Below are 144,179 nucleotides of genomic sequence, written 5' to 3' on the forward strand. Positions count from 1 at the left end.
CCACAGGATTCTTTGCTGCTTCTACAGAACCAGACTAACACGGCTACCCCTCTGATACGTAGACAATGCTGGCAGTAAAATTACTGTACCTAATCAGATGAGGAAACTGGATGAAACCAAGAATTAGTAATTAAAATGTCTGTTCACCAATGGAAAAAATCTTGGTAGCAGAATGAAGGAACTGGAACTACTAGTGCAGGAAGTGAAACCAGATATTCTAGGGATAACAGAAACATGGTGGAAGAGTTGTCATGATTGGAATATAAGTATTGAAAAGTATGTGCTGTTTAGGAAAGACAGAAATACAGGGGAAGGTGTTGGAGTAGCATTGTATATTAATGAGGAGGTAGACTGGAAAAAATTAGAAGCGATGGAATGGATAAAACTGAATCTGTGTGGGCCAAAATCACTTTGGGGAAGAAAGGTAACAGAGTCTCCACTCAGATAGAGCTTGGAATTTGTTACACTCCCAACATCTGATTTGGATATGGATCGAGACCTCTTTATTGTTTTTAATGAAATAAATACTACTGGGAATTATGTGATTATGGGAGACTTTAATTTCCCAGATATAGATTGGACAAAAAGTGCTACTAATAATGGTAGGGCTCAGATATTGTAGCAAACTGATTTATTTACCAAATAGTCACCACACCAACAAGAGGTGATGTCATTTTAGGTTTAGTATTGGTAAAGTAGCAAGGACCTCATAGAAGAACTAGTTGTAGAGGACAATCTTGGTTTGAATGATCATGAGTGAATTCAGATTAATCTAAATGGAAGTATAAACAGAAAGGGTCTGCAACTAGGTTCATTGATTTCAAAAGGGCAAACTTTAAAAAATTAAGGGTATTAGGGAAGTAGACTGGACTGAAGAAGTCAAGAATTTTCATATGGAGGAAGCTTGGAATTACTTTAAAGTCAAAGTTGCAGAAGCTAGCTGAAGACCGCATCCCAAGCAAGAGGAAAAAATTTGTAGGGCAGGATTACAAACTAAACTGCAAGCTGAATAAGCATCTCAAAGAGGTCATTAAGAGAAAGCATAAAACCTACAAGGAATGAAAGAAGGGATGGATCAGCAAGGAACACCACCTCTTAGAGGTCAGAAAGTGTAGGAAAAAAAGTGAGAACTGCCAAAACCCAAGCAAAGTTGGACCTTGAAAAGGAAATTAAAACTACCGGTACTTGTAAAAGTTCGTTAGCCATATAAATAAAAACAAAACAAGGAAAGAAGTGGAACTGCTAAAACTGACGATGGTGTAGATATTAAAGATAACCTAGGTATAGCCCAACACCTAAATGAATACTTTGCCTCAGTTTTCAATAAGGGTAATGAGGAGCTTGGGGCAAATGGCAGGGTGGCTAATGGGAACAAGGATATGAAGTAGAAATTACCACATCCAAGATGGAAGCCAAACTCAAACAGGTTAATGAGACCAAATCGGGGGCCCAGATAATCTCCATCCAAGAATATTAAAGGAACTGGCATATGAAATTGCACGCCTAATAGCAAGGATTTTTAATGAACTGTAAACTCAGAGGGTGTACTCTATGACTGGAGAATTGTGAATAAAATATACACCTCTACCTCGATAGAATGCTGTCCTTGGGAGCCAAAAAATCTTACCGTGAAACCGCGTTATATTGAACTTGCTTTGATCCACCGGAGTGCGCAACCCCGCCCCTCCCAGAGCACTGATTTACCACGTTATATCAGAATTCGTGTTATATTGGGTCGCGTTATATCGAGGTAGAGGTGTATTTAAGAAAGAGGAAAAAAAGTGATCCAGGAAACTACAGGTCCATTAGTTTCATCTTAGTTATATGCAAGGTCTTAGAACAAATTGTGAAAGAAGAGTAATTAAAGACACAAAGGTAAATGGTAATTGGGATAAAATACAGCATGGTTTTACGAAAGGTAGATCGTGCCAGATCAGCCTGATCTCTTTGTTTGAGGAGCTAACTGATTTTCTAGACAAAGGAAATGCAGTAGATCTAATCCACCTGGATTTCAGTAAAGCATTTGATATAGTTCCATTATAAATTATTAGTTAAGTTGGAGAAGATAGGAATTAATATAAGAATCACAAGGTGGATATATAGCTGGTTAAAGGGGAGACTACAACGGGTCATGCTGAAAGGTGAACTGTTTGGCTGAAGGGAGGTTACTAGTGGAGTTCCTCAAGGATCAGTCTTGGGACCAATGTTATTTAACATTTTCATTAATGACCTTGGCACAAACAGTAAGAATGTGATAATAAAATTTGTGGATGATACAAAGTTGGGAGGCATTGCCAGTATGGAGGACTGGAATATCATACAAAGACATTTGGACTACCTTAAAAACGGGAGTAATAAAAATGGGATGAAATTTACAAAGTACAAAGTGCAAGGTCATGCACTTAAGGACTAACAACAAGAATTTTTGCTATAAGCTGGGGATAATCAGTTGGAAGCAATAGAGGAAGAGAAAGGCCTGGATGTATTGGTAAATCACAGGATGATTAAAAGCCACGAATATGATGCAGCCATGGCTAATGCAGTCCTAGGATGCATCAGGCAAAGCATTTCCAGTAGAGATAGGAAAGTGTTCTTACTATTATACAAAGCACTGATGAGACCTCATCTGGAATACTGTATGCAATTCTGGTTTCCCATGTTTTAGAAAGTTGAATTCAAACAGGACCGGGTGCAGAGAAGGGCTACTACTAGGATGATCAGAGGAATGGAGAATCTACCTTATGAGAGGAGACTTAAGGAGCTTGGCCTAACAAACAAAGGATGAGGGGAGATACAATTGCCCTCTATAAATATATCAGAGGGATAAACACCAGGGTGAGAGAGGAGTTACTTAAGTAAGCACCAATGCTGACACAAGAACACATGTATATAAACTGGCCATCAATAAGTTTAGACTTGAAATGAGACCATCAGAGGAGTGAAGTTCTGGAACAGCTTTTCAAGGGGAGTAGTGGGTGCAAAAAAACTAACTTGTTTTAAGACTGCTATTGCTGCTACTGCTATTGGAAAATATTTCCAATGCTTGGCAAGGGCACACTAGAGGAGGAGGACTCTGAGTCCCCAGGTGTCTGCCTGGTGGGTCTTGCCTGCATGTTCAGGGTCTAACTGGTTGCCATATTTGGGGTCAGGAATAAATTTCCTCCCAGAACAGATTGGCAGAGATCCTGGGGTGTTTTTTTTGCCTTCCTCTGCAGCATGTGGCTTGGGTCACTTGCTGATTTGAACTAGAGTAAATGGTGGATTCTCTGCAACTTCAAGTATTTACATCAAGATTTGAGGATTTCAGTAACTCAGCCAAAGGGCCTGTTGCAGGAGTTGATGGGTGAAGTTCTGTGGTCTGCAGGATGTCAGACTAGATGACCATAATTATCCCTTCTGGCCTTAAAATCTATGAATCTGTGAGTCTATGAAGGGGTGATGCTGAGACAGAGAAAAAGGTTAGGGACCAAGAGTACATCTTGCCAGAAACGCACTTTTGGTCACTTACTGACAGGAAGCATTGATACCAGAAACATGATTTCAGGCAATGGGAGGTGGCAGAAGCACAGGAGAGCCCCACTTGTCTGATCAAAAATGAGAAATCAAGGGAGGGGAGCGGGGGAAATGCAGTGAAGAAGGAACAAAGTCATGAATGGTGTAGCTCCTCTGGACACTGAAATGCTTATTGTATTACTATGTAGCACCATACATATACATGGTCTAGATGAGTGGTTCTCAACCAGGGGTACATGTTCCCAGGAAGACCACTGTGTACTCCCAGGGGTACATCAGCTCATCTAAATATTTCCCCAGTTTTACACCAGGCTACATTAAAAAACACTAGCAAAGTCAGTACAAGCAAATTTCATACAGACAATGACTTGTTTATACTGCTCTATACACTGAAATGTAAGTACAATATTTATATTCTAAATGATTTATTTGATAATTATATGGTAAAAATGAGAAAGTAAGCAGTTTTTCAGTAAGAGTGTGCTGTGACACTTTTGTATTTTTATGTCTTATTTTGTAAGCACGTAGTTTGAGGACACGCGAGACAAATCAGACTTCTGAAATGGAGACAGTAGTCTGGAAAGCTTGAGAGCCACTGGTCTAGGTGAACTGTGCTAAAAACATACGATTAATATTCTACAGACCTTGTAGCCTAAAGTCAGACTTGGTAGAGCACAGAATGGGATCATGTCATGAAGCATTCAGGTCTATGGAACTGGAGAATTTTTAGACTTTTGGTGGAGAGAAGAAGCTTGGCAACCATTAACTGGGAGTCTATCCCAAGCATATGAGCCATATAAAAAAAGGCATGAAGGTTGGATTTTTTTCTACAGAAGTCTTTTTTTAAGAACTTCCCCTTTTTTTTCCTTCTCCTCCTTCCCTCTGCTGCCTCCACCAACATGGGATTTACAACCAATATCAAATTCAGCTCCTTCCCATGCCATCTCTTCTTCCTTTGTCCCTGGGTTTATCTGGATCAACTGCTGCTGTGATATTAGCTGCCCACAGTTACCTGCCAGAGATTTATGACTGGACTCCACTGCGGGCCTAAGCAGCTTCCAAACTATGAGTGTGGTTCTCTTTTCACTTACACCAGTGTAACTCCATTGGCTTCATTGGAGTTACTTCAGATCCACACCATTGTGACGGGAGACTTGGGTTCTACCTTTTCTGTGCTTTTCCATCCTCATGAAATTTCTGCCTGCATGCCCTACTGATTTTTGGGAAGTGGTTCCTGTTGCTGACAATGAGAGCTAGGAACTCTACTTAGGCAGACAACAAATTTGAACTATAGCATCCCACTCATTATAAGCCCTTGTTTTTTATTATTATAGTTTTATTGAAAAAATTCTCTCTAGAATGAAACTTCTCATTCTTGTTCTGGGACCAAAAGTGATTTTGCATGTTGTGTGGAAAGCTGGGTAAAATTCTGTTAGATTGTTTCTCAGTAAGATGAACATAAAAAAAGATTTTTTCATAACTGGAACCATTTTCAAATGCAGTTGAATGACTCACAGATGCCCTACTTTTTAACACAGCAAACTTGAGATGGATTTAAAACCTCACTGAGGAGCGGTGTCTCAGAGATGAAGAATTTTGGTTCTGAAATAACAAAGCTTTGAAAAATGTGTACTGCAAATGCATAGAATGGTTTTCCACTAATGGCCAAATCTTCCCCACTGTCTTTAATGGGAATTGCAGGTGATTATATGAGAGTAGAATTTGGCCCAAATGTTTAATGTATGTAGTGCCCCACTGAAAATCACATTCAGCTGGGAGAAGGATCTAGAGGCTGGAATTAAATCCAATCTCTCATGCCCTTGCTGTGTTATAGGTCTGTAACTCCTGAATGATAGGACTATGGCTATCCTGACAGTCTACAACTTCCAGGAGGTAGAATCCTGATCTGGAAAGCCTTCTCCCTAGTGACGTAGGGCCCACAGAAAACCCGAATAGCTTTCAGCGCTGACAATGACAGTTACAGTCTTAACTGTCACTTCAAAGCCTTCCAGAATTCTGAAGACCAGTTCTTTATCTAGAAAGAAGGCAGCCTTCACAGCTTTGAGGAGGGGCAGGAGTTGGTGAAGGAAATGTTGAGAGTTTGGTGGTCTTCTGCTGAGTAATGTAGATGGGCTGCTCTCTGTTGGAATAGTGAAGAAAAAATTAGCTTAGCACTTCTGTAGTGTGTTTCTTCCTGGAAGTACTTCATGATTCCACCATGCAGTCCTTACTCAGGTAAAACTCATACAGACTTCAATGTTTGTTTTGGCTCTTTAATGCCTGTAAAGATGGGCCTGTAAAAGAGGCAAATAGCTTGTTTTCTGTCTTGAGACTAATGGTACTGTATAAAGAGGCAGAATAGGGAAAGTGGAGTGTGAGGTTTTTGATTTACCTATGTCACACAGTTTGAGGGAAGAGCACACAAAGCAACATAAGAGTAGGGAATATGGAGGGAGGAAAGAAGATTTTACATACAGATCCCTTAATAAAGAGTGACAACTTAAAAAGTGATCTTAGAATTTGTTGTTTGAGACTTAATTATGCAGTGTATAGCATAAGGGCACAAAAACAGACATAATGAGATCTGTGGAAGCAGCAACATGGCATCTTCCAGTAGCTCAGACACCCTGTGTCTTATCACACACATTAGCCAATTCCAGGATAAGTATTTTGGGACCACTAATCATCACGATTGTGAATACCAACATTTATGACAAGGGTCAGAATGAGGCTACAGGACCCTGCAAATTACTTTATTAAAGGCAATGGCTATTCTCCAAACTCTGTTGATGAATTTGGCACTATCTAAATGTCTCTTTAGGGTGGGATACCCTGAATGTTTTGTGTGTATGTGTTTAAAGGGAGTAATTAAATTGTGTTTTTAGTACAAAATATATTCATAGTACTAGAACTGTGCAGACAATGGAAATTCTATTTTGCAAAGGATTTTGAATTTTAGCTTCATTTTGAATAGGAACAAAACCTGAAAAATTCATAATTCTCCATGAAAGAAAATTTTTAAAAAAGTTGTTTAGATCAGAATGTTTAATTTTGACAAAATGGTTTTGTTTGGATTTTGACTTTTTAAATTTTAAATTTAATACAAAATAAAAAAAATTGAAAATAATTTCAAAATGAAAAATCAAAATGCTCCATTCCAACTATGTTGAAATGGGATGTTGTCAGACCCTCCACATTTTTTTCTCTTTAATGAAATTTCTGCAAAATCAGTATGGTTTTGTGAAGTGTTTCCATTTTGACAGAACTGCATTTTCAATTGAGTTTTTCTGACCAGCTCTATTTATTATATACCAATCCATTATTTACATCATTTTATAACAAAATATTTCTTTATGAATATTTACATCTTCCTTTGGATTTCTAAACTAGCTGGAATATTTTTGGAACAAAAACATTTTGATTTTTCCTTTTTTAACCAACTTTTTGTTTTGAATTTTTTATTTTTGTATTATTTCATATATTATATTATATTATAACATTAAAAAGTTAAAGTCAAAATGAAATATTTCAACTGATATGGAACAATTTTTTTAAATTTCCTTTGTGGAGAATTTCAAAATTTTAGAGTTTTTTGTTCCAATTTGAAATGAAGCCAAATTTAAAAAATCTCAAAATCCTTAGTGAAATGGAATTTCCATATTTCACACAAAACAAACTTATGCGCTTGCAATTGTTTCCATTGCTTTTCCTCCATTCTAATTTGAGTATTACAGTAGAAGCTCAGAGTTTCCAACACCAGAGTTACGAACCAGTCAACCACACACCTCATCTGGAACCGGAAGCACACAATCAGGTAGCAGTAGAGACCAAAAAAAAAAAAAAAAAAAAAAAAAAAAAGCAAATACAATACAGTACTATGTTAAATTAAACTACTAAAAATAAATAAATAAAGGGGAAGGAGCATTTTTCCTCTGCATAGTACAGTTTCAAAGCTGTATTAAGTCAATGTTCAGTTGTAAACTTATGAAAGAACAACTATAACGTTTTGTTCAGAGTTATGAACATTTCAGAGTCACGAACAACCTCCATTCCCGAGGTGTTCGTAACTCTGAGGTTCTACTGTAAAACTGCAGGGTTGGGACTTATATATTTACTCATTCGGCATTCTGTTTGACTTCAGTTATAATTTTATCTGAGTAAGTACTGCAGGATTGGCCCTAAAATGCAACAACTTCTATTCCTGTGATCCTTGTGGAGAAAGTCCAAGGGTAATATTGCCAATGCCCCTGTTCCTTTGGATGAGATGGCTCTTTATGTTTTGTGGTATTTTGCACACTGTATTGAGGAGTGCATGAGTGTACACCTAGACCTCAGACAATAAAATCAGCAAATGATTTCTTCTAGACAATAGGAATATTAAACTGTATAAACTGCACGTTGAAAAGTATAGTGGGCCAAATTCTGTTGGTAACTCATGCACAATGTATGTCAGACTAAATGATATAATGTTGCCTTCTGCCCCTAAACTATAAGAAATCTATGTGTAGATCTGGGTCTTTTAGTCAGAGTTATTTCCGTACTAACATAGCCATAGGTGGAATATGGCATAGTGCATTTATTTCTACACTGATGTGGGTTAAGGAAGAAACTTTGGGCAGATTATTTTATAAGTGCCTATTGTTGTGTTTCTCTCTGGTATTAGTGACAAAGACATGATACTGAACTAGATGGAGTGCTGGTCTGATCCACTATGTCAATTCCTGTATTCCTAGGTAGAGTAATTATTTAACCAAATGCAAGAGTTGAGATCTGGATAGGCACATATTTTGAGCTGTGCATATTTTCGCTCTATTACATATTTCTTGTAGATTACATTTATTTTGATCTTTGTGTCTCTTTAGATAGCTTTTTGCATTTATTTTAGTGCAATGGTACAATTGAGACTTCAGCAAATGTGTGTGTGTGTGTGTGTATATATATATATATACATATATATACTTTATGTCCTGCACTGAAGATACTAAATTGTGTTTTCTGTGGAACCTATAACTTCCGGTGTCTTTGACTGCTTTGTATTTAAAATCTCAAACGTTAACTCTTGTGCTGACCTAGTCACTCCACACCCCCGGTTAGTATCTCGTATCGTAGCAGCCCTTAGAACCAAACATTCGTTACTTCGTGCCTAGGGTCTCGAAATCTCAGAACGGTGGCGGCTGGGAGCCAACATCCCAGAACCATGGGGCTCTGCGGGTGGGCGAGGAGGAAGTCTCCCCAACTCCCCCCCAAACCCTGAATCCCATCTCCACGGGGAGGAGACGGGGCGCTTGAGCCGCCTACCTGCCCCGAACCCCATCCCCCCAGCGCACCGTGTGCGCGCGGAGGCCGCTAGCTCCACCTCAGCGCACCCAGCCCTGGCACTAACGGGCAGCAGCTTCCCTCGCAGGTGGCGGAGGCTCGGCCCCTTTAAGGCCGAGGCTGCCGTAACCCGAGCCCGCAGTGAGTGGCTTGTCGCAGCAGCCCTCGGAGCTGCCGCCACCGCTGCCCCCGGAGCATCCTGGGTGGCAGGCAGCGAAGGGCTCTCCCCGCAGCGCCGGCGGGGATGGGGGAGGAGCTGCGGCCACACTAGCCCCCGTCTGGCCTCCCAGCCCAGGTAAGGGTGCGCGGGGCTCGGGTGGGGCAGTGCCCGCAGCCTTCCACAAGGAAACGGCCCGCCCGCCTGGGGCGGGGGCGGGGCAGGCACTCCGGGCCGGGGGAATGGGGAGCGGCCGGGAGCCCCGCTCCGGCCGGGCTGCGCATCCCAGCTCCAGGCCCGTCGTGTGAGGGGCAGGCGGCGGGCAGGTTCCCATTAATCCCCTCCCGCGCCCGCCGGGAGCAAGGGGTCGGGGCAGGGTATCAGAGGGTCTGGTGTGGTGACCGGGACCAGCAGGGAGAGGGTTAATGGGAAAGGGGGGCGGTTGTGCAGTCCCCGGTGGGAGCGGGTCAGTGGGAATGGTGGCGCGGGGGAGGGGAGGTTGCATAGTCCAGCAGGGAGAGGGGAAATGAAAGCTGGAATTGGGGCAGGCAGCTGGTACTGCAGCTCCAGTTTTTGCCCACTAGACCAGCAGGGTTGCTGTCTAGTTGCATCAAGTCCTGTCTGTACAATATGCTACCGCTATAATGCTGTGAAACTGGTCCAGCCTCTCTGAAATGCTGCACTGAATAAACTAACGCTTTTAAAGGGACACTTTCAGATTTAAAATACTGTTTTAAAATCCGATGTCCTTATTTCCCTACATATAATATCTTAGATTGTTATTTAAACTGAATTTTGTAAATGCTAATATAATCATTTTTGGTTTGTCTGAATATCTGTCCTCTTGGACAAAAATAATACTAGTAATTACATGGGTTTTATTTCTAATATGTTTACAATCTGGCTTTCCTCTGCTAGGTAGTATAGCAATGTTTGATTGCTGAACATTGCAAATAAATGTTTGCATCTCAACAAATTAAAAATTAGGTGTAATTGATTTCCTTTCTTCTTCCTTCTCCTCCAGCCACCTAATACTCTGAAACTGAAATTTCAGGAAATGCTTTTATTAATGTTTCTGGTTTTAGAAACTTCTGTTCCTGAACAAACAGTATCCACATGTTGGTTTTTTTTGTTTGTGTCTTTTTTTTTAAGTTACTGATTTTAAAATGTTCAGTACCATCATCAACTTTTTATTCCCACTTTTTCCCTTTATCTCTTTTCTACTAAAGACTCTTGATGTATCTGAAAGCTTTGAGGAAATAAGCTTTTTTGATAAGCAATATTGCAACACATAATTCACCTTGCAGTTTGGTTTTGGTAGGGGAATGTGACTAATCTCTGCAGTTTCAGAGCAGGGTACAAAACACATTGGTTTTGTTTAAGCATTTTAGTTGTTTATTTGAATACAAGTTGTCATTAGGAATGAATGAGTTATAATAGGAAGGGGGCTGCTTGTGCTGTGGGCAATCTGTATTTATCATTTAGAGGTATGCAAATAACTATTTTTGTTTTGTTTGCTTTTTTCTGGTTCAGCAGCGGAACTGAAAATGTCAGACTTTGTTTACTACAAATGTTTCATTTGACTCAAAATGAAATGTTTAGTTTAGGGTTTTTTTAATTGAACCAAATTTTTGAAAGGAAAAATAATTTCAAATTAGAAAAGTGAAACATTTTGTTTAAAAAATGTCAATGCAAAGCATTTAGCTTTTTCAGTTTTTTTACTCAAAACAATTTGATGAATTCGAAAAATGTTTCAGTTGATCCAAATCTGCATTTTTCAGAGGAAAAAAAAGTTTTGTTGAAAATTTTTGTCCACTTTGTTGTCACATGTCTAGCTATTATGATGATTGAAGCAAGACAGTTTATAAAATAAAATGTTCATAGAATCATAGGACTGGAAGGGACCTCGAGAGGTCATCTAGTCCAGTGGCTCTCAACCTTTTCAGACTACTGTATCTCTTTCTGGAGTCTGATTTGTCTTGCATACCCCCAAGTTTCACCTCACTTAAAAACTACTTGCTTACAAAATCAGACATAAAAATACAAAAGTGTCACAGCATGCTATTACAGAAAATTGATTACTTTCTCAGTGTATAGTATATAGAGCAGTATAAACAAGTCATTGTCTCTATGAAATTTTAGTTTGTACTGACTTCACTATGTAACCTGTCATAAAACTAGGCAAATATCTAGATGAGTTGATGTACCCCCCTGGAAGACCTCTGCGTACCCCAGGGATACATGTATCCCTGGCTGAGAACCACTAGATCTAGTCCAGCCCCCTGCACTCATGGCCATCTAGACCATCCTTAACAGGTGTTTGTCTCCAATTTTTCTCCTTCCTCTTTGTAACAACCTTTTATGTACTTGAAAACTGTTATCCTGTCCCCTCTCAGTCTTCTCTTCTCCAGACTAACCAAACCCAATTTTTTTCAATCTTCCCTTATAGGTCATGTTTTCTAGACCTTTAATCATTTTTGTTGCTCTTCTCTGGACTTTCTCCAATTTGTCCACATCTTTCCTAAAATGTGGCACCCAGAAGTGGACACAATACTCCAGTTGAGGCCTAATCAGTGTGCAGCAGAGTGATGTCGTCTCATATCTTGCTTACAACACTTCTACTAATACATTCCAGAATGATGTTTGCTTTTTTTTGCAATAGTTACACTTGCAGGGTAGTGAGGCTTAATTCACTAATATCTGTAAATATTTCAGATTGTTTAAGCAGTAGTGCTATCTAAGAGCAATTTTTAATGTACTAGTTATACAACCTCTTGGCCTGGTGCAATTTCCAGAGAAATGACAGCAAGTGTAAGTTCATTTAAACAAAACAAAACAAAACAAAGGCTCTGTTCAGCACTGGAAAAGAGTAAACCAGTGTTGCTGTTGCATGCATGCATGCATTCTTTCATTCTCCAAAAACACACAACCTGATTTACCCACAAATGACTTCATGAACCATTTCCATTTGGGAAAAGTTACATACTTTGGGGTGCTGTGTGTGTGCAAATATGCTCCCTTACACAGCAAGTACAGTAGCTTGTTACAATAGAGGGTAGCACATAGGAAAGAGCATCTCTGAGTTAAGGTTATTCCAATAAAGGCTAAACTAAGTTTGAAGAAAATTGGTTCATAATATTTTGAAATATATGTCAACATATTTGAATTAAAATATATTGGATTATTTTTGTGTCATCTGAAAGCTAACATGCATTAGAACAGTGGTGCCCAAACTGTGGGGCACATCCCCCCCCAGGAGGCGTGGAGAAATGTTCAGGGGGATGGGGAGGGAGCACCTCCCAGCCCCACTCTGCCCCCAGCTTTGTGCTGGCCCTGCCCCCACCCCCAGCCACAGCTTGGGCTTCAGCCACTGCCCTGTTCCTGACCCCAGCTGTGGCCCTGCTCCCAGCCATGGCTCTGCTCCCAGGCGCGGACCCAGCTGTAGCTCTGGCCTCAGCTCCCAACCACCGCTCCGCTCCTGACCACGGCTCCCAAGGGGGAGGCACAGACAGGTTCCATTATGGGCAAGGGGGAGGCACAATGGAAAAAGTGTGTGGATCACTGCATTAGAACATTGGGAAGTCTCTGTCACTGGGGCACTCCACTTTAAAATTAACAGCTCAGAGCTTCAGAATTACTGAACCAATTTCCTTCACATTTTGACTTGTTTAGTACATCATGGAGTACGTCTACACTTCAAGCTGGGAATCAGAGTCCCCTCTCTGAGACAGACCTGTGCTAGCTCTGTAGCCCCTGCACCACAATGGGCTAGATGCCCTTAATATAGATAGATAAGTTCTTGGGTGAGTAACCCCTCCCGTTGCTTGCACAGCTAGGGCTAAACTCTATTTTTAGTGCATTAGCTCGATCAGAGTTAGGACAGATATGTGTCCTCAAGATGGGAATCACACCCCAATCTGAAGTGTAGATGTAGCCTTATTATAGTGGTGCAGCTGCAGGTTGTGTCACAATTTCTGTATAAAGTTTGACTTTTTGAAGTCTTCCAAAATCAACATGCTCAGTTGGATTCCTCTGAATTTTGGTGTGCCTTAGGAGGATGCAGAGTAAGAATAGTGATCCAAATTTGGGGATCACTTGTTATAGGGGTTGTAGAGATATAAGCACCCAAAATTGTCATTTTTCAAAAAGTTTCTAGGGTATTTTTGTGCAGAGCTAGCGATCTGTGGGTCAAAATATCTGTCTGTTGAATTTTACCCAAGGTAGTGCACAGCACCCACTAAATCTTTGGGTGATCCAAATTGATATTTAAGAATGTACATTTTTTTACAGTGCACATGCACAAATATAGAAAAAAGGCTAGAGTGCTTCTCTTCTCACCATTTTATGTGCTTTAAAGCTCAACTCCTGTAAGCACTCTAAAATTCAACCAATTGCTTTAAAATTTGGTGTGCCTCAGGGTGTGCAGGGTATCACTAGTGATCCAAGTTTCGTGTCATTTGGGTTCCCAACTTAAAGGCATTCTCCCTCCTCGCAAAGTTTTCCTTCTGCTGCCTTGTATTGTACTGTTAAACTGAGAGGCACTAATGACTGGATGAAATCAAACTATTGCTCTGATGTAGGTCAAAATGGTCACCATTGGTTAGTTTTTTACCCAGGGCAGTGCATGACACTCACTAAATCTCTGGGGGATCCACCTGTGAATCGTTTTAAAGAAATTTTTCACTTTTTCACTTGCACAGATGTACAGTCTGGAAGGATTACAGTGCAAATGCTTCAATAAAGAAAAAAAATGAGGGTTTCTACACAGCCACCTCATGCTTGCCTTGGAAGTAAAAGGGAATGTGCCAATGCAATTGGCTGCTGGTGAACAACCTGGCACTTTACTTAACCATCATAAGAATCCTCTCATATTCCACCTCACTGCTGACAATATCTCTTGTAATAAAAGCCCTATGCTCTGCTACTGACATAACCTACACAATTCTGCATAGACATTATTCATACTGAAGGTATACATGCATCCCTGTTTTCACATGAAGGAGCAAAATACAGATCTCTTCATACACGATCACAGCTCTGTCACACACCTCAAAGTATTCCATGGATTTACTAAACAGGCCCAACTACTGCTTCCACCAGTTAGTGTACGTACACCTAACACACTGACTGCAGATGGAGTGTATGCAAATAATTCTAATTGGCTATTGCCAGCTCCAGGGGAACAGAGGGAAGGGGCATGGGCATTCCCTGCCCCTTTTTCTATATAGAAGGACTCTCCTTCTAGGACAGTCTAGAGAAAGATGCTGACTATTAGACAGTTATTACCATTTGTGAAATATTAGTCAAAATCTTGGTTAAGCAGCTGTGCTTTAATTAGATTTAAGGTCCTCAAAATACACTTAAAAGCTATTTCTATACGCTGGTCTCTTAAGACAGTTTAAGAATATTGCCTTTGAAAGTATTTAAATCTTTTAATTACTATGAGTTATCCTGTCTTTCTTTTGTTTAGCTTCTCTTGTGAAAGGGTTGGATTATTTTTGGGATACAGGAAGATAACTGTTTTGTTTTTTTTCTTCTATGTGGTGTATGGGAATTTAGTTTTGCAAATCCCTCTAACTTCTATTGAAGTGAAATGGTTAAATCCCTGAGAATGGTGCTGAAATTCTTTCCATAAGTCTGAAATAATAGTCCCATAACTCAAGTATCGTGGGTAGCCGTGTTAGTCTGTATCCACAAAAACAACAAGGAGTCTGGTGGCACCTTAAAGACTAACAGATTTATTTGGGCATAAGCTTTCATGGGTAAAAAACCTCACTTCTACTCCTATTTCCATAACTGGAGCCTTTGTCTGCCATGTCTGTCTAGAACAGGGGTGGGCAATCTTTTTGGCCTGAGCACCGCCTCTGGGTATGGAAATTGTATGGCGAGCCATGAATGCGCATGGAATTTGGGGTTGGGGTGTGGGAGGGGATGAGGACTCTGGCTGGGGGTGCGGGTTCTGGGGTGGAGCCAGAAATGAGGAGTTCAGGCTGCAGGAGGGGACTTTGGGCTGGGGGTTGGGGTGCAGAGGGGGAGTGCAGCTCTGGGGTGGGGCTGGGGATGAGGTTAGGGGTGCAGAAGAGTGCTCGAGGCTGGGACCAAGGGGTTCAGAGGGTGAAAGGGGGATCAGGGCTGGTGCAGGGGGTTGGGGCACAGGAGGGGGCCAGGCTCTGGTTGGCCCTTACCTCAAGCAGCTCCTGGAAGCAGTTCCCGGCAAATGGGAGCTGTGGAGGCGGTACTTGGGGCGGGGCAGTGTGTGGAGTCCCCTGGCTGCCCCTATGTATAGGAGCTGGAGGAGGTGACATGCTGCTGCTTCCAGGAGCCACAGCAAGTGTGGAGCGGGGCAAGCCCCTGACCCCACTCCTTGACTGGAACGTCGGAGTGGGGCAAGCCCTGGACCCTGCTCCCTGGCGGGAGCTCGAGTGCTGGATTAAAACGTCTGAAGGGCTGGATGCAGCCCCTGGGCCACGGTTTGCCCACCCCTGATCTAGAAAATATCTAGGAATGTCCAAAAAATTGTTTTCGCTTCTTCCTCCCCTCCCCTCAGGTACAGACTGAACACATTCACTATTTTATAGGGCAACTCAAATGGCTACTTAATATATCACTGTTTTACATCTGAAGGTTATTGTGTTCTGTGTAGCACTACATTTTATTTTTGTTTCTACTTAAATTACTATCTTGGAGGCTGAAAATTCTTTTTGCAGCTACTTAAACAAAATAGTTTAATCAATGTCTGGACTGAGACAGTAATTCTGCCATTCCAATTAACAGGCTGAAGAATAATGGCTACCTTCAACAAACTGATTATTGGCGCTGCTGTTACCAGTTTTACCATATTTCAGCTTCTGTTCCATTTTCTAAGTTCTTGGGCATCAACAAGAATAACTCCTGCTTTTAATAATCTCAACCAAAAAAGGAAGATTGAATGGAATTCAAGGTAAAGTGTTTAAAAATAAATACAAATAATGAATCGATTCAGAAATTTAGTAACTTTTAAGCTCCCAAATATATAACAGCTTATAACTGGTGATGTAAAAATTATGAAAATACCCCCATCTCCCAAAACCTACGTGAAGATCTAAGCAAAATTCCCTCCAGTTTACTGTAAATGCTGGATTACATCTAGCTTTGTTAAGGAGTGCAAAGAAGGAATGTGTATGTCAGAGGTCTTCTTTTTTCTTTGAGTAGTGTCCCCTTGGCATGGTGCATCCTGCTGGTCGTCTCAGGAATTAGCTCTTCCAGCCCGGACCACCCTCTGCAGGCCGGTGTCTCGCCTGCCGCCGGCCCCCATGTCCCTCCCGGACCCCGGTGCCCTTGTATATCAGGGTTCTGCCCCCAGCACTAACCCCTCCGTCTCTGGGCCTCCCCTTCCAGGGGAACCCTCAACACCCTATCCCCACCTTGTCTCAGTGGCTACTGCCAGTCATCATCTAGCCCCCACTCCCTGGGGCAGACTGCAGTCTATAAACCACTCATCATCGGCAAGGGGGGGTTGGACCAGCTGTCTCTACCTATTCCTGGGCTGCCCCTCTGTAGCCCTAGTACCCTTGTGGGCCCTTAACTGAGGCTGCAGACTGGGGCTAGCTGCCCTTCCCCAGCACTGCTCCAGCCAAGGTACCCTTGTCAGCTTCCCAGGCAGCCAGGTCCTTCTCTCTCTAAGGAGCTAGAGAGAGTGTGTATCAAGAGTTCCTGGCTCACAGCCCTTTTATAGGGCCAGCTGTGCCCTGACTGGGGCATGGCCTCAGCCGTGCTTATCAGCCTTTCCCCAGCCACAGCCCTCTCCAGGGATGCGTTTAACCCCTCCGGGCAGGAGCCGGGTGACCACCCCACTACAGCATGTGTTTTCAATTGGAGATTTCTGCTGGCAGTGTCCATTTGACTTGTGCATTCACCCTACACAGCCTCATGCCCCCATTTTCTGGGGCTCTGCGCCTAGCCCACCGGGATGATAGGGAAATACAATCTTTACCACCTCAAACCATTCCCTGGCAGGAAAAGACGTAACACAAAGCTAGGACAGATAAGGAGACCACCCCTCAAACTACCATTTCCTTGTACATAAGAACGGCCATACTGGGTCAGACCAAAGGTCCATCTAGTCCAGTATCCTGTCTTCCAACAGTGGCCAATGCCAGGTGCCCCAGAGGGAATGAACAGAACAGGTAGTCATCAAGTGATCCATCCCCTGTCACCCATTCCCAGCTTCTGGCAAAGAAAGGATAGGGACGTCATCCCTGTCCATCCTGGCTCATAGCCATTGATGGACCTATTGTCCAATAATTTATTTAGTTCTTTTTTTTAACACTGTTATAGTCTTGGCCTTCACAAAATTCTCTGGCAAGGAGTTCCACACGTTGACTGTGTGTTGTGTGAAGAAATATTTCCTTTTGTTTATTTTGAACCTGCTGCCTATTAATTTCATTTGGTGACCTCTAGTTCTTGTATAATGAGAAGAGTAAATAACACTTCCTTATTTATTTTCTCCACACCAATCAGGATTTTATAGATCTCTATCATATCCCCCTCTAGTCGGCTCTTTCCAAGCTGAAAAGTCCCAGTCTTATTAATCTCTTCTCACATGGAAGCTGTCCCATAATCCTAATTATTTTTGTTGTCCTTTTTCTGAATCTTTTCCAATTCCAATATACACCTCTACCTCGCTATAACTCTGTCCTTGGGAGCCAAAAAGTCTTACAGTATGACATGTAATTTTGAAATGTCATGTTTGAAATATTTAGGTTACAGTAAACACAATTTTTGTACCTTGTCTTTTCCTTTTGCACTAAAATTAAAAAAGGTAGGAGTGAGTATTAATTTCAGAGAAGATGGTATCCCCTGTGTCTGACTGCAGTGTTTTAAATCCACAATTGGGTGCACACTTCACAAATTTTGGATCTATGCATCCCTTATTATGCTGTCTTCTATGGAATACACATCTACCCCGATATAACGTGACCCGATATAACGTGGGTTCGCATACAACGCGGTTAAGCTCTGACACGCTGCTCTGAGCAGCATGTTAAGAGTGCCGGGCCGGGGCCGAGGCGTTGGATAAGGGGCAGAGGGTCTCAGGGGCAGCCAGGGGCTTCCCTCCCGCCCCCCCCCCCCGAGTCTGGGAGGCAGGAGCTATGGGGGGCACTTTTGGGGGCCCCACAGTCCCAGAGTGGCCCGGGGGATTAGTAGGGGACCGGGAGCAGCCCGCTCTGCTTCCCTCACCTCGGCCCCAGCCGTGTCGCTCGGGGGAGAGGTCTTGGGGGAAGGGATCCCCCCTCCCCCCGCACTCACTGGCAGCGGCGGAAGTGGAGCAGCCTGGCCCCAGGCCGCTCCACTCCGCCAACTCCCAGCCGCAGCGCTCTGCTTCCCGCCGCAGGTGAGTGCGGGACCTTTCCTCAACCCCCCAGTGACACGGCTGGGGCCGGGGCAAGGAAAGCAGAGCGGGCTGGGGCTGTGTCGCTCTGCTTCCCGCCGTCAGTGAGTGTGGAGGGTGTCCTTTCCCCAACCTCCCCGCACTCACTGGTGGCGGGAAGTGGAGCGCTGCGGCTGGGAGCTGGTGGAGTAGAGTGGGCTGGGGCCGTGTCGCTCCACTTCCTGCCGCCAGTGAGTGCGGGGGCATCCTTTCCCCAACCTCCCCGCACTCACCGGCGGTGGGAAGCGGAGCAGCCCGGCCCCAGCCAGCTCTACTCTGCCAGCTCCCAGCTGCAGCGCTCCACTTACCGCCGCAGGTGAGAATGAGGGGCGTCCTTTCCTCAACCTCCCTGCATTCACCGGCAGTGGGAAGCGGAGCGCCACGGCTGGGAGGTGGCGGAGTGGAGCGGGCTGAGGCCGCGTTGCTCCGCTTTCCGCTGCTGCCGGTGAGTGCCTGTCAGAGGGCGGGGTGTGTGGATAGGGGTTGGAGCAGTCAGGGGACAGGGAGGTTGGGTAGAGGGTGGGGTCCTGGGGGTGATTAGGGACAGAGGTTTCTGGAGGGGGCGCTCAGGGAATAAGGAACAGGAGGGCCAAAGCAAGTTCGATATAACACGGTCTCATCTCTAACGCGATGAGATTTTTTGTCTCCTGAGGACCGCATTATATTGGGGTAGAGGTGTATATCCAACTTGAAATTTGCAGGCATTTGGCCTAGCATAGATGTTGCCAGACCCCCTTCCAAAGCCATCTTTAATGCAGGGGAGGGAATATGTTGAGTTTAGGAATTGTGCTGAAGATGAAGCTGTGTGTCAAAATAAGCATTATCATATATACTATAGTTTCTACTCCCTCAGCAAACTTACGATGCTCATATTTGTGTACTGCAGTCTTGCAATTGCAGTCTTGTACTATTCAATTTTGTTCTGAGAGACCTAGAAGCTGGGTCATATGCACAAGACTGTCCTTCTCTGAAGCTGTCAGTGCTAGAGTTTCTGTTTAATCTATGGCCTTCCCCACCCACCTAAAAAAACAAGAACAGAAAAGCATTCCAGCTGTTAAATTTGGTGTTTACAAACAGAAATCTGCTAACATAGCATATGTAGTACCAGTTTGAATTCAGTATAAAGTACAAGAAGTCTCCTTTTGGTTTGTTTAACAAGTTGATTACTGCTGGAAGAATGAATTTAAAGAGCTTAGTCATGAGTTTGCTTTTTCAGATAAGTGTCAGTAAATGGGACAGCTATCAAGGTATGTTAATTTTATGTTTTAACTACTTTGTCATTATAAAAAAAAAGAAGCACTGATTGCACCAAAATATTTTCCTCCTTCCCTATGTATACTTTTGCTGTCTATATTAAAAACAAGTAATTCCATGAGCTGATAGATATAATATAAAAATGAGATGTCTTTATAGTACAATCATTCAGAACTTCCTTGGAAATATACCATCTTGCACTTAAGATGGTATATTCTAAATTGTGGTATCAGTCAGAATGGTAATCACAAATGTAATATATGTGTCTTTTTTTCAGGACAGTATCCACATTCCATGCCTTGGTGGTTGGTGCTTTTTGTGTATATATCTTGTTGTATGATGAAGCTGTTAATGCTGACCATGTCTGGTAAGATAAGTTATATCAAACTGACTTTAAGAATATGACTTTTTTCTTTGTTCCCATTTTCCCACATCTTTGTCTCCCAATGTTGCTATCGTGTTAAGAGTATTAACTAGCCAAATTATCACTCAGTTTCTCTTAAAATGTGGAGGGTCATTTATATGTCTGTCCTGACTATCTGGTAAAATCCAAATTATTTTGCCAATTAAAATGCCATTATAAGCCTACTGTATAACAGTTTCTACGAAGTAGTATGAACAGTTAGACACACATTTCTCAGGACTGTTAATTGAAATTCAATTTCCAATTTTAATGCACAGTTCTGAAAATACAGCCGTAAACAATCAAAAAGGTGACTGCAGATTTGACATCATTTGTGTTTATTTACTGTTTTGCTTGAAAAGTGAAACAGCGAAGATATAAAAATTTTATTAAAGCTAATGTTAAAAAAATTATATAATACACGGGTTGGGAAAAGAGTTAGTTTTTAAAAGTCATATGATACATAGTGTATATAATCAGCAATAATCCAAATTTAGGTGAATAGATTTAACAATACAATTTAGATATTAGAATCCGAATACTTGGGTACATCATGAAAAGTTGTACAGAGATTTGGTTGTGGAAAGCAAAATATATCAATGAGTGGAGATTGTCCCTTAGTAATTGAGAATTAGGTTGGTTGCACACTCTGAATGTCTGTAGGGGAAAAAAATATGACCAAAAGTTAGATGAGATTTTAAGTGTAAAATGAAGACACTCTATCAGTTTTTCTTCAGCTCCCCACCCCCTCTGAAAAGGTTTTTCTTAATAGTGATAAAGCAGAGGTTCTCTCTTTAATAAATGCTGCTGCTCCTCCTGTCAATGATTTTCAGTAGTTCCTCAGACTAATTAGAAGATCTTCCTGCATTACAACTTAAAAACTCAAAAGAAATAAGTTTTGGTCTTTGGTGTTTGTCTCCCCCTCCCCCAACAGACTTTTGCAGTATAATACAGGATTTTGTTTGAGTTGATTCATGAGATTGTTAGCAGAAAGTTGAAGCTGTTACCCTTTATTGGGACTGACTTTTTCCTTTCTTTAAAGCTATGTAAGAAGTACTGTTGATTTTACCTGTATAATTAATTTTTTTTTAAAGCTTTAACTCATCTTTCCACCTTAACTTTATTTTAAACTGAATCACAACATGGGGATCAGATTAAACTTAAATGAAAAAAATATTTCACCTGGTTTTAAAAGAACAGAACAAAGGTCTGCATTTCATACTGCTCAGTTGTTTACAGATCAGTAATGGAATGCAATATGGTCTGGTGTACTGAACAGGACTGGATGCTATGAAGTTATGAGTTCTAATCACAGCTTTGCCAGTGGCTTTGGGCATGTTCTTTAATACTGCTGTGGTTTTTTTTTATTGGTAAGAATGGGATAATACTTTCACTATTTCATCACAGGGATATTATTATAATTGTTTAGGGTTCTGTCCTGCAAGATTTTAAGCTCCCTTGATTTCCATTGGTTTCAATGGAAATTGAGAGCATGCAGCACCTTCAAGGAACAAGTCAAAATCTAAATTGCACTTTGAAGATATAAAGTGCTAAGTATTTGTCTTATGCATAAACTGATTATTGGTATTGGCCTGGAGCAGCCATTACAGATAAAGTCCTTTGAAACCCAGTGTTCCTGGGCTCCATTGCTTTGTGGGAATGGTGCATACGCAGTCTGGTCAGCACTAGTAGCTGTGAGAGGCTTGAGCATGCTCTGTGAGGATGAAATCTTCAGAGACTTTTAGCTGTTAAACTCTAGAAAGTCTCTACTGAGTATGTGCAAACTTCAAGTTTTCAAATGCTTGTTATAACTTGGCCAAATACCTCCTCCCCAGCTTCACTTCCCTGCTTCTGCCACATGCCCTCTCAGTGTATAATTGTGGGTGGCTATGTGATAGTGTCCAAATCAACCCTGTCCTTCAGAGTTAGTTGTGCATAAAATCTTAGGTCCAGGGCCTTTAGGGTAGCTTTGTCTGAAATGCTTCTGGATCTATGTGAGGCCCAGCGAGGTGGGTTAACTTTCAGGGTTTTAATGCCTGGATGTGAATCTTAAACTTAATTGTCCCTGGACTGAAGAGTTTAGAATCTAATTTCAGGCATTACACATAATTAAATGTAACAAACAATAGGGATAAGTGGATGGACAAGAGTTATAATGAAACATCAGGTGATTATTCAGCTGAGTTGTGTGTACTACTTGATGGTATAAAAGGTTCCATAGTAGTAGTTTTTCCTTTCTTCTTAATACAAATTGTGACTTTATAGACTACTTAGGTATTGTTTTTAAAGTCATAAAAAGGAGGGAGAAGCCAGAGGTTATGAGAATAGGAGAGATAAATTGGTGGGAGGAGGAAGGTCTTCAGCTCATAAGTAAATCACTAACTGACAGGAATCATATGAAACTTCACCAAATAAGCAGGCTATTCTATAACTGTCCACTATGGAAGTTTGTGAACCTTCCTTTGAAGTATGATGTTAGAATAGAAAGACCACTGGTCTGATGTGATATGGCAATTTTGTGTTTCTGTGAAGGAAAAGGAAGAACTGCAGCTCAGTCTAGGCAGCTCCGGGCAGGTTGAGATGGTGGTCTTTTACTGGTTATATCTGCACTTGCATATTGCTGCCTGATTCAGTAGCTATATAAACCTCCTTGGCAATATGTGAATCTTCCCCTACTGATTTCTCAGGGAAATATCTTGTCCTTTTTGCTAAACCAAATCATTGTCAGTCTTAGAAACTTCTTTGGATCTGAAATCAGGCTACAAACGGCCTGATACCTTTCCTTAACCTTCCTGTCCTAGGAGATGGGTCAGCAAACCCCAAAAGCATTAGTGAGACTGTAGATTCCAACCTTTCAGACTGTGAGATCACCCTTCCTCACCCAGGAATTATGATAGGGAATTGCCTGCCAGTTACTAGCAGGACTGGGAGTGACAACCTTCAACATCGCATCCATATTTGCCTGCCTCTAGGTATTACCCTGAATTTAAAAGGGTTGAAGAAAGGCAGCCGCAAAGAGAACCTTTTCCCAGAAGGCTCCAAGGGAAATGTCCTGTACCTCAGTGGTTCTCAAAGCTGGTCCACCGCTTGTTCAGGGAAAGCCCCTGCCGGGCCGATTTTTTTTTTTTTTTTTTTTACCTGCTGTGTCCACAGGTTTGGCCGATCGCAGCTCTCACTGGCCGCGGTTCACCGCTCCAGGACAATGGGGGCTGCGGGAAGCGGCACGGGCCAAGGGATGTGAGGAACCCCCAACCCTCTCACCCACCTTGCCTCAGTGGCTACTGCCAGTCGTCATCTAGCCCCTGCTCACTGGGGCAAACTTCAGTCTATCATGGCCACTCATCATCGGCATGGGGGTTTGGAGCAGCCTCTGCCTAACCCCAGACTGCACCTTTCCAGCCCCAGTTCCTTCTTTAGGCCTTTAGCAAGACCTGCAGCCTGGGGATTTGCCAGGCTGGAGCTCCCCAGCTCCTCTTGCCTTTCCCCCAGCCCTGATCTACTCCCAGTACCCTAAGCTCCCAGGCAGCCAGGTCCTTCTCTCTCCACAGCTAGAGAGAGACTGACTTAGCTCCTGGCTCACAGCCCTTTTATAGGGCCAGCTGTGGCTGCTTCCCCAGTAAGCCTAGCCTTTTCTTTCAGGAGCAGGGTAACCTCCCTGCTACAAGGCCCAACTTAAATGTATACCCCAAATTAAAAAATACAGTAAAAGTACTAAAAAAGGGCCACTGTAGCTTAACAACCATGTAAAAGAAGCAGTGAGAGATAAAAAGGCATCTTTTAAAAAGTGGAAGTCAAATCCTAGTGAGGTAAATAGAAAGGAGCATAAACACTGCCAAATTAAGTGTAAAAATGTAATAAGAAAAGCCAAAAAGGAGTTTGAAGAACAAACAGCTAGCCAAAAACTCAAAAGGTAATAACAAAATGTTTAATTACATCAGAAACAGGAAGCCTGCTAAACAACCAGTGGGGCCCCTGGACGATTGAGATAAAAAAGGAGCACTTAAAGACGATAAAGTCATTGCAGAGAAACTACATTAATTCTTTGCTTCAGTCTTCACGGCTGAGGATGTTAGGGAGATTCCCAAACCTGAGCCGTCCTTTGTAGGTGACAAATCTGAGGAATTGTCACAGACTGAAGTGTCTTTAGAGGAGGTTTTAGAATTAATTGATAAACTTAACTGTAACAAGTCACCAGGACCAGTTGGTATTCACCCAAGAGTTCTGAAAGAACTCAAATGTGAAATTGCAGAACTATTAACTATAGTTTGTAACCTGTCCTTTAAGTCAGCTTCTGTACCCAATGACTGGAAGATAGCTAATGTAACGCCAATATTTAAAAAGGGCTCTAGAGGTGATCCCGGCAATTACAGACTGGTAAGTCTAACGTCAGTACCAGGCAAATTAGTTGAAACAACAGTAAATAATAAAATTGTCAGACACATAGAAGAACGTAACTTGTTGGGCAAAAGTCAACATGGTTTCTGTAAAGGGAAATCATGTCTGACTAATCTATTAGAGTTCTTTGAAGGGGTCAACAAACATGTGGACAAGGGGGATCCAGTGTATTTAGGTTTCCAGAAATCCTTTGACAAGGTTCCTCACCAAAGCCTCTTACGTAAATTAAGTTGTCATGGGATAAGAGGGAAGATCCTTTCATGGATTGAGAACTGGTTAAAAGACAGGGAACAAAGGGTAGGAATAAATGGTAAATTTTCAGAATGGAGAATGGAGAGGGGTAACTAGTGGTGTTCCCCAAGGGTCAGTCCTAGGATCAATCATATTCAACTTATTCATAAATGATCTGGAGAAAGGGAGTGAGGTGGCAAAGTTTGCAGATGATACTAAACTGCTCAAGATAGTTAAGACCAAAACAGACCGTGAAGAACTTCAAAAAGATCTCACAAAACTAAGTGATTGGGCAACAAAATGGCAAATGAAATTTAAGGGGGATAAATGTAAAGTAATGCACACTGGAAAAAATAACCCCAACTATATATAGAATATGATGGGGGCTAATTTAGCTACAACTAATCGGAAAGAGATCTTGGAGTCATCATGGATAGTTCTCTGAAGATGTCCACACAATGTGCAGCAGTGGTCAAAAAAGCAAACAGGATGTTAGGAATCATTAAAAAAGGAGGGGGGAGATTGTTTTTTTTGGAAACAAATTTTTAGCTGGGTTTAGCTGAGGAAGATAAGGTTTTCTAACGGGCTGTGTTAGAAAAGAACTTTTTTTTTCTTCTTCTTTTCTTTTTTCTCCTTTTTCTTTCTGTCTGCTTAAAAACAGCTAGGGAAGAGGTGTAAGTTTTTCTAACAGGCTTTGTTAGAAGGACCCCTACTGTGAGGTACTTAAAAATTGCTAAAGGAAAGTTACCAAACCAGATTTTCTAGTTTCTTGTAAGCCAGCAAACAAGCAAACACCATTTGCAAATCAAAAGCTTTTGTTTCTTTCTATTCAATCGCGAGTAGACAGGGTAGGAATTGGGAAGCAAGCAACCCAATTCCCTGACTGCAGAGGGGTGTGGCCAGCACCAGAAAGCACAAAGACATGAAAAAGCAACAAGCCAAAGAGGCTAACCACAAGAGGGAGCTGAAGAAACAAAAAGCTGACCACAGAGCCAAAGAGGCTAAGCACAAAAGACAAATGAAGTTAAAAGACAAAGACCTGGAATTAGCCAGAGCTAACCCACATGTTCCAGCCAACCCTAACAGTCCTTCTCCAGGCACTGTTCTCCATCCCAAGAAATTTCCCACCTACATGGCAGGTGAGGACACTAAGGCCTTCTTGAAAAGTTTTAAAAGGACCTGCCATGGGTACAGCATCCCTGAAGACCAGTACAAGGACTGGTCAGGAAAGTGGACTTTTGCTGTCTATGACAATTATTCCATCCCCATGCTACTGGGGGAAGACTTGGCCAACCATGTGCAGCTGGCCAAGAGGGGGGGAGTGGTCACCCGCAGCCAGGCCGAACAAGCAGGCACTCCCATCCCTGTTCCTGAGCCATCCACCAAGACCCGGTCTGTGTTACCAGACACCCAGACAGAGGTGGTGGAACCGGATCCCATGCCAACAACTACAGCAGCCATAGTACATCCAGTCCCAGGACCGGAACTGGAAAAGCAACCAGCGGCAGAACCAGCGCCAGCACTGACGCCAGCGCTTGCAACTCCACCGCCAGGGGGCGCCAACGGGCCGGAACTGGCAGAAGCAGCAGACAACTCTACCCAAGAGGCTCAGCCAGAGCCTGAAATATCACCTTGTGCACCAGCGGACAGCGGTTCACAGTTAACGGAAACAACCTCTTCACCTACATTGCTTCCAGAGGGATCAAGCCCAAGTCCACAGTCTATGGAGGAACTGGTGTCTCCAGCTTCAAGGAAACAGTTCCAGACTGAGCAGGAAGCCGATGACAGCCTTAAGACAGCTTGGGCGGCGGCACGGAGCAACCCACCGCCTCTCAGCTCTTCGAATCGATCCCAGTTTGTTGTAAAACAAGGACTTTTATATAACAAGATTCTTTCTGGTGGACACCAGAAAGGCCAGAATCCTCAAAAACAGTTGGTAGTTCCAACTAAGTACCGGTACAAGCTCTTAAGCTTGGGCCATGACATCCCAGTGGTCATTCTGGGGTAAACATAACCAAGGACAGGTTGGGGAAGTCCTTCCACTGGGAGGGGATGGGCAAGGACGTTGCCAAGTATGTCCGGTCAAATGGTTAAAAAGTGTTCTTGAATGTCAAATATCTTGTTGTTTACATACTTAGTAGTATATGTAATAGTGCATGTGTTTTGTTAATCTGTTTATTTTAAAGTTCTAGAAGGAAATCACCGCCAGTGTGGTTCCCCCAGTGTCTGCGATTTGGGGGGCGTGTCATAAATAAACAGATCAGGGTTAAGGTCTCTTTTACCTGTAAAGGGTTAACATGCAGTACCTGATGACCACCTGACCAGAGAACCAATCAGAGACAACATAATTTCAAATCTCTGTGGAGGGAAGCCTTTGTCTGTGTTTCTTTGTTTGGCTCTGAGGGTATGGCTACACTTACGGTTTGCAGCGCTGGTCATCCAGCTGTGTAGGAGCAGCGCTGGTGTGTGGCCACACTCACAGCTACCAGCGCTGGTGTGTGGCCACATTTGCAGCATTAGCAGCGCTGCTGGGAGTGATACATTATGGGCAGCTATCCCAGCATTCAAGTGGCTGCAACGTGCTTTTCAAAAGAGGGGGGTGGAGTGGGGTCTAGTGTGACAGGGAGCGGGGGGAGAGAGAGAGGGGATTTTTGGAGCCAACACTGTGTGTTTAGCTTCCTGACTTGAAAAATCAGTGTTTAGCTTCCTGACTTGAAAAATCCTGACTTGAACATGTTTCCAACCCCTTAGTCTTAACTCTTAATTGCAAACAGCCTGCAGCCAACACGACTCCCCGCTGTTTCATTCCCTCCCTGCCTGCAATCTCATTTGATTGTTTACAGCCAGGTACAGATGATCACAGCAAACAGGAGCTCTGTTTGTTTTTTAGATAAGCGGCAACGGCAACGGAGCTCCGATCGGAGCTCGTTCACAACAAAACAAAGAGAGGCTGCATAACAAAACAAAGAGAGTAATTTATAAAAGCATTCTGGGATACACCTTATACCCTGGAGGCCAATCACAGCGCTGGTGTGTGGCCACACTTGATGACCAGCGCTGCAGCACCAGCGCTGGAATCCTTATTCCCCATGCTGAGTGAGGTGTACGGCCAGCGCTGCAGCAGGGAGTTGCAGCGCTGGAAGTGCCCTGCAGGTGTGGCCACTTACTAATTGCAGCGCTGGTGGAGGCTTTCCAGTGCTGCAAATCGCCAGTGTAGCCATACCCTGAGTCCTCTTTTTGGATCTAAGAGAGGCCAGTCATGTCTCCAAGTTCTCCTGGAGTAGTTTCTACTATTTAATAGTGAGTATTAATTAGAAAGGCGAATTAGTCTTATAATTTGATTTCTACATTTGCAATTGTGTGTTTGCTAAAGGAAATTCTTTATTCCTGTTTGCTGTTACTTTGCTTTTACTGAGAAAGAAAGGAGGGGGGGGGGATTCTCTCCAGAGATTGATAAGTTTAGACCCTATATGGTTCTATCTTGGATTACAGAGACAAGTTACTTTCTTTTTATTCTTTAATAAATTATTTTCTTTTCTTTGGACTTGGTTAATTCCTTCTCTTGTGGAAATTCAGGAGAAGGGGAGGGGGGGAAGAGAAAGTTCCTCCTGGGTTTGATTCAAGCAGTTTGAATCAGGTATCTCTTTCCAGGACTAGGGAGGGGGAGGGGGAGGGGGAGGGGGAGGTAAGTCCCTCTTTGTGTTGAGTCAAGGATTTGACTCGGTGTATATCTCTCCAGAGTGGCTAGGAGAGAGGGACGGGGGAAGTGGGCTGCTTCCCTGTGTGTAGAGATTCAGGGACATTGAATCTGTGTTCCCCAGGGAAAGTTGGGGGACAGGCAGTGTGTCAGACACTTTAACCTGACTGGTGGCAGCGAGAACCAGACCTAAACTAGGATTTTAGTTTAGAGGGAAACTAAGGCAGGTCCCCACATTGGAACCCAACAGTTCCAAGTGGGGGTGAGACCTATGACATGAGGCACCTGGCATTGGCCACTGTTGGCAGACAGGATACAGATGGACCTTTGGTCCAACCGAGTGTGGCCATTCTTATGTTCTTATGTACTGGAGTTTTGAGAGAAGAGCCATGCTAGTGTGCTTTTATGGATTCTATAAAAAAATCAAATAAATATGAAGCTAAACGACCATCACTAATTTACTTCTAATTTCCCTAATTAAATGTAAAACAATGCAATGATCAAATCAAGGTTACTATCAAAATTCTATCAAAATTGAATCAGTAGATCAATGATTCAATTTATCTGGCTTGTCAATTACTACAATGAGTAATTACATCAACTTGTAAGGTTAACACAAGAATTACTTTAATAATTCACTGAAAAATTAAGAAGAAATGCCTTTCCTTTAACCTGACCAAGTGAGCTAAGAGGCTACTAAAATCAGAAACTGACTACTGCCTTTACTTTAAGGAAGTACAACAGAGGAGAGTTTTTTTGTCCCAGAAGAAAGGTACTTGGAAATACTACACGAGAACCCACGCCAAACAGTGATGAGCCTCAAGCTGATGAGCCTTATGTATTCTGAAACATGCGTAACTCTATATGCAGCTCTAAAGATAAGACCTCTGCAGTATTAGCTAGCAAGACTGTATGTTAATGAAATGACCTGCCGAATGTTCCTGTCCTTCATATGGTGGACTTAACATCACACTGTCTTAAAAAAAGTTGTATTCTACTCCCCAGCTCAGTCAGCTGTAGTCACCTCTGACCTTCCAAATTGCAGGAGGTCTCTTTACAAGAATTTGACAATTCACAGTATCTGGAATTTTTGAGAGAAAAATTTCCAAACCAAAATACAAGAATTAAGAGTGAAAGAACTTTGAAAGCATGATATTTCTCCCTTGTCTACCAGGCAGAGTATTTCAAATAATTACTGACATTACAGCAATGTTTTACATGAATAAGCAGAGGGAGCATGTTCCAACTAGCTGTGCAAAGAGGCTGAAGCTTTGTGGGAATGGTGCATGGCACACCAAATTTATCATATAGCTCCTTGCTTTGCAGACAAGGACAACATACTGTCAGATTAGTTGAGCAGAGACTTTCATGATCAGCACAGGTGGTCACTCGGGAAATCTATAGAGAATGACATGCCTTCCCCGTGGTAGTACCTGAAGATGGACCTATTTGCAATAAGACGTAACTCCAAATGTCCGAGGTATTGCTCTAGAGCAGGAGTGGACAACCAGTCCATCTCTGATGCATTTCTTGTAGACTAGGGAGTAGGTTTCCTCCTCTGTGTCCCCTCTGCCCCAAATTCTTCTAATTCAGAGTTCTCATAAATATTTGAACAAGAGAAAGCTAAAGTTACTTTGGCCTGCGTGAGACAATAGTGGTTGTGGGATATACTGCAACTATCATAAACAGTTTATCTGTCTTCAGCCTACGGGCCCAGCAGAGAGGTCAGATTTGCCATCCAGGCCTCCATTTGGCAGAATAGTATTCCAACAGATGTAGAATAGTTCTGTTCTGAGTAAAAAGCACAGGAATTCAGTTAAACTCCAGGAAGCATCAACTTTTACAATCGTAAGTGGAAAAGGTTATCTTTGCTGGCAACTAACAATAAACCTAGGTTCAGTTCCTATTCAATCCATATGGGAGTATCTCATTAATCTGAAATGCTTGGGACTCTCCATATCATTGGTAAAAGTACATCTCGCAGCCATGTCTACTCACTATAGCTTAGTTGAATAAAATACTGTATTTAGTCATGATATATTAAAAAGATTCTGAAGGGTTTAATGAACATCTATCATCTCCATCAATCCATAAACTTGCCAGTATTTTTTCCAAGGCTACATTCTTAGCTTTCTCTAGGTAAGCGCCATACCTCGGATGCTAACAGAACATTAGCCTTCTATATGAATGGCAGAAAATTGCCTAGACCGTTTGTCTCTTATGGGAAAAGAGTAAAACCTGGGCAGTCACATCCCAACACCTTTCTACATGGGTTGGACTCTGTATTGAAGAGTGTGTTAAATACACCTTTTCCAAAAGAGCTTAGAGTGCACTCTGTGAGAACAAAGCTGCATCTGTACAGCTTTTACTTAGTCTCAATTCATACTTCATAAAACATTCCTTTCAAGTGGCATCTAGATCAATTTGGTAAAGCAATGTTACAATCTCTTTTTAATGAGACCTCCTTGTATCACTGTACAGAGTAAAGAATACTGCTTGCCAAACTCCTAAGAGTAGGAATGTGCAGAGGCCACTCAAAGAACAAATGAAGGTTATTCACCTGTAACCAGAGCTCTTGGAGTTGGATTCTGCATAATGACACTTGCTTCCCACCTTTCCCTCTTTCTCTGAGTCCTAATTACAACTTTGGACTTGAGGTGATAGAAGGAACTGAGGTGATTAGCACACCACATATGCTTTTATGGCTTTGCTCTTTGAGGAGCCATGAGGAGAGGTGCAGGGGGCACAAGAGTGCACCGGCGGGCACTGCTGTTAGAAGATTCCATCAGTCCAAGCTACAATTTCAGCACATCCCAAGAGTAAGAATGTGCTGAGGTCCTCTTAAATAGCTTGGTTACAGAAGAGTAATTTTCATTTCCCCCTGCACTCTAGCTGTCAACATGGTATCTCATGATTGTGATTTAAAAAAAACTTTCTCACTCAACTGGTACTTATCATCCCAAATTAAGTTTTTAAAAATTAGGGCAGGATGGGAGACATAAACGGGCGTGTTTAATAATGTCGGCAAAGGTGCTGACAAGCACTCTGTATTAGCTGACCTTATTATGCCTCAGTATGCCAGGGGACTTGCTGAGTTTCAGCTCCATTCCCTTGCCAGCTGCCCAAGGCATGAGGTGATCCTTGCTGCTGGTCTCCCTGGGGCAGCAGATGTGTTCTGTCTTTGGAATCAGTCTTCCTAATTAGCAACTTCTCCTCTCCCCCACCCAAATTCCCATGATGCTACATGGCTGGGTCAAGCATGAGTGGCCCAGCAAGAGGGGAATGGTTTGTGATGTTTATATGTCCTATGCAAATTTAACTTTTTATTATAAAGGCTGGAACTGTACATCATTTTTTATGTTTACAGGGGTGACCCTTCAATTGTGAAACTGAATATTGCTATTACCACAGGCTACCTCATTTCTGGTAATTATACGTTGTCTATATCATAGATACATCTAAATTTTATTCTGAGGATGTGATGAGCTTCTATAAACAATATAGGGTCCAGTGTAGCTTTTGAAGCTACTGCTGTGTTTGTGGGCTGTGGTACAATGCCTGGAGGCAACCTGCTAGTGGTGGAGAGAGATGGAAATACTGCCTTAGTGAGTGCTGAAGGAACACCCAACAATAGTGTGGTGACTACTGCATGCTTTAAGATGGTCCAGTGAACACCCTTAAATCCTGGCTCTGGTCCTCCAGCCAATTCAGAAGGGGTGGGAGTTGTGACCCCAACCCCTTTTGGGATGTCTACTGCTGCTGGCAGCAGTAATGTCCTCACTCTCCCCTGTGCCCATAGAGTGCAAGCGGCAGGTTTTTAGCAATCCCAACAAAGCTGGGGGAAACAGCTCCATACTTACTCCTCTCCCCATTGTCCTTGTCTTCCTACACATTTTAAGCCAGAGTCTGATCCTATGTGAAAGAGGTTGAAAATATTTTTAATAATTTTATCTGCTGTGGCTGTCATCCTTACATACAATTGTGCTCTTTCACTCAATTATTTGTTCTTAATGACAGCCTATGTCAGGTGATTTATCTTCTGTGATCACTGGTGGATTATGAATAAATGAAGCCAACAAATCAAAGGGCTCAACAAATCAAAGAGCTAATGTTTTTAGCGTTAGGGGTCCCTGCCCTGCTGCTCCACCATTCCTATAGTGGACCCAGTCGCATTTTGGCAGTGTCCTCAACCCCCTTTCTCTCTGGGTTTCTTGATACAATTATTGTGGGCTCATGAGTCATCTTCCAGACCAGGACCTAGGACTGTGTGTGTGTGTGTGTGTGTCTGTCTGTCTGTCCCTGGATCTATCCTTGCTCACAGTGTACCTCCTGCTAAAGCTGTGGCCAGGCAGCTCCCTTCGTGGAGAAAATATAAAGATTTATGAACATTTTTGGAAGAGCTAAAATATTTTAACTAGTGCTTAGGCCTAATTTTTCCTTTCACATTAAATGTCCATCTGAGGAGCAGGGATTGGGGGAAGGGATACAGAAGTCTTGAGCTTAGAAATGCTCAATTCAAAGACGATTCAGATTTTTTTTCTTTTTGTGGGTTGAGTTGGACACCATTTGCCATTAAAAATATATGCATAGCTCAGATAACCAAAAAGGTTTTTCCTTTTAGATTGCAGTAATACTGAAAGCTTTAAAGAGAAATATTATAGTCCTTAGGTAGCTTACGTTGTAATAATTTAATGGGTTTTTTTCTCTTACAGATTTGTTTCTTATTACTTACTACTGGAAGGCAATTGGTGATAAATTTTTTGTAATTCATCATTTGGCAGCTCTGTATGCCTACTACTTTGTACTGGTGAGTGCCATATTTTCCAGTATCCTAACAAGCAGACAAGATTGGGAATAGTGTCTAAGGGTGAACATCACTGCTCTGAATTTATGCAGTTTGTAGTATCTCAACAGTGTTGCTCCAAGAAAGTCCAGTTTTTTTATTTCTACATACAAGTAAGGGTATGTCTACACTGCAGCTGGGAATGTGCTTCCCAGCCTGGCTGGACATACATGCGCTAGCTTAGCTATACTTGAGCTAGCATATTAAAATAGCAGGGTGTCTGTGGTGGCTTGGGCTAGGCATCCAAGTACAAACCTGCCTGACCCTTTTCCTCATGGGTACGGACTTGTGTGGCTAGCCCGTGCTGCTGTGGAAACACAGCTATTTTTAGGACACTAGCCTGAGCAGAGCTAGTGTTTGTCTATCCACACTGGGAAGTACACTCCCAGCAGCTGCATAGGCATTCCTAAATACACACAGGCACATTTACTTTAAGACCTTAAATCCCACATATATTAACAAGGGCATAATCGTCTGAAATCCTAAAATCCATTAATCAGACTTTCACTGGTGGCTTGTGCATTCATGTCCAGAATTCTATTACACCTCTACCCTGATATAACGCAACCCGATATAACTCGAATTTGGATATAATGTGGTAAAGCAGTGCTCTGGGGGAGTCAGGGCTGTGCACTCCGGCGGATCAAAGCAAGTTTGATATAACGCGGTTTCACCTATAACGCGGTAAGATTTTTTGGCTCCCGAGAACAGCGTTATATTGGAGTAGAGCTGTATATGTGTCTCTTCATCTCTAAACAGTAAATCAAACAGCACGGATTTAGCTAAACTGTGAAACTGGGAAGTAATGAGAGTGCCTCTAAAACTCCAAAGCTGATGGACTCTAATGCTGGCTTCAGTAGCTCAAGGAGGTTGATCCTAGTTTGGCTTCTGAAATAGGGTTTATTATGTGAGTTGTTTAAAAGTCAATAGACTAATATTAGAGATGTTTTGAGCTACATAATGGTAGCATACATTGTTCTGGTGATGTTTTTCTATCCATATTTGCAATTTTAGTAAATTAAGTTACAGTGACTCATCCTATAAAGTATTTCTCAGTGTTATTTTTTGGCCACCAGATAAAGGTTTGAGTTAATTGACCCAGTATGTGTTTTAAACTGAACATTTGTTCTCTTTCACAGATTAAATTACTGTATATGCTGTTTAGACTGTTTTTACAAAGTTAAGACTACAGCTTGATTTCTAATGTAAAGATACTTCCTCTACGAGTTTATTGCTTGTCAGTACAAAAACATGCTCAGTGTTAAAATACTGTAGCTTAAGAAGAACATTCCAATATCTCTCACCCTCCCACTCCCAAAACTCAAATGTCTTCAGTTTAAAATGTGACACTTAGGTGACTTAAACAAAACGATTAGAATTTACCTTGACAAAAGGTGTTGTGAGACTTTATTTATAAAAGCACTTTGAAGGTAAGTGCTCTGTCACTGATAATCAGTCAGAGACTAATACATTTATTTGGGCATAAGGTAGTCTCTAAGGCCTGGTCTACACTATGCCTTTAAACCAGTTTAAGGAGCGTAAAACTGATTTAACACCACACCCATCCACACTAAGAGGCCCTTTATATCGATATAAAGGGCTCTTTAAACCGGTTTCTGTACTCTTCCCTAACGAGAGGAGTAGTGCTAGTATTGGAATTACCATATCGGATTAGGGTTAGTATGGCCGCAGATCGACGGTATTGGCCTCTGGGTGGTATCCCACAGTGCACCACTGACCGCTCTGGACAGCAATCTGAACTCAGATGCAGTGGCCAGGTAGACAGGAAAAGCCCCGCGAACTTTTGAATATTTCCTGTTTACCCAGTGTGGAGCTCCGATCAGCACGGGTGGCGATGCAGTCCGAAATCAAAATAAAAAAAGAGCTCCAGCATGGACCATGCGGATGTGATCGCAGTAAGGGCAGGCAAATCTGTTCTATCAGCGCTCCGTTACAGAAGACGAAATTCAAAATCATTTTTAAAAAATCTCCACACAGACGCCATAGCAGGGACTCAGCGCACTGCTGCGTGACAAGCATAACGGAAAGCCAAAGAATCAAATGGACGCTCATGGAGGGGGGACTGGAGCGGGGACTGGAGGACTCAAGCAATCCCACAGTGCCTGCAGCCTCCGAAAAGCATTTGCATTCTTGGCTGAGCTCCAAATGCTTTCTAGGGTCAAACACAGTGTCCGCGGTGGTTCAGGGCATAGCTCGGCAATTTACGCACCCCCCCACCTACCCCCAGAAGTGAAAGGGAAAACAATCCTCTCTTGACTCTTTTACATGTCACACTATCTTTACTGAATGCTGCAGATAGACGTGATGCTGCAGCAGTCAACACCAACATCCTTGCTCCCCCCCCGCCATGGGTGGCTGATGGTACAATATGACTGATATCCATTGTCATCATCAGCCTATTGGCACATGGGGCAGTGCAAAAGGACTGGTAACCATGCCGACTAGCATTCAGTGAGGTCTATCATGGGCGCCTGTGTAAAAAGCTCCTGATTTTTCCTGGTAGATGGTGCAGTATGGCTGGTAACCGTCTTCATCATAGCAACAGGGGGCTGAGCTCCATCAGTCCCCGCCCTTCATGTGTAAAGAACAGATTCAATTGTCCCTGGACTAGCAGCGGGATGCTGGGCTCCTCTCCTCTACACTGCTTAATGTCCTGTCTGGACTATCATAGCAGCTGGAGGCTGCCTTCCACTCATTTCTCACTAACAAGTCACTATGTCTTATTCCTGCATTCTTTATTACTTCATCACACAAGTGGGGGGACACTGCTACGGTAGCCCAGGAAGGCTGGGGGAAGAACGGAATCAACAGGTGGGGTTGTTGCAGGAGCACCCCCTGTGAATAGCATACAGTTCATAATTTCTGCAGGATCTGACACAGAGCAGCTGTGCTCTCTGGTTCTATGATACAGTGGTTCTCTAGTACACTTGCCCATATTCTAGGCAGGACTGATTCTATTTTTAGATACCAAAAAGGAGGGATTGACTCAGGGAGTCATTCCCAATTTTGGCTTTCGCGCCCCTGGCTGATCTCAGCCAGGGGCACTTATGACAGCAGCAAATGGTGCAGTGCAAAAGGACTGGTAACCATGATCATCTTATTACCAATTTATGGTATGGTAGATGGTACAGTATGGCTGGTAACCATCTCTGCTGTCATGCAAAAGCAAAAGCATGCTGCTGTGTAGCGCTGCTGAATCGCCTCTGTCAACAGCATCTAGTGCACATACGGTGACAGTCACAAAAGGCAAAACAGGCTCCATGATTGCCATGCTATGGCATCTGCCAGGGCAATCCAGGGAAAAAAGGCGCGAAATGCTTGTCTGCCGTTGCTTTCCCAGAGGAAGGAGTGACTGACGACATTTACCCAGAACCACCCGCGACAATGATTTTTGCCCCATCAGGCACTGGGATCTCAACCCGGAAATTCCAAGGGGCGGGGGAAGCTGCGGGAACTATGGGATAGCTATGGAATAGCTACCCACAGTGCAACGCACCTGAAGTCGACGCTAGCCTCGGACCGTGGACGCACACCACCGATTTAATGTGTTTAGTGTGGCCGCGCGCACTCGATTTTATACAATCTGTTTTGCTAAACCGGTTTATGTAAAATCGGAATAATCCCGTAGTGTAGACGTACCCTAAGGTGCCACAAGGACTCCGCGTTGTTTTTGCTGATACAGACTAACACGGCTACCACTCTGAAACCTGTCACCATGCTAGGTGACTTTGACTCTGAGTCAGCAAAACACTTAAGCACGTGCTTAACTTTAAACTCATGGGTAGTTGCTTTGATGTGCTTAAGTATCTTGCTGAATCAGGATCTTAATACAATCAGATTTTTTTTTTTAGAATTTTTTTTTAAAATCCTTAAGAAACTTTCCATGAATGTCACCAATTAAGACGAATTTTCAAAAGGATTTTTTCTACATATACGGCATAGTTTGCAAAAAAAGTCTGAATAATTCCAATGACCTAATGACTATTTTGTTAATTGTGTGCTTTTTACAAATTATTTCAATACATTTTTATGCAGTACTACATAGTGGCTGTGGGAGAGCTAACTTGAGCTATCAACTGATATCTAATACATAAGAGTTTATTTCCTGTTCCTTGGCGGGGAAAGGGTCTGTAATTTAACGTCTTTAGTTTAAACATATATAATATTTTAAAGATATAGCTGCAGCAAGAATACATGGCTGCTTACATCAACAAAAGCTGCAAAATTCAGAGTGAATGCTGGAAAATCTGCACTTAAACAGCACTATTTATCTAGGTATAACAGCACATATTGCCTGTAAAAACAACCTACTATTCAAAAGCCTTGTAATAATTTTTATTTCATCTTGTATTTTGCACAGCTTTACAATTATTAAATGTAATTTAAAAATCTCAGGAAACTATCAGCTTGCTGTCTGATCTAACACATCCTCCCTTTATAGGAGTTTTGACCCTGACTTCAATGGGATCAGGATCAAGTCCATAGCTGGTAACGCAGAATATACTACTCATCACTTGCACGCACAAGAGAGGTTTGACTCTGCCAGAAATTATCACTGACAGAGCACTTACCTCAAAGTGCTTTTATAAATAACAAATTCTCACAACACCTTTTGTCAAGGTAAATTCTAATGGTTTTGTTGTTTAATATGAATGACGATGCTTATATATTTACAATTCTCCTACCAAATAATAACAGTTTCACTAAAGCTCGCAGTTTGTGTTTAGCATCTGCCTGCTCATTAACACTTTTTTTTTAATCATAAATTTCCTGCTGGGGAATAGCAGTAAAATAATAACTCATATTGAGATTCTCCAGAGCTAATCAAAATGCTATATATTTATACATATGTAACTCTTTTAAAACAGCAACTGGGATTTTTAAAATATGTTTTAAAATTCAGCTTTCAGGTATACTGAATGTAGTGTTTTAAAAACATAATTATTCTATATAGCCATCTAATCTATCCCAATACAGTCACCAACATGCTATACGTGTGCCCAGGTGAAGTATTACATAAAAAATACAGTGATTATTTGTATGAAATGTCAGTATGAACGCTGAAACTTCCTTACTATTGTTTGTTTCAAAGAGACCTTTTAAAATTTTAATTTAGGACTTGTAATAAACCTCAATCTCCTTTTTTCATATTGTGTTTTTTGAAGTTTCTAAACTGTTTGCTAGTCTGTACCAGCATTGTCCTTTTGCATACCTTCTTATGAAAGACTCTAATTTTATGTCAAGAATATATTGTAATTTGATAAAATGAATGAATGAAACATCGATGCTCTTGTATTTGATACTTAACTCTTGTGTAGCTCTTGATCTGTAGATCACAAAAGAGGTAAGTACCATTTTCCCCCATTTTACAGATGGGGAAACTGAGGCACAGAGCGGCAAAGTGACTTGCTCAAGGTCACCCTGTAGGCTAGTGGCAGATCCAGAAGTAGAACCCAAGTATCCAGAGTTCCAGTCTAGTGTTCTATCCACTAGGCATCACTGCCCATCATAAAGTTTGGAACAAATATCTGTTTAAAATGAAGTACTTCAGCACACTTTGGAAGAAATCCACATAACCATACAAGGATGCATGCACATTTTAATCTTGCAAATCATGAGTAACAGTGAGTTTCATTTTATCATAGGCTTATTACTGCCTAAAAGTGTAGACAATGGTTATAATGAGGATGGGGTGGGGGATTACAGCTGCACTTCATTGTTATTGCTGTGTACTGTTCTCTCCATGTTTATTTACGTATACCTAAATACTAGGTATATACCTAAATACTAGGTATAAAACTGGTGTCAGTTTAATACTTTAAGTTGTAAATTTGTAACTGGACATTTGACGTAAATCATCCACAGAAGTACTAAATATTTTTTTAAGATAATGGCAGTTTTAAATATAAAATATCTATTGACTTTTCAGTGATCACTACTGTTTGAGGTTGGTTTTTTTGGGGGTGGTGAGGGGGTAATATGATTTCCTAGCTGTAGCATTGGAGCCATTCTTCTTCTTCTAATATCTTTGGATCTTCTGTCTCAAAAGGATGGCCACATTTTTACCTGATCCAGACTTACTGCATCTAGTAGACCTTGAAATCACGGTGCGGGTGCAACAAGTGATTTTGAAACCTAGGAATTAAGATACAAGAGGGGATATATAAAGGCAATTCTTGATGGAGAATTGACAGTATATGGCTTCTGCAGATCCTACTACTTTGAAGTCCTTACCCAGGGATCTGAATTTGGTGACAGGAATGAAAAATTATGTGGATTTTTGCAATAGACATTTTAGGTCTATGAATAGAGTTTCATTCATTGCTTTCTAGATGGTTTAGGGGCTGCTTGTTTCCAGGCATATACACCCCAGTAGTGTGACTTTGCAATGGAAAGGTGCTCCAGCTACACTTGCAAATGAGTAGCCTCTGTCCCCTGACACTCCAAAGACACTAGAAGGAGAGACTGAAAGTGGTGGTGGGGGGGAGACTAACCAAAAGAGGAACAAACAGATGGAAAGTCTGAGAGTCTACCAGAAAAGGGATTAAGTGCAGTCTCTGTTTTGATCGTGATTGGGATATGATTTGGGAATCATTGCTTTAATGAGATGACTTAAAATTCTTAATTTTTTTAACCAAATATTCGATACAAATTATTTAGGTGACATGTTCAGCTGCAGGAAAATATTTAAAATAAATCACTCTCTGTCCAAAAGTAGATCACAACTTTTAGCTATAGCTTGCCACACATAGGAAGACGACAAAACAGCCAAAAGCTATTGCATGTTATTTTCCACTTTTTATTGTATTTCCAATGCATTTCCACAAGTCTGTGATCTCTAAGTGTAGTGTATGTATATCCAGTGTTTTTTCTTTTTTTACTGTATAAAAAAATCCAATTGTGATGTTAATAAAAGGGATTAAAACTTTTTGTCCCACTTTACTTTTTTCATATTTTAGCCCAACAGCACTTTTCATTGTTAATGGAACTCTGCCCTATTTTGGCAGACTTCTGAAATTAATCCTACTTTAATTTATGTTGGTGTCTCTTTAATACCTGACACTTACTTTATGTTAATATTTAACATTGATGGTACAGTGCTTTGAAGATGTAAATTGTTGTGTGTTAAGTATTTATTAAAGAGACACTGTCAACTTTTTGACATATGCTAATTTTAAATGTTCCAGATTTTGGTATGGAATCCTTTAAATAAAATGTCCCAGAAAATGTAATTTTTAATTTTTTTAAAATGTGGTGTAGACACTTTTCTTCTTTCCTGTTGATAAGGGTGCCTTTAGCAAGGGAAAAATTGACTTTACTGGGTGAACAGCAGGATTGACGATACACAAAGTGCTGTTTGAATACACAAATTAAACTGAAGGGAAATAGAAAAACTAACTGAAATCAGTTACTCTTATGTATTACTTTTAACTATAGTGGGTAGGATTTTCTAAGTGCATAGATGACCACAAATCCCATTGACTTCCAGTGGGAATGGTGTTCCTAAATCACTTAGGCACATTTGAAAATCCCATGCAATAAGTAAATTTTTTTCAGAGAAATAACTTTTTTCCCTTTCAAGCTGATGGTATTCCTCATAAGTAAATATGGAGAGAGCAACTAGTATACGGTAATACAAATATATCAGCAAGCTTTTACTTGTTACCTTCTTCCTGTAAACATCAGGGGGAGGCTATATGTAAATAAAAGCTGAGGTTGTCTTTTTTGTTTATAATAAAATTAAAGTTTGACATGACTAATACACTTGACTATTAATGCCCCACCCTGCTGTACATAGTCCTAGCAGGAAGTGCGGAAGGAGAGGTGGATGCAAGAACCCATACATTGTGGGAATGGGGGTGTGGGAGAGGCCGCAGCCTTCCCATTGGCTAGGGATGGGGGAATGGGCTAGCCAGTTGGTAATCATAGTGCTCTTTCTCACCCCTACTTATTTAGACTTCTCCCCAGGGTTTTCAAAAGCCTCTTTTTCCAGCTAGTTGCCCTGCACTCACTCCTCTTAGTTGTAGCATAACAGCTGTGTTTTTAGGATGCTGCAAGTCTGACTTAACTGCCTGCTTTTGGATCAGGAAGGAATTTTTCCCATTGGACCTAATTGGCAAAAGTGTGGTAGATTTTTTGCCTTCCTCACAGCATCATGGAAGCACAGTTAGGTTATAAGAATTAAGATTTAACAAGTTTTATCTTAGGAAAGGAAGACTGTTTTAGCTTTTTGCAACTTGCAGCCAGTGCCCAGTACAGATAAGGCTACAAGAGACCAGTTCTCAGAGGTAAATGAGATCCGGGATTTCACTGGTGATCCATTTGCCTATGGGAAAAAGGGGAGACAAGGAGTCTTGATGCACTGAAGTCGTCCCTTGGTAACTTTTACACCTTCTACAGATATGGGCGGGGTGGGGGGGTCTAGGAAGGGCAGGGGCTGTTAGAGAAGATTCAGAAACAAACTACCCTCAGTTATTGGTTTTATGGTAGGAATCCTGTAACCCTGTACTGGACCCAATTAAATGCCTGGTATGGGAGATTGGGGGGTGGCATATAATGCTTTCCCCCAACATGTTAAATAAAGTTGCTCACTACCACTTGAAATCATTCTGTGTGCCTGTTATTAATTCATCTGCATGTCCAAATCATTGGTTTGGATTTAGTCTCAGGATTCCTATTACCTGGATCAGAGAAGATGAAACTCTGTTTCTAGCTGAAGATAATAAATGTATCAGTAGAATCATGGAACTCTGGGACCAGATTAGAGAAACTCAACAATATTATCCCTTGCAGGGTCTGTCATATATGCAAAGAATGCCAAATATTTAATTTTTACTCTCTTCCTTTAGTTGCAATGACAATAAAACAATTTCCAGAGATTTAAGAGGTAAATAATAGGATTTCTGTCAGTGATCTTGGTATTAAAAAAAAAAAAAAGTAATTGTCATCACTGAATCCAGGTTCAAATTCTGCTCTCAGATATACGCATAAAATTCCCATTTACTTCAGTGGAAGTTGTGCACATATATCTTATGGCAGAATTTGGTCCTTAAAATGTAAGATCACTGGATGTACAATGTTTCTGGTTTTTATACATGCTGAGCACACTAATAGAACTCCTATAGCAATACAGTGGTCATCATTAAGAAGTCACTATTTGCCAGCAGTTATTCCCTCTTTCCAAGTATAGGGGAAAAACAGTGGTACCTCACATTCTGCTGTTTGGCAAGTGTTGATGAATGATGCCTTTTTAATGGGTTCCAGTGTAGAATTCAGCTTCATAAACTGCTTCGCCCACAAACATTATTTAATTGCTGCTCTTAGGAGCGTATGCCAAAAAGTAATAGAGATGAAGAATATATCTTTACTCCTCTGTAGACAGAAAGAACCAGCACAGATGATCATGAGTGGAAGATTTGGTTATAAATGGAAACCTCAATCCAAAATTGTACTGGGTAATTTGACAGTTTACAAAATGCTCAATTTAATTGTGCAGCTGTGCTTTGGTACCCTTCTGCCAGCTGCAGATTGCCAGAGAACAGCAAGACTCTAGTCACATGCCCTTCCTCCAACCCATCCCCTTTGCTGGGGGCTGTAACAAGATTAGAGTAGAGCTGTGCATTCCCCTGAGCTGAGAGAATCTCAGCTGGCTAGTTATGCAGGCTTTCCAGCTCTTTTGCAGTGATGGAGCAGTGCAAAAGAGTTGGAACAGAATCAAGGATCTGGCCTTCAGTATCTGTTTTGGCTAACTAACTAACTTACTAAAACGAGTACTCATTTTCTGTGAGTTTAGTATGGTTCTGCTGGATTTATTTAAAACATGAGAAATTCAAAATGTTCTTGAATCATTTTAGATTGTCACTGTAAAATATATCCATTTTAATTTATCATAACTTGTCACTATTTTTATGTTGATTAGGGAGTGCCATCATTTGTTAGCCAACTTTCTGCATCTGTTTAATCTTCCACAAATAACTAAGTATTTTGAATACTTGGTCAATGACTTGGAGTCACAAGACACATTGCATATTTCCCTGCTTTCTTAATTTATCACTAAAAAAAATCAAAGAGCAGCAGTATTAGATCTTATAAACAATTTACTTTAAAGTTTTATAAAGAGGATTATGAAATTTATTACATTTACTTGACACTTTCAGTTTTGGTAAAGTATTTGAGATCCTATACAATTTTACAAATGCTGGGAAACTTTAACAAAATGGAAATGGTCAATGCATTCTTCAGATTAAATTTCTGACTAAAGTTTACATCCCTGATTCTTCTTTTTAACATTTATCTTGCTATGTAGGGTGAAGGAATGTTGGCATATTTTGGTAACTTTCGTCTGCTTGCAGAGTTCTCTACTCCTTTTGTGAATCAGCGGTAGGTGATGGTTAATTATTTTACTTTAACTTGTGTCTTGCCATGTTAGATAACTGAATTTAACTGTAAATAACAAATAGAAATTTGATTCATTTTCTGTAGTCATACTTCAACATAGCCAAACTTATAAGCTGGAAAAATTTTGCTTGCTATGAAAATTTTGGGCTATTGTACTCCTAGAATTATGTTCCAGTGCATTCCAGAGGAGTTCCTCCTTATTGTAAATGGCATTCTGAAGCTGGCATAAATCTTTTGAACAAAAGAATATGCATAAGTGTATAAGTTAGATGGGTATAAATAGGTTATTAGATAAAAAAGTATGTAATACAAGTTTTCATTTCCATTATGGGTTTCTAACAGCATCATGAACACAAGAAGAGGTTCTAGGTAGCTTTGTCATTGAGTCAAATTGTGGAATTGTATTATAGATTCATAGACTTTCAAGCCAGAAGGGACCATCGTGATCATCTAGTCTGACCTCCAGCTCACTGCAGACCACAGAACGTCACCCACCCATTCCTGTAATAGACTCATAACCTCTGGCTGAATTACTGAAGTCCTCAAATAATGATTTAAAGACTTCAAGTTACAGAGAATCCACCATTTACACTAATTTAAACCTGCAAGTGACCCGTGCCTTATGCTGCAGAGGAAGGAAAAAAAATACCCCCATGGTCTCTGGCAATCTGACCCCAGGGGCAAATTTTTTCCTGACCCCAAATATGGTGATCAGTTAGACCCTGAATATGTGGGCAAGACCCACCAGCCAGACACCTGGGAAAGAATTCTCTATAGTAACTCAGAGCCCTCCCCATCTAGTGTCCCATCAGTGGCTGTTAGAGATATTTGCTGCTAGCAGTCGCACATCAGCTACATGCCATTTTAGGTAGTCTCATACCATGCCCTCCATACCCTTAGCAAGTTCAGTCTTGAAGCCAGTTAGGTTTTTTGCCCCCACTGCTCCCCTTGGAAGGTTTTCCAGAATTTCACTCCTCTGATATTTAGACACCTTTGTCATTGTTCTAGATTACTTGAACTCTATATTTTATAATACTGCATGTGAGTGTCTGACATACTTTTACAAGTTGCAAAGCTGTGAAAACCTGTAATTTAAAGATTCATGGACTCTCAACCCTAAAAAGGACACCCTAGAATATCTAGTTCACTCCTTCTTTCTCTCCTCCTTCCCCATGGAAACACTTGTGGAGATTGCAGAAATGATGGGGAAAAAACACACAAAAACTATAATAGATAAAATATTAAAACATCTAAGTAAGACCATACTGTGGCTAAACTTAGAAATACCTGGAAACAGAGCTTTCACACTCTTTCCTTAAGTGTAGTGTGATATAGTAGTTTGAGGTAACCAGTTCTACATCACTAAAGGGGCTTGCAACCTACCCCACACACCTTGGTGGAAAACTCTGGAGAGAGTGATATGGGACAGCATAGTTTACATAAATATTTAGTATTTATTATGGGTGATCTCAGAGCACAAAACCCATCAGGAAGAGGTAAGGAAATCTCTCCTATAGCCATGTTTTCTATTAAGAAAATTTTAGAAAAATCGGAACTATCTTAGTCAAATAATGCGGAACAATTCCTGCATGCTGTCTTTAAGACTGCATTTTTCCCCCTTAAACAAATCCAGCAATGTCTTCCCATCCTTGATTAAATTATTCCACAACCCAGTAGACACTAGCAAAAATGTATATTGGTAAAATCAAATTTACTCTTGTTTCTTCGAATTTCAGGGTGCTAACTCTTATCATCTTTCTTTTTAATCACCTGGAATAATTCATCCCCTCTCTTCTAACTCTTTTGGTACTCAGAAATACAGTAGATCTGATGTTCCTTCTTTCACAAGCCTTATATATCCAATTCCTTTAATCTCCCCAAGTGCTGTGTTCTAATTTGAGCTATGTTTCTGGGATGAGCAATACAGAGGTCAAATGTCTTCAGTGGCAATTGCAAGAACCATAGTTAGAGTGGGAAAAGAGAAGACTGGGTCAGGGGAGATAAAGCATATTGGAAGCTATAAGGAAGAAAGATGCAAAAAGGTTAGGGCAGATGTTTTACTGGAGGTTAAGGAGTCCTTGCCTCATTCTACTTTGATATTCTGAATAGCTTTCAGCTGTGTTGTTGCTAGGCATCTGTGCTATGCTTCTCCTTCACAGTCCTCAAGTGCTCTGGCATGCAGTAGAGCAGCAGTTCTTAAACTGTGGGTTGGGACCCCAAAGTGGAGCATAATCCCATTTTAATGGGGTTGCCAGGGCTGGCTTAGATTTGCAGAGGCTCGGGGCCAAAGCCCTGGGGATTCAGGCCGGGGGTGGGGGGCTCAGGTTACAGGCCCCCTGGCTGGGGCTGAAGCTTTTGGGCTTCGGCTTTGACCCCTTCCTAACCTGGGGCAGTGAGGCTCAGGCTTTGTCTTTGTCTCATCCTCCTGGGGCAGTGGGACTCAGCTGGGCTCTGGCTTCAGTCCCCCCTCCTGGGATTGTGTAGTAATTTTTTGTTGTCAGAAGAGGTTTGCGGTGCAATGAAGTTTGAGAACGCTTGCAGTAGAGTATAGTATGCTGCATAGTCTTTAGTAGTTCTATGAGAAGTGCCATATCAGGGTCTGCCTCAAACATTGGGTTGGCAAATTCAGCTTTTAAGTTAGGGAGAAGGGGTGAGATTATAAAGGCTACTTTTGGTTTGTTCAGAAACTGCCAGGTGGTGATTCCTGCTTTAATCTGTCAATATTACTTCTGTACTGAGGAGTCCAGAGGAAAAAAATCCAGTTGTGGTCTTATCAAGGTTATATAAACAGGTATTATTACCTCCCTGGGATGAAATTCTACCCCCACTGAAGTCAATGGGAAAACTCACATTAACTTCAACAGGGCTAGGATTTCACCCCAATCTTTCAGTGGTATCTGTACCAATATTTTTTTTTAGGTTGTGATATGAAGCATCACAACATATCATATAATTAAAGATAGATAATTTACTTTAAATGTTTCTTTAAAAGTTCCTTGACTGAGGCCAAGTGTCCTTAAATACCCAGAATTATTATTTTATCAGACAAACAGGAATCTCTGCAGAAGATGGTGATAAAGTCTATTACATTAAGGGATTTATTGTTCCATAAATTCATATATATAACTTTAATTAAATTTGAGGAGAACCAGACCTCTGAGACAGTAAGTAATGTAAATTGTTCATAAAGATTAGTTTATGTCTTCTTGTTGTTTGTACTCTACTATAGTATTAACAAAAATAACACCAAGCTGCAGTTATACAATTGCATTTTAATCTCAGCATTCCATTGATTTATATAAACAACTCAATTATCACTCTTATGATTTGGCTTGCATTCTCACGAGAAGGTATATAAAACATAGGTCAACTTAGTTCAACTGAGAATTCTCTTTGTAACATATGAAAATCTCTTTAAACTATTTGTACCTTACCATATCCTTATTTTAATTTTAAAAGAATATAAGAAATTTGTTTTGTTTAGCTTGTCAGTTCAAAAGTGCCAGAGTTGAATGTATGGATAATACAACCCTAAAGGAAAACTGTAACTAATAATCTTGTAGCCCAATTAATGGTAGCATGTAATGTTATGAAATAACATACTTGGCAAGTGAAATATTTTCATCCTCTTTATTTACAATAATAATTTCAATTTTTAGAAGAAAATTTAAAGATAAAATTTAGAACGATAAAACTATAGAAGAAAAATCAGACTATTGTTCTGGATTTTAGTGTCAATCTTGCCTCCTCTCATCTCCATCTTGCAATTAGAAAAATATTGGTATAATATACCTTTATAATTTGTATTTTGAGAAAGTAATTTTATGACTCAAATGAAACTGTTTCTGGAGATCTGTAAATATGAATACTACTGAAAAGAGTTTGTTCAGTATTCCTAATGACTAACTTAATGCAAAAAAATGTATAGTACAGGACACTAAAATCTTGCTCTTACAGAGCAGATTTCTGCTCTTTGAAAGATGTATGCTTTTTTTTAACCCATCTTTCGGAACCTACATTGTCTGAAATAGATGAGCTATAGAATTGAATTGTCTGCCTAAAATTTAAAGGATTAAACCACAGTCTAGCAGAGCACTACTTTGCTCACTTCACAAAAACCACTATCACAATTTGCTTCCTTGTTGGCTATGTTGGCATAAAGACAAAGATCTGAATGGACCTAGAGACTGAACCTCCCTCTTCCCTTGTGATGGTCATTCTTCTCAGCGTTAAGCACATAAGTAGAATAGTGAGGGCAGTATGAACTTCCCTGATGCTGTCTGTGCTATATCTGTTCTATAGTTAGTTCTCCAGCACCATCTAATAATCCATCACTTTCACAAGCATTAAATTCACTTTTTAAAAAATTACAAAGGAACTGCACAATTGTTATAATAGTAAATATAGGTTTTACTTTTTCTTAAATCATTACTTTTTGTTCTTCTACTGGGTTCTGATTTGGGCATGTCCATATACAAGGCAAGTTTAATTTCAGCATTGATTTAGTCAGTGATGGGCAAAACATGAATTGTCATCCTGACTTTGGTTGTGGGCAGTTGTTCTATTACCATTTTTTCATTTACTGTTTAAAAATCAGTATCTAATCAGCACCTTGATGCATATCTAAGCAAATATTTGACTTTGATTATCTTACTAGGGATCTATAATGTCCAGTCATATCACAAGTATCTGTCAATATGGCTGTGCCCCCTAGTAATAAATTTGTAACAGGCTATACTATTAGTTTTACAAAGTGTAAGTTCTAACAATCATTATATCTGTTGCTTAATGGTCAGTATTTTAGCTGACTATGCCTTCACAGGTTCAGCAGTTAAGCTGTTTTCTATGGTTTGGTCCTCTCTGTCCTTTTTCTGACCTGTCACAGCTATACAGATTTTCAATGCGGTGATTTTATTGCGTGAGTAAAGGGAAAGAGAGGAACATACAATAATGCAAATACTTCCTTAAGAAACCAACCCACAGGTTCTACTTGCCAGGCAACAGGCTATATGTAATAGTTACACCTCTCTAGTAGGGCATCAAAATGTAGAAAACCTATTCAAAATTACTCCTGCACACTGACATTTTTCATACAGCTAAGCATTAACGTAATAATGCAATGCAACTTGTAACGTTTAGAGCTGAGGTTTTGGCTTGGGACCAGACTGATCTCTAAGGATCTTATTAGGACAGTAACAAGGCACCAATCACAAAAGCCCAAATCCAGCAAATGTGAAATAACAGATGTGGGTCCCACCTACAACACCAATTCCAAACTTCTTTCTTTCCCTATAATTAGGGCCCTACCAAATTTACGGCCATGAAAAATGTGTCACGGACCCTGCAATCTGGTCTCCCCTGTGAAATCTGGTCTTTTGTGAACTTTTACCCTATACTATACAGCAGAGGTTCTCAGACTTTTGTACTGGTGACCCCTTTCACACAGCAAGACTCTGAGTGCGACCCCACCCCTTACACATTAAAAACACTTTTTTATATATTTAACACCATTATAAATGCTGGAGGCAAAGCAGGGTTTTGGGTGGAGGCTGACAGCTAGTGACCCCCCATGTAGTAACCTCGTGACCCCCCGTTTGAGAACCCCTGCTATACAGATTTCACAGGGGAGACCAGCATTTCTCAAACTGGGTGTCCTGATCCAAAAGGGGGTGCAGAGTGTTCACAAGGTTATTGTGTGGGGGGGGTCATAGTATTGCCACCCTTACTTCTGCAGTGCTGCCTTGAGAACTGGGCGGCTGGAGAGTAGAGGGTGCTGGCCGAGTACCCAGCTCTGAAGGCAGCAGCACAGAAGTAAGGGTAGCAATACCATATCATGCCATCCTTACTTCTATGCTGCTACTGGTGGCAGCGCTGCCTTCAGAGCTGGATACTGGCCAGCAGTCACTGCTCTCCGGCTGATCAGCTCTGAAGGCATTGCCACCACCAGCAACAGCGCAGAAGTAATGGTGGCAATACTGCAACCCTCCTACAATAACCTTGCGACCCCCGCTCTAAAGCCCCCTTTTAGGTCAGGATCCCTACAGTTACAACACTGTGAAATTTCAGATTTAAATATCTGAAATAATGAAATTTACAATTTTTAAAATCCCATGACCGTGAAATTGACCAAACTGGACTGTGAATTTGGTAGGGGCCTTAATCTATAATTTTGAGGAAGTTTGGAGCTACATTTTTCAGCTTAGTTTCACTTCTAAAAAAAAATTGAATAGCAGTTTCTTATCAGGCAGTGCAAATTAAAATGTTCAAAGAACGAAAAATAAATTATTTCACAGTAGTTATTTTAAAGTTAATTTACAAAACAAATTATCCATGCTCTACAGCTGTGGTTTTCAGCTTGTGGTCCACAGACCCCTGGGTGTCCACAGATTGTCTAAGATTTCCAAAGTCTCCATCTGAAATTTTTTAGGAGTTTGCAAATGAAAAAAGGTTGAAAACCACTTCTCTACAGTACAGTAATAGCAATTAACATGTACACTTATTACATATTAGTTTACAATTCAAATTAGGAGATTATTGTACATGCTGTTCCTTAAAATATTATTATGAAACTTTTGTATGTAGTAATGGAGATTACACGATGCTTTGCATCAAGACAATTAACTGTCCTAAAGAGCTTTTAGATGAAGCCACAATACAAGGCAGCATTTTAGGATTGGGAGGGCTTGGGGATAAATTGATGAATAGTGACTGGTCATAAGAAGGGATTTGAAAAATCTGAAACTTGTTTGGTTTTGTGAACACTTCTCTTTTGCAGGTGGTTCTTTGAAGTGCTGGGGTACCCTAAATCTTCAAAAGCCAACATCATCAATGGGGTGCTGATGACGATTGTGTTCTTCATGGCGAGGATTGTAGTCATGCCTGTTTATTATGCCGACGTCATTTCTGTGTTTGGAACAGAGGCTTTCCACAGAGTAGGAGTTGCAGCCCAAAGCGCCTGGATTATCTCTAGTGTTGTCTTGGATGTGATGAACTTGATGTGGATGGTCAAAATTACAAAGGGATGCTACAAAGTAATTTCTCTCATTGGACAAGAGGAAGTCAAAATGCGTAAGAATGGAAAATCTGACTAGAAATCATATATGTAAAACTGAACTTCTCTATAAAGATCATTTGGGTTCATTGAAACAATGCACACTTTTGCCATAAAATGCTCCTCTAAGGAAACAAGGTATTGCCTCTTTATTGATCTTAACCTTTCTCTTGCCACACTGCCTGCATGCCCAGGGTCACTTCATTTAAAGACAGTCCCACTCTATGGAATGGGAAACAATGGCATATGACATCCCGTATGTATAGGTTCATACAGATGAGTCTAGCTGTGTGTTCTAAGCACTTAACTGACAAATGAACTTAAAAAGGAACAGACTGATTAGTTAGTGGTCTTCTATCAGTATGTTCCTAAAATGTTTTCACTCAGGTTTCTCAATGTGTTTTTTAAAGCCTCTGAATGTTAGGATCTTTTGTTGTAAGTTATGCATATATGGCAAGTTTCCTGCCATGTTTCTGTGCTTTCTCTTATTAGTATTTGATGTTAACAATCAAGATTTCATCCTTGACAACTTTTTATTTTTTTTGCAGCCAAGGCTAAGAATTTAGCTTTGATGCTATGAAATATTTTACTAACTTTCTGCTGCCTTATATGCATGGACACAAACTTTTGGGGGATTTATTAAACAGTTTTACAGATACTGGTATAATGTATTGTTTTATCTTTTAAAAAATCTTTTATGTGGAGGGATGACTGTGCTGCTGTGTTAATGTACTTCTAGTAGTATTACTGTTAAATCTGATCAGAATTCCGTCACAAGTTAACATGGTAAACAGTGTGTGGAAACAGACTCATTCTTACTATAGTGCTCTCTCCCTGTGAAGGCTGCTGCTGCTTCTACTTTTGAAAAGTATTGCAACTCTGCTTCTAAATGTATTATTATTATTTAACCAAGAGACTTATAGGGTGTAAACAACTTAAGTATAGGAGACTAAATATTTTTGTATATGTGGCTATGTCACAGTAACCCTCTCCCCTCCAGAGCCACCTTCTTAGTATGAAAATGCTCATATTGTGCTCAAATGCTCATATAAATATGTATTTGTCATATTTTTATTGTTATTCATATGGCTGGAAATTTGAGGTGCTGGCCAAAGAAAGCCCATCTGGTAAGCAAGAAGACTTATCAGTGGACCCAACAGAGAATAGTTTCCTTTATTCTCTTCAAAACTGTTGAGAAGATCTATAGAGTGGGACACAGAAGCAGCTAACATCATCAGGGACAACATTCTGTTTTTGGATCCACATAGTCCTTAGCAGATATTCTGCTTTCTCTTCAAGCATAGAACTTCCAGTGATGTCTGTGGGAGATAAGGGAAATTAGAGCATGTGAGAAGATCAGAATATGAAAGAGATGCCAACCTGAGAGAATTGTTTTCTCCCATATAACTGTTGTGGAGCAGCTAGGTGTGTTTGTGGTGGTTTTGTTTTTTGTTTGTTGTTTTTTGGAACAATGCTTTCTTCACTTGATTTGTCATCACTTGCGGTTTGTGACACCATCTGCTAGTATGTGCTGCTGAAACTGCATTTTCACACACTAGTGTGGTGCTATTACATAAAAACATTGTAGCAAACTACTCAAGCAACTTATTTTGTTTTTGTTTCTTAACATTTATCAAATTCTTGCCCTGTTGGGATATGTTTTTTGTACTGTTCTCTTAGCAACACCCCTAAAAGTGAAATCTTCTTTCCTCTAAACAAATGCAGGTGTCTGGCTATTAGTTAGTGTGGGCTAGAAGGGAGAGCTGTAAAACAAACACAAAATTTCCAGGAACTAGCTGTCCCTTTATGATTTACTGAGGGCTTGTCTACACTTACAGCTTTGCTGTAGCATTTAGTGAAGACTGCCTACAGCGATGGAACAGCTTCTCCTGTTGGTAGAGGTACTCAACCTCCCCAAGAGGCAGTAGCTATATCAATAGGAGAAGCCTTCCTGTCTACACTGGAGGCTGGGTCGGTATAAAGACATCGCTCAGGGTGTGGATTTTCCACACTCCTGAATGCTGCAGTAATACTGACATAAGTTTGTAGTGTAAATCAAGGTTATGTCTCCCTAGGTCACCAAGAAGACTCCACAAACTGCTAGCAAAGGACTTTTGCATTGTCTTGCAGTATAGCCAAGTCAGTTGTGGCTAAAGCAGTTCAGTTCTCCTCTTTAAGAGTACAATAGAGCATTATATAGGTTGATATAGTACTCACTTTGACAGGTGTAGTTACATTATTTAACTAACAGTAATTTTTTTCAGTACTATCTCTTTATTTTTCAACGGGTGGGAGGCAAAGATTGCTAATGCATTCAGTTCCTTACACTGTATTCTTGGCAGTCCTGTTGCCTTATTATGTAGATGAGTTGTTCAGTCCTAGAAAGCATAGTAACTGAAGTGTGTCTTTTATTTTCTTTAATTGTCATTCTTGAATTAGCACAGTGCCTTGTCTTTGGTACCAATAAATTCATATTATCAGTCAATTGACCTCCATTACATTTTTTTATTAAGGAAAACCTTTTTATCAACATGTAGTTTCAGATACTTTTTAAAATCATGATTTAATTAAACACATCCTGCACAAAATTCAATATGCACACAAAGGCAGTTCTATTGTATTAGTGTTTAAGATGGTAACTAGGTAACTAGTGAAAGAGATTTTTTTTGTGCTGATTCAGTAACTAAGTATGCACATCTGTAATAACTTATGTTTACATTTTGGTTCTCTTAGCCAGTTTCAAAATCAGTAATTGAGTTGACTCAAGCACTTTGGAGAAAATACACCTTGAACATAGAAGTATGATGTTTACTAATTCTGAAAATAAAATATGGTAGGATAAAACATTTTTCATAAGGAAAATGATTTTACAGCAAGTAAGGACTTCATGAAAACTGCATTGGAAGTCCATCCTTTTTTAAGCATTCATCTTTAATGGCATTTGAATCCTACATACAGTAAGTTAAATTCTTAATTTCCAATGTAGAGTCTTCACTAAAGCTATAAACTTTAAAATGGTCTACTCCCTTGTATTCTCTATTATAAATAAATCTTAGTGACTAAGAGAGTCAGGTTTATCATAAAAATATGAAATATTATATTAAAACTAGATTGGACAAAGTAAATACAGTATGGGGAACAATCTACAGTGGAAGAAGAATGGGCTAGATGATCTACTAATCCATTTGGTCCTAATAGCTTTTATCCTCTATGATTCAATTACATTGTTGTAGAAGATCAGCAAATATATCCAACCATAATTGCTATGTCCATTTGGTTTGAATTAAGTTCTGATTTATTTTATTTGGTGTTACAAGTTTATACTATAACACACAGCAGTTGTGTGCTAGAATAATTTTAAAATGGTCATGAATGCCAATGTATTGGGCAATGACAGAAATATACAGACTGCACATATGCGATGGACAGAATACACCTATCCTTTATTTTTAGGGCTCCGTCACAGCCCACTAAGATTATATATGATGCAGCATATTATATTATACTGACACCAGTTGCTGTTTGTTCCTCTACTATGCTCATAGTTTAGTAGTTACATTTCTCTATCCGAAATATCAGTCTAAAACTGGACAGATTAAATTGTCTCCTTTATTCAAAGTAGAATTGTTACTAGAATTTTTGATTACAAGCATCTGTCTTTAAAGGACTTATGATTAATATCTAATACACATATGCACCGTAGTCTTGCAAAATTCTATAGGTCCGTGGTGAGCAGTGTGGAGTTTGTTTTTTTTTCCAGGCAGGGGGAGGAGGAGTTGCAGGGGGGGTTTGGTGGGTGTATGTGTCTGGGGTGGCAGTTCTGAAAGTGTGTGTGCAGATGTGCAGACATTCATTTGGGACTAGATATTTTTCCCTTAGGATTTTGCCATCCTAGGAGGTAAGAAGAAGTCAGTGATTCCCTCTTTGAGCTGAGAGATAGTAACCTGAACAGCCCATTGCCAAGCACAGTTTATTGTTCGCTTTTCTCCTGCCATCTTTGCTTTCAGCGAACTCTACTGACTGATGTATTAAGAGAGGATACTATGACACTTCCCCTTATTACATACTTGGTACTCAGTGCTGTAGAGCAGTGGTTCTCAAACTAGGGCTGCTGCTTGTTCAGGGAAAGCCCCTGGCGGGCTGGACCGGTTTGTGTACCTGCCACGTCTGCAGGTTCGGCTGATCACAGTTCCCAGTGGCCATGGTTCGCCACTCCAGGCCAATGGGAGCTACAGGAAGCGGTGTGGGCTGAGGGACGTACTGGCCGCTACTTCCCGCATTGCAGTATAGGGATACCCAAAGATGGTCCCTGAGGAGCTTTTCCTGCACACACTTTCACAATCAATATGTAGAATCTTGATATAGAAGACTTAAATATTTGCTTTATTTTTCTGCCTTGTTTCCTACCATTTTTTCTATATGTCCTAGAAAAAACAAATGGGCTAAATCTGTTTGCAGTAGAACACTATCTTCGTAATATAACGTAAGAAATATGAACACATTTTTTGAACTTCCATATTTAACATATTGTATATCAAAAGGTTGCTATGGCATCAGATGTCTTTCTCCTAGCCATCTCCATTCATTAATATAGATTAATGGAGTTAGTCATGTATAATATTCTGTGCCTAAATAACTTGGGTTGGGTTTTTTTGACTTTTGTTCTGTGAATAGCATGTGGCATAGATGTAATATGATGTGGGAGGATGTTACCAGTAAATGTTGAAACATAGGTTCTCTTGCATTAATGTACTATTTTCTAAATTTACGGTCATCTTCTTCTTCTTTGGCTATCCCTCAATGCGAGGATGATGTCTGCCAAGGGGGTTCATTGGTGAGTTTTTAAGTGGCTGAGGAGCCCAATTCTTGCCCTGCAGATTTTCCCACAGAAGTGACAGGTGTAATCTTGGAGGAGACATAGTTGTTGGCTGGAGTGTTGTGCCCCTTTCTTTCCTTGTTTGTCGCTTCGCTTCTCATGAGCACATTTGTTCTCCTCAAAGTGAGCTGTGGCTTGGTGTATGGTGTAGCGCCACTGTGTTCTGTTCTGTGCCAAGTCCTCCCAGTTTGTTGGGTTGATGCCTCCCTTTTTAAGATGTACTTTCAGTATGTCTTTGAAACGCTTCTGCTGCTCTCCGCAAGCCCTTCCTCCCTGACTTAACTGAGAGAAAAGTACTCACTTCAGAAGGTGACTGTTAGGCATACGGTCTTCCCAGCTGATCCTGAGACTCCTCCTGAGGTAGTGCTGCTGGAACCACTCCAGCTGCTTGAGATGTCATCTGTAGGTTACCCAGGTCTCACACCCATAGAGAAGGGTGGGGCTAAAACTGCCTTGTAAACCAAGATCTTGGTACCTGTTTGTAGATCCCTATCACTGAATACTTGTTTGACTAGTCTTCCAAAAGATATGCTGGCACAGCAGATCCTGTATTCAATTTCTGTGTCAATGTTGGCTGTTTGGGAGAGGTGGCTGCCAAAGTACAGAAAATGGTCCACATTTTCGGGGGGTTCTCCCCTGATGGTTTACAGTGACAATGTTTAAATAAAAATACTTCTAGATTTATTTTGAAAATAAACTGAAGAGGGTTTTCTAGTATTAAAAAGCTACTGTAATCAGCAAAAACAAACAAACAAAACCTCTTACACAAGTAACAAACATGAGTGCAACACTACTGTAAAAAGGAAAAAGGGAGTGAAGGGGTCCAGGGCATAAGAACCCAGGAGTCATATATATATATTTTCTTAGTAGGATGTTTATAGAATGGCAAATAGCAGGGAAGGGATATATCCCTCTTATCCTCAAACCTCATGGATGAACCTATGTGACAAAAAAAATTATACTTGAGCTATGTGGGGTCTTTTTAGAATGTAAGCACACTCTCTTGATATACACTATGTATGATGAATTATCAGTCACTGACACACATATGGAAGGGTTTTTTTGTTATGGCTATTGATCAGTTCATAGGTTGTCAATGAAAGATGATTAATCGAAAAATCTATACGTTTTTCCATGTTTTTCCTTCTTCATGTTCAAGAAAAGAAAGGTCACTTCAAGATGACTCCAATGTGGCCATGTTTATCACTGAGAAAAAATATGTCGGAAACAAACTTTTGAAGGGGAATTGTCAAGATTCTGAAACTTTTACAAAGATGATCCAGCTTTAGCAAAGGTATTAAGAGCCTTTCACAGAACACTGGACCTAAAAAGGCCTGTTCTACAGCTTCATCAACTGACAACAAAGGATGAAGAAGCATTCCTTGTTCCTAACCCATTATAATACAACCTATGTATTATATCAAATAATTAATAAATGGAGAAAGAACACTGCTTCACTAGTGGGATCCTGATGTCAATAAACTGGAAATGGTGGATCTATATGAACTTTAACATTCACCCAACAATGAGCGAAATCTGTCACTGCCTGATTCAATTTCAAGTTTCTCTGTACAGAGAAGTGGTGTGTCACTCGGTGCTGTGTAGAGCTCCAGGGACATACATATCTGTATGACATAATACCAGCAGAGACATGGTGGGTGAGGTAATATCTTTTATTGAACCAATTTCTGTCGGTGAGGGAGACAAGCTTTCGAGCTTACACCAGAGCTTGAAATAAAGTTATTACCTCACCCACCTTGTCTCTCTCATATCCTGGGACTGACATGGTTACAACAACATTGTATATAACATCAGCACACAAATTACTCAGGATGTGTTTGGGTTTAAAAAAAATGTCATAATTAGAAACCTCCACTAACCACCTCCTTACTCTACGTTTTACCCTGAAATTCGTTTTTTTTTTCAAATAGCAAAATGGAAGGCATGCTGCAGCCGGTGATAAACTGAAGGTAGCTATAGAGCAACTGATTTTAGGGAAAAAAAATATTCACATGCCTGGCTGATCTGAGGTCAGTGTCATAGTGTGATGCCTGGCACCCAGGAGTATAATAGTAAATGTCTACTTTAAAATAGTTCATTTTTTCAGTGCATAAAGGAAATGTCTGTGAACAAAATTTGTTGAAGTCAGTATAATTCAGTCCTTACTGTCTCAATGTGAACCATATTATAATTCAATATACATTAGCGCTATATGCTACTGCCTGGAAAGTGAAATCTAAAACATGGACATAAACAAAATCCTTTGTAGTATATTATCCTCATGTAGGCTTTGACTGTCAAATATTGTACTGGTTTTGTAATACACTTTTTTGAGCATATGAAATATTAGAGCTCTGAGGACTTGCTCCTGACTGAATCAAGTTGCATGAGGATTGTTTTTTAAAGTTTGCAAGCTAGTATTTTATATAGTGTGACCGGCATACAGGCAACTTCTGAATGTAATGAAGAATTTATTTTAAAGTTAATTATTATTTTAATTTATCCTGAATTTGCAACTGAAAGCAATTGGCACACTGAAAAAAAAAGATTTTGGCTACTAATGAACTCTGGCATAAATATATATCTCATATGCGTAGTGTATGTATATTCAAATTCCCTAGCAAATATATTATACATATACACCATTAATGTTTACAGATCTGTATCCCAAATACCTATTTACAATTATTCACATGTAAACTAACCAAATACAAAACTGATTTTACAGATTGTTTAAAAAAAAAAAATTTGGAGAACTGCTGTTGAGTCCTTAAAGGCTTTACATTGGTCTCTGTCTAAACACAAACTTGGTAAATACAGTATGAAATGCTTTATATGTAGAGTGAAGCTAAAAACTAAATTTTGCTACGTTGACTGCCATTAATTCATTACAGATTTGTTTGCAGTAAAATTAATATTGCAGCATTGCCTGAGAAGATCACGGTAACATTATTAATTGCAAACTGTAATGTATCTTGTTTGTATGGCAACCATTGTAGTGTTCAGGAATTTAGGAATGTAGTGGTAATACTGTGGCTTGATTACAAAAGTCATACATTGTAATGAGATGAATATGTGAATGATTAAATGTTACGGGTTTTGCTTGTAGAATAATCATATGAACAATATGTTTGTATTTCACTGAGATTGTAATTATTTCTACATTTTAGTTAAACAGCCTTGCAGTTTGTATAAATTGATGTAAACTGATTTTGTAGGCTGAAATTGACGTAGGCAATAATGTCAATAAGCAATAAGTTGCATGTTGTACACAAGGTACTGGTACTTCATAATAAAGGAAGAGAATGCAGTTTTATCTTGTGGGATACTTTCTTTTAAAATGATGGTGTGGTGTGGTTAGTAAAATAACTGCCTCATGGATTGGGATTTTTGTGCTCCTTTCAGAAAGGCTTATGTTTGTACAGTAGCTAGAAACTCTGCATGTTATATATCATTCATAAAATATAGTTCTGTGCTATGGAAGAACGTAGCCAGAATTTTGTTGTGATGGCTAAAATTTTAAGGTTACGTTTTAAGGCTGCATATGTATGCAAGATATCATTGAGGCAAAGAGCTTAGAAGGATTCAAATAAATTTACACTTTTATATGGATATTGAGGATGCCCACAATTACATCAGATAGGATAAATATATCACATGCTTCAGGACATAAATACTAAATCACAGGGGTTAAGAAAAATGGCAACTAGGCAAATCATTCCAAATGTGATTTGTTGCATCTTCCTTTTGGAGGCAGGATACTGGACTAGACAGACCACTGTTATGATCCAGTATGATAATGTATGTTCTTACATTCTGTTCATATGCAGTTACATGCACACTGCCAGTTATCTTGATAAGTGACTGTGTGTATGTATTGTATCAAAGTAAGATTTTTTTTTATAGTAGATGGATATAATAGGTAGGAAGCTAAATCCCTGGAGAGTTAATTTCTTTAGCTGCCTACATATAACTGTATAGGGGGGAGGGATTGCTCAGTGGTTTGAGCATTGGCCTGCTAAGCCCAAGATTGTGAGTTCAATCCTTAAGGGGGGCCATTTAGGGAACTGGGGTAAAAATCTGTCTGCAGATTGGTCCTGCTTTGAGCACAGGATTAGATTAGATGACCTCCTGAGGTCCAACCTTGATATTCTATGTATAAATAAACTGAATAACTGGATTTAAGTTGGGCAAAAACCAATTAACTACTGCCTTTGCCATTCCCAGCAAACACCACCCTTAATTTAGGCCCGGCACCTCACTCCAGTCTTTTTTCACATCTCCTGGAGCTCCATACTATAATATTCTCCTCTTGACTTGAGATTACTTAAAGGCTCCCCACTCTTGCTTTCAGGCCTCAGGTATTGTCTCACAAGTACCCAGACAACTGTTTTGCCACCTCTCCATCCCCATCTTCTCCCACACCTCCTCACATCTCCATCTTTTTAAGATTAATTGTGGTTTTGAGATCCACAACTTCTCCAAAAGCTGTATCTAGTAGAGGTCTGATTAGAAATGTTGCAAAAGTGAAATGACAGTGTAAGAGCAGCAGGAACATTTTCCAGACTGCCCAGGAATGCGGAGAGACTGCCAAAGGAGTAGCTATAGTTCAAAGCAAATACAGCACATTAAGGTTGGGGGAGAACATGAGGAGAGAGACAGGGAAATGAAGTTGACTTCAGGAGACTGTACTGACGCTTCAAATAGTGAGGTGGTGGAAATTTTTAAAACATGAGCATCTGAGGATTCCGTCTTATGATTAAACCCCACCTGGATAGAGAGATTTACACACAGTAATATTTACTGGTGGATGAAAAGACTCCTCTCTGCCTCCACAAACCCCCAGGATCAAATTGAATCCAAGGAATATGGCATCTAGTAGAATGCCATATGGTCAGGCGATTATAGGCCTAGAACAACTCCAAATCTGGCAGCACAACTGCTTGGGCAGCTTCTAAAATGCCAGAAATACTAATTTTTGGAAAAGTAAAAGTAAAAAATGAAGTGTATCAATGGTACCATCTTATGCCAGCTTCTTCAACTACACTACACTGAACTTAGAAATTGCATTATTGTACATTGTGTGGTTGCCATTAAAAAGACCAAAAATTGAATTTATTTATTGAAATTGTCTGTTTAGAATGCTCATCTGAGATTCTACATCTTGATTACGCTGTACTTCCAGTGGCAGTTTAGGTTTAACTGCAATACAAAATAATTTAAGTTGTACTTAACTTGGGTGTATACATTGATCATGTTCAGACTACATAAATGCCACCTAAAGTGTGCAAGAACAAGCAGATACATACATATGGATATTGTTTAAAGATAGTGAGCATGAGGAAAAAGGAAGAGAGATCCAAGAGTAGGGATTCTGCTGCCTTAGGTGAACATCATCAGTGCCTATTAGTCCACAGTTACCTATGCAATCAGTTACTGAACATTTTGAATGACCTGTGTGCCTATTTTGGGTTTTGTCCAAAATCCATTGAAGCCAATGGGAATCAGAGGACATTTAATCAGGCACTTTGCCTATATTGTAGAGCCAGATATTATTTAACATTTTGTAGCATGATAGTGCCAAATGGGAGCAATCTGGTTAGACCCTATAGTGTTGTACAAACAAATAATGACAGTCCTTGCCCCCAGAGTTTACAAATCTCTGAAGTTCTTGACAAATGTACATGACCATTAGATGGATATGTCCATACAATGAAATTGTCCGTGTAACTGATCAAATAAAAAGGCATCTTTCCAAGTTGAAGTGATTGATTTAAAAAAAATGCAGGCTCTGACCCTGTTTCCATTTAAGTTTATAGGAATTTTACTATTGACTTTAATGGAAGGTGATTCCATCTGCAATCTTTAACCTGATAGCTACAAGAATTTTTATAAAGAATTCATGAAATGATTTGCTCAGAGGAAGCTACCTTTTATTTTACTCATTAATCTCTCTGACCCCACAAATGTTCTGTGTTGCTTTGAATTTTCTTTAATATTATACCACAAATTGTTTACTAGGAGAAAATATGAAAGCACTCCAATGCTTCAAGGATTTTATTTCCCCCGCTAGTGTGATTTTTAAATCTGAACTATGCAAAATTACCTAAACTGGTAGATGGCATTCTTGGGTATTAGTTTTTATTTATTAAATGGGTCCTCTTCTACCTGTTTACTAAATAATTGGTCACCTTTTAGAAGTTACTAGGGGATTAAGGCATGCTGTGGAAAACCTAATTGCCCAGAAGTGCTATTTGGACCAGTGTCCTATTTCCCTGTTCAGCAAGCAGGAAGTCTCGGGGAAGGTGTTACTATCAGCATTGAGCTGTTGGATTGGGACTGGGAAAAGTAAAAAGGAGGAGCTAAATGGAATTAGGATAAATGTATGATTCAATTCAATGAGATTTTCTTGTCATGATAAACTAGCCAAGTGTAGCCAGAGTGTAAGAAATCTTTCTTGTACTTCTTTGTATTTGAGATATGAACATAAAAAGTGTTTGTATCTCAATCTCTCCTCTATCACATTTGGGTGCACAATTGTTCTTCTTTGGGATTAGACTACTTTGTGCCTTCCAAATATCCACCTCCAATTCACGATCTAGATCCCGTATTTGGTGAGAATCTGCCTTAGTTTACCACATTTCACTGTGGTGAGATAGTCTGCTAGATAGTTAAGATCACTTACGGGTAATTAAAAGTGGACAAATTTAATCATGGTACAAAACTACTCATTGAAGTGATAGGCAACAGCTGTTATTTTATTATTTAACTCTAGTCTCCCCAGATAAACAGTTATCTACGCCCCTGTTATGTTAAATGCATAGATGCAGAAGAGGTTCCAGTTTGCTCGCAAAAAGCTCTTATTACTAGGATTGCTCTGCTTCTGTAAAATACAACATAAGGAGAGGAGAGCCAAATGTTTGCTTTCTTGTTTAACAGTGCTTACACAGCTTCTAAATATGAATGTAGTCAAAGCTGCTGGCAGTACTCTGCAGCTTGCACTCACAAAATTCTGGGCACATTTGATCTAACTGTAACCCTCTGAGTGAAAGACTCTATAGAGGCAAATGTAAATTCTTTCAGCGAAGTGTCTTTAGAAATCCATGTAGAAAGTTAAATTTATTATTGGGCTTGCTGGTGGATCCACTGACAGGTCAGTAACTGAGTGAGAGTCAGTAGTATACATCCAATTTTTGCATGAAGGGAAACCTTATGCTCTCTTTGCTGACATAATATACTTGGAATTTGAAACAGCTGATGGGAGTGCATAAAGAGTAAACACTGATTTGGGATAACTGTAGAAAAGCTCAAATCAAAACTGGCCTGTGGGCCTGATTTCAGATGGTACAGCAGTAAATATGAGCTGTTCTAGTAGTATGCAGCCAAAGATAGACAAGACACTTCTCATGGTGGCATTTGTGCATTACACAAACCACAACCTTGAGTTTGCTTATTTGCATCTCAAAATAAACTCAACCGTTTTTAAGATAGAGTGAGATAATCTATTTTGAATGATGTTTTCAATTTTTTGGCAACTTCAAGCCCTTGCTGATGCCTCTGAGGTGGCTAAGAGCTAGGTATTCATGATATACTCTGGGCTTGTTTTTCAGGACTGAAGGCAATGATCAAAATTATCATTTGGCTGTTGCCCATATGGGGATTTATAGAAATTGACTCAGAGCCTGATGTAGTATGAACAATAGGCATTCTTAAGGAGATTAAGAGAAGCAAATTTATGGGCACACTGTTTGTTGTTTTTAAGATAGGCTTAATCACAATTATGACTGAAATCTCCCTCTCACATTTTAAAGAGAAGATCTGTTCGAAGTTTTGCAAAAGCTAGAAAGTGCTATACTGGAATTCAGTAATGAAAGACAGACTTGGCCCTTATATCTGAAATACACTTAAGGATAGCAAATTTCTAGGGTTAACTATTTCTGTATCTTTAGAGGTAAAGCTGCAGAAAAATCAGATATGTATGTTTAAAGCTGCCATTGAAATTATGGATGCCAGATTTACCAAGCAACAGTAGCAAGCATTCACATGATTTCAGTGGTTTAACTCCACATGGGTCTCATGGGGGGAAATTGATCTATTAGGATTGCTAGAGCACTTCATACAGATATTGACTGAGGAGGAAAAGGAGAGTGCCCTGCTTTAAAATTTCATTTTAAATACCATGAACTTCACAACAAATGACAATGCATTTGCCTGTCTAACAAAGCTTTTGGAGGGAGATTTTCAAAGGCACAAATGAGAGTAAGGCACCTAACTATTCTTTGTGCCTTTAAAAATCTCCCCCTTAACCACCAGGACACCTGAGATTTAGGGTCTATTGCTGTTACAGGAAATTTTGTCCTTCAGTGGTAGAACATGGGTTTGCTACAATTAACTTAAGTCCAGCCTATTCTCATATATGTAGCAAGGCACGCTCCAAGACTTGATGCAGATAGTAAAGGCCAAAGTAATAGCTTTCTAGTCCCATCAGTCTGTTCTCTGCTGGTATTAAGAGTGACTTAGAAACAGACAGATTTATGGTAAATAAGGATGCTTATAGAAGTGGCGAGGAGCATGAAGGTCTGATTCTCTTGTTTCAAAGCCTGTGGAGTGGAGTATTTTAGGCTAGCTCCCTTTGCTTATCCTACGGGATTAGAGCTTTTATTAATTTTTTTTAAATAAAAGGGGTATCAAGTACAAGTTTTTAAAATAACACCATCAACTTAAAAATCACACTTCTGTCTCAAATTTGTAATACCCAAGATTTCTATAACTAAGGTTAGAGGGGAAATCATTTTTCAGTTTCTTTACTTTGTTTACTTGACAGCACTTTTTGTACAGACAGTTTAATTCTTTTAAAGATAGTCTGTTTTCACCTTGGTGTATTTGTAGCTCTTCCTCACAGCAAAAAAGATGAGACTTTTTCTTTTATATATATTTTTAAAAGTGATTAAAATGGCAACAATTGGTAAGGGAACTTGGGTAGGTATACCACCTGACACTCCTTCTAACTCAATTTTTCAAACTTCCCACATTTCAAATTGTGGTAGTGTTCTTTTAATGAGATCGGTTACTACTGGAACTTGATCTTCTTATAAACAAACTACTTTTAATTTTAATGGGTTTATTGGACAGTTATTCTTACCAAAAATGGATAATTGTGAAACATATTTGTAATTTGAATGTGTAAAGCATGTTTCTTGACTTTCTCCTGTTGCATCTAGCAGTATATTGACCATTTTCCTTGGTAAGTCATTGGTGGGCAGTCTTATAGTCTCATTAGTTTTGAATCCCTCTCTTCCTGCTCCATTTATATATCTAGGTTTGGGGAGGGATAGCTCAGTGGTTTGAGCATTTGCCTGCTAAACATAAAGTTGTGAGTTCAGTCCTTGAGGGGACCACTTAGGGATCTAGGGCAAAAACAGTACTTGGTCCTGCCTAGTGAAGGTAGGGGGCTGGACTCAATGACCTTTCAGGGTCCCTTCCAGCTCTATGAGATAGGTATAGTTCCATATACAGGAATAAAATTGGAGTTGGGGGAAGAGGTAGTAGTAGTCTTTCAAGCTCTATCTTCAAACTAAGCACCTACGTGAGACACCAAATTGCAGTGCTACTCACAGTTGCTTGTAATCATTCTTCCGTTGTGAACTCCACTGTGCTCATTGAGCTTGGGTCACCCCTTGGTGAAGCTTGAATATGCCTACAGGATGTAGTGGCTCCCTCAGCTTACCTCCTTCATGGATGTATGTGTGTCACAATTTGCTTGTGACACCAAACTGAGATATCTCATGCAGTAAATTGTGCAGATCTGTAATCCTCCCACTCCTTTCTTACATGAGCAAGAAAATAGTTAATAATGTTGACATTTAAATGATCATCTCAGGAATCTGAGGCAATGTCTATATTAGGAGTGCTTTCCTGGAGTAGGAATACTATACTATACCAGCAAAGCGCTCTTACAGTAGGCGCAACTATACAGGCAAAGCTGCAGTTTGTACTGGAATAGTAAAACTGCTCCCTACAAACAAAACCAACTGTACTGCTAAAAGCAAATTTCTTTTGGTATAACTGCACCTGCACTAGGGGCTTCTGCTGTCATGGCTATATGTCAATCAGGGATCACACCTCTTCACTCGCCTTGACCAATATAACTATGCCAACAGAAGTTACTCCTGGGGGAATTCTGTGCCAAAAAATTAAAATGTCTGTGCACAATATTTTAAAATTCTGCATATTTTATTTGTCAAAATAACACAATATAATCATGCCAGTTTCAATTATTTTGGTAATTTATTTCAAAATACCTGTCAACAACTATATCTGTAACAATACAGACAACAAAAAAGATTCAGGAAATGTTTTTTGACAAATAGATTCCTTACTAGGTATATTAATACAGAACTTTGAGTAATAATTCATTTAAACTACAATACAGAAACATATTTCCCACATCCTTCAGAAGCAGTGTAAATGTTGGGGAGTCAGGGGTATGGAGGAGCTGAGGGAAAGGGAAGTAATTTATGGGAAGGAGCCTGGGAGTGAAAGTGAGGGTTGTTGGGAGAAATATGAAGAGTTTTTTTTTGGGGGGGGGGGGATTGTTAGGCTGTTGGGGAGCTCCCCTGCCCATGCAGACCCTGGCTGACCCCTACCCTCTCCCATTCAGTCAGGCACATCTGGCCCTGTCCCCATGTGTCCCTTCCTCCCTGCCCCCCAATCCCCATGTGTCCCTGCAACCCTCCACTCAGCTACCCCCCCGTCCCCATGTGGCTCTGCCCCCACACCCCCACTCCCATTCAGTCCTCACTCCAGTCTGTTTCTTCCACTAGCCCTTCTGAACCCCAGTCTATGTGACCTCCCAGCAGCCCCTTGTGCTCTGCGCTGTCTCCTGCCCCCAATATCCTGTGCCTCCTTACCTGGCCCCACGGACAGTGCATGGTGAGGAATGCAGCCTCTGCTCTTTCCCTATCCGCTGCTGACTGCTACGGCCTGTGAGTGGTAAGCCAGCTGCCTCTGTTCTGGTGCCACAGCAGCCTCTCATGAGCAAAAGGCATAACTGCAGAGCCTCTCTGGCAGAATGTATTTTCTGCAGAGAAAAAAAAATTGCAGGGCACATGAGTTGTGTGTGTGCACAGTGGTGCAGAATTCCCCAGGAGTAAGAAGCCTGTAGATGTAGCCTGAGTGAACATCTCATTGCGATGAATGTGGTGTGCATGTCTTTCTGAGTTATTGTTCCAGGCTGTCTGTAGGCTCTAGTAGACATCACTGTACTAGTTACAGAGTTCAGATTTTTTAATTTTTCTTTGCAGTCATAACAGTGAAAGCCTTAATCCAGTGGTCCCCAACGTGGTGCCCGTGGGCACCATGGCGCCCGCTGGGGCATTTATGTGCGCCCGCCTAGTGCCCAGCAGGGGAGAGAAGCCACGGCCCCGCGTCTGCCGGGGACAGAGAACTCAGGCTGCGAGCGCGGTGTTCTCTGTTCCCGGCAGGCACGGGGCCTGCCTAGTGCCCAGCAGGAGAGATAAGCCACGGCCCCGCGCCTGACGGGGACAGAGAACTCCAGGGCTGCAGGCTGTGGGCGCTGGTGTTCTCGGTCCCTGGCAGGTGCGGGGCCGCGGCTTAAGCCAGAGAAAAGCCATGGCCCCGCGCCTGCCAGGGACCAAGAACTCCAGGGCTGCGGGCGCCAGTGTTCTCTGTCCTCGCGGCTTCTCTCCAGCTTCTCTCTGGATTCATATACTATGTTATATTAAATATGTTGTTTTTCATATTATTTAACGTACAAACACCAAATAAGCCTTGAAAAACTGTTGGTGCCCGCCACACTCTTCTGAAAACATGAATGTACTACTGGCCACAAAAAGGTTGGGGACCACTGCCTTAATCTATTTTTTTAAACTGAATACTGAGATTCTGGAGAAATAGGTAATAGCCTGAGTACTGACTGAATCTGAGCCCTGACATACATAATCACATTAGCAGATGTTTTGGCAAATTTCAAAGCAATTGGTGAGACATCAAACCCATATGAATCATAAGGAAGTCACCCACTACACTAGGTCAGAGAGCCTATCCCAAAATTGAGAGATTTGGTATCAAGGAAGAGGCTTTCCTGAGTGCCTCTGAGACAACAGCCATGCTTCCTCTTTATAGGACTACTAGATGAGGAATACTTGTGTTTCTGGTTTGGCATACACAATGAAGTAGGTCATGACTGATCCATATTTTTCCTCAAAACAAATGTATTCAAGTGGGTGGCCTTAACCGAGGATGAAAGTTGCCTCCTAAATGAGAGGACTCTGGTCATTCCTGTTGACTGCTGGTAAGGCTAGAACCAGAATATTCTATAGCTATTTTTGGTGTATTCTGTTACTAGTCACACTTAACTATATAGGGTAAAATGCATCATCTAGTTGCATTCTCTTTACTGCTTTACACTAAAACTTTTTCACCAGCAAGAAAGTGATTGGGATAGTTTTCTTCTTCCATAGAAATATTTTGGCATTCAAAATGCTAAGTGCTCAATGCACCACTTCCACATTGTCCTTCTCTCATTTCTTTTTAAACTCCCCCTCAAAAAATATCCCCCCAAACTGGCAGGTGTGTTGATTTCAGCACAAGATTTTGTGGCTTGTGTACTTGGATTTTTTCTGTAACTTTTATAACTACTACTACATTGTTAAATAGGGATCTCTCTTTGGTATAAACATAAGGTAAATACTATCTCTCACTTCTCAACCTGAAACTTCATCTGAAATGTAGTAGAATAGCAGTGTACCCACAACCAATACCAACCAATGTAATGTGTTTTGATTTCCTAGTGATAATTTAACTATGTTCAGTTACACTTTACATGTTACTCTATCATAGTAGTGACCTAATTATTAAATTAAGAAATAGTACCTAGAGAATTCATCATAACAATTTTTCATACTACATGCATAAGTGCAAGGGGAAGAATTGGTTCCTTATGTAAAACTCTGCGTCAACCTCTCCTGCTTCGAAGCATTAAATAAGCTGCCCACTTCCACTTGTCTGCGAGAACGGAATAGAGCTGAGGAAGCAGTTACACAAATGAGCGGTTTCTTCGGCTATTTTAGGTCCTAGGGGCTGGGCTACTGGTCAGGGCTTTGTAAATCCACGAACAGTATTGTCATTTTCCAGACTGAAAACAAAAGCAAAGGCTAGTAGGGCAGGAAATCCAGCTGTGCAGTAAACACCAATTTAAAAAAGCGCGGAGGGGAATGAAGAGATCACTCAAGTCAGGCCTCGGGGATCCGCAGCTGAAGGAAGTAACCGGGCGGCCCCGGCTGTTAGCGGGCGGGCCGCAGCCTGACACCACTTGGGAACAAAGGGAGGTGTTTACATGACACTCCTTTTCAAGGGGCCAGTGCTCAAGCCGACCACCTCCTCGCCGGCTGCTGGGTCTCCTAGAGCCGCCCCGCCCCCGCCACCGCTGAGCGGCTCACCCGAGCAGAGGGGACGGGGCACCGCGCAGGGGCACCTACTGCTCCATAGGCCCGCCCCCCTTTTCCTGTTGGCGCATGCGCAGATTGAGCGGCGCGTGACGGCTCGCGCGAGAAGCCGGGGCGCGTGTTGGGCTCTGCTTGCCCCGGTGAGCGGCCGGGTGCGTTGGATGCTGAGGTACCGGGGCTGGACGGGCGCGTGGGCCGCTCTCCGGGGAGAGGCGCGGGCCGGGCGGTGCGGGGGCCAGGCAGGAGGCGGCCCTGACCTTGCCATGGTCCCGCGGGGAGGAGCGGAGGCCGCTGGGCTCGGGAGGCCGGGCACCCCCGTGTTCCTGCCGCCGACCCGAGCGGACTCGGGGCTCTGGACACTCCTACTTCGCGGGCCCCCTCGCCGCGCCGCCGGGCCGGCAGGGCACCGCCCGCAGGAGACCCGCTCTGTGACCTCTGCCCCTCGGGCTCCCTGAGCCGCGCTTGTGTTGGGGTTCGGGGCTGTCTGCGCCGCGCCCCCGGGCAGCCGGGGCTCTCGCCTCCCGCACGGCACTGCGGGGGGCGCCCCTCTGCGGAGCGGCTTAGGGCCCCACTCAGACCTGCGCTCCCGCCTGTTCAAGCTAGGCCTTGGGTCACGGCTGGGTGTGTACGGCCCCATCACCGTAGTATCCAGGCACCTGCTGGAGACCCGCACACTTGTTCTCCTACCAGCCCAAGGAGGTAGAGAAGTATCTTCCCCATTTTACAGCTGGGGACCCGAAGTGCAGAAAAATCAAGTGATTTGTCCAAGGTCATCCAAAGTCTGGCAGAATTAGGAGTTGAATGCAGATCTCCCAAATCCATGTACAGTGCTTTAATCTCAAAACTGTTGTTCTTTTCAAATTAGGCTATAGTCTTGTGAAGGTAGAATTTAACCTTACACAAAGAATTAAACAAGCAGTTTTGTTGCTATAGGAAATAGCATAAAATTCAGTTCACACTCTGTTACAAGTATTAATTAGTTCATTCAGGTCTAAAAAGAACAGCAAAAGGAATTATTTTTGTCACCAGATTTGGTACATGTGGCAGTATACACAGAGGAAACAGATGGCTTGCCTAAGGAGATGCTATTTTTAAAGATACTCTTCAGAGTATACCCACAGGTACTGGAGGTCACATGGTAATTTGGGGCAGAACCGGACTATAACCCAAGCTGCTTGACTGTCATAAAAATAAAATAGTTCTGATATTTTTTTGTTGAAGACTGAAGGACTTGGAATAACATTTTACTTTGCTCTGATATAGCTCTGTAGATATATTCTTGGACATTTGCTAAAAAGCCAGATATTTTGCTGGTGTTCATGAATTCATCATTAATTGTAAATGCCGAATGTTTAACTATTTATATATGCTGACTATCCTATGCCTGTTTTTTACTTTAATTTATTTTTAGTGACTTGTTGTGGAAAATGTATTCATGGTTATGTTTTAGTAAGAATTGCCTATGATTTTGTCTTTTTTAGATGTACAATTTTTTCTCTTCAAATCCAATCTAAAATTAGAAGTTGTGATGGGTTTGTCTGCTTCATCTCCATCGGTTGCCGTTCAGTCAGCAAATGTATCTGTACACCCTCAGACAGCATCTCCACCTTCAGAATGTCCCATGCATCAGGAAAAAATGGAAGGTAACTACCTACCAAAATGGAGTGAAACAAAATCTAAGCCTCAGAAAAGTGCTTTGAAAGATATTTGGCAAGGAAGGAAAGCTGTTTATCAGCAATGGAGTATTAGTATGACAAGTGTCTTCCTTCACAAAAAGGCAACTTGCAAGTAGTTTTACTTTTAAAGGTAAAGGGGTGTGAGTTTCTTACCAAGCTGTTTTACCAGCTAAAGTGATAATTCAGGATTAGATGTGTCAGACATCTAAAGTTGTATTTCTTACATTGCTATAGTTGTTATTCGTGTCCTCAACTACAGAACTCCGAACTGAGGTCTTGGAAGATAAGAGCTGATTCCCAAATACATTCTTAAAATGTGTAGGCATATACTCTTTAAGTCTAGCTAGTCTCAGTGACCTGAGATCTTTTAAACTGTAAATGCCAAAAGGTTCTTTAACTTAATTTTAAAGTTTGGGGTTCCACAGTTAGTCATTATAACAAGCAGAACATTATAACATTATAGGACATGCAGAAGACTAGGTTCAAACAGCAATATTTGCCTAGCTGTGTTGCATACCCTGTAGTCTTATGTATATACTGTTGCACACATTGTTAGACTACCATTTAATCAGAAAAACAGAAGCAGAAAATACAGTATGTTGCAAAGCAGCAGAGTTGATTTTCTTGTTTTCCCCCAAACCTTTTGCATTTCTTGACTGTTGGTAACTAACGATGAATCTTAAGTTGCACAGTTTTTAGAATTCTTAAAGGTAATTAAAGATCTTTAATGTGGTCTTGGCATTTAAGATGCCTCAAATGCTGTGGGATGTAGAAATATATGTGCCTTCTCTGAAATTCTGTCTGCTTTCCTATAACTTCCAGGGCAAATTTGACACCCTTAGAGAATTTGGATGGCTACAAAGTGTGGAAGCCAGGAAATAATTAATAAGGATTTGAAGGGGATTTTAATGCATGTTAGTTAGCAAGAGTCAGGCCATACTGTAACCCTAATGACGTGAGACTTGTAGAAGCAAGGATAGTGCGAGGCGAGAGGACAAGAACTGTGTACAAAGTTATTATGACCTTGCAACAGTCTAACCAAATATGTAGTCTTGTTTTTCTTAGGAGTGAGACAAATAAGATAGCAGAAAAGCTTATGTATAAACAAAATGTATTTGTTGCTTTTTACCGTCTGTATTATTGCTAGAAATTGTCTGTAACAAAGGTATAAAGCTTGCTGTAATTGTTTACCAGTTGAGAGACCTGTCCGGAACTGGGGTGACCCTGTGTCCTATGGCACTCTCTCCCTCCATTGTAATTACTGGAGAAATAATAAAGTATTTGATTTTGCTGCACCCAAACAAAAAGTGAGAACTGAGTTTTTCTCCGACAAAAGTTTGGGGGAAAACATCCCAATAAATGTCATGTTTGAGCAGAAACAAGCATGAAAACATCAGTCCAAAATAAAGTGGTTTTGAAAGATTTGAATATGTGGAAAAGAAATACAATTCAAGTTCCAGAAGAATTTCTATTGGTCACTACTAGGCACTTGCAATAATTCTGGGAGTACTGTTTTTAAGGAAAGTTCATCACAGTAATTTACAGATTCTCCATGAAGTTAATGACCTGCTCTGTTACATCAAGTGATCACAAATTAGTGTATTAACTCTTCTCTATTAAGTCTGTTTTTTTTTCATCATTCCCTCCTTAGGCCCAGATCCTGCAATCTCATCTGCACAGGCAGACCTGTAGAGAGTCTGAACTAAGTCAGTGGGGCTCCACGTAGGGTCTGGGATTTCAGGAACAGGGTTTTTGTTGTATATGGATGTAAAAAAATAAGGTTAATTATTTTCAAGTTGCTTGGTGTCAGTATTTAACAAGAGACTTTTGTGTGTTACTTATCAGATGAAATCTGTAGATATCATTCTCTTAGGAATCGTCAGATTACTTAAGCAAAAGCTGCAAAATTTATTATTAGCAATTTAAATTCAAGAGGCATGTTAAAACTACAAGCATAGGAATGGAAAAAATACCAATTCTTTGACTGACAAGAGTTCTTGTGTCTAATTGAAACTGTCAATATTATATTGCTGTCCCTTAAAAAATAAGAAATAATATCCTCTTGTTAAGAGGAGGTTGGAACCATTGCTCAGCTGAAAAGAGCAAAATGAGGGGGAGGGTTTGGTTTGTATTTACATTGTGGTTTGCTGAGCTCTCAGAGAATTGACTTGCACACCATGTTCTTCCCTTTCTAAGTCCCATTACATTTGATTATGAATTGTATTTTTGTACTAATGCGTGGTTTAATGTTATCTTTATTTCAGGTTGTCCAATGCACATGAGATCTCCTGACCAAGGTGCTGAGAACCAAAATAATAATGTTCCTGCACATCAAGAACGAGCATATGAATATCTGGAGTGTCCTATGAAATCTAGTACATCTCAAATGAAAGATGACATAGATTCTAGAAATATGGTAATTTTTATATAGTCTGTGTCTTCTTAAGACCCGTTCCCTTCTAAAATGACTATGTAAACGAGATCTCAGTAGTAGCACTGGATCAGAGAAAAGAACTGTTGATGTTAAAGCTGTTCTGTCTTTTAATACTGAATTTCCCGGTCATATATTTGTGTTGCGAATACACTTGAAGAGAAACTGCTGAATAGTAAGGCCTAAAATTTGATCTACTTTTAAAATCATTCCACTTGGGTAAGGAATGCCCTCGCAATTATAAATGTCTACTTAACAACAAAGACAAGATGGCCCAAATAGCAGTGGCTCTGTGTATGTTAAGGGTTCATTTAATATTTCCAAGGCTGACAGGGATGTGAGCACTGTGGTGTGTTGAATGATGAGCTCTAACTGATGGAATTGCTCAGTTGGGTCTTTTGCAGGGCCTCAGCAAGATTCCCTCTGTTTAAAGTAAAACTCTGATGTAGAGCTTTGGGTTTAAAGAGGAGAAAAAGGACATATGGCAGTCTTAGGCATGGATGAGGAGTACCAACTTTAGAAGAGTTATTTCTTCAGAGGGCCATGCTTTTTGATGTCTGTAGCAATTGTGTAGTTATACTGTCATTGTTTTGTAAAAAATACTATGATATATCAAAACACTTTTGGCTCTGAGATTTTGTTAAAGTAATCATTTGTGTTTAGATGCCACCACCTAATCAAATGCCATCCCTGAATCAACCATTTCCACTATCAACTATCAGAGAAGAGTCTTCTATTCCTAGAGCGCATTCAGAACAAAAATGGGTTTATCCGTCAGAGCAAATGTTTTGGAATGCTATGCTAAGGAAAGGGTAAGTACTGGGTAAAATCAGTTTAGAATGTGTGCTAGCCTGAAGACTGCAAAATAACTCATTATGTGTTGATATTGTAGGCATTTAATTAAGGGGTTGATGAGCTCCAGGTAGTAATCAGTCAGCTTGTTCAGAGAAGTCCGTATCCTTTTAAAAAGTTTTCCAAGGAGTAAAATCGGTCTTAAAAACTTGGTCACTAGTTAAAAAAGACTTAAAAAAAAAAATCCATAAAGTTCCACCATTGTGAACATAAGATCAGGTCCATTGGTGTTAGCAACATGGAACCCCTCATGTAGACAAGGCTTCTGTGTCTGTCCATATCATAAAACCAGTTAGACATTCACTAAACAGGTTAAGATAAAATGATGTTAAAAATGTTGGTGGCTGCAGGAGCTTTGCTTATAACTATAGGTTGCCTAGTGTTGACTAGTATAGAAATTAAAATGGTTTTAGCAATAGTGCAATTTCTGTGTGTGTGGTTTAAAAAAACGTCTAGACAAGGCCTGAATGAAGGCTCTTAGCCTAAAAAACGCTTTGGATCAGTAATGGGAGTGAGACAAAACTCACTTTTTTTTTTTTTTCATACAACTAATACATGTTTAAAGTGTGTTCTTGTTGAAACTCATTTAAACTTATCTTTTTGAAGGTCCAATTGATGATAAAATACCGTAGTTATTATTTATAGCACTATATTCAAAGTCGTAAAACTTTAGTCCATTTATTATAAACCATCTTAACACTAATGCCTTGACCCTGCAAACCCGTATGCAGATATTTAACTTTACACACATGCTTAAATGTAAGATCATGTATATGTGTGTGCTGGATTAGGGAATAAGAGTTATTTGTACATGACTCTTGCATAATTTTTTTTCTTTATCTAATACATTTATCTATCGAAAATGAATTTGGGTTGCATCCTACACTAAATTTTCTAAGCATTGTGAAATGTAAACTAACTCTAGATAGCTTTGTCAACACATTCCAATACCATGACTTAGCTCATGCTGTTTGTTTGTGCAAACTATAATTTGTACATAAAAGTTAAGTAGTTAAGAGGACTTAAGCAGGGGACTGGAAGCTAGCAATGCATGACTTCTGACTCTGACAGAGTTACTCTGTATTCTTGGGGCAGATCTTTTACCTCTCAGGGGAGATGGGGAATTTAAGCTCCAATATTTGTAAAAAAAAATTCCAAAATATTGTTCCTTTCTTAGATGGAGGTGGAAAGATGATGACATAAACCCCAAAGATATGAGTAATATTATCAAGATTCACAATCAGAACAATGAGCAGGCTTGGAAAGAGATTTTAAAGTGGGAAGCTCTTCATGCTGCGTAAGTACGTTTGAGATAAAAACAAATTGTTTTAGTTCTTGCTACTGTAAGTCTTTTTAAAAGTCGGAATGGTTTCAATTTATCCAGAAAATGACCTGATATTTATAATTCTAAGACTGAGACTTGTGGTGTTTTTTTTTTTTTTGGATGTAGTACCAAAATCCCTTAGTTAGGAACAAAGGTTTAACAAGATCCAGTGACTGAAAGTTTGTCAGCAACGTTTTAAAACTGGAAATAAGATGAAAATTTTTAATGGGTTAACTAACAATTGGAACATATTATCAAGGATGGGGTAAATTCTCTATCACCTGGACTCCTCAAATCAAGATGATTTATCTTTCTAAAAGATATACTGTAGTTCAGCCACAGGATGGGGAGCTACATGCAGGAATCACTGGTGAAATTCTATGACCTCTGATATGCAGGAGATGAGACTAGATGATCATAAATGTCTTTCTGGCCTTCAAATATATTGTATTAAATTATCATACATCTGAGATGCACTTTGTGCAGGATATTGGTGGCTGAGGCTATCTGAAAGCTGGTTACAGATCCCATCATGTGTGTCCATATGCTCCAGTCTCTCAGAGTAAGTTAGAATAACCTTGGGGCTGCTTTAACTTGTGCTGGCAATATATGGTCATAAGACTGGGCATACGGGGTCAGACCAATGGTCCATCTAGCCCAGTATCCCATCTTTTGATGGTGGCCAATGCTATTGCTTCAGAGGGAATGAACAGAACAGGGAAACTATCATGTGATCCAGTCCCAGTATGTGGCAGTCAGAGGCTTAGGGACACCCAGAGCATGGGGTTGCATCCCTGACCATCTTGTCTAGTAGCCATTGATGAATCTTTCGTCCATGAAGTTATCTAATTTATTTTTTTGAACCCAGTTATACTTTTGTCCTTCAGAACATCCCCTGGCAGGAAGATTGACAAATTAGCTGTGTGTTGTGTGAAGAAATATCTCCTTATGCTTGTTTTTATATCTGCTGCCTATTAATTTAATTGGGCAACCCCTAGTTTTTGTGCTCTATGAAGAGTAAATAACACTTTGTTATTCACTTTCTCCACACCATTCATGATTTTATAGACCTCTATCATATTCTCTTCTCCCTCCCCGCCCCCCCCCCCCCCCCCCGGAACCATATGTCATCTGAGAATCAGCAGAGCTCCACCTCACCATCTCCCTCTGACACACCCTCTACACTGGGGTGAGCCACTGCTTGGTGCAAGATCCAACTCTGCCATTTTTACATCAACTGAGAGCTTACCCTGCTGTGGGTAATGCTTGGCCCACAATCTCCTTCTACACTTTAGTGGTCTATTCAGAAAAGAAAATCTAGACCAGTGTGATCCCATTGGCCAGAAATGATCTCTAGTGTTTTCTTCCGTAATGGGTACTCTTATTGCTGGCCTCCCCGCTGGAGATACCGATTTAGATGTGAAAGTAACAGTGTGACCTAACATATTTACTGAGAGCTTACTGCTGACTTGTAAATCTATTTTAAAAGAACTGTTTTATTATTTGAATAACTGATTTTTACCACACCTTTTTCTAATAAACAATTTATGTATCAGTAAAACAAGTTCTTAAACTGTACATTATCTGTCTTAAAACTGAAAGTGTCTTTTTAATTGCCTAAAATATATTTAGGGAATGCCCATGTGGACCATCGTTGATCCGGTTTGGAGGTAAAGCTAAGGAGTATTCACCCAGAGCCAGAATACGCTCATGGATGGGGTACGTTTGCAGGACCAGAAATTTGTGGGTTTTTTCCTTGTATGTTGGAATGTGATGTAGAAGTAGATTTTTTTTTAAAATGTTTTAGAACTACAGTTTCAACCTGTATTTACCAGAAAAGCAGGATTTTTGAACACATATTGTCATAAAATAACCTATATAATACATATGACTTGTGCCCATTTTATGAAATGTCATCTTGATTTAATAGCTGGTATTAATTTACTGAATTCTCTTTCCAGATATGAACTTCCTTTTGACAGACATGATTGGATTATTGATCGTTGTGGGAAGGAAGTCAGATATGTTATTGATTATTATGATGGTGGTGAAGTAGATAAGAATTATCAGTTCACCATCTTGGATGTCCGTCCTGCATTTGATTCTCTCTCTGCTGTGTGGGACAGAATGAAAGTAGCTTGGTGGCGTTGGACTTCATAACTACACTGAAACTGTATTTTCTCAAATTGAAGATGAGCTGCCATTTGAACTTTAAATAAAGATCATAGTAACTGTGCTTATCTTCATTAACCAACAGTGTCCTTATCTCTGGGGGGAAACACTATGCAGTTTGTATGTACAGATACTTTATACCATCTATAATTTAAAAGTAAAGTACATGCTTTTCTCTTTCTAGGTTTATTTCAGTGTTCAAGTTCCCTCATAGCTGGAAAATCTTGTGTGTACTTTAGTCAATTAAATCTAAACTACATAAGATTAGTGACTCTCACAAAGTGCCAGGCACAATGGAGCCTGACCCTGATTGAGCCTTTAGGCACTACTACAATATAGATAACAAAAGTGGGAGTTTTGTAAATAGTTTTTATTTGGTCATTAAAAGTGGTACATGGATACCATGATCGTGGGTGTGGTGTAAAAGTCTAGGTAGATAATTTATTGTTGCAAACTAATTTATATATAGTCCATATCTAAATCTGAGATTATTTCAGTTGGACTAACCTGTTTAAATAAAAAATATGGCATGTGAATATTTTTAAAGGTATGTTAAACTGAAACTAATGTAGGAAGAGTTGTGCCATTATTTTCAACAGACTTTTTCTAAAAGAAAAGCAATTAATAATTTGAAACAGTGTGATGGTTACTTTTTCTTTTAAAATGACGCTTCTGTATTGTATTCCAAAAAGCAGGAAATAAAATGGACATTTCAGAGTAGTTCAGTTTCATTTTTGAAGTTATGAAAAATCCATAGTGTTTGAGTTAATTGAATATATATTTAAAAGCCTATTGTCTTCAGTGGGTGTTACATGGACACAGTGAAAAGCAGAATTAAGTCTTGTGTATGAAATTTTAATTTTTGTGGCAAGTAACTGCCTCTCAAAGAAAAGATGATAATTGGACAGTGTTCAGTTTTCACACATTTTGTGGAATATAGTGTTAAATTTAAAATTTCTAGGCAGTGTTTTGCAGATTTGGTAGACAGTAAATTACTGTATGCTGAAATGTGTTGTCATGTAAAAGGTATACATGTAGAGTATCAGAAATGTTAAGCTATTGATTTGACTTGCTGTTCTTGCTATCATAACATAGATATTTAAAATTACTTATTGCATATAGTGTAGCAATTTGAACAATCTTACATGTGTATAATAAGGGAAATTACTTTGTAATAGTTTTCTAACTTGATATTCCCTGTAAATCATACTTCAGGGTTCTGTGGCACCAGGAGCTCAGTGTGAAGCTTAAATTAATCCTCCCTTCCCTCCTATGTCTATTCTTGAGACTGATCCATCCATGCATGTTACTTTGGATTTGGTAGGAGTAAATGAATACTGTATTCTACTCCTTCTAGTGGGAAATTTCTCCAATATGTACATAATCCTAACTTTTGGATGAAGGGCTGTGTGTAATTGGATTTATATAGGGAACTACCTTCAGAGAGCTGCTTTGCAATAAACTGACTTTCACTTCATGAGGAAGTAATCTCATATAGCTCCTACTTTGAAGGTTGTTGTGGAGACCACCTTTCTTGTCCAGAGGAAAAATTCCCCCTTCAGAGGTTTCCAGAAAGTATTGCATAGCCTAAAGTCTAACATTACTGAGGTGCTTTTCATAGAATCATAGAATCTCAGGGTTGGAAGGGACCTCAGGAGGTCATCTAGTCCAACCCCCTGCTCAAAGCAGGACCAAACCCAACTAAATCATCCCAGCCAGGGCTTTGTCAAGCCTGACCTTAAAAACCTCTAAGGAAGGAGATTCCACTACCTCCCTAGGTAACCCATTCCAGTGCTTCACCACCCTACTAGTGAAAAAGTTTTTCCTAATATCCAACCTAAACCTCCCCCTCTGCAACTTGAGACCATTACTCCTTGTTCTGTCATCTTCTACCACTGAGAACAGTCTAGATCAGGGGTCTCAAACATGCGGCCCGCGGGCCGCATGCGGCCCGCGGAGCTCTTCCCTGCGGCCCGTGGAGCTCCCCAGGGGAGCTCCGCAGGGACCCCCAAGAGAAAAGCGGAGGCTCCCGCCTCCGCCCCTCTCCTGGAGCCTCGGCGCATAGAGCGCCGAGTCTCCGTCCGAGCGCCTGAGCCCCGCCCCGATCCGAGCCGCGTGGGGAGGGGGCGGGGCTGGGAGCTCTGGGCTGAGCGCTGCGCTCGGCGTGGAGCTCACAGCCCCGCCCCCTCACCACGCGGCTCTGAGCGGGACCGCCGGAGACGCGCTCGGGTAAGGGGGGGGGGAAGCGGGACCCGCCGGGCCCGGGCCGGGGGGGGGGGGAGGGAAGCGGGACCCGCCGGGGCCGGGCCGGGGGAAGGGAAGCGGGACCCGCCGGGGCCGGGCTGGGAAGGGGGGGGGAAGGGAAGCGCTCAGGGCTGGGGCAGAGGATTAGGGTGCGGGGGGATGAGGGGTTCATGATGTGGGGGCACTCAGGGCTGGGGCAGAGGATTAGGGTGTGGGGGGATGAGGGCTCTGGCTGGGGCTGAGGATTAGGGTGCAGGGTCCTAGTGCCTGCCCTCCGCCAGTACTGGCAAGGCAGGCTTCCCTTACCCTGAGCCTCTCCAACCCCAAACCCTCAGCCCCAGCCAGAGCCCTCATTCCCCCCGCACCCTAATCCTCAGCCCCAGCCCTGAGCGCCCCCACATCATGAACCCCTCATCCCCCCGCACCCTAATCCTCAGCCCCAGCCCTGAGCGCCCCCACATCATGAACCCCTCATCCCCCCGCACCCTAATCCTCTGCCCCAGCCCTGAGCGCCCCCACATCATGAACCCCTCATCCACAGCCCTCACCCCACACTCCAAACCTCTTCCCTAGCCCTGAGCCCCCTCGCATCATGAACCCCTCATCCACAGCCCTCACCCCACAGCCCAACCCTCTTCCCTAGCCCTGAGCCCCCTCGCATCATGAACCCTCATCCACAGCCCTCACCCCACAGCCCAACCCTCTTCCCTAGCCCTGAGCCCCCTCCTGCATCATGTACCCCTCGCCCTCAGCCCTCACCCCTGCACTCCCTCCTATCCCCAAACTCCGTCCCAAAGCCTGCACCCCCACCCCCTGCCGCAGCCTGGAGCCTGCATCGAGCACAGAGCCTGCATCCAGACCCCCTCCCCCACCCAAACTCCCTCCCAGAGCCTTAGGCAGTAAATCTAAGTGCGTGTTTTGTCCTTTGAGTGAGGTGCATTACTGAGTGTATATATTTATTAAAACTGCGCGCGCTTAGGGGAGGAGGTGGAGAAGAGACAGGGCAGGGGCGGGGCCTCATGGAAGGGGTGGATTGGGGGTGGGGCCAGGGGCAGCAAGGGGGCGTGTCAGTGATGCGGCCCTCGGGCCAATGCACTAGTCCTCATGCGGCCCTCGGGGTCATTTGAGTTTGAGACCCCTGGTCTAGATCCATCCTCTTTGGAACCCCCTTTCAGGTAGTTGAAAGCAGCTATCAAATCCCCCCTCATTCTTCTCTTCTGCAGACTAAACAATCCCAGTTCCCTCAGCCTCTCCTCATAAGTCATGTGCTCCAGCCCCCTAATCATTTTTGTTGCCCTCCGCTGGACTCTCTCCAATTTATCCACATCCTTCTTGTAGTGTGGGGCCCAAAACTGGACACAGTACTCTGTCCTTTTTCTCTGTCCTTGTTCAAAATAATCCTGTTCTATAGCCATCTGAATTGAAGCCAGTTTTGAACAATAAATAATCCTCCTGAGATTGATTTACTATTGTGCAAGAAGAGGCAGAGCTACTAGGAAGATAAGTGGACAGCCCATGAAATCCTACATTTGCTAGTGGAAGAGTTACAAACATAACAAGGAGTTGAGATTATCATGTGGATACTCCCTGTATGATGTGTCCTCACACCTTACAAATCAGTTTTGATAACTTGTGATACATACAGTCCTGATGCTGTATGTCTCATGCAAAACAGAAAAGGTAGCAATATTTAAATCGGTATTCAAAAACTTCAAAAAACCCTCACCTATCTCATTAATTGCAGAAACATTATGGCGTCATGATCATTGAAGTATTCATTCAATGAAGAACCAGACGATGTCATACACACCACTACTTGAGTTGTCTTCTAGTATGCTCCACTGACTGTGTATGGATTCAAGTTTATTCTTTGTAATGCCTGAATATTATTACTTAAATGTGATATCTTGTCACATTTGATTCTCTGTTTTAATAAAGTGAACTTTTTTACTTTGCTGTAATTTTTTCTAGTTTTAGACCCAAACTGTTAGTGCTGGTGATGGCTTTTCCCAAGTTTGGTGATAATGAAATGATCCTGTTTACACCCTGTACTAGACTAGCCTTTCTACATCTGCTACATAACTACACAGAACTGTCAGAGCCTTCGTTGGAGAATATGCTCTGCATATATTCAGCTGAGGAGGGCATCTGAGAAGAGCTAAGAAGTCTGCGCAGTATTAGCTTGTAGTAGTAGCAGATATTGAAGCAAGAGCATATGTGTAACAGTTGAAGATTCACCATGTGTAAGGGGAGTGCAGAGGTCTGAAGCGATGCACGATCAACAACCAAATTTCCAGTTCTACTGGAAAGAGGGAGATTCTATAAACTGAGAATTTAGGTTCTGATGTAAAGCACATAAATCAATAGAAAGATCCACTGATTTCAGTTACCCTTAGGCTAAGTCTACACTATTTAGTAAACCTGGGTTTAGATTTAGGTTTAAGCCCAAGCCATCTACTGTCCACACACATCAGAAACAAGCCTGCAGCCTTGGCCAGCATATCGATCTGTACCTGAATCTTGCTGTGATGTGGTCCAAGCTCTGGGATTTTGCAGTGTAAATGCAGCCAAAGTCTGGGTGGCCAGACTTGGGTCTGGAGAGTACACTAAATGGCTGTTATCCGACAGTCCTCTGGGCCTGTTTCCCAGCCCTTCAATCCCAAACTTCCCATTCAATTCTTAGGAACTGGACGGAACCTCCTGGTTTAAAGACAGTTACTTAGTGTTTAACCCTTTAGTTCTGTGCAGACTGCTCAATGGAAGTGTGCTGCTAGCTGGTCAGAGGAACACAGCTGGATTCTGGTTAATCTCTGGTGTGGTGCAAGCTAGACTTTCAACTTCAGCCAAAGCACAATCGAGGATTGTGTCTACAAAGTTATATCTGAGTGTCTGGGGGGCCTTGGGGATTGACCAGGCTGGAGATCAATGCAGAGAGTGAACTACTGGAAAATCAAGGATGATAGCACCCTTATAAACCTGCACTTGCAGGCACCACTGGAGGACAGCTACCAGCTGCTGGATGAAGGTCAAAAAGTGAACCTGGTGCAGACACCGGTCCATGAAGATGGTAGGCAGAACACCTACAGCATATCCTGGTCTGTATTCAGAGGAGTGGTTTGGGGGTGGCCCTGGGAAACAGCTTGCAGTGGAACTGGCAGCAGAGAAATCACCAGAGCCTGGTAAGTTTCTGCTACAAAATATTTTACTGTAAATACATGGATTGGAGGATTTTCTGACTAGAGACCTTTTAAATTATTAATACAAGCTGGGGGTTTAGTGTGCTTCCATTCAGAGCAGAACCCACTCTAGTTCCCTAGTGCTGCCTCACCTCCCCTTCACCCTCCCCCCAAGGTATGATTTGAAATGGACACCGGGAACTGAGAAGGGGAAAAAAAGTAATCAGTTATGAAATTTTTACTAGTTACTCGCTGATTGTTAGGAATATGGGTTGGGGTATTACAACTGAGCCTCACATACTCCTCCCTGGTAATACAGCATACCCTTAAGTCAGCCATACCTGCACTGTCCTGGACAGCCTGTACATGGAAGGTTTTCTTTTTTGTTTTTTAAAGGGGGGGGGTGGCATGAGTGTATTTGGTCCATAGTTGGCTGAAATAGGAATCTAAACAGTACTGAGGCGTGTATATAGTTCATAGCTGCCTGCACTTTGTGTCCAAATTACAGCAGCTGCCTCTGTGCTAGGGATCCCAATGGCTGGCAGCCGGGTCTGTGCGTGGATGCAGGGTACTTGTAAGGAGGCTGTAATATGGCTCCATGTTAAATCAGCATCTTGTTGATTTTTACCAAGAATTTTCACCCATTGCTGGCTGGGGCTGAATGAAAACCTCTCATGGACTAGGAACTCCAGAGGGCTAGTTATGCACCAGGGCAGGGCCTACTTATTAGGGCTGCCTCTAGTTCACATGCCCCCTCCTTTTGGGGACATGCTGGTCAGCCACTGTGCCTTTCCATACACAGATGGCTGTGTTCCACTGATCTGGAACAAAAGTTCCCGCTTCCACCCGGGGACCTTTAGAATATCAATGTCCTCCAGAGCTTGCCTAGCACAAAGGATTGTAAAATACTAGCTAGTGACAAGGTTCCCTCATATGACTCCTCCTGTCCTGCCCAGAAAATAATGGTGGGGATTTATTAATCATTTTAATTGAATTTTGTAGGTGTATGTCACTATGATGTGTGATGATTTTCAGTTTTCCAAAGGATGTCTAAATTGGCCAGATGTTTTTGTGTGAATAAAATAAAACCCACTGATTAAAAAGTATCATCTTCTGACCTTGAATTGAAGCAGCTCCTTTAAGAGAGTAGAAAATGGAATTATTTTGTATCATGGTCAAATAATAATGTGCTCTTTTATTTTCCTTTCAAGGCCCCTCAACTGTCACCTCTGAATGGCACACACGGTAAGCTAGAAACCTTTGGGAGTGGATCCTCCAACTATAGGCAAGATGAGTTCATGGGAGAGGTTCGTGATAAAACCAATCAACAGAGTGACTGCCAGAAAAATAAGGATGCAAGAAAGATGGGAAAAGAGACTGCACACTGTGAGGAGAGAGTGGCAGCACAGTTCTAGGAAAATTACAGCAGGTTGAGGGAAGAAGACAGCGCAGCAGAAAGAGCTGTTAGAGCGGTTACTTGCCCTCATGACCACCAGACTGCAGGCTCTAGTGCCAGCTCTAGTTCCTGCTTCAGCCATGCACACTGAGTTCCCTCCATGCTATCAGACTATGTGGCCTTTGGATGATTCAGGTGTTGGCTGGACTATGTCACAGGTAATGAGTGCTAGTACATGAAACAGTCAAATATACCCAGTGTATTCATCCACTCGTCCTGTTGCGGCCCCCATGACAAAAATGCACTAGAAAGGCTGAAAATAACAGAGAGACAGGTGTCATCCAAAAATCAGTCCATTTCATTGTTAACATGCCCCTTTCATTGTTTTTGCACTGTTTGTATGTGTTGTATGTTATGATGGCAGCTAGCCTACCTACCTTTCTGATTTTTACAGTGTCATGTTCGTAGGCGTGCACAGCACATTTCATTAGGCTATGCACCCAGGGAATTTTATGTATTTATTTTTTTTAAAGGCAAACCTCATAAAGGTTGGGGTGTGGTGTGCAGAAAGGGGATCAGGACAAGGGATTGGGGCAGAGGAGGGGTGCGGGGTATATGAGGGGGCTCAGGGAAGGGGGTTGGGGTGCAGGGTGCAGCAGGGGGCTCAGGGCAGCAGGTTGGGGTGCGAGGTGCAGGCAGGAGGCTTAGGGCACAGGGTTGGGATACAGGAAGGGTGCGACGGGGCTCAGGGCAGGGAGTTGGGGTGCAGGGTGCAGCAGGGGGCTCAGGACGGGGGCAGGGCACAGCAGGGGGCTCAGGGCAGGAGGTGGGGTGCAGGCGGGGTGCGAGGTGTAGGCTCAGGGCAGGGAGTTGGGGGCGGGGTGCAGGAGGGGTTTGGGCTCTGGCCTGGTGCCACTTATCTGCAACAGCACGCTGCCTGCCCTGGCCCCACGCCACTCACTACGTCCCTGTGTGGCCACTGGGGCGGGGGGTGCAAAGGGCTCCGTGTGCTGCCCTTGCCATGCCTCCAGGTATCTCCCCTGAAGCTCCCATTGGCCTCGGTTCTCCGTTCCCGGCCAATGGGAGCTGCGGGGGGTGGTGTCTGGATCAACACATGGAGCCCTCTTCCCCCCTTCCCCCCCGGGCCCCAGGGACATGGAGCTGTGCCAGCCGCTTCTGAAAGCGGCACAGGGCCTGCGGTGCCATGGGGGGCAAAGCCCGTGGGCTGGACCAAAGCCCGTGGACCGGAACCAAAGCCCGCAGGCATTAGGGTGTGCCTGGGCACACCCCATGTGCATGCCTATGGCCATGTTGTATTTGAAATAAAGTATTGACTTTTCACACAAGGCTTCATTAGCAAGTTTTAATTATATGTCATGAAGTAGAACTTCATCAGTAATCCATACGATGTGGGCTGATGTATATGTCCAGTCTCAATAAAATTCAGTAGATGTCAGCACAGTAATCCATAAGCTGTCGCTATGTACATTGCCAGTTTTTATAAAATACACTAACAACTCCGTATGTGGCAGCAGAGTGAGCACTACACTGTGTGTAGAAGTACATTACAAGTGTTCACAAAATTAATAATACTTACATCTCCTACAGCTGCCCCACACCAACAAACAGCACAATTAAAAATACCATTTCATTCCCCCTCATGCATGGGACTATGCAAACCCATTATGTGGGCACACAAAACATTCCTGGTTTGTGTGGATCCAGCTCCAATAATGACAGGTGCACTTTTTGGCTGTGTGTACTGGTTCAGCAGTCCAGCAGTGTCTTGAGTCCACCCTGGTGAAAAGATTCTCCTTTGTCCTCACAGACGTTGTACCATCATGCTACAGCTACTGAGTGTGTGTAGTTAAACCTTTTGCCAGGTCTTCTGAAATTCAGGGTATTGTTTCAGAAGTCACGGCAAAAGAATTAAGTGGAATTCCCCTAAAATAACAGTGAGAACTCCATTTCTAACAATGTCATTCAGTGGAAATAGTGTCCCAATTTGTCCATGAAGATAAAATCCCAAATTCCAGACATTCTTGGCATCATGCACCTTGCTGCTGCATCCCATGTTAATGTCCATGAATCTGCTGCTGTGGTTGAGCAGTGCCTGCATAACGGTGGAGTGTGCAGTTTATGTACTCAAGCTTCTTGTGGAGGGGAAACTGAGTATATGAGTCCTGTCAATGGCCCTGGTGCAGTTTGGAAAGACCATTCTCTCAAAGCCAGCAATTATTTCAGAAGCATTTGTAATGCCCACAACCTTTGGGTACATCACACTCCTGATTGCCTCACAAACCTCTGCCACAACAGCCTCCACAGTTGACTTGCCAATTCCAAATTGGTTAGCCATTGATCTACAGCAGTCCTAGGTAGCCAGTTTCCAGATGGTTATATTGACTCATTTCTGAACTGGCATGGCCTACCTCACATATGTCCTGGTGTTAGAGGATCATGACAAGCTCATCAAAAACCTCCAGGAATGTCCGCTTTTTCATGAGAAAGTTCTGGAGCTGTTGCTTGTCATCTCAGATCCACATAATGATGTGATCCCACCAGTCTGTGTTTGTGACTCTGCTCCAGAAGCACTAGGGAATGTGAGGTTGCGGCAACAGGCACGAACCGCATCAGTTGGGTCATGGCTGCCATGTCAGTACCATCCTCTGAAATCTGCCTTTGGCAGATCGAATATCACTGCCAGTGTCTCTCAGATGCTCTGCCTGATTCCTGAAATAGGACTGACTGTGAGCTGAATAAGTTCTTCCCATGGGTCAGGGTTCATGTTGATGACTCCCAGGTGCTCTGAGTGTGTGGATCCAGAAATGGCTTAGCTGGATGTGTTGGGCCCAACCCACGTCTGGTCAAGTTCAATGGGCTGGACAGATAAATTCTCCCCCAAACCATTATGAACAAAGCCCTAGACGGGCTACAGCTGGCAAGAGCACTAGGAACCCTGGGATAAGCCCCCAGAAGTAGAAGTTTTGATGGGTCTGCGTAGGGCAGCATGGACATGCCAGCATAGTTGTGAGGCCCAGCTTTCCAATGCAGCGTGGATGCTCAAGCACAGGTTTGGAAACACCAAGTCTTCAGGCATGGGTCCCACAGATGCAGATTTGCTAGCCAGAGCCTTACTTTTTTCAAACACTAAGGGAGAGGTGTGTTCTCATAAAATAAGTACCTTTAGGTCATAAAAGTAGACCTGAAAATACTTCAAGATAATTTTATTTTTCAGATAACTGGACTATATGTTAGCTCCAAATAGTGAGGGTAACACAGGTCTTCTGTAGTTTTGCTGGAGAACTTGAGTGTCACAGAGTATGTAAGTTGTTAGCTCTCAGACATCAGAACTCCAAACATTTAAACAACCTGATTAAAACTCTCTTCTCCCCACAGTTACTCAGCTTACATTTTCTTAACTTTTGTGATGTTACTATTTTGTCTTCCAGGCTAAAAAAGGACTTGAATTTGTAATGTAAAAAAGCAGAACATGCCGGTTTAAAACAAACAAACAAACAATCTCACCTTTCATGCCTTTAAATATCAAAGTCACAAGTCCATTTTAATCTGTTACGGGTCCCCTTTAGAAGGCATTGAAGTCCTATAGGGTAATTCTGTATAGTGGAGAATTATTGATTTAAATGCTAGAGTAAGGGCAGGCAGTTGGATCTGGGATGCTTGGATGGCAAGAAGCTCAAGAAACAATGAGGGTAACCCAAGGAAAGAAATGAGAAACCAGACAAGGAAGGGAAAAGAGAGGACAGATTTCTTATTGTGGCTCCATGGTGAGGGAACTTATCCCAACTGATAGGGCATCAGACTGAAAGTCCAGATACCTGGGTTCTGATTCAGGCTCTAACAGTTGCTTGCTTTGTGAGCTAAAGCATACTTATTATCAGTCCTCTGGAAAATGAGGATAGTGATACTTATCCAGCTCTGCAAAGTTCTTTGAAATCTACGGTAGAAAAGTGCTATATATTACAGTATTGCCAATCCCACATTTTAAAAAAACAGTCAATCCTCAAAAAATCATGAGATTTTTTTAAAATGTGGGGTTCATTTTGTTTTCTAATTTCTTAGCTTTTAGTGTATATGTGGTTCATGTTTTCAAGCTTTTCTCTGCAACCATGAGAGCTAGCAATTTATTATTTAATGAAAGTTGAGATTCTCATTTAGCGTTAAGATAAACAGCACATTGAGATAAAATTGCAAGAGTTGGCAACAGTGGTATTACCTGAAGCATAAGCTTACATTAGTATTGTGCTCTTTTCACAATGGCTACCAAAGTATTTTACAAACTATATACAGGAATGAAATACACTTTTGTGTTGCTATCATAGCTTCTGCTGACATACATTGATAAAATACAGAAGTACAGAACATGCAAAGCACAACATACAAGCACATCTATTCCATACAAACCCTGATATTTACATAATGAATTTACTGTCAGTATTTCAACATGCTTTATAAATCATTATATAATGCCTAAAACAGCACAGTGGGTGGTAGCTGGGCAGCTAGTGTGCCATGACTGCTTCTTATCAAGATTATCATAATTGTCTCAGTTATCTTGTGCTCCCTTTATTTGTTTTAATTCTCTTGTTCTATGTCATCATATAGCTAAATTGTAAGCTTCTTGAGTCTATGACAGTCTTTCTGCTAGATGTGTATACAGTGCCTAGCCTAGCCTTTCTGCCTGATTAAAGCCTCTAGTACTACCACAATATAAACAATTGAGGTAGCCGTGAGATATATAGGGAACTCCTTGTCTTGTACTGAAATGCAGCCACCCATCAATTTAGCTAATGTATATTTGCCTGCCCTTGAAATCTTGCCAAATACCATCAGATATTTTCTATATTCTTAGGCATCTTGATCCTTTGTTTCCTTTTTGACAAAAACCAAAATATTCAGTTTCAAAAAACAAACACCATTTTAAAAAAAAATTGTTGTAAAAGTGTTTTTCCATTTGTCATCAATTATTTTTTAATTTCAAATTAATTTTTTTCTGCCAACATTTTTGCTTTGAAAAGACCAATTTTTTGTCCAAATTTTTTTTGATGCAAATATTTTGACTAGCTCTACTGGAGATAATGCATATGCAGAACTCATCTTTATAATTTTTAGAATGCAAAAAGAAAAATCTCCCTTCGTTCTTTATTAAATCTTTTTCACATCTGCCATGGATGTGTCCATTTAAACATGTTATTTACTTTCTTGCCTTTAGCCTTACTTGGGGTAGTTTTATAGGTTTTCATCTAGCTCTCTATAGCTGTGTCCATACTAGATTTTTTTGGGAATCTCCCACCATTGCACTAGCTAGCATTAAGTAGTTGTTACAGTGGGAGTATTAATACAGACCATTTGCTAACTCAAAACTCCATGTTATCTAATCCTACACAGAACAAGTCTATATGGTAAAAATGACTGTGCTCTGTCACCATTGCTACAGTAGAGGTTGTAGGATCTGCACTATTCCTGATGCAACAGTAGGAGATTTTCCAACAAATGCTATGGTAGACAAATTAATGTGGTGTATATCAATCACTGTGTGTATTGGGAAAGTGAAAGAAGAAATGTTTTGTCAATTAGTAGAATTTAATGGTTGCCTAGAAAGTCTGGGAATGACATGTGCACAACAGGTTTATTTTTCCTAACATAAATGGCAGTATAAATAATACAGTAGTATATTGAGTTCATTGAGAAGTACAGTGTCTGTCAGGTAGATATTAATAAGTACTTTTTAAAGTTAAAATCAAAGTTTTTTTAAAATGTATAATGTGCAGTTGGTTTTTCATCTGTAACTTTATTGTTATAAAGAGACTTACAAGTGCTTGTTGTTATGACATCTCATCTGAAGCTGTAAAATAAGCTCTTCCAAACTGGTGAAGCATCTGTGTGGAAATTGTAAGCAATATATTCATATCCTGGATGGATTAGGTAACTTGTGGTTTCTCATTTCAGCTAAGGCTACAAATACCATATGTGTTTACCATATGTTCTCTGGCTTTATCCCAACAACAGATTACATGAGATCTTCATGCATTTTTAATATCAGAGAGTAATGGAAAGCTTTCCTTAAAAATGCATTCTTTATTCTGTTAGTCACGTTTGCATAGCACTCCACAATGTTGTCATAAAGCAGCCATGCTATTATTAAAAGATAAAGTCCAACAAGTGAATTCTGATTCTGATTCAGTACTTAGGCACGAGTAACTTTACATAGGCAACTAGTCCTTTTGAGCTCATAGTTATACTCATGTAAAGTTACTCATGTGTTTGTCAGAACAGAGTCTAATAGTTCCCATATCTGTGCTCATTATAAAAAGATACTGGGGCCAGAGGGGAGATAAGGGGTAGCATTTTCCCAAAGGGTTGGGAAGGATTAGAGGAACTGTTTCTGAAGCAGCAGCCCATATTCTGGTGTGATTAGTGCGTGTGCTGTAGAGGGTGGGGGACATAGGTCAGGGCCCTGCAGGAAACCAGGATCAAACCAAGTGGAACCCTCCCTAGTTATACAGAGAATCTTACTCCTCAATGCTTCTTTCATCCCCACATCTCAGCCATCCAAGTTACAATGCTATTAATGGTTCCTAATCAAGATCTGTGTTCTGTGACCAGGGGCGGCTCTAGGTTTTTGGCCGCCCCAAGCAGTCATGCCCTGGAGGCGCCCCCGAGCCGCGGGAGCAGCAGACCTCCCGCGGGCATGACTGCAGAGGGTCCACTGGTCGCGCGGCTCGGCTGGACCTCCCGCAGCTGCGGGCGGTTCGCAGGTCCGGCGGCTCCGGTTGAGCTGCCGCAGGCATGCCTGCGGGAGGTCCAGCCGAGCCGCGGGACCAGCGAACCGTCCGCAGTCATGCCTGCGGGAGGTCCACTGGAGCCGCCGGCCGAGCGTCCCCTCCGCAGTCATGCCTGCGGCAGGTCCGCTGCTCCCGGGGCTCCGGTGGACCTCCCGCAGGCATGACTGCGGCAGGTCCGCCGGCCCAGCCTGCCGCCCCCCCGGGAAAGGGCCGCCCCAGGCGGGTGCTTGCCCCGCTGGGCTCTGGAGCCGGCCCTGTCTGTGACCCCTAAAAAGGGAAAGATAATGACACTTTGTGCATAATGAATGAAATCCCTCTTTTACACGTTTTTTAGGCATGCCTACAAAGAGAAATGGAGCATATGGACCACCTGTTCCCTGGCAGTCCACTGTAGCAAGGCCACCCTCCTTTCAATTTTGTACAGGCAGCCTGTATGGAGAATAAGTGGAGAAGCTGGTGGTAAATATATGGAGTGCAACATTCCATGCTGCTCTTTCCTCTCCAGCTGGGTTCCTGCTGCTCTGCTGTGGGTTCCTCTTCAAGTCAAATAATTTGGGGGACTAGAGAGGTCTAAAATGCCCTTTATGTATTCTCAATAATGAGTGATGATGCAGCCTCTAAGTTGCTGGGGCAGGTGATCACAGTGTAGGACAATGCCCTTTTTTAAACAGCCCTGGGAAGATCAGTCTTGCCAAAGTTGTTGGTGTTTATGTATTAAGACCCAAATGCTGTGCGCTGTGTGTGGAAAATATTACCACCGTCAGAGTAAAATCTATTTTATGACAGGATGCCAGAGCTGTTTTAAGATAGACTGAGTCAAAAGAACTGAGGAATTTTGAACTATTTCTCTTGTGTTGCTGGGAAAGCATCCCTTTGAAGAAGTGAGTGCAGTTAATGATATTCTATCAAACATCATGTTTGAAGAATTTTTTAAAAAGAGGAAAAGAGATCTTGACTTACAGTTTAATAATAATGGAATATGAAGGCTTGGCTGTACTGTAGAAGTTCATTTCACATTTAAATGTTTAGCAATCTTACCAGTCCGTGAATACAAGAAAATTTATTACATTAAGATGGAATTTAGATCTTTGACATGAAGCTGATATTTTCATACTATGAGAAATATCAGGCTGACATTATTCTGTCTTATTTGATGAATTCCAAATATCAGAGTGCAGTAACTTATTCATGGGGACCTCAATGTCTTGTGATAGTGTCAATTTAAAAGACATTTACATTGACTTATTTTATTTAAACATGTAAAATGGAATATGCAAAGTGGATTAGGAAAAGGGAAAAAAACTGGTGGCAAGAAAGTTCTTAATAACAGAATGAGGCGATTTTAAGGCTAATTTCCACAGATGCTTTCCTGACAGCTTCAGGAACTACCTAGCAACTCTTCTGACAGCTTCAGTCCTGTTTTTTTTCCCACACTATTTCACTCATTTTCAGTTCAGCCTCCCAATATTTCTTTATTATTTTAACAGGATTTAAGGAATTAAAAATAGCAGCAGGTTTATTTTGCAGTTTTCAAAAACTGCTTTTAATTTTTTTTTTAAAAAGGGCCCCACTGATGTCAGTTTTTGTATAATCTTTATAACATCCTGCCACAATGGAGTGTGGGAACTTTTAAATACAGACAATATTTAATGCTATCTTATTGTTTATCATACTACCTTGGTGTTATCTGGAGTTATCGGATTTATATCTATGAGAGAGAATTTAGAGGGTCCTTCTATAGACTTTGACCATTAGAGAGGAAGGATGGTCTTGTGATGAAGGTTCTAAATTGGGATTTAAAAGATGTAGGTTCAATTCTAGGCTCTGCCTAGACTTGCTGTGTGATCTTGAACAGGCAATTTCCTCTCTTTGCACCTCAGTTTCCCATCTGTAAAAAGAAGATAATTTTCCCACCTTGTCTGTTTAGATTGTAAATTCTTCAGGTACTCTCTCTATATAGTACATCATAATGGTTTGGTTCACTAAGTGCCAATGCAATACAAGCAATAATATTTGGAATTAATAGTCTTAGAAGAATTTTGTTAATGCTTTCACTATGTTGATTAAAGGCAACATTAAAAAAAAAGGAACTACCGGTAAGTCTATGAAAACTGACTGTCTGTGCCCATGTGGTTCAGCACTAAATACAGGGAAGTGTCCATTCCGATGGGGGCAATTAGAAAAGCATTCACTGACACCAGTTGGCTGCTTGATATCGGATGTCAGAGCAGTTTAGGATTCCCAGACTGTAATTAATCTCGGAGGCAAAAGTGCCAGGTGCACTGCAGTACTATTCCCCCTCACTGGAAATGTAACTATAGGATTTGCTACCAGATAAACACTATAACCCCCTGCGTTGACTATTTATTTTTTTTATTACTGTTTAGCTTTGTTAACTGACTAAGCCTCACGACACTCCTGTGACTCTGATACATTTTTTTATCCCCATTTTAGAGAAGAGTAGCCTAAGGCCCAGAGAGGTCAATGAATTTGTCCAAGGCCAACAGCAAGAAGGTGGCAGAGCTGAAAACCGACGGCAGGAACCGGCTTGCACAGTCCTTGACACGAAGCACGAGGCGGCACTTCTAAGGGCAATTGTTGGGTGCTGCTCGCTGCGGACTTCACGGAGCCGCTCGGCTCCTGGGAGGGAACCCGGGCACGGCCTAGGCCTCTCTGCCCGGAGCGGGGCTAAAGCACGTAACACGTCACGCTGGGTTGTTCCAAACAAGGGCCATGGAAGGCGCTGTACGGTCCGCGAGCCCGTTGCCTTGGAATCCCCCCTCCGGCGGGGCGGGCCCTTGCACCGAGACCCGCGCGGTGACGTGCCGAGGGGAGCGGCTCGCTCCGTCCGGCGGGCTCGCTGACCTGCGGCGGCTGCGACAGGAGGGAGGCGCCGGGGCGACCCCTGGCGGCCGCGGGCCCGGCTCACGCCCCCGCAGGGCGGAGGCCGGTCCTAGTGACGGCGGAAGGGGGAGCGGCCTGTGCAGCCCGCCCCGGCCGGCAGCGGAGCGCTTGGCAGGGGCCGGTGGCCGCCATGTCGGCGCTGGCCCTGGAGGAGCTCTCGGCCCTGACGGCTATTTACTGCCAGCGGGATGAGTGCGCGGTGCTGGCCGTGTCAGGTGACTGTCGCGGCCGCAGGCGGGGCTGCTGTGCCGGCTGCAGGGCGCTGGAGCCGGCCGCCCGCCCCCGTGGCCTGCCCCGCAGCAGCGCGTGTCCCGTGGGGCGAGGCTGGGTCGGGCCGCTTGGCAGCGTTTATTTCCGCAGCCCCCTGGTCCCCTCCCCGCAGAGATGCCACTTTGCCCGAGGCCGAGCAGCCAGTAGCCCCTGACGGCTAGGCAGCACTTCGTAACAAGCCCCCCTCTCCCCCCTTCCTCGCCTCTTTTCCTTCCCTACCTACTGACCTGGCTCCTTAGCGGTTTGTGTCAGTGGGGATTTCCTATGGGTTGTAGTGGGTGGGTGGGTGGGTGGGTGAGCGGGTCAGTGAAGGGGGGATGGGGCAAAGGTGGTGGGTGTCTAATCCGGCCGGTATTCAGCATAGCGCCCCCTTTCCCTCCCAGTTCTAGGCAGACCTTTGCCAAGTCTGTCCTGAATTCAGGAGTCCCGTCCTGTGCAGGATGGAGCGCTGGCCTGTGGTAAGCATTGTCAGACGAGTTCTGAGGGATATCTCGGGGGTCTTCTCCCCTGGAAAACTGGTACCTTGTTCCTTTAACTCCTTGCTGTTCTGTGGCTTATAAGGTCGGCAAGTGGTCCATCTACCCCTGTATCCTGCCTGCGGCTGGTGCCAGATGCTTCAGAGAGAATGAAAAGGACAGTTACAGAGTGATCCATCCGCGCCCAGCTTCTGGCAGGCAGAGGTTTAGGGCACCCAGAGCATGGGTTGTATTGCTGGCCATCTTGGCTAATTGCCATAGATGGACTTGTCCTCCATCAACTTTTCTAATTCTTTTTTGAACCCACTTATACTTTTGGCCTTCACAACATCCCCTGGAAATTAGTTCCACAGGTTGACTGTGTGTTGTGTGAAGAAATACTTCTGTATGTTTTAAACCTGCTGCCTGCTAATTTAATTGAGTGACCCCTGGTTCTTGTATTATGTGAAGTCATAAAAAACACTTCCTTATTTACTTTATCCGTACATACCATTCATGATTTTATAGACCTCTATCATATTGCCTCTTAGCTGTCTCTTTTATAAGATGAACAGTCCCAATCTTTTTAACTTCTCAAATGGAAGCTGTTCCATACCCCTTAATGATTTTCCTTTTTTATCGGGTGTACTATCAGTTTAATATTGGATGCACTTTCTCTCCGCGTCTGTGCTGTCAGGGCAATAGACTGGATGATCTAAGAGGTCTCTAGTATCTATGAAAATTAAAAACCTTTCCATAATGTACCCTCACAGCAAGCACTACCCTTGCATCTTACCTGTCTCCTAGCATCTGCTTGTGAGCTGAGCTAAGCATTCTTTTCTGCTGCCAGCCACCTCTGAAGAACCCTAGACTCCTCTGTGGTGCTTTGCTGAAGTTCACTATTAGACTACTAAACAGTACTAATGCCCATAAAATATGCATCCAATACGTTGGCAAAACACTTAGCTTCTCTGGACTGCAGCATTATAAAATGCGTCACTGTCAGAATTTGCTTCTTATAGAAAATTCTGACAGCTTAGTCTATTTTTGCATGCTTTCCCATCACAAAAAATGCTACTGTAAATAACTCATTTAATCTCTTGCCTTTTATTAGTGGTAGCAAATTCAGAAAGGTGTCTTTTGCCTGTCAATTTCCTCCCATGTATCTTTACTGTTTGCATCTTTGGCACAGGGCAAATTCTAATGGGTGTCACTCTCCTGTCACAATTTGCTATCTCCTCTAGTTCCCAGCATTGGACCTGCGTTCAGTAACTAACAATAGGTGAATGACACCAATCAGAATTTGCTACTTGCCAGTAGAAAAGTGGAACTACCCTGATAAGCAGTTATACCTGAGATAAGTAACAAGGCTTGGAGGCCACATAGGGTTGTATAATGTTTAATAGATGGTAGCTATCACTATGCACATGGGGCCTGAATCTCAATCACTCCCACACTACACTTGGTGCAGCAATCACAAGTATCTTTGTGCATGTTTGTGTTCCCCATATTCTTGAACTGCATGGCGTCTGCTTGGTGTAAGTTAGACCATCCTCAGGGCTTCTGTAATTTATGGTCTGTTTCCCAGGGCTCCCTATGGGTCCTGGAGAAGCAGAGAATAGCCGTAGTGTGGTGCACTCTGGTCAGGCCCCCTGTGCTGGAGGCTTGGGAGCAGGGTAAATGTAGAGCCATTACACTAGTTCTGTTAGAGCAGCCAGGGTGGCCCCTAAATGTAGGATATTTTCAGGGGGCCATTTTTACCCACGTGAAGATCTGCTGGAGTGATAGAAAGGGGCCTACCCTACAGTTACAATCAGAGCTGCAGGACCCTGTTTAAAGAAGACCATAGCTTTATCCCCAAACCATGATCGATCAAGCCTTAGAGTTTATCTACAAGCATACTTGGACTGAAATAACGTAACTGGTTTTAATTTATGTCTTTGTTATTTTGGTGCAAGTTTTTGTGTGGATGCCTTAAAGAAGAGCTCCATGTAGCTTGAAAGTTGTGCCTTCCATCAACAGAAGTTGGTCCATTAAAAGATATCACCTCACTTACCGTGTCACTTTTGGTAGATTAAAACCACTAGCTTTCTAAGGTTTAACAATGATGTTCTTAAGATGCAAAAGATGTTTCTTATTAAAAATGATGTGTTGATTAATTTAAATGAGCTAATTCCAGTATGTCTCTCTTACTTTACATGCCTCTTTGAAAGGATTAGTATTACAGATAGAACTCCATAATTTACTGGTTAATCCACTGTCTTTCTAGTTTTAGTAATCTTGCAATAAAAATGTATGTACATATTCTCAAAGCTTGTACTTTTGTATGTAGTTTCTGGGTTAAAAATGGAATGTATGTGTTGCATACAGTGTCTTTTGGCAGGGGAGGAGGGGATCTCTCTGGCTGACATGGAACATAAAAAAAATAAATCTGAAGTATGCCAGAGCTTAATTTACTGATAAGCATGCTAGGTGTAGGGGGGAAAGGTAAGGAGGATGTGTTTTAAAAAAAAACTGTATTGGGTTCAGTTTTATTAGCACATTAAATTTAATCAGAATGGTAATATGCTGCTCCTTATTTCAGATATCACATTCTGATATGAAGTCAACTCAGGTGCTGTAGTTTGTGCAAACATAGGAATAGTTCTTCTTCGAGTGATTGCTCCTATGCATTCCAGTTAGGTGTGTGCGTGCCGCGTGCACGTTCGTCGGAAGATTTTTACCCTAGCAACACTCGGTGGGTCGGCTGGGCGCCCCCTGGAGTGGCGCCGCTATGGCGCAGGATATATACCCCTGCCGACCCATCCGCTCCTCAGTTCCTTCTTACCGCCCCTGTCGGTCGTTGGAACAGTGGAGCGCGGCTTAGTTGAGCTCCACTTCCCTAGCTACTCGTAGTTTCTCTTGTTAATTATAGTTCAGATTTATATAGTTGTAGTTAACTTTCGTTTGTAGTATAGTTAGTGTATTTAATTTACAGGGGTTCGGGGATTATCCCCTTCCCCGCACCCGGTGCCGGGTACGATGCCCGGTCCACAGGGTTTTACAATGCTCGGCCGGCCACAAGCCGATGCCGACAAGAGATCCTCTCCTAAGTGCCTCAAGGAATCTCAACTAACAGATAAGTGCCGCATTTGTGAGGCCTTTAATCCAAGAACAAAGGGGAGCGGGACTTTCGTCTCAAGCAGCTCCTGAGGGAGGCAGCTCTTGCTCCTCCGCTCTCGGCACCGAGCACTGGTTAGTCTTCAAGGAGCGCTCCCTCGGCACCGGATCGCCGGTACCGCCAAGGCCTCCCGGCACCGGCCGTCGCCGGCACCGACGTCCACTCAGCACGGATCCCTCTCCTGGAGGATGAAGAGGCACAGGACTCCTGCTGCGTCCGAGCCGCCTGCTCCGCAGCCCGAGCGCTTTGCTAAGTCGGATCGCCCGGCATGGATATCTGCCGTGGCACCGACAATCTCCGCACCGTTAACTCCGGCCACGCAAGAGCCGTCGAGTCCGGTGCCGGAAAGCTCCCCGGTACAAGCCGTGGTTGAGCTCGCTATTAAGCTGCGTCAGAGCCGCCTGCTCCGCAGCCCAAGCGCTATACTAAGTTGGACCTCCCGGCACTAATACCTGTCGTGGCACCGACCATGTCGGCACCGTCTCCTCCGGCCACGCAAGAGCTGTCGAGTCCGGTGCCGGAAAGCTCCCCGGTGCGAGCCGTGGTCGAGCTCACTATTAAGCTGCGTCAGAGCCCTGCTCCGCAGCCCGAGTGCTATACTAAGTCGGACCGCCCGGCTCCGATACCTGCCATGGCACCGACAATACCGGCACCGTCGACCCCAGCCACGCAAGAGACGTCGAGTCCGGTGCCTGAAAGCTCCCCAGCACGAGCTGTGGTCGAGCTCACTATTCCCTCCACGCCGGAGACAGTTTCCACGGCGAGGGAGCTGATTGCAATGACAGCGTCTGCGCTGCCTTAACCCCCGGCACTGCCGGGGCGGGTTATATAGTCGATCGGCAAGCCTGCCTTGATCAGACCACCCTCCGTCGGCACCGCAGAGCGGCACCGTTCACGATCGCGGTTCCGCAGACGTTCTCGGTCCCGTAACCGATCGAGGTCCCGACGCCGCTCACAGTCTCGGCACCGTTCTCCATTTCGGTACCAGTAGTACTCGCGGCACCGGTCAGCGTCCCGTTCGCCGGCCCGGTACACTCAGCACCAATCCAGCACCCGGCATTGCTCCAGGCACCGGGACTCCCGTAGCCACTCCCGACATCGAGCCTTGCGATCTCGGTCGACCGCCCGGCACTGCTCTGGTGGCAGGTCCCGTTCTCGGTACCGGTATGCCTCCCGGTACCGATCCCCGGTGCCGCGTCGAGCGACGTCAGTTAGAGAGGGAGACTCTACCAAGGGCTTTTCAGCTCCTCCAGGGCCATCCAGCCACGCATCAGTGTCGTGCCGTGCGGACATTTCATATGCACAGTACTCTGTTTTCCGATGTGCCCTCCAGAATCTTCCAGGAGGCCTATCAGTGGTCATTCTGGTCACCTTGTGCGTACTACCACGCCAGAGGCGTACCGGTGATCCCATCTCGCTCTGTTCCATCGGAGCTCTGGGTGCCAGAGGCGACAATTAGCCGTCCCCTTCCGACCGGTACAGAGCAAGACCTGGTTCAACCGGGCTCCCAGATACCACCGGATCAGGAGGTCGTCCAGGAGCGCGAGCCCCACAGGACCCGCTTGTTCCTGGCCTTTCTTCTTCCTCCTCCCCGGATGAGGCGGGGGCAGGAACATACTCCTCGGGCCCTCCTCTAATCAAAACGCAAGTACATGGTATCCTCCAGGGGGTAGGAGTACCTATATGTACATCTCCCCCCGCCCTGCTCCCTTGTTGCCCAGTCCCTCAATGGGACGGAACGCCATGACCAGCAGGCACCAGCCCCTAAATCCAAGGAGGCTAGGCGAATGGTCTTCCTGGGCCGTAAGATGTACTCGGCGGGGGCCCTGCAACTTCATGTAGCAGACTAGCAAGTCCTGCTTAGCCGCTACTATGGGTGGCAGTGGGCAAATTTACAGAGTTGGTTCTTCAGAACTCCCGTCAAGAGTTCGATGCCCTCCTGGAGCAAAGAAAGAAGCTGGCGAGAGCTTCCCTCCAGGCCTCATTGGATGCAGCTGACTCCGCTGCCACGGCTGTGGCCTCGGGTGTTGCCACGAGGCGCATTTCATGGCTCCAGTTATCGAGCCTTCCCTCGCAGCTGCTGCACACTATACAGGACTTGCCCTTCAATGGCAAAGACCTGTTCTCTGGGAAAAAAAACTGGCCCTAGGCTGCAAAGCCTAAAGGGCAGCAGGGTCACTTTGCGCTCTCTCTCTCGGCATGCACACGCCGGTGCTTCAGCGCCGACCTTTCCGTCCCCAGCCTCACCGCTCTTACCCTGCGCCTAGACAAGGACAGGACTTTGCCAGCGGGCGTGGCTTACGCAGTCGTAGGCGTCAATCAGGACCCCAAAGGGGCCAAAATTAGGGTCCTTCTAACCACCAATGGGGCAAAAGCCTACCCATCCTCGTTCCTCTTAGGGACCCCTCTCACGAGCGATTCCTTTTGCAAGAGGTGCGGACGCTCCTCTTCATCGGAGCTATAGAGGAGGTACCTAAGGACGAAAGGGGCAAAGGGTTCTACTCCCACTAATTCCTAATCCCCTAGGCGAAGGGAGGTCTCAGACCTCTCCTAGACCTGCAGGAACTCAACAAGTTCACGATACAGCTAAGTTCCGCATGGTACCCATGGGGACAGTCATCCCATCCTTGGATCCCGGAGACTGGTATGCCGCCCTCGATATGAAGGGCGCGTATTTTCACATCGCCATTTCTCCTCCACACAGACGGTACCCCCGGTTTGGGGCCTACCGTCGTCATTTCCAGTATACGGCCCTCCCGGTTGGCCTCTATACAGCCCAAGTGTATTCAAAGTGCATGGCGGTAGTCGCCGCCTCTCTTCGCCACCGTCAGATACACGTTCTCCGTATCTAGACGATTGGCTCATTCGAGGGACCACCGGGTCCAAGTTATCAGTCATGTGGTCATCGACACGAACCTATTCCTGTGTCTAGGCCTGATGATCAGTAGAAAAATCCACTCTGATTCCCACACAGGGAATAGATTTCATTGGGGCCATCCTGGACTCCAGTCTCGCCAGAGCCTGCTTACCTCAGCCTCGGTTTCAGGCGATGGTAACAATTATACAAGGTCTACGGACCTTCCCGACAACTTTGGCTCGCACTTGCCTAGGTTTCCTGAGTCACATGGCTGTCTGCACGTTTGTAACCAAACATGCCAGGCTTCGCCTCCGTCCACTTCAATCGTGGCTCACCTTGGTGTACCACCCGGGCAGAGATAGCATACTCATGGTCGTCTCGTTCCCCCGAGCATCCTAGGCTCCCTCGACTGGGAGTCGACGCCCTTTCTGGTGTATCCAGAGATGCTGTTCCATTCACCCCTCGGGGTCCCTCATGACAGACACCCCATCTCTCGGCTGGGTGCTCTCCTGGATCAGTTTCGCTCTCACGGCCTCTGGTCGGCTCAAGAGCTGGCCTTACACATCAATGTCCGAGAGCTGAGAGCAGTCTGCCTTGTATACCAGGCGTTTCAGCTGGCGGATCGCTTCAGCAGATCCTTCCTGTCTCACAAGTGGTCATTTCCTCCGGACGTTATCCATTCCATTTTCCGGAAGTGGGACTTTCCCCGCACAGCTCAGAGCGAAGTTCTCCTCATTCCAAGGCCTCTCCCCAGGCTCGATCTTGGAGGTTTTTTCTGATGCCGTGGATGAGCCATCTGCTGTACGCTTTTCCACTGTTCCCGCTGGTTCACAGGGTCCTGCTAAAACTCCGCAGGGACAGAGTGCACCTGATCATGATCGCTCCAACGTAACCCAGGCAGCACTGGTATACCACGTTGCTACACCTGTCGGTAGCCAACCCTATTCCCCTGCCTCTTTGCCCAGACCCCATGATGCGGGCTCACGGCAAGCTTCACCACCCGGACTTGTAACCCCTGCACCTCACAGCATGGCTGCTGCGTGGCTAAACCGATCCGACTTACGTTGTTCTACCTCGGTTCTACAGGATTCTCCTGGGTGGTACGAAATCTTCCACTCGGTTAACGTATCTGGCCAAGTGGAAGCGTTTCTCCTGCTGCTACGAAACGCGCAATGTTTCTCCCGCCGAGGTCCCAATCCATTCCATCTTGGACTACCTCTGGTCTCTCAAACAGCAGCGCCTGGCGCGATCATCATTAAGGGTACACTTGGCAGCCATCTCTACCTTCCACCCAGCAGAGAGTGGCCTCTCCGTATTCTTACACCTTGTGTTTTCCAGGTTCCTCAAGGGCTTGGAGCGTTTATACCCCCCCCAGTTGGCCCTGCCAAAACCTGGGTCTTCAACCTGGTTCTAACCAGTTTTATGACTGCCTTATTCGAGCAACTGATAACATGCTCGTTGATATACCTGTCCTGGAAGAAAGTTTTCCTTGTAGCCTTTCCATCGGCCAGACGAGTCTCCGAGCTTCAGGCTCTCACAATGGACCCACGGAATACTGTGTTCCTCAAGGACAAGGGCAGTTGTTACCACGTCCGACCTTCCTCCCTAAGGTGGTGTCGGCCTCTCATATCAACCGGAAATCTTCCTTCCGGTCTTCTTTCCGAAGCCACACTCATCGCAAGGAGAGCAACAATTGCCCTCCCTAGACGTCCGTAGGGCGTCCGCAATCTATATCGAGCGGACAAAGCCCTTTCGTAACGCCCCCAAACCTTCGTCGTACCGGCATACCGGACGAAGGGCATACCTGTCTCCTCTTAGAGGATTTCATCTTCAATGACGTTGTGCATCCGCACCTCCTGTGTTTTGGCCCATGTTCCATAGACCACCTTACTGCACATTCCACCAGGGCTCAGGCTTCTCTGCTGCCTTCCTGGCTCACATACCCTTTCAGGGGATGTGTCGTGCAACTACCTGGTCCTCGGTCCTCACCTTTGCTTCATTGGTCCAAGAGTCCAGAGCTGATGCAGAATGCAAAACTGCTGAGCCAAAGGCTGCAACATCTAACTCCGACCCCACCGCCTACGTAAGGCTTGGTAATCACCTAACTGGAATGCATAGGAGCAATCACTCGAAGAAGAAAAGACGGTTACTCACCGTTGTAACTGTTGTTCTTCGAGATGTGTTGCTCCTATCCATTCCAGACCCGCCCTCCTTCCCCACTGTCGGAGTAGCCGGCAAGAAGGAACTGAGGGGCGGATGGGTCGGCAGGGGTATATATCCTGCGCCATAGTGGCGCCACTCCAGGGGGCGCCCAGCCGACCCACCGAGTGTTGCTAGGGTAAAAATCTTCCGACGAACGTGCACGCGGCGCGCACACACCTAACTGGAATGCATAGGAGCAACACATCTCGAAGAACAACAGTTACAACGGTGAGTAACCGTCTTTTTCTGTAGAATCCATTTGTGAAGGGTGCTGATCATTTGCTGTCTTTGTGCTGCAAGCAGTCTGCAACTTGAATGTATAAAAGGGCCAATATCATGCTTAAATCAACTTAAATATACTTAGATTTTTTTAAAATTCTAAGACCATAAAGATTTTGCACCAGTCCTCTGTTTAAAAGTAAGTGCCTCCAGCAGACGTAAATGAATGTGGCTGGTTTTTAATGCCCTTTTTCATGATGGCTCGGAACAATACACCTCTAGATTTGCTGCTGTGCTGCTGCTTTCAGATTAGTTCACCATCACAGCAATGTGTTTCCCACAGTGAAAGGTGTGAGATTGTTGCAGATTTAAGGATGTGATCGCTGCAGCATGAGATTCTTGGTAGAGGGGTAAAATTGGCTTGTCTGTCTCCCTACAAATTAGTGAAAAAAACGTGATAGGATTACCAGAAAGGCAACATCTTTTTCTGTTGCAGTAATTAAACAGGAAATGAATTTTTCCCCAATTGATTTTAGTGTCTGAGTTTTAAAATTCACTGGCAACACTGTTAAGTAAGATGGTGCAAAGAGAGGAATATAAAAATGCTTAGTATGGTTAGGGCAAATACAGCCTTCACTTTTGCTGGCAATGCACCTGTTGTGCTGACAGAGGCTAGAGTGAGAACGTTGTGCAGGTTATCCCATGTGCAATACAGAGCTGAAGTATGTGCCAGGTATCTGTGTGGCAGTACACAAGATGTTGGGGGCACTGGGAGGCCAGTGGTAAAGCTGGAGAATCTGCTGCTAGATGGATCTTCCTGTCATCTTCCCAATGAGAAGGCTGTATAGAGACTCCATAGCAGAAATGTGGGCTATGTGAGGATTCCTCCCCCTCCATGTCAGCCCAGGGAGTTTGGATATTAATGATGAACTCTCATGCTTTGTTATGAATATAATATAAATTGTTTCAGTCAGAAAGCAGAGTGGGGAGGACTGTGTGACTCAAAGATTGGAAATGGAATATAGAGCCCTTTTCTTATAGTGTACTAGTTTGAGGCTGACCTAAGGTGGTAATGACCAAGTAATTACCATTGATTGCTATTTAGTGATGTGTGTGAGACAAAATGATGGTCTCATTATAGTTCTGAGTGACCAGGTGTCCATGTTATACAAAACTACCATCACAGTTACTTAGATTGTAATTACACATTATAGTATTTAGACTAAACTCTTCAGAGCAGGGTTTGTCCTGTGTGTATATGTATGTACAGAGCCTAGACTAGTGCTACTACAAAACAAATATTTTTCCCTATTAACTTTTTATGAAATTATATGTATACAGAGAGAGAACAAACAAATGTAAACTATACACAAACTTTGCACAATAATAAAACTAATAATAATGGGCAATTTCAGCAGAGGCCAAGGACTGAATGGGCATGAATGCTGAACTAATCTCTTACCCTGAGAAGCAATCTCTCTAGGTCAGGGTTGAGGTCCATTGGCAGGGTTCTGGGCCAACAACTGCTTGGCCAGCGGGCTGCTGCCTGTAGAGGGAGAGCCTGGATGTGTCTACGATAGGCATAGATCTGGAGACTTTAATCTGCTCTCAACCTGCACCTTTCATGAACACTAAATTTGCTTGTTTGAATGTGAACGAGGAATGGGCTGTTAAATGGGAGTTAGATGCCTAAATGCCTTTAAAAACTTTTCCTTAATGCCCACAGGGACTTTTTAAAATCCTGGTATTAGTACTGAAGTGCCAAACAAACTGTGAGCATAAGCTGGTGCAATTCAGCGGATTTGCATCTGCTGCTGCCACTGGTGGATTTGGCGCTGTGTTTTTATTCGGAATGAGGATGACTGAGTGTGTTTGGAGACCTTTCTGAATGTAATGTTAATGTTTGGTATGAAGGGCTTGGTTATTTTATTTTATTTTAGACTACAGTGTTACAGAGGGTTCTTCATATGAACAAGGATGAGGTTTTGGAAACAAAACTCTGATCTCTTAAAAGAGTGTCCAAATCATTTTCAGGTTGTTTCACTTATTAAACAGGACGCAACTGTTATGTTATAGAGGGCACTGAAGTTAGTTGGCAGTGTCAGCAATGACAATTAGACATTCTTAAACTGCCTATCATGTAAGGAAAGTAAAACAAGGGTGCTGAGAAGGCAAGTCACTTCAAAAGAATTCATCTGAAACTTGTCAGCTTTACTCTGCCTTTCAAATCTGTCTCCTCTTGCCCTCATTTTAAAAAACAACTTGACATTTTAGTAACTTTTTAAAGAAATGGGGTAAAGTATTTGGAATACATCAAAAGGTTGAAGTGGAGATGATCTGAGGAAGAACTTCTTTTATTAAATATCCTCTTTTTCTCTTATTACTGTGTAGCCAGATTAGGTCTTTGTCCCCTCTTTTTATGTAATTAAGTTTTGTTTTATTTCTCTTTGAGCCATATCTTAATCAAAAAAGGGTTTTAAAATAGAAATACATGTATATACAATTTCCAATTTTACTGCCTTTGTTTATGTGATTTATTATGTGACAGTCAGTTTTATACTTCTGTGGGAATCAAACTGTAATGCTGCTGAGAGTCATTTTATCCCATCTCTAGCATGGCATCATTTTATCACAACTTTAGCATGGAGCATGGTCTGTATGTTACTTACTAGAAAATGTCCCTTTATAACACTTCAAGTATGATTTTTACTCTAAAATATTTCCAGACCAAAAAAACCCCCACCAAACCCACCCAGCCAACCAACAAAAAACTATTTTGAGGGCGTTAAGATTGAGAATACGTACAACTTAAGTAATTTTGGGAAAAATGCATTGCAGAAATGTTGTTCTTATTCTCCCAAACCAATTCAGAGCTAAGGTTGAACTTTAAAGAAATCTAAATGTGTTAAGATATGGAAACACACAGTTAGGGCACTCAAACAACCTTAACTCTTCCCTGTAGTGACATCAACCAACAATCATATGATTATGATGGAAGTATTTTAGTGTTTGTCAGTACAGATGAGATTAAATTGATTTTTGAAGATCTGTTCAATATTGTTTTCTTATGTTGTCACTACAGAACAGAGTTAAAGTTGTTCGGGTGCCTAACTGTCCAACTATACTGAAGACTATAGTTTTGCATAAGTACAACTGTGGATAGAATTTGGCCTTCAGAACCTTTATTACTCACGATGAGCCACAAGCCAAGCTTGACTTTTGAATCCAAGAAAGAGTTTGGAAAAAACACCTTTTAACTTGTAAATTGAGAAAATTTGGTCTGGAAGTCGCTGAGAACATGGAATCCCACAGTGTTATTTTTAGTGTAGAACTGTTCTTTAAGGGTGGAATCTTCACCCTTGGTACTCACCATTGGCCTAACCTCACTCCCACTGAATTTGATGGTAAAACTCTTATCAGTTTTGGTAGGAGCAGACTTAAGACAATGCTGAGAGCTTTTGAAAAAAACCCTTTATTTCAGTTGCCCTCATTGTTGCTCCCCAGGTAAAAATTTTTACTTGTGAGAAAATCCTTTGTGTTATTGACTTGTCAAGACTTAAAGGGAGGAAAAAGTTGTCACTCTCTTTTTTAGAATATGTTAATAACTTTCCTTCTAGAATGGAATGCAAATATTTTATTCAGGATTCTATGTAAGCAAGAGACTTACAGCTTAAGTCACGAGTTGTAAGAGACTTCAGAAATTTTCTGTGAAGAGTATCAGTCACTTGAATTAAATTTTTTTAAGAAAGAAAATAATATATTAACTTACTTATGTGCTACTGAAGTTTGTAATTTATATGCAGTTTATGATTATTTTTGGATGCCTTCCAGAGACAGATGGAATCACATTAAGAATTCAAACCAGCGTGAAAGGACTTTTGGATTCAGATATACTGTTAAAGCTGTCATTTCACTTGCCGGTCAGTTATCCCTCAAGCCTGCCGAATATCTCTATTAATTCAGAACAGCTTACAAGGGCACAGTGTAAGGATGTGAAAGAAAGATTACTTGAGCAAGCCAAGAGACATCTTTCTGAACCCATGGTACATGAGCTGGTCCTCTGGATACAACAGAATATTAAGCACATCATTGGGCAATCAGAAACTTCAGTTTGCAATGAAAAAAGTACTTTGTCAAGGTGCATAAGTACAGAGGATGGTATATGGACTATCCTTTTGCATTTAGATCACATGAGAGCTAAGACAAAATATGTCAAAACTGTGGAAAAATGGACTTCAGATCTAAGGCTGACTGGAAGACTGATGTTTATGGGCAAGATAATACTGATTCTTCTGCAAGGAGACAGAACCAGCATTAAGGTGCAAAAACATTGAATGTTGACTAGTCAAATTGATTTATTGCTTAGAGCTGTGTGTCTGAATAGAATACCTTGTGTTTGTTTTTCTAACATTGCCAATTTTGGAAGCAGGTTGACTGATCATTAGGGGTATACATAGGCCCAATCATTTCTTTATTCCTGCAAGCTCCAGTTTTCTTTCAGTGGCTGTCTTTACCTCATCTTTCATCATCACTAATCCGAAAAGTCTTGGATTATAAATTCTGGGGTGTTTTTTTTGTTTTGTTTTTAAAAAAAAAAACCAAAAAGCATCTCTAAGGCCAATAGGAGTTTTGTACTTTCAGGGGCGGAAGGGGGGGATATCTTAAAATGACTGGAAAATTACAAAAAAGATACTGTGTTTTGATCAAATTTTAAAGTTGTTTTTTCCATTGGTAAAGAGGTGTGGAGGAATATGATATAAAAGAGGGATCGGCAACCTTTGGCAAGTGGCTCTCCAGGGTAAGCACCCTGGCAGGATGGGCCGGTTTGTTTACCTGCCATGTCCGCAGGTTCGGCCGATCGTGGCTCCCACTGGCCATGGTTCGCTGCTCCAAGCCAGTGGGGGCTGCGGGAAGTGGCGCAGGCCAAGGGATGTGCTGGCCGCAGCTTTCTGCCACCCCTATTGGCCTGGAGTGATGAACCGCGGCCAGTGGGAGCTGCGATCGGCCGAACCTGCAGACGTGGCAGTTAAGCAAACCGGCCTGGCCCGTCAGGGACTTTCCCTGAACAAGCGGCTGCCCTAGTTTGAGAACCACAAACCTGCCCGGCCTGCCAGGGTGCTTATCCTGGTGGGCCGCGGGCCAAAGGTTGCCAATCCCTGATGTAAAATGACTGCATGAGTTCACGATATCTGTGAAAAGTAAACACCACCTTAAAAATATAGACTTACACTCAGCGGAATGGAACTATTATTTCTTCTTTGATTGATTGTTTGCCCCTAAGTGTAGTACACTTTTGTTCCTTCAGGTTGTGCATGCACTGAGGGCTGGGGATGTTTCTCTAGCAGTGTCCATGTGGTCTGTGCATGCACCACAGCTCTCATTGTGCTCTTCACCAAGGGAATAAAGGGGGTTGCCAGACCACCACCTTAATTCCTTTTTACCACTTGTGCTCTAGGATGGAGCTCCAGTGTTTGTGCTGACTACTTCATCTTTTTCCTGTTCAAAATACTTTTAAAATTCTTCGTAGCTAGTTTTCTTAATGTAGTTCATTAGGAGATAGTTCTAAGGGTTGGTTCCCTTGGGAATCCCCCTTTGAGGTGTGGAGCCATTTTCCATATCTGCCCTGCCCCAACCTTCCAACAGTTTTGGGAAGTATGCCAAGGATCTTCAGCTTTAGGAGCTACGATATGTGCTACAAGTCATTCCCAGTCACAGACTATCCCAACACTTGTCTGTACTGCCTGGGGGAAGAGCACATCCCTTCCAGGTGCAGTATCTGTAGGTGGTTCATTAGTAGGACTAAACAGTCCAGGAAGTTTTGGTGCTGCAAGTTCCTGATGGAGTAAGCCATGAAGGCGGGAGCAACCTCTTAGTGGGGAGACCCCCTATATGACTGCCTGAAGAAGGCAGGAGTGGCCCCTCTTCTTCTTTTTCTTCAGTTCTGAGTCATTCCAAGATCTCTGCTTCCCCACCCCCACTTCCCTGGCTCTGAGAGACTCTGGAGAGCAGGGCCAGGGCAGATGGGGGGTGAGGGGTGGGATGGGGAAGGGAGACATAAGTGGTCTCATAAGGACAAGAGGGAAGGTTCCCCATCTAAGTCCTCTAAAAAGAGGCCGAAGTCCCTGTCCCATACCAAGTCATTGGATGCTTTGTGCTCCATAGCAGGGCTTCTTCTAAGGGCAAAACCGCAGCATCCACTGGTACCGGGGCTGCTGCTTCAGCACCAAAACCCTTGTTGGATAGGGCATCCTCTTTGGAAATCTGAGCGTTCGAGACATCTTTATCAACTCCGGTTTGCCTCCTGGGTCTAGAAGACCTACTGCTTCTGGAACCAGAGTCACCGCCCCCTCTCTAGGCCTTAATGGCTGGAACCAGGACTCCAGCCAGTACTAGTTATCAGTTCAGTACACTTTTCCATCCCTGCCCTCATGCAGGGTTTTGAGCTAGACTGTCTTTGGTACTGTTAGCGAATAGAAGCAAGCCATCTCTGCCTCCTCTGGTACTGAAGGCTCCCCTGCTGGATCCAGGATCAGAAACTTTGGAATTGGAAGAGGACTACGATAGACATCATGCCCAGAGAGGCTTCTTGAGAGGATTCAGCCCAGACAGAAAACTCAGAATTGTAGGCAGGCTGAGGAATACTCCCTTCTCCCAAAGGGGTCAGGCCTCTTAGCTTTTTTCTCATGCAGATTAGACCTGGATTGTTTCTGTCTAGTATTCTTGGTGGCCACTGACACCATCAAGGAGTTGGGAGATGGATGAAAGAATAAGTATTCTAACCCATTCATTGGTACAAAATACCTTTTTTCAGCCTGCTTGGACAATGATGGACTTATGGCCACTGTATGTCTGAGGGCCATGGCAGGTTCAAGGATGGCCTTGTTGATAGGAAGAGCCATTCTGCTTGGACCTAAACTATGTAAAATGTCCAGCAATTTGTGTTATGCTTCCTGGACCACTTCCAGAGGAATCTGAAGTGACTGCCGTTCTGTTAATTAAGTCTTGAAAGGCTTTGGGATAGTCATGGTGCAGCAGGGAATTTAGAGTCACCACATCATCAGAGCTAGAAGAGGACAAAGTCACAGAAAGATTCTCTCCCTCACTCCTCTTCTTCATGCTGCTGGAGTTGTGGCTCTTGAAGAGGTTGATAAAGATCCTACTCTACTCTGGAAGCCCTAGAGTCCCTCAGGTTTTCAGTATTATGGGGTTGATATATTGGACTGCTACCCTTGAAACCAGTGTTTGATGGGACTTTTGAGAGCTGCGCACCAACTGTCCCTCTAGATCTACACAACCGCTCTGGTTTTTCCCCTCCCTCTGAAGGCTGACTTTCCTACTACTTATCCATCTGGACAGAAATCACAGTGGACAAATGGGTGCTAGAGGTCATCTCCTCAGGGTACATCATCCAGTTCTGTTCCCTGCCCAACCTCATCCCACCCTCTTCAGGGACCCCTCTCACCAGAGGATTCTTCTGCATGAGGGAAAATGGCTCTTTGAACTGGAGGCAATAGAACTAGTACCTCCAGCAGCAAGGGGAAAAGGATTCTACTCAAGGTACTTTCTTGTCCACAAGAAAACAGAGGATGGAGACCCATTCTGGACCTCAGGGAACTGAACAAGTGTATCCACTGTGTAAAGTTCAGGATGGTGACCCTGTCATCTGTTATCCCATCACTAGATCTAGACAATTGATTCACAGCCCTCCGTCTCAAAGATGCCTACTTTTATGTAGGCATTCAGCTGGCACACAGGAAATTCCTGAGATTTATGGCCAAACAGCACTATCCATACAGGGTCCTCACCTTTGGGCTTTTGACGGCAGTGTGCATGTTTATTAAGGTATTATTGGTGGTAGCAGCTCACTTTCACTGGCAACAGGCAATGGTTTATTCATACCTAGAAGACTGACACCTAAAGTGCAATCTTACCAGGAAACATGGGATGCAACCAGAATGCTGGACCTCAGAGTGAACCTGGAAAAGTCCACCCTGGAACTCTTACAATCGATAGAATTCATTGGAGCAAGGTTGGGTGCTATTACAGCATACTTGCCAGATGACTTCTTCCTCTCCATTGTCAGGCTCGTACAACTCTTTTGAGCTCCAGAATGTCTGTCCGATCCTGCCTTACACTGGTGGGTCATAGGGCCGTGAGCACTTATGTGACTCCATTTATGAGGCTTCATCTCAGATGTTTACAAGGCTGGTTACAGTCTGTTTATACTTCAAGCAAGTACAGTCTTGACTTGCTCGTTATTATTCCCAAAGGGTCTTAGCCTCCCTTATTTCATGGGAGGACAGAGCAAGGGTGTGCGTAATGCAGGTAACATTCAACCTACAGCTCCCAACAAGGCCTGTAAGAACAGCTGCATCCTGTTTAGGTTGGAAGTGCACCTCTGGAGGGTCAGGTGGCTCAAAGAACATGGTCCCCTCAGGGCTCTATGCTTCATTTCAGTGTGTTGGAGCTAACAGAAGTCAGATTGGCCTGCAAACAATTCCTTTCTTGCATCTGCAGATAGTCAGTCCAGCTACTGTTGGATAACATTATGGCAGGCTGTTATATCAATGAGCCCACTCCTCTCAGCTCTGCACAGAGGCCATTGCCCTTTGGGACTGGTGTATTCCCATGCAGATTACCCTAACTGCTGTCCACCTTCCAGTGATCCGTAACACCTGGCATATTGTCTGAGTAGACGTTTCTCCACAGAACTTGAGCGGGAGCTGCATGATGTGACTCTGTAGGTGGTGGTCCAGGGGTGGGGTCTTCTATCCCTGGACCTGTTTGTGTCCCATCTGAATCATAAGTGCAAGGAGTTCTGTTCCAGAGGTGGTTGTGGCCTGGGCTCTCTGGGGGACATGTTTCTTATACAACGTTTGGGAGTCTTGTGGTACACATTCCCCGATTCTTGTCTTACCTCGATTGTTGACCAGAGAAAACGCAAGTCATCCTTTATAGTGCCAGCTTGAGCCTGACAAGTCTTGTACCCAATGCTTCTGCAACTATCGGCCTGACCTTCTCTCTACCTTCCCCTTATATATCAGCTACTAACCCAGGACAAAGAATGGACTAGCCTTCTCAACCCAGTCATGCTTCATCTGAGGACATAGTATTTGGAAGCTGTTGGAGTTAGAGAGGGCCTTTTAATCTTAAGTCCAGGATATCCTGAGTAGCAGTAGAAAGTATTCTAGCAGGAGATGTTATTAAAGTGAAGTGGAATAGGTTTATGTTGTGTAAACAACAAGGAATTTCCCCTTTTCAGGCCAAGACCCCAGACCATGTAGAATAGATCTTTAAGGGGGGAGGGATAGCTAAGGGGGGTAAAAATCTGTCTGGGCATTGGTCCTGCTTTGGGCAGGGGGTTGGATTAGATGACCTCCCGAGGTCCCTTCTAACCTTGGCATTCTGTGATTCTATATCAGGGATCAAGAACCTTTCAGAAGTGGTGTGCTGAGTCTTCATTTATTCACTCTAATTTAAGGTTTTGCGTGCCAGTAATAAATTTTAACATTTTTAGAAGGTCTCTTTCTATAAGTCTATAATATATAACTAAATTATTGTTGTATGTAAAGTAAATAAGGTTACTAAAAAGTTTAAGAAGCTTCATTTAAAATTAAATTAAAATTCAGAACCCCCACTCCGACCAGTGGCCAGGACCCAGGCAGTGTGAGTGCCACTGAAAATCAGCTTGTGTGCCGTCTTTGGCACGCGTGCCATAGGTTGCTTACCCCTGTTCTATATTCTATGATTCTAAGTATACCTCCAAGATGTTATAGCTGACATTTCATACTCTGATTTTTTTTTTTTGTCATTTAGGAATACTTGATTCTTCAGAAAACCTCTAAGGTAGATGTGGACTCAAGCGGAAAGAAATGCAAAGAGAAAATGATTAGTGTACTGTGTGAAACAAAAGTACAGACAGAGCATAAAAGGTATAATTTAGTATTATTGCAGATAGAAAAGCAACTGAACTGATAATTACATTGTGACAAATCTAGGCATATTCATGTGTTTTCTTGTGCAATGTAGGTTTCAGGCATTTGAAGTCAAAGAACATTCAACTTTGGATGAGCTACAAAAGGAATTTGAAGCTGCAGGACTTATTGATCTTTTCTCTGAATTTGTGCCTGCTTTGTTAAAATAAATTTGTAAGAAAACATTGGAATCTTTGATAATAGCAGCAGTTGACTGTAAAAAGTGAGAAGATAAAATGAAATGTTTGAGAACATCTTTAAAGCCACTCTGCAGCAAAATGCCAAAGAAGAAGACATCTACTTTCAAGAAACAAAAGGCAATTCACTTGTTATGAAAAGATCATGTTTTTGACTGTGCATTGGCTTTTGACAGGAAATGCTGAGTTTAACAGTTGAACTGTTAGGTCAAATATGAAGGATGGTGAGGAAAAATCACCATTCCTTTTCTCTGAGATTCAGTTAGAATTGTATCATCTCCAGTTGTCCTGTAATTAAAGTATATTTGTCAAGATATTTGGTTTCATTCTTCTGTTTTCAAATATATCCTTTATGAAGCTGGTTCTTTAACTTGCACAGCTAGAAAGATCTATTACTTTTGCTATTCAATAACTTCTAAAAAATCAGCAATAATATGAATATGCATTATAATTAATAAACGTGGTTTAAAAATAAAAGCTTAGAATAATTAAAGATAAATACATTTTTGAACCCCCTATAACTTGCCATCCTGAAGCCGCTGCTATGTATCTCCTCCATTTGTGTTACTCCATTAAACATTTTACAATTGATTTAAATAGTAAGGGTTAAGATTCCAATTGTAAAAGTATCAGGATGGAAAAAGCAAGATTGAAACTGGTTTATGATTTTTTTGCTTTGATGCTACACTAGGATGATTGTATAAGGGTTTTTTTCCCCTTAATGGCTGGGGGGCTGTGGCTAGCCAAACCTAATTACCGAGTGAGCCACACCTGGGAGAGATTAGGGTGATTGCTCTATAAAGAACAGCAGGCTGCAATGTAGGGGGCATAAGGAAGGTGGCTGGCCCAGTTACAATCATGTGAGCTCATAGCCTTTGCTGGCAATAAGGCTAGAAATTTTGAAATTACTTGTAAAATTCTTTTCAAAGAGTTGTATAGTTTTATGAGGTGAGACATTAAATGAACTCTAATTGTTGGACTGTGCAGACCTGTGAGCAGTTAGGGCCTGACCCTATAAGCCAGTTAAGATTGTGCGGACATAAGGGTCCATACTGGCTTATTTATTTGCAGGATAAAGGCATAAAATATTTTCCAAATACCATTTGAATTTAGGGCATGTTATTTTAATAACTCTCATGGTCCAGAATGTATAAAAAGTCTCAAGTTGGGTATTTAAGTTGACTGGAAAGATGAAGCCATGTTTAATATTTTCTTTAAGGCATGATGATTCTAGATGGTCACTACAACAAGAAATTGATATGCACTGTTACATGCTTTCTTAGACATCAAACGTCTTTCCAGTTGTGACCATGAATTTCAGAAGTCTAACACATTTTTAATTTGAAATGAACATTCTAAAGAGGACGTTAACATAAAAGCCTAGACAGATAATTGTTTACCTCTTTGGAAATGAATAATAGTTTTGAAGGAACTTATTTAAATTTGTTTGTTAATATTCTTCCAGGGTGTTCAGTATTACAGGAGGAAAGGAGGAAACTTAGAAACTTACTGAAATTGCATGACTTTTCAGCTGTTAATGAACAAGAATTTTAAACATTTCTGGTCTGATGAGTCTAGAAATTCAAGTTTACTACCTAAATGGGCAAGGAGCTTACCTGCTTGTTTAAGTAAGAGATAATGAGAATCAGGCCAGAATGTTCATCTCTTGCTTTAAACAATATATTTCTATACAAGCAGTTTAGCTCTTTGCCCATTTAGGTATTATACTTGAATTTCTAGACTCACTTGTTGGACAAGAAATGTATACAATTCTAGTTTGTGAATAAACTCCCTTTCACCATCTCTTCACAACACTTAATTGTTAGCACAGAAAATAATTTTCACCAGTTTGTTTTACTTCACTGTAGTCTCAATAGATTCTTAACAATGACCTTTACAAACCCACTTGTGTAACTTCAATTTGTTTTTGTAATAATACTTAGCTCTTCTCAAGTTCAGAATGCTTTATAATCATTATCTATTTAACCTTGCAGCACCCCCTTGACAGAGGTAAGTAAAATCATCCATTGTATAAATTTGGAAGAGCTGGGTCTCACAGCACCCAACAATGGCATTTCATTTGATTGTAGGTCTGATAGTTATTCAAACATGCAGTCTATAATGCTTGTGTAGATTGCCACGGACTCGCAGGGGCGAAAGAAAATGCAGGCCTGTTATTTACCAGGCTGCACGTGGCAACAGACTATATTGGTAAGGGATGCAAGGAGAGTGTGGGTCACGATGCAAACTGCAGACACACACACACACACTAAACTTAATCAATTTAAAAGTTTTATTGGGGATAATTACAAGGGGTAAGGGAGCAGTGTATGATTAGCTAATAGAGTTAATGAAACTTAAAACACACAATGACTAAAATATCTACTAACAATATTTATAAACAAAGATGCAGCATTTAGTAATAACTGATACTTACAAATACAAACCAACGCATAACGACTGGCAAACGTAGAAGCTCTGTTTGAAACACGTGAGCTGAGAGAGAGGCTTCGAGGTGATCAGGCTCGGTTACGGGCATACACAGGATACACGGGTATACACAGGATTCGTTTTTCTTTCTCCTCTCCCTGCCTGCACATGGCAGGCAGGCCATAAAGTACCCACTATGACATCATAGAAGTGTCATAGGGGACGGGGCCCAAAACCTGTTTGTGTTTGTTTCTGATTGGCACAAGCGAAGTTAACACCATGTAGGGGAGCAGGTGCCTTAAAGTCTGGCTTCGCCCCCAAAAGGTGAGGAAATGCATATTGTCTTAGAATGCGTTCAACACTGAATGACAAACGAAGAGGCCAGGGCAAGTTTTACAGGATGCAGACAGGAACTCATCTCAACAGCTTGCTCACCAGCAACCAAATCCCTTCAGATGTTTCTTGTTTGCTTTATGGACTCACTCAAACCATTTTAAGTCATCTTGTCTCCTTTCTACAGATGGAGAAGCTGATGCATCGAGGTTAAAAGAATTCCCAAAGCCCTAGAAGGAGTCATTATCAGAGGGGACGCAACCATGTTCAGTGTTAGATCACACCTCTCCCTTTAGATGTGTTCCAGAAACCAGTGTTTTAATTTTAATGTTTTAGATTTCAAATGCATAATGGGACGTGACATGACTTTTTTTGGAATTCATCAAACTCTGAGTTGTTAGGCAATTTTTATTTAAAAACATTATTTTTATTTGATAGCAAAATCTCTTAACAAGCCTTTCACTGTGTAGTATTTCCAGTATTTCATGCATCAGAAAGCAAAATCTGACCTAAACAGGTTTTAAAAAACATTTTTCATCTCTTATTTTAAAATGACTCGTTAGGAAAAAGGAAACCCAACTTTATAGCATGGTTACTGTAAGTGTAAATGAGTCTCTGAATTTCTACCTTTTGTGATACAGAATAACAATAAAACATAAGAGCCTAAAAATGTTAAAATAAAAATTGGGTTTATTGTACATGATTGCATTAGCTAGTCCCAATTTAAAAACCAAATAACATGTTGGTGGAATAGGAGACCTTCAGTAGATACAATGAGTAGTCAAATGAGCCTCTGTCCAAAGTCAGAAACTCAGAATACTAAAAGACTAATGGAAATTCATGGTGATAAAGTGAAGTGTTGTTCACTTTTATCTTCACCAGTGCCTTGAGCAACATTAGCAATAGAAGCTTTGCAATAAATCTACCTCAGTCTGCAAAATTATAAACTACACTGGGCAAAATCTTGGATCCCCAGTCTGAAAAGTTAGCATGGAAAAATGAATAAGCGGATGAGTCCAGTGTAACATCAAAATCTGTATCAAAATCTTAGCCAGTGAAACCTTATTTAGCGCCTAATTTAACACCCATTAAAATAATTGGAAATGGATCAGGTCCCTGCTGACTAGGAATAGCTCTCCTCAGACTTGCATATGACCAGAAAAGTGGCTGGAGTTCTTTTGCGCACAGGATGTGGTGCTCATTCTAGCAAGGCTGGGTGCAGACTCTCTGAAAGTCTGATCTTTCTCACAATTGAGCGCTAATAACTGTGTAAAGAAAGCCATTTGCAGTGCACAATTGACACAGAGGCCCATGTGTGGTTCACTGCTGTATGTCTGCAACTTGTCAGGCCTGACATACTCATTACATCAAATACTGGTGTCATATTTATTTAAAAGGTGACATGTAATATATCATTTATAACACACTTGTCACTAATGACACTACGAAATGTTTGTAACGACTTGGTAGGTGAAATTATTGATACTCTCTCATAGTATGTCCTGAAGAGTGTAAACATACAAAGGTGACAAAACAGGTTTCTTCTGTTTAAAGAGAAAAGAAAATACGGTGCCAGATGCATGTTCACGAAAGAGTGCTCTCACCTGCTGTCTCCAAGTAAAGCCAGTGGTTAACCTTCTTGCATCTTTGCAAGGCGGGAGACATGACGCTAAGAGCACACCCAGTGCCAGAAGGTAAGGAGCTTACTGGTATCAGGTAATGAGATTCCTCTGGCCTGACCAGTTCAGTGTAGCCCAACACACTATGGTTATAATCTGTAGCTAAAAGGTGTCATGTTCCCCCACAGATTTGTTTGCTTCCCAGCAGAAAATGATAGGGAAGTAAAGGGAAGCCGCAAGAGCGGTCACACACCCCTCCCAAGAAGCGCGGGTGCCTCATTCCCAGTGCCTGGAGAGGCTGGTGGAGACAGGGCCGGCTTTAGGAAGTGCGGGGCCCAATTCGAACATTTTTGGCGGGGCCCTGGCAGGGATGACTAAAAAAAAAAGCCTTTCATTTCTTCCTTCTATTATTTACTTTCCATAACTATATAAATAATAAAATTATATATTATGTACATTGATTCATATATGCTGTTGATTGGTTATTAATGAACGCTGTTTCACATGTGTGGGTCACCGCCAGTCCCTGGGGGTGTGCACATGTGTGGGTTCCAGCTGCTCCCTGCCCTCCCTCATTGAAGCAGGTATGCAGGGTTACTGGTTGGAGGCAGGGCAGGGGCTGACTGGAGGTAGGGTCTGGCTGCAGGCAAGGCAAGGGGTGCGGGGCTGGCTGGAGACGGGGGTGGGCTGGCTGGCTTCAGGCAGGGCCGCAGGTGAGTGCAGCAGGGGTTGTCAGGGCTGGAGACAGAGGATTGTGGGACTGGCTGGCTTCAGGCGGGGTGCAGCAGGGGTTGGCTGGAGACAGAGCAGGGGGTGCAGGGCTGGGTGCGGGCAGGGGTGTGTGAAGGGCTGGCTGGCTTTGGGCAGGGCCACAGGGGTGTGTGGCAGGGGTTGGCTGGAGACAGGGCAGGGGGTTTGGCAGGGGCTGGCTGTGGGCACAGGGTGCAGAGCTGGCTGCAGGCATGGGGGGGCAGAGCTGGTGCAGGCAGGGCAAGGCAAGGGCTGCAGCAGAGGCAGCTGGAGCCCTGGCCCTTTAAATAGCCCCCAAGACCCCCTCTATCCCAGGGCTCTGGGGGCTATTTAAAGGGCCTGGGGCTCCCCTGCTTCTACCCCGCCTCAGACCTTTTAAATAGCCGCGGGAGCCCTGAGGAATGCATAGGGGCAACCCGGGGCTCCGGCGGCTATTTAAAGGACCGGGGTGGCAGAGACAGCTGGAGCCCCAGGCCTTTAAATAGTCCCCGGAGCCCTCCGCTACCCCAGGGCGCCAACTGGGAGAGCGGGGCTGCAGTGTAGGGATTGCCGCACTGCGGCCGAAGCTCCAGCCGGGGCCGTGGGGCTTGCCGCACTCTGGCCGGAGCTCCAGCTGGGGCCGCGGGGCTTGCCATGCTCCAGCCGGAGTTCCAGCTGGGAGAGCGGGGCCGCGGGGTTTGCTGCGCTCCGGCGGGAGCTGCAGCCGGGGCCACGGGGCTTGCCGCGCTCCGGCCGGAGCTCCAGCTGGGAGAGCGGGGCCGCGGGGCTTGCCGCGCTCCGGCCGGAGCTGCAGCTGGGAGAGCGAGGCTGTGGGGCAGCCGCTCTCCCGCCTGCGCTTTGGTCAGGGGAGCGGGGCCACAGAAGACCCCGGAGCAGAGAGACGGCAGCTGGAGTAAGTAAAAAAAAAAAAAAAAATTAAAAAGGCGCCAAAGGTGCGGGGCCCGATTCCCAGGAATCGGGCGAATCGGCTTAAAGCCGGCCCTGGGTGGAGAGATAAATCACTGCAGGGGGAGGGAGATGGAGATGGGGCTCGGGCATGCTGCTGCGCCCCCCCATTTCTGCAAATGCAGAGCTGCCTGGCAGCTCAGTCTTGTTGACTCTGCAGTTGGACACCACCTCCTGGGTCCTAGTGCTGGTTGTCTTCCTTGTCTCTGTGTGCTGGGTACCAGGTTTTCTGTACAACAGTGAGTGCCTGCAGTGGGCAGGGTAAGGGGAGTGGAGCAAAGGAGGTGGGGTGTAGGGAGTGGGGTGGGAGAGGGGTAGGGGACAGTGGGGAGAAGGGAAGGGACAGTAGGGAAGGGGGATGGAATGGGGAAAAGAAGGGGTTAGGAGAATGGGGGGGGGCAAGAGCCCAGCATGCGCGCTTCCCCCAGCAGCAGCCGGGGCTCCCCCATTAAACAGGTCCATTGAACCCCCACCCCAGTGAGCCCCCGCCCTGCACCTGGACCACCCTGACAAGCAGGCCCAGCCCTTGTGCTGTGTCAGGGTTGGGGGGGGGTCTCTCCCACCCCCCTGCAGCCAGTGGCCTGCACTCCCCATTGCCATGTTGGAGCCTCCACATTTATTTATTGACAAATAAAATTTGCAGAATTTTAAAATAATTGTGCACAGAATTTTTTTGTGTGGAATAGAATTTTAAATTTTTCTGCACAGAATTCCCTCAGGAGTACATCTGATAGGAACTTCCACAAAACTAACTGAGGGAAAGTCAGCCATGGCTGGGAAAAAGGAAGACTGGTGACAGAAACCATCTTGAACAAAGCATGTAACTTGCTGGAGTACGTTTTAGACTTTTAGATGCATGTTTTAACTTTTATATTCTTGTCACCCTTTCTAAATTTATTCCTTTTACTTGACATCACATGACCCATATCCCAATGTTAATTAATTTTTTTTTTTACTATAAACCAACCCAGTGCTGTTTAAATAGAAGTGTGTATTTATCCCAGTTAAGTCAACAAGCTGTGATGTGCTTTTGTGTCTTTAGAGGAACAAATAAACATTATTATTTTTCTGAACTGTCCAGGAGATGGCTGAACACTACAGAGCATGCGGTTCTGAGAAAATTTGGGACTGGGAATGTGTTGTATTCACCCCATCAGTAGTAACCAAGACTGCTAGAGACTAGGGAGGGTGACTGGTGTGTTGCTGGCTGGCTGCTGAGGTCAGAGTTGCTGGACCAGGGTCTGCAGTTATACGCTGGCACTCAGGGTGTGACCTGCATGAGTGTTCCTGACTCTGAATGTCCTGGGCAGAGAGTTACAGTAAGAAAGCATTTGAGGCACCCAGGGTTACAGGGCAGTCAGTGACTAAACCCCTCACTGGTCTGGATTGCACCTCAACTCTGACAACAATAAGAAGTTGTATTGTTCCTCCAAGAGGGTACTCCTGTAACACTCCCAGCCAGTATGAAAAGTTGTAGCACAAATGGGACTTGGGAAAGTTGCACTTCCCTTCTGGTACCTGTCTTCATCCTCTTGCCAAAAATAGTTGATTACTTGTTCCAAGAAGCTTGATCATCTGTCAGTTTCAGGAGTCAGGAAAGGCATTTTATGCACTAGCCTTCTATACTCTCTTTAATTTGTTACTCATTTTACTTAAATTGGCCAAATCAACAAATCCATTCAATATAAGAAATGACTACAGTTTTTCTGCTTAGTTTGACACACTTTAAAGAACTACAAATCTGATCAGTATGCTACTGTTAAGACAGAAGAACAAGAACAGTAAACTAGATGGCAGCTTGATTCTATCAAAGCAAATGCTATTTGTTACACATCAATCAGTCCTTTAATTTGAAGAGTATGAGGGCATCTTGTATTCAGGCAAATAAACAGTATTTTTAAAGGTGGTTCTTTTCTGAAAAGGCTGGAGTTCTCTATTAATGATGACTTGTTTATATGTGCTATACGTATGTTTATGGCAAAAGTGGGGAAACCTTTTGGCCCAAGAAGCATACACTGAGGTGCCACATAGCAGTGACTTCCAAAGAGAAAGGAGAAATGGAAAGAAAAAGAAGAGTGCAGCAGGAGTTGGGAGGAGCAGAAGGAATATCTTGAAACACTTTTATCTTTGTGAAAAATAAGTAAACTCTGCAAATACACACCTATGTTTTAGCAAAATGTTTGGGATTTTACTTTTCTCATTTCTTGTTTTTCTCAACTTTTATTTTTTCTTTGTTCCTCTCTTTTCTTCGTTTTCTCCTTGCTCTGATTTTTTTAAACCTTCATTCTTTCTCTGCTTTTCCTTATCTGTGTTGGTCTGTTGTCATCTTCATGTGCTGCTGTTGCTATAAAGCTTCAGGGAGTGCAAACCTTGGGTAAGCTACTCTCACACCCTTTGGCCTGTGAGCCACCTTCGGTAAGGCTGGGTCTGGTATGGAGGTTGTAGTTTGGCTAGCTCCAATTATGGCTGGTCATGGAAATAGCATATACACATGTAACCTGCTAATTATTATATTATGGTATTGCCTTATATATAAATTGTATAGACCTCTCTCAGCTAGCGTTCCTCACTATAGCATGAAGTAATTGTGATACTACGTGATTATGTTGATCATCTGTTACCTTTGAGCAGTGGCAGTAGCTGAACAATGTGCAAACTCCTGAAAATTATGGGCATGCACATGGCAGTATGTACAAAGCATATACTGTGTATTGCCATATGAATCAAGCAGTTCACATTTAAAAAAAAAAAAAGGCCAAGTTTAGCAAATAAGAGCTCAGACTCCTGGTGCAATATCTATAGAAACAAAACTGATTTAGCTGTTTGACTGGTCACATTAAATAATTCAGAATTGAGGTCCCCCCCCCGTCAGCTCTTGTGTGTGGGTTTATGTACCCTGAACCAAATGAAAAAAGAGTGTATGTGATGGATCTGCAAAGCAGGGGACTACAACTCCCACCAGCTCCCCTCCCTTGCATTTCCCCTTCCCCAGGCCAGATAAAGGGAAAGGTCCTGAACGTGGAAGTGGCCTGGCTCTGTTTGGGAGTGGGAGCTGCATAGTAGCAGAGAGCTGGAGAGAAGCCCCAGGAACTGTGGATAGAGCTGCATATGAAACAGGTGATACAGTTGCGTGCAGGTCTGTGTGGGACATGGGGGAGCAGTAGGCAGGGGCGGCTCCAGGTCCCAGCACGCCAAGCGCGTGCTTGGGGCGGCAAGCCACGGGGGGCGCTCTGCCGGCGCAACCGCCGGAGGCAGCCTGTCTGCCGTGCTTGGGGTGGCAAAATCCCTAGAGCCGCCCCTGGCAGTAGGGGCTGGGCAGGGAGCTGGGGGAGAGGGGCCCCAATGAGAGACGCTAGCTGAGCCTGGGCTAGAAACTTACAAGCCCCTATTTGCTTGCAAGGCACTTGGCCTGAAGAGACCTCTAACTTTCAATTGTACTGCCCAGGGACCCAAACAGGAACTGTTACTCACTTTGAACTCTGTTTAAGCCTCTTTACCTAGGATATCAGCAACCTTTCCCTTTCCTGCCAGCCCTACTAAAATACACTTTCACTTAGCCATGTCTCATTGATTACTGGGACCCACCAGGGTTAGCACCTCTGAGGCCTAGCTGCTCAGGCACCTATGATGCTTGCCTGAGTTGTGGCACACCAGGCATACTACTGGCACCCTAGGGCTTTGGTGTACTGGCCAGCCACAATAATTATAAAGAAATGTTAAAACCCAAACCCTCCCCTCATAATTGAGATGATCAGCTGACTTTTGGAGTAGGAACAGTGACATACTCAGCCTATTTTGCACGCCTTTTATGGTGTCTTGATGTAGACAATGGAACTCAGTTATGCATCTCCGACCTTGCACTTAATCTGGACACATCCCTCCTCTTCAAGTTCCTTAGCTGACTGTGTGGTTCTGCACATTGAGTGGAGCAGGGGTGGATCCAGTCCCATAAAGTTGCCCACTGGTGACTTGCTCTGTGGGGACCAGGCAATAGGAAACTGTGACGAGATCCCCAGGGTGCAGCCTCGGACTGTGGGACCGCTGTGCCCCCTTAACTCTATCTACCCTGGGCTGTCTCTGACAATGTCTTGCTAGTGACAAGCAGCAAACCTCTCCAGGCGCTGTGATCACTCAGCACAACAGCATGTGGAGCCCCACACCCAGCTAGATTGCATGAATGCTCCCAGAGAAAGGCACCAGAGCCAAATCCCCCCAGCCCCCAGCACTGTATCCGAGGAATATACCATCTTGCACTGCTCATCAATGGAAAGTAGATATACACCAGCCTTTGTAAATCCTAAGCACATTTGCCACACACTTCAGGCAAACTCACTGGTAAAGATAAACAGTAAAACAAATGTATTGACTACAAAAGATAGATTTTATGTGATTATAAGTGACAGCAAAAAGTCAAAGTTAGTTACCAAAATAAAATATAAGCATACAGTCTAAACTCTCAACCCTATTAGACTGGGCAACATCTAGATTAAGCAGTTTGTCTCACCCCACTGGACATTGCAGTTCATAGTACACAGATTTCACCCTTGAAATCTGAGCCAGTCCCCTCAGTTAGTCTTCAGAGTGTCCTTGTTGCTTGCAGCATAGGTGGGTGAAGGAGAAAGGCCCAGCATGTGGCCACTGTGTTCTGTTTTATAACTTCAGTCCCATGTGCTTGGGGAGCACAAGTCCAGGCCTGTCTGAGGCCATTACTGAGTCTCCACGCAAGGCTGAGCAATTCCCCTGGTGTGGCCTCATGCAGGGGAGTCATTGAATTGTAGCTCCCTTGCCAGACAATGGCTGTTGATGAGTTGTTTGACACCCCGCCCAGGCGTTGGTTACTTTCCTTGCTGTTGCTTCTGGGCAGGGCCGGTGCAAGGAAGTTTTGTGCCCTAGGCGAAACTTCCACCTTGCACAGTCTTTTCACCCTTTTAAATTACTTTTGATTTTTGGATTCAAGTGATGTTAAATCTTTTCGTAGCTCAATTGCTTGTTTCAATTCAAGACATACATGGGGTGAAATTCAGAGCTGTGTAATTCAATTGAGTTGTTCCCTTTGACGCCCTGGCTATATTGGCTCCTGGTGTATGTTCTGTCCTCCTGAACTCAGTCTGGGTTGAAGCTGAAACCAGAGGATATTTTACCAACTATATTCAGAGATAAACCTGGTTAGCAATAGCTTCTCTGAGTCAGTGACTGATGATTTCATACAGGCCCCTTTTAACTTCTTAAAATAAACCTGTCATCACTGCCTCCTCAGACTTACCAGTCTGGGAAGCAAGAGGCCAGCAAGCTGGATCTTTTATAGCAGTGCAGGGAACTAACTCCAGAATTACTGGGTTAGTTATTTCTTTTTCAATATTTTAGGCAGATGCATCTCACCTGCACTATCTGTGCAATCTAGTATTAGGCCTGTCTGAGCCAAGAACAGGTTGTACTAAACTTACATAGTTTTGTAATATGGATAGGTATATGCTAGTGACTAGACTGAGCCCCAAACCCACTTCACTAGCTGTTTCTGACAGGTTTGTAAGAAACAAAAGGCAAGTGTGCTCATTCATTTGTTGTTTTTAGCCTGTGTAGTAAATCTGATCAGACATGGCCAGGTGAGGCCAAACAGCCTATGGTTTGTAGTTCAAATATATGTAAGACACTAGCCTTCCTACAACCTAAACATAATGAATGAAAGCAAAAGGGCATCTTGATATCACGGTTTCCAGTAAAATCAAAATGGTTTAGATCAGTTAAGGCTATATGTTTACAAATATATAAAAGTAGTCAAAAGAGCACAGCAAGGGATTTCTCAAACAGCTACAAGCAGGGTTTCCCCTCAGCTTCAAACAGGTATAGCCCAGAGTCAGGGATTCTGAGGAACTGTTGTGTCTTTTACTCTTTACATAACAAACATAATATAAAGGAACCACAGGGGCAAAGTGAGGTCCAAATAACCATATATAGTGTGCCAGTCCATATAAAGTGGGTCCAAATAACTATATAAAGCGACCAGGGAGCTTTGCGAACAGGGGCTGCTAACAGGGAGTTTCGCAAGGGAATTCTCCAGGTGAAGGAGGAGCAAATACAGCATCTGTGGGGTAAGTGACTGTCTGTAGTGTGTGTTTGTTTGTGTTTGGGGGTTACTTGCTGTGTGCTGAGCTTGTGTTTGTCAGTCTGTTTGTTTGTTTGGTTGTGTGAAGGACCGTGTGCTGTGGCTGGCAGTTGGAGGCCGTGAGCTTCAAAGGAAGGTTTGAAAGCTTGACGCCTCTGGTAATTGGCTGAGCCTTAATCAGTGGGCGGGGCATTCACTCAGACCAGGGCTTTATAAAGCCGCGCACAAGCGACCAGGGAGCTTTGCGAACGGGGGCTGCTAACAGGGAGTTTCGCAAGGGAGTTTAGAAGGGGAGTGGGGAGAGATTGGGAGTCCCTTGTCGGCCCTAACCCTTTCCCTGTAGTCCCCTTAAAACCTATAAACCAAACTACATTCCAAAACCTCGTTCTGTAAACCACCCTTCCATTAACTAGGAGACAATGCAGGCAGAAGCCCAGCAGCAGAGTGGGGGCTATCCAGTTTATTGCTCTGAGTGTAGCATGTATGATTACCTGCCCTGTGGGCGGGTGGCATATGTGTGCAGTTGGTGCAAGGAGCTCCTGGCCCTCAGAGACCATGTACGGACTTTGGAGGCCAGGGTGGCGGAACTGGAGGAGCTAAGAGAGGCAGAGAGGTATGTTGATGAGGCTTTCCGGGACACTGTAGAATTGTCCCACCTCCGCTCAGACAGCCCCTGCGCTGTTGAGGAGGAAGAACAGCCCAGGGAAGCAGAGCAGTCAATGGGAGCAGAGGGAAACCTTCCCGTAGTTGGGATCCTCCTTCCAGATGGTGCTGGGGTTGCCTCTCGCACTGAGGTTGCCTCTCTGGGGGAGGAAACTCCAGTTTCTAGGAAAAGGCAGGTGTTAGTAATGGGAGATTCGATTATTAGAAACGTAGATAGCTGGGTTTGTGATGACCAGGAGAACCGTATGGTGACTTGCCTGCCTGGTGCGAAGGTTGCGGATCTCTCGAGGCATCTAGACAGACTTATGTGTTGTGCTGGGGAGGAGCTGGTGGTCGTGGTACATGTAGGTACCAATGACATAGGGAAGGGTAGGAGAGATGTCCTGGAAGCCAAATTTAGGCTGCTAGGGAAGAGACTGAAATCCAGGACCTCTATGGTGGCATTCTCAGAAATGCTCCCAGTTCCACGCGCAGGGCCAGGTAGGCAGGCAGAGCTTCAGAGTCTCAATGCGTGGATGAGACGATGGTGTAGAGAGGAGGGGTTCACATTCATTAGGAACTGGGGAAACTTCTGGGATGGGAGGAGCCTATACAGGAGAGATGGGCTCCACCTAAACCAAAGTGGAACCAGACTGCTGGCACTAAACATTAAAAAGGTTGTAGAGCAGTTTTTAAACTAGGAGATGGGGGAAAGCCGACTGCTGCAGAGGAGCATGTGGATCGGACACAGACTTCTCTTAGGGGAGAGTCTGATGATAGAGAATCTCCAGGTTATAGTCAGGAGCAGAGGACGGAAGAGGATAATGTAAGGGCCGGATCAGCTGATAAACAGTCACATAAAAAAGAATCTGGCACATCAGAAAAAGGCAGACTAATAAACAGGGACAAGTTTTTAAAGTGCTTGTACACAAATGCTAGAAGTCTACATAATAAGATGGGTGAACTAGAGTGCCTTGTGATAAAGGAGGATATTGATATAATAGGCATCACAGAAACCTGGTGGACTGAGAGCAATCAATGGGACACAATCATTCCGGGGTACAAAATATATCGGAAGGACAGAACAGGTCATGCAGGGGGAGGAGTGGCACTATATGTGAAAGAAAGTGTAGATTCAAATGAAGTAAAAATCTTAAGCGAATCCACATGTTCCATAGAATCTCTATGGATAGAAATTTCATGCTCTAGTAAAAATATAACAGTAGGGATCTATTATCGACCACCTGACCAGGACAGTAATAGTGATGATGAAATGCTAAGGGAAATTAGAGATGTATCAAAATTAAGAACCCAATAATAGTGGGGGATTTCAATTATCCCCATATTGACTGGGAACATTTCACTTCAGGACAAAATGCAGAGATAAAATTTCTCGATACTTTAAATGACTGCTTCATGGAGCAGCTGGTATGGGAACCCACAAGGGGAGAGGCAACTCTAGATTTAATCCTGAGTGGAGCGCAGGAGCTGGTCCAAGAGGTAACTATAGCAGGACCGCTTGGAAATAGTGACCATAATACAATAGCATTCAACATCCCTGTGGTGGGAAGAACACCTCAACAGCCCAACACTGTGGCATTTAATTTCAAAAGGGGGAACTATACAAAAATGAGGGGGTTAGTTAAACAAAAGTTAAAAGGTACAGAGACTAAAGTGAAATCCCTGCAAGTTGCATGGGCCCTTTTTAAAGACACCATAATAGAGGCCCAACTTCAATGTATACCCCAAATTAAGAAAAAAAGTAAAAGAACTATAAAAGAGCCACCGTGGCTTAACAACCATGTAAAAGAAGCAGTGAGAGATAAAAAGACTTCCTTTAAAAAGTGGAAGTCAAATCCTAGTGAGGCAAATAGAAAGGAGCACAAACACTGCCAACTTAAGTGCAAGAGTGTAATAAGAAAAGCCAAAGAGGAGTTTGAAGAACGGCTAGCCAAAAACTCCAAAGGTAATAACAAAATGTTTTTTAAGTACATCAGAAGCAGGAAGCCTGCTAAACAACCAGTGGGGCCCCTTGACAATCGAAATACAAAAGGAGCGCTTAAAGACGATAAAGTCATTGCGGAGAAACTAAATGGATTCTTTGCTTCAGTCTTCACGGCTGAGGATGTTAGGGAGATTCCCAAACCTGAGCTGGCTTTTGTAGGTGACAAAACTGAGAAACTGTCACAGATTGAAGTGTCACTAGAGGAGGTTTTGGAATTAATTGATAAACTCAACATTAACAAGTCACCGGGACCAGATGGCATTCACCCAAGAGTTCTGAAAGAAGTCAAATGTGAAGTTGCGGAACTATTAACTAAAGTTTGTAACCTGTCCTTTAAATTGGCTTCGGTACCCAATGACTGGAAGTTAGCTAATGTAACGCCAATATTTAAAAAGGGCTCTAGAGGTGATCCCGGCAATTACAGACTAGTAAGTCTAACGTCGGTACCGGGCAAATTAGTCGAAACAATAGTTAAGAATAAAATTGTCAAACACATAGAAAAACATAAACTGTTGAGCAATAGTCAACATGGTTTCTGTAAAGGGAAATTGTGTCTTACTAATCTATTAGAGTTTTTTGAAGGGGTCAACAAACATGTGGACAAGGGGGATCCGGTGGACATAGTGTACTTAGATTTCCAGAAAGCCTTTGACAAGGTCTCTCACCAAAGGCTCTTACGTAAATTAAGCTGTCATGGGATAAAAGGGAAGATCCTTTCATGGATTGAGAACTGGTTAAAGGACAGGGAACAAAGGGTAGGAATTAATGGTAAATTCTCAGAATGGAGAGGGGTAACTAGTGGTGTTCCCCAAGGGTCAGTCCTAGGACCAATCTTATTCAATTTATTCATAAATGATCTGGAGAAAGGGGTAAACAGTGAGGTGGCAAAGTTTGCAGATGATACTAAACTACTCAAGATAGTTAAGACCAAAGCAGATTGTGAAGAACTTCAAAAAGATCTCACAAAACTAAGTGATTGGGCAACAAAATGGCAAATGAAATTTAATGTGGATAAATGTAAAGTAATGCACATTGGAAAAAATAACCCCAACTATACATACAACATGATGGGGGCTAATTTAGCTACAACGAGTCAGGAAAAAAATCTTGGAGTCATCGTGGATAGTTCTCTGAAGATGTCCACGCAGTGTGCAGAGGCGGTCAAACAAGGAAACAGGATGTTAGGAATCATTAAAAAGGGGATAGAGAATAAGACTGAGAATATATTATTGCCCTTATATAAATCCATGGTACGCCCACATCTCGAATACTGTGTACAGATGTGGTCTCCTCACCTCAAAAAAGATATTCTAGCACTAGAAAAGGTTCAGAAAAGGGCAACTAAAATGATTAGGGGTTTGGAGAGGGTCCCATACGAGGAAAGATTAAAGAGGCTAGGACTCTTCAGCTTGGAAAAGAGAAGACTAAGGGGGGATATGATAGAGGTCTATAAAATCATGAGTGATGTTGAGAAAGTGGATAAGGAAAAGTTATTTACTTATTCCCATAATACAAGAACTAGGGGTCATCAAATGAAATTAATAGGAAGCAGGTTTAAAACAAATAAAAGGAAGTTCTTCTTCACGCAGCGCACAATCAACTTGTGGAACTCCTTACCTGAGGAGGTTGTGAAGGCTAGGACTATAACAATGTTTAAAAGGGGACTGGATAAATTCATGGTGGCTAAGTCCATAAATGGCTATTAGCTAGGATGGGTAAGAATGGTGTCCCTAGCCTCTGTTCGTCAGAGGATGGAGATGGATGGCAGGAGAGAGATCATTTGATCATTGCCTGTTAGGTTCACTCCCTCTGGGGCACCTGGCATTGGCCACTGTCGGTAGACAGATACTGGGCTAGATGGACCTTTGGTCTGACCTGGTACGGCCATTCTTATGTTCTTATGTTCTTACATATATACACTGCCACTCTGTCAGGGTTCTTGTGGCTTTTAAAACATAGAACACAGTGCGGGTGCTCACAAGCTACAGGAGCCCGGTTCTTTTATAGTGCCTTTGATTAGGATAACTCCTTACAGCTACTTTCCCATCATGGCTGTGGTCTGTGGATAAAAAACTGCTCTTCTGTTGTGGGGTGGAAGAGAGAAGGGGAAAGAAATCTTGTAATGTATTCACCTAAGTCATTCATTTTGTAACAGCACTATTTATAGTATTTATATTTGGTTAATTGTTCATTATTTCTGTGGCATCATAAGTGTGCAAAGAAACCTTTATATTACTATACACACTTTTTGTTGTATTGGAAAGTAGCCTAGCATTCATGAGAATAACCTACCTGCAGTTAGAATAAATAATGCAATAGACTCGACTAGGAGAAAATAGTAGATTTTAAAGGACTACTATCAATATAATCCAGAGTTTCTCAATCTTTTCCATTCTGCAACCCCCTTTTCCATACCAAGAACATCCTGGTCCCCCCCTACACTTTCGTATAGCATTATGGTAATAACAGTATGGTCACAATTCCCTGTTACCTGTTTGTGACCACCTGCTTGAGAACTCCTGTCCCTTTAAAAACAAGTTGAAAGTAATTTCAGGTACTACATCTGTCCCTGAGTCCCTGCCAATTTTTGTGGCTTTAAAACAGGAAAATGTGATTGAAAACATATTTCTCTTCGCTTTGTTTATTAGTGAAAGACCCCTCCCAAAACCATTGGGGACTATGCACAAAGTGCCGTCAAAATGCACAAAGTAAATTAACTGAGAAGAAGAGAAAGATATATCTCTGAAGTAAGTATTACTTTAAAGAACACTATATTTAAAAAATTCCAAAGTGGATGATTTTTAAGTTGACAGAGTCCCTTTACCTGTTCTGACTGTATTGTAAAAATATTAATACTATAATGTTCTAGTTTGTATTGTTTGTAATGTTCTAGTTTTGTAATAGGATGATAAAAGGTTGTGCATCTTGTATTTTTATTAGAATTTAAAACTGAAATTGCCTTTATTACAAAATATCTCAAATGTTAGAATCAACTGTCATATATTTTATAATACTGTTAAATATTATTATGATGTCTCTCTTCATGCTTAACACCAGTAGTGTTGCTGCCACTGTGTAGTTTGTTTTTTATTATACATGTAGACTTAATTTTGTGTTATCTTATGCAGGAATTATGTATTGTCTAGCTTAATTATAGGATTTATAGACATAAATGGAAATTGAAATGTAAATATGCTAATAGCATTTTGCAGTTATTGTTTTGAGCTGTACTGATACGTGGGCTTTTCTAGCAATACTAGTTTGTGTTGTCTAACTTCACTCACAGCATTATCCTCCAGCAAAGAGCTGTCTGTTCAGAGAGACAGAGAAAAAAAAATCTTTGCTTATACAATAAAATAATTTTGTATATTAATTTAAGGAATTCTTTGGACTCTAAGAATAAAATTCCTTAATATTTTGGGTCTGGAAATATTATGCATTCAGGCACTTTAATGTTATGCTAATATGTCAGCAAGCTTTACATTTTTCTTTGTTTTGTATTTGTTACATATAATTTAATGTAAATAAGCATTTCATATTCTGAATCTGAGCATTGCTGATCACAGGAATGTAGTCAAAATTTTATCAGTTTTCATTATAAATCTGATATTCATGGTTTATGACTTCAATGCAAAAAAGTCATGCAGGATGGAATTTAGCACAGAAGGTCTCAGTATGGGAGTGACAGCTGTTCTTTATGTTTACTGTTGTCTACTTCTGCATTTCTGAGGGGAGAAACCAAGGCACTGATTTACTTAGAAAATGTTAAAAGGCCATAACTTTCTTGAACTGAATGTTACAAGCTAACATGTTTACAATGGATCCCGGTAACTACCCAGGATGCCAACTTATCTATACACCCCGATATAACACTGTCCTTGGGAGCCAAAAAATCTTACCGCGTTATAGGTGAAACCACATTATATCGAACTTGCTTTGATCCGCCAGAGCACACAGATCGCTGCTTTACTGTGTTATTTCCAAATTCGTGTTATATCAGGTCACATTATATCGGGGTAGAGGTGTATTTCCATGGGGAAATTTTTGAGTTGGAACTCCGGTGTATTCTATAGTTATGAGGAGTGGAGGGTTTTAAAAAAGTATGGTGTTGTACACAGAATTTTGCATCACAACATATTGTTCTTTTGTGCTTTTCTTATGAAATATGGTTGCTAAGTGCAAGAAAGTGATTGGAAAAAAGCTATAAATGGACAACACAGTGAAATGGTAGTAACATGAAGCTCCAGATTCTGAGTTTGTGAAAATCAGTGTAGAAAGGCCTGCTGGAACAGTGTCTGTTTCCTCTGCCCAATCTGCCTTCTCTTAGGGGAGGAAAAGTTGATAACCGAAAGGAGAAAAAATCCTTACTACTTATGTGCTCTCTGAGCTTAAGGGTGTTTTAGAACCTCTTGTCTCAGGCTCAAGACCTGGGATTTAGATTGTTAAAGATTACTGGGAGGTTGATTTTTGCCTGGGAAGTCTGTTTTTGACTTTTGGCTTGGTTGGGCATTTTCTTCAGCTTGGAAAATGAGAGCTAAAAAAGGGAGCTGTGATCTGCATATGCTTAGATTCTTGCAGAGACCCAGGGAAGTGAAAGCACAATTGAAAAGACCTATTTTAAATGTTTGAGGAATGAGTAATGGCTGGAAAGCGCAGATTACTAGAAGAACGAGCATCTAGTGAGCTTGGGGTTGCCAATTTTGGTTGGACATATTCCTGGAGATTTCATCAAATGATGTAATCTTTAATTAAAGATTAATCTTTAATTCCTGGAGACTCCAGGCCAAAGCTGTGTTACAGATAGATCCAGCACTTCTGGGAGACATCTGTGACAACAGTCTTTCAGCGTGTGCCATTTATGTACACGATAAAGAGACAATAATCTCTTAATGTAAAATTTACAATGCATTTTCTAATGCCATCAGGTTTGTTTTTAAAAAAGTTTATCTTCTAATAAAATTTAGACTCATAGAAGACTAGGGTTGGAAGAGACCTCAGAAGGTCATCTAGTCCAACCCCCTGTTCAAAGCAGGACCAACACCAACTAAATTACCGCAGCTAGGGCTTTGTCAAGCCAGGCCTTAAAAACTGCTAAGGATGGAGATTCCACCACTTCCCTAGGTAACCCATTTCAGTGCTTCACCACCCTCTCAGTGAAATAGTGTTTTCTAATATCCAACCTAGATCTCCCCCACTGCAACTTGAGACCATTGTTCCTTTTTCTGTCATCTGCCACCACTGAGAACAGCCGAGCTCCATCCTCTTTGGAAACCCCCTTCAGATAGTTGAAGGCTGCTATCAAATCCCCCCTCACTCTTCTGCAGACTAAACAAGCCCATTTCCCTCAGTCCCTCCTCGTAAGTCGTGCCCCAGCCCTCCTGATCATTTTCGTTGCCCTCCGCTGGACTCTCTCCAATTTGTCCACATCCTTTCTGTATTCGAGGGCCCCAAAACTGGATGCAATACTCCAGATGTGGCCTCATCAGTGCCAAATAGAGGGGAATAATCACTTCCCTTGATCTGCTGGCAATGCTCCTATTAATGCAGCCCAATATGTCATTAACCTTCTTGGCAACAAGGGCACACTTTTGACTCATATCCAGCTTTTCATCCACTGTAATCCCCTGGTCTTTTTCTGCAGAACTGATGCTTAGCCAGTTGGTCCCCAGCCTGTAGCAGTGCATGGGATTCTTCCATCTTAAGTGCAGGACTCTGCACTTGTCCTTGTTGAACCTCATCAGATTTATTTTAGCCCAATCCTCCAATTTGTCTAGGTCACTCTGGACCCTATCCCTACCCTCCAGCATATCTACCTCTCCACCCAGCTTAGTGTCATCCATGAACTTGCTGAGGGTGCAATACATCCCATCATCCACATAATTAATAAAGATGTTGAACAAAACCGGCCCCAGGACTGACTCTTGGGGCACTCTGCTTGGTACTAGCTGCCAACTAGACATTGAGCCGCTGGTCACTACCCGTTGAGCCCGACAATCTAGCCAGTTTTCTATCTACCTTATAGTCCATTCATCCAATCCATACTTTTTTAACTTGCTGGCAAGAATACTGTGGGAAACCGTATCAAAAGCTTTGCTAAAGTGAAGATATATCATGTCCACTGCTTTCCCCATATCCACAGAGCCAGTTATCTCATCATAGAAGGCAATCAGGTTGGTCAGGCATGACTTGCCCTTGGTGAATCCCTGTTGACTGTTCCTGATCACCTTCCTCTCCTCCAAGTGCTTCAAAATGGTTTCCTTGAGGACCTGTTCCATGATTTTTTCCAGGGACTGAGGTGAGGCTGACCAGTCTGTAGTTCCCTGGATTTTCCTTCCCTTTTTTAAAGATGGGCAGTATATTTGCCTTTTTCCAGTTGTCCGGGACCTCCCCTGATCACCACAAGTTTTCAAAGATAATGGCCAATGGCTCAGCAATCACTGCCGCCAATTCCCTCAGCACCCTTGAATGCATTAGATCTGGACCCATGGACTTGTGCACGTCCAGCTTTTCCAAATAGTCTGTAACCTGTTCTTTCACCACTGAGGGTTGCTCACCTCTTCCCCATACTGTTGCCCAAGACAGCAGTGTTGGAGCTGACCTTTTCTGTAAAGACTGAGGCAAAAAAAGCATTGAATACTTCAGCTTTTTCCATATATGTCACTAGGTTGCCTCCCCCATTCTTTAAGGGTCCCACACTTTCCCTGACCTTTTTCTTGTTGCTAACATACCTGTAGAAACCCTTCTTGTTATCCTTCACATCCCTTGCTAGCTGCAACTCCAGTTGTGTTTGGGCTTTCCTGATTACACCCTTGCATGCTCAAGCAATATTTTTATACTCCTCCCTAGTCTTCTGACCAAGTTTCCACTTCTTATAAGCTTCCTTTTTGTGTTTAAGCTCACCGAAGATTTCACTGTTAAGCCAAGCTGGTCATCTGCCATATTTGCTATTCTTTCTGCATATCAGGATGGTTTGTTCCTGTGCCCTCCATAAGACTTCTTTAAAATATAGCCAGCTTTCCTGGACTTCTTTCCCCCTCATATTAGCCTCCCAGGGGATCTTGCCCATCAGTTCCCTAAGGGAGTCAAAGTCTGCTTTTCTGAAGTCCAGGGTCCATATTTTGCTACTCTCCTTTTTTTCCTTTTGTGAGGATCCTCATGGTCACTGCTGCCCAGGCTGCCAACACTTCTACTTCCTCTACCAATTCTTCCCTGTTTGTAAGCAACAGGTCAAGAGGAGAATTGCCCCTGATTGGTTCCTCCAGTAGTTGCACCAGGAAGTTGTCCCCAACACTCTCCAAAACTTCCTGGATTGCCTGTGCAACTCCTTGTGGTTAGTGATTAGATGTCCAGTATTCAGAAAACAGATCCACAGGTTTATGCCTAACCTGATACAGTGCTCAGAGCTGCCATCAGTAGGCAAAGCAGGAAACTGTGTCTGGTCAGGGATTTGGGGTCTGGATATATATGAGTTCAGACTAGATGATCTAGCACAGTGATACTCAGATTGAGGCTCGTGAACTGCAAGTGGCTCTTTAGTGTGTCTCCTGCGGCTCTTTGCAGCATGATATTAAAAAACGGTGTGATTTAATTATTAACCAATCAGGATGCTTTTACTATGTTATTAACCAGTTGTAATCGATAATAATACTTGGTCAGTCATTTTGCTGTGAGAATTATATAAAAACTTAATATTTTCCCCATCATACTGTTTAAATATGAATAATAGTACTATAATACATTAAACAATTAATTCACACTACTGTGGCTCTTTTGGGTCATGTTGATCACTAATTTGGCTCCTGAACCACTGAAGTCTCAGTATCCCTGTTCTAGTGGTCCCTTCTGGCCTTAAACTTTATGTCATAAACAGATAGTTAAGGGTTAATGCCTCTTTTACCTGTAAAGGGTTAAGAAGTTCACCTAGCCTAGCTGACACTGACCAGAGGAACCAAAGGAGGAACAAGTTGTTTCAAAGGGAAGGAGGGAAGTTTTCCTTTGTTTAGAGTCTCAGTTTCAGCCGGAGTGAAAAAGATCAAGGAACCAGCCTCTTATCAGAGTAGTAAGTTTTAGAAAGGAATAAATAGGTTTATGTTTATTTCTTTGTAACCTGTCTTGTGCAATTAGAGGTAGAATCAAATTGGGTATTGGGATATTTTCATTGGTGCCCAGGGGAACATCCTCTGTGTTTGGAATCTGTTGTCTGTGAGAGTAGCTGGTATGCTAATCTCTCCCAGAGGGTTTTCTTTTACCTTTCTTTTCTTTAATTAAAAGCCTTTTTTCTTAATACCTGATTGATTTTTTCCTTGTTTTTAGATCCAAGGGGGTTGGATCTGGATCCACCAGGAGTTGGTGGGAGAAAAGAGGGGGGATGGTTAATTTCTCCTTGTTTTAAGATCCAAGGGATTTGGATCAGAGTTCACCAGGAAATTGGTGAAGTTTCTCAAGGCTACCCAAGGAAGGGAGTGCTTGTGAATGGTGGCAGCGATACCAGATCTAAGCTGGTAATTGAGCTTAGAGCTTCTCATGCAGGTCCCCCACATCTGTACCCTAAAGTTCAGAGTGGGGAAGGAACCTTGACACTTTATGATTATGACTCTGAGCCGTGCTGTCAGAGATCTTTATCTTTCCCTCCCTTGAATCATCCCGCCTGAGCAGCAGCTATTGTAGCCATTCAGGAGGGAGAAGAGTTGTTGGATATTGCAGGTGTTGATTGGGGATGGGTAGAAGTCGCCTCAGTCATGCAATGGTGGAAGAGGGTGAGGGAAAATTCTGTTACCCATTATGACCCTGAAAGTAGGGAGAGGAAAGAAGGAAGTGCTGAAGGGAGGGGTAGGAGGAGAGGAAGCAAAAGAGGAACCTGCTTACCAGGGAGAAGGTGAGTTAGGCAAAATGGGGGAGCCAAAAAAGAATAAAGTTGAGAGGGAGCCCATGAAAAAGTAGTGTGGAGAAGGGGATTATTTATTTGTTTTACAGTAGTGGCTAGGGGTCCTAATCATGGATCAGGAGGGAAAGGGGAATAAACACAAGGAGAGATGAATGAATGGAAAGACTGAAATAGAAAAGAAGAGTAAATTGGCAGGGAAACCGACACTGAAAATATTGAGGAAAAGAGACTGCCAGATAGAGAAGAATATGTTTGAAGGAAGAAACTTTGGAGAACAAGGACTGCAATGTGTCTTTGTGTGGGTGTCAGGATATGCCCCTTGGTAGTAGTTTACAGGATCAGTGCCTCAGGTCTGCTAAGAATCATGCATTTTGTGTGGCAGGCATGATTTTGACAACCCTGTCGCATCCCTGCAGCTCAGCTGGATTGTCACGCATCGAGCTGCAAGCATGAGCTGCATTTCCTCTTGAGGGCACTAGATGCAACTGTGGAACTCAGCTTCAGGCAGCCTGTCTGCCTCCTTTCTGGCTTCTCCACTAGCTGGATCTGAGCAGAGAAAGAGCAGCAGTAGTCGTGGGGACAGAAGGTGTGGAGGCTCAATACCAGTTTCAGACTCTCCAAGTCAGGCCCCAGGGAGACTCTACCCCCAAACTCTTTAGACCTCTACATCTCACACTGCCTTCACTACAGGGCCAACTTCCTCCAGCACCCACCCACCTACCCCTAGCCACCCCCTGACAGCATCCAGTCCTCCATACAACTCAGGAACCCAACACCTCCAGCACTCGCTGACCCAAGCACCCCAAGACACTCCAGCACCCACCTACCTACTCCAGCAATTCCAGACACCCTCCAGTAGCCCACAATATCTGCCCCAGCACCCACGCACCTCTCACTGCCTCATCTGTGTCGTACCACCATCACTGGTTGGGGCAAGGTGCACTAACCATAGGCTGAAATTCATGTTTATAGGCAAATATGAAAATTGTCATTAGTTTACATAAAATGTCACACATACAGCAGCACAAAACTTGGTAGCTACGGAGCCTAAATGCTAATATCTGGTATGTTATTGAATCTTATGTTTTAAGCCATAAGACCCTTCTATTTTCCCATAAGGAGCTTTACCAGCAGCTGATAGGTTCTGCACACATCATAACATGTAGTTTTTGTCTACTCCTTTTCAAATGTCAGTAGCCTCCATTGCTTTTCCTGGATCTCCTTTCATAGTCTCTCAGCCACAGTAAATCCTCGGTGCAGCCCTGAAAGTGTTTGAATTCCTTGCTGTCTGGACAGATGCCTTTTCCATCACATGTTATCAAAAGGAAAAAAATATCCATTGTCTTTAATTAAATTGGAAATTTCCACTTGCTGTGAGTATTCTGGTGATATATATGTGGCATTATTCATCCATAGTACTTGCAGCTTTTCAGCAATAGAATTGGCAAATAACTTAGGCCTTGTCTACACTACAAGACTATTTCGAATCTACTTAAGTCGAATTTGTGGATTCGACCTTATGAAGTCGAATTTGTGTATCCACAGTAAATACACTAATTCGAATTTCTGAGTCCACAATAACGGGGCTGGCGTCGACTTTGGAAGCGGTGCACTGTGGGAAGCTATCCCACAGTTCCCGCAGTCCCCGCTGCCCATTGGAATGCTGGGTAGAGCCCCCAATGCCTCCTGGGGGAAAAATGTGTCGAGGGTGCTTTTGGGTAACTGTTGTCATTGAACCGTCAATCACGCCCTCCCTCCCTGAAAGCTCCGGCGGGAAATCTGTTCGCGCCCTTCTCTTGTCAGTTACAGCGCATACGCCACAGCACTGCGAGCATGGAGCCCGCTGCGATCATCGCTGCACTTATGGCCGTTGTCAACTCCTCGCACCTTATTGTCCACCTCTTCCACAGTCAGCTGCTGAGAAATCGGGCGAGGAGGCTCTGGCAGCACGGTGAGGACAGGAATTCACAGAGTGGCGCAGACCTCTCACAAAGCAGGGTACACCGCGCCGTGGAGATCATGGTGGCAATGGGTCAAGTTCATGGTGTGGAACGGCGATTCTGGGCCCGGGAAACAAGCACGGACTGGTGGGACCGCATAGTGCTGCAGGTCTGGGATGAATCACAGTGGCTGCGAAACTTCAAGATGCGTAAGGGCACTTTCCTTGAACTCTGTGACTTGCTGTCCCCTGCCCTGAAGCGCCAGGACACCCGGATGCGAGCAGCCCTGAGTGTGCAGAAGCGAGTGGCCATAGCCCTCTGGAAACTTGCAACGCCAGACAGCTACCGGTCAGTAGCGAACCACTTTGGCGTGGGCAAATCTACCGTTGGGGTTGCTGTGATTGAAGTAGCCCACGCAATCGTTGAGCAACTTCTCTCAAAGGTAGTGACTCTTGGAAACGTCCAGGACATCATAGATGGCTTCGCCGCGATGGGATTCCCAAACTGCGGTGGGGCTATAGATGGGACTCACATCCCTATCCTGGCACCAGCCCACCAGGCCAGCGAGTACATTAACCGAAAGGGCTACTTTTCAATGGTGCTGCAAGCACTGGTAGACCATAGGGGACGTTTTACCAACATCTTCGTTGGGTGGGCGGGCAAGGTTCATGACGCGCATGTGTTCAGGAACTCTGGTCTGTTTAAACGCCTCCAGGCAGGTACTTTCTTCCCGGACCACAAAATAACGGTTGGGGATGTGCAGATGCCTACAGTGATCCTCGGGGACCCAGCCTACCCGCTAATGCCCTGGCTCACGAAGCCCTATACAGGCGCCTTGGACAGAGAGAAGGAACTCTTCAACTACCGGCTGAGCAAGTGCAGAATGGTGGTGGAGTGTGCTTTCGGACGTCTCAAGGGGAGATGGCGGAGCTTACTGACTCGCTCGGACATCAGTGAAAAGAATATCCCCATAGTTATTGCTGCTTGCTGTGTGCTCCACAATGTCTGTGAGAGCAAGGGCGAGACCTTTTTGTCCGGATGGGAGGTTGAGGCAAATCGCCTGGCTGCAGTTTACGCTCAGCCAGACACCCGTGCTGAGAGAATATCCCAGCGGGAAGCGCTGTGTATCCGGGAGGCTTTGAAAGCAAGTTTCCTCGGAGAGCAGGGTAACCTATGACTCTCCACTTGCTTTCAAGAGAAACTGACCCTGGGCCTGTGTCTGTATGTGTCGATTTCGATCTGCGGTTACATACCCCGTTCTCCAAGTTTCCCCCACTTCCAAAGCACGTTTTAAAGCAAATTAATTGTTACGCTCATTATTAATAAATCTTTGTTTTACTTTGCATTTCTGTTCAGGTGTTGAAACATGGACGCATACTGTGCTGGGCACGGTGTGCACTGATGTACAGACCGCTTGTTCCATAGAGGAATGACATCCTCCTGCTCCTACATAGGTCTCTGGGGTGGGGGACGGTTGCAAGTGGTTGTGCATGAAGGGGAGGGATTGCAGGAAGGGGTGGGTTTGCAGGAAGGGGCGAGTGGTGCCTTCTTTGGATAGGGGTTTGGATGACGGCAGTGGGCTGCGGGTTTGGGCGTAGGAAGGGGTGAGGGGTGTGGGGGAAGGGTGAGTATCTGTCCGTGGATGAGGGCTCTTGTTGGGGCTCAGGGCAGCGGAGAGGCTCGTTGCTACGGTGGAAGTGCATGGTAAGGGCAGCGTGCCTTAACATTAAGGGGGTGGCAGGCGCTAGGACCCTGGACAAGCATACACATCACAGAATGACCCGGGGCAGCATACACCACACAGAGTGACCCTGGTGCCTACTGACTGCAGTGTGTGTGTGCCCTGCAGTTGATCATGCCCCCAAGTCTGTACCCTGGTAATGTAGGCTATACCGTGCAATTATAAATCCCCTCCCCCCCCCATACACAAAAAAATCCTCTGACACGAAAGACGTGACCGAAACAGTGAATAACAGCAAACAGCTTTTAATAATCTAATACACAGGGGGGGATGAAACTTGGATTTGGGACTGTGTGAGCCTGTAAGGGAAGCACTTCTACAAATTTATAGCGTGAGAGGTGTGTGGTACATTAGCGCTATGCAGTGGTGCAGTGACAGTTCTCACGGCCCCTACCGCCCCTCCGTCTTGTACTTTTGGGTGAGGGGGGGGCAGGACTTCTTGGCGGGGGAGGGCGGTTGCAGATACACTGCAGGGGGGCTCTGTCCTCCTGCCTGCGGTCCTGCAGAACATCAACAAGGCGCCGGAGCGTGTCCGTTTGCTCCCTCATTAGCCCAAGCAGCGTTTGAGTCGCCTGCTGGTCTTCCTGCCGCCACCTATCCTCCCGTTCGATGTGTGTGCGATGCTGTTGACATAGGGTCTCCCTCCACTGTCTCTGCTCTGCCGCCTCGGCTCTGGAGCAGGCCATCAGTTCCGCAAACATCTCGTCCCTAGTCTTTTTCTTTCGCCGCCTAATCTGCGCCAGCCTCTGCGAGGGGGATGCCGGGGCAGTCCGGGAAAGACCCGAAGCTGTGTGATGGGAAAAGTAACTGATTTCCTTGAACAGATACATGTTTGCGAACAGTGAACACAGTCTAGTCAGTTTCTCTGAACAAGACCATACAGGGCAACAAGTCTCACGAGATCTCAGGACAAGTTCGAGATTTCGGAATACGCTCTCATTGGCTGCGGCATTGCACAGGAGAGCGGACAAGTGGGGAGAGACAGCTGAATCCGTCTAGCAGACAGTCCTGGTAAGCCTTACAGTACATTCTGCTTATCAGTTAATGGATAGCTGTGCCCTCCCGCTAAAGGCAATCTGGAAATCATATACTCTGACCCTTTTCCAGCCACTCCCGCCAGTGCACGGGAAAGATCAATGTATGCTTTTCCTATGTGGCCTACAACACGTGGCTGTTAAGCGAGGGTCATTGTTATGCAAAGTAAAAGTCAACCATTCACAACAGTAACAATACACTAATTGCCCTAATTAGATGCAGCATTTCATGAACGAGATCACCCTGATGCGGGTCCCTCGGAGTCACAAAGAGCGGATGCTAAGGGAAGCCCTGCAGAGACCAGGACCATATGCAGCCATGCTTGTGGAGGCGATGATTCCCATCTACATAAGGATGTCCTGGCGCTGAAGAGTGTGCTTCCACGGAGCACCCAACAAGGCACCTCTCCCCAGGAACCTCCTGCGGAGGCTTTTCGAGGACCTAAATGAGACCTTTCTTGAATTGTCCCTGGAGGATTATTGTTCAATCCCTATATGTGTGGACCTACTTTTCATATAGTTTTTCTTTGAAAATTTTATATATAATATTTCTATTTTTTTATACCTGTTTTATAAAAAATAAATGTTTACATGTTTATAGCACTTACCGCCTGATCCTTCCCCTGATTCAGAGTCCGGGTTAACGGCCGGGGAGGGTTGGTAGGGGATCTCTGTGAGGGTGATGAAGAGATCCTGGCTGTCAGGGAAAGCGGTATTGTGTTGGCTGTCGCCTGCGCCGTCCTCCACAGACCCTTCCTCATCTTCCACATCGGCGAACATCGAGGAGGAACTGTCCAGGTTCACTATGCCATCCACTGAGTCCACGGTCACTGGTGGGGCAGTGGTGGCAGACCCACCTAGAATGGCATGCAGTGCCTCGTAGAAGCGGCATGTCTGGGGCTGGGCTCCGGAGCGTCCGTTTGCCGCTCTGACTTTTTGGTAGCCTTGTCTCAGGTCCTTGATTTTCACGCGGCACTGCATTGCATCCCGGCTGTATCCTTTCTCTATCATTGCTTGGAGACCTTCTCGAAGGTCTTTGCATTCCGCTTGTTGGAGCGCAGCTCCGACAGCACAGACTCCTCGCCCCACACACCGATCAGATCCAGGACTTCCCGGTCTGTCCATGCTGGGGACCTCTTTCTATTCTTGGATTGGCCGGACTCCTCTGCTGGAGAGCTCTGCATCGTTGCAGGTGCTGCGGAGCTCGCCCCGATGTCCAGCCAGGACGTCAGATTCAAAGTGCCCAGACAGGAAAAGGAATTCAAATTTTCCCGGGGCATTTCCTGTGTGGCTGGTCAGAGAATCCAAGCTCCGACTGCTGTCCAGAGCGTCAACAGAGTGGTGCAGTGTGGGATAGCTCCCGGAGCTACTAAGTTCGATTTGCATCCACACCTAGCCTAATTCGAGCTAGCCATGTCGAATTTAGCGTTACTCCACCTGTCGGGGTGGAGTACCGAATTCGAACTAAAGAGCCCTCTAGTTCGAATTAAATGGCTTCCTGGTGTGGACGGTTGAGCGGTTAGTTCGAATTAACGCTGCTAAATTCGATTTAAAGTCCTAGTGTAGACCAGGCCTTAGTGAAGTGCCACAAACATTTTGTCTCTTGAAATCAGCAGGATTCTTCAGTCCCCTGCAACCTTTCAAAATGAATGAAAACGGCAATAATTGTTCCTAGTGTTGGTCAGTCTGAATTAAATCTACTAAAGGTAGCTCACTATACTAGCATTTTTGTCTCCATTACTTATTTGCATAGAAAAATGTAGTGTTGACAGAGTAATTAATAGAATATGTGCAGGTCCTTAAAAGGCAAATCCTGACCTTTCCATCTCTAGAGGATCAGAGGCCCCTGGTCCAATTTTGCTCTATGGATGGGGGCAATAGTATGCAGTGTCTGTGCCTTTTGCTGCACAGCCCTTTGGGGGATCTCTGGGTTGGGGAAAGGTTGGAGGCAGCACTTCTGTGGATCTTGGGAGGCCAATGGATCTGTGACCATATCATTCCATTGGGCAAAGTCCTTCAGTTCCATCTACGTCCTGGGGTGGTGCAATACGGTCTTAGCAAAGCATTGAGGGGAGGATAGCACACTTACTGGACTTCCCCCAAGCATATTCTTTTTACTCAGTATGTTCAGTGCAGAATTTAATCTAGAGTGATTGAGTTGCAGTTTCTGAAAGCACATGGTTTAATCCATTCTGATATCTTGTATTTGCTAGGCTCTAATGCTTATCAGAATATTCATATGTATCACTTCTCCTTTAAAAGAACTACTTCCTATAGTTTCTTAGCCCCTGATCCTGCAAAGACTCATATGCATGTGCTTACTTTTGCACATGTAAGTAGCCTGACTGAGTTCAGTGGTAATAATATTCACATGCTTAAAGTTGAGCACATGTGGGATTGGGAACCTTAGT

General features: G+C 42.9%; 3 protein-coding genes and 1 long non-coding RNA gene across 10 annotated transcripts; all 4 read left to right on the forward strand.

Moving 5' to 3' along the window:
* The first annotated feature begins 5,545 nt into the window (after positions 1 to 5,545).
* LOC123375881 (TLC domain-containing protein 4-B-like) lies at positions 5,546 to 58,874 on the forward strand. Of its 3 annotated transcripts, none has more exons than XM_045027250.1 (8): positions 5,546 to 5,748; positions 15,761 to 15,926; positions 19,927 to 20,016; positions 31,743 to 31,801; positions 33,088 to 33,182; positions 43,546 to 43,619; positions 50,413 to 53,645; positions 56,724 to 58,874. In XM_045027250.1, the coding sequence occupies exons 2-7, from the start codon at positions 15,772 to 15,774 to the stop codon at positions 50,726 to 50,728; spliced, it is 789 nt and encodes a 262-aa protein (XP_044883185.1). In that variant the 5' UTR covers positions 5,546 to 5,748; positions 15,761 to 15,771; the 3' UTR covers positions 50,729 to 53,645; positions 56,724 to 58,874. The 3 variants fall into 3 exon arrangements, with proteins under 3 accessions (XP_044883185.1, XP_044883187.1, XP_044883186.1); XM_045027252.1 differs by having other exon boundaries at positions 56,729 to 58,874; XM_045027251.1 differs by lacking the exon at positions 5,546 to 5,748 and adding an exon at positions 8,672 to 9,124.
* A 10,148-nt stretch (positions 58,875 to 69,022) lies between these two features.
* On the forward strand, positions 69,023 to 79,095 carry LOC123375880 (holocytochrome c-type synthase). 5 transcript variants are annotated; one of them, XM_045027246.1, is made up of 7 exons: positions 69,023 to 69,170; positions 70,512 to 70,673; positions 72,971 to 73,122; positions 73,801 to 73,949; positions 75,167 to 75,286; positions 76,946 to 77,032; positions 77,275 to 79,095. In XM_045027246.1, the coding sequence occupies exons 2-7, from the start codon at positions 70,559 to 70,561 to the stop codon at positions 77,471 to 77,473; spliced, it is 822 nt and encodes a 273-aa protein (XP_044883181.1). In that variant the 5' UTR covers positions 69,023 to 69,170; positions 70,512 to 70,558; the 3' UTR covers positions 77,474 to 79,095. The 5 variants fall into 5 exon arrangements, with proteins under 5 accessions (XP_044883181.1, XP_044883182.1, XP_044883180.1 ...); XM_045027247.1 differs by having other exon boundaries at positions 69,040 to 69,182; XM_045027245.1 differs by having other exon boundaries at positions 69,044 to 69,199.
* Positions 79,096 to 93,930: 14,835 nt separating this feature from the next.
* On the forward strand, positions 93,931 to 113,656 carry RWDD3 (RWD domain containing 3). The gene is made up of 4 exons (XM_045028151.1): positions 93,931 to 94,223; positions 107,003 to 107,490; positions 112,988 to 113,103; positions 113,201 to 113,656. The coding sequence occupies exons 1-4, from the start codon at positions 94,139 to 94,141 to the stop codon at positions 113,313 to 113,315; spliced, it is 804 nt and encodes a 267-aa protein (XP_044884086.1). The 5' UTR covers positions 93,931 to 94,138; the 3' UTR covers positions 113,316 to 113,656.
* Positions 113,657 to 116,042: 2,386 nt separating this feature from the next.
* On the forward strand, positions 116,043 to 120,263 carry LOC123376420. Its single transcript, XR_006581782.1, has 3 exons — positions 116,043 to 116,096; positions 117,660 to 117,799; positions 120,128 to 120,263. It is a non-coding gene; the product is annotated as an uncharacterized LOC123376420 (long non-coding RNA).
* The last annotated feature ends 23,916 nt before the right edge of the window (positions 120,264 to 144,179 follow it).

Source organism: Mauremys mutica, chromosome 8 (genome assembly GCF_020497125.1).
Source record: "Mauremys mutica isolate MM-2020 ecotype Southern chromosome 8, ASM2049712v1, whole genome shotgun sequence".
Lineage (NCBI taxonomy): Eukaryota > Metazoa > Chordata > Testudines > Geoemydidae > Mauremys > Mauremys mutica.

What these genes read in the sequence shown, in the direction of transcription:
- LOC123375881 (XM_045027250.1), top strand. Translation starts at nt 15,772, where the DNA reads ATGGCTACCTTCAACAAACTGATTATTGGCGCTGCTGTTACCAGTTTT. An exon ending in GTTAATGCTGACCATGTCTG is followed by an intron (nt 20,017 to 31,742) that starts GTAAGATAAGTT and finishes TTATGTTTACAG; the next exon opens with GGGTGACCCTTCAATTGTGA. An exon ending in CACAGGCTACCTCATTTCTG is followed by an intron (nt 31,802 to 33,087) that starts GTAATTATACGT and finishes TTTCTCTTACAG; the next exon opens with ATTTGTTTCTTATTACTTAC.
- LOC123375880 (XM_045027246.1), top strand. Translation starts at nt 70,559, where the DNA reads ATGGGTTTGTCTGCTTCATCTCCATCGGTTGCCGTTCAGTCAGCAAAT. An exon ending in GCATCAGGAAAAAATGGAAG is followed by an intron (nt 70,674 to 72,970) that starts GTAACTACCTAC and finishes TCTTTATTTCAG; the next exon opens with GTTGTCCAATGCACATGAGA. An exon ending in TGGGAAGCTCTTCATGCTGC is followed by an intron (nt 75,287 to 76,945) that starts GTAAGTACGTTT and finishes AAATATATTTAG; the next exon opens with GGAATGCCCATGTGGACCAT.
- RWDD3 (XM_045028151.1), top strand. Translation starts at nt 94,139, where the DNA reads ATGTCGGCGCTGGCCCTGGAGGAGCTCTCGGCCCTGACGGCTATTTAC. An exon ending in CGCGGTGCTGGCCGTGTCAG is followed by an intron (nt 94,224 to 107,002) that starts GTGACTGTCGCG and finishes GATGCCTTCCAG; the next exon opens with AGACAGATGGAATCACATTA. An exon ending in GAGACAGAACCAGCATTAAG is followed by an intron (nt 107,491 to 112,987) that starts GTGCAAAAACAT and finishes TTTGTCATTTAG; the next exon opens with GAATACTTGATTCTTCAGAA.